Genomic DNA, 125,150 nt, shown 5'->3' with positions numbered 1-125,150 from the left:
CAGAGCAGCTTGCATCTGAGTGTCTTCCAAGCACAGTTTGGTCGGCAGACACTAGTATTAGTATCAGAACAAACAATCCCCCAAACTAGGAGGACATAGGATTTATTTCCCATTGGTATTCCTTGTTTGGCTGCTCGTGTCACCCATGTGGCATGCTAGGTGCCAAAATTACTACCACCACTTCCTCCTCTTCCTCCTCTTCCTCCTCCTCCTCCTCCTCCTCCTCCTCCTCCTCCTCTTCTTCTTCTTCTTCTTCTTCTTCTTCTTCTTCTTCTTCTTCTTCTTCTTCTTCTTCTTCTTCTCTTTCTTCTTCTTCTTCTTCTTCTTCTTCTTCTTCTTCTTCTTCAGTGGGTGGAATGAGAACTCACTCTGCAGATCAGGCTAGCCTTGAACTCACAGAAATCTGTCTGCCTCTTCCTCTGCCTCTGCCTCCTGAGTGCTGGAATTAAAGGTGTATGCTACCATCACCTGACTTCCTAAAATTTCTCTTGCCCATGAGTTTTCCTCTTCCTACATGCTCCAGTACCCAGGGAAAAGAATGGTATAAAATTTCTTCCCCATCCACCCCCATATAGCCTGCCACAGAGAGGCATACTCTGTAATGCATTGCTTCTAAAAATGTGAAATGTGATTTGTGGGCCAGGAGCCTGGCTCCTTGGGATCTTGAGCCCAACTTGAGCTCCTTGGCTTTTAGCATATGTGAGAGGCCCATGCTGGCATCAGAATCCTTGACTATCTTTGATGTGTTTTGGTATGACACCGCGGCACCTTTATGGCTGTGGTTGTCAATCTTAGCAAGGGAAAAAGCCACCTGGGGAACATGTGAATTCCCAGACGCCACCTCCAGAAACCCTGGAATTATAAGGAGTCTCATTTCTACACTACACCCCCCCATGGGGGCGGGGGCCTCATCAAATGTATCTTTATTCTCCCAGGGAGAATCTGGTCTGGAATAGTGAATTGACCTCTGGAAACTTTGTTTGCTTTTCGATTTATTTATTTTATGTATCTGAGTGTTTTGCCTGCATGCATGTGTACCCCACATGTGCCTGGTGTGTGTAGAAGTCAGCAGAGGGCAACAGATCTCCTGTGCCTGGAGTTAGATGGTTATGAGCCACCTTGTGGATACTGGGAATAGAACCTGGGTTCTTTTCAAGAACACCAGTGTTCTTAACAGCTGAACGTGCTCGCTAGCCCCCTCTGGAAACTGCTCCTGGCCACAGTAAGAAGCATATCTCTAAGCCTGGATCTCACGCCAGTAGGATCCTCAGATGGAATTTTCAATGAGAAAAAGTATTGAGAACAAGTGCTCACCTCTATTCGCTCTTTGCCCTCATAGACCTTTTTTTTTTTTTTTTTTTTAAGGCTTTCTGAAAAAATAATATTTAGACTTTATGCAAAAACTGAAAATCATCCTCTGAGCTTCCTGGGGTGGGTGAGTTTGTACACCCTCTTAGGTGTCTCTCTGAGGCTGATCTGAGGCCGAACTGTAGGGACCATTGAACGCGAGTGTGTAGAACCCAGATGCTTACTTGTCCAGAGAGCTATGGAAATCACCTAGCCGCAGAAGACAACAAGGGAGTGTAGGGACTTCCCAACTAAGTGGCCAAAGGACTTTCTATCCAACTGAGACTGTGAATGTCATGTGTGTTCAGTGAATACGATGTGGAGACATGTGCTAGGATCCGTAGGGAACTGGGAAAGGCGAGGGAGGGACGACAGGGCAGCGAGGAACAGACCACCCTCAGTGGAATCCCAAGACTGGCAGAAACCAAAGTCCAGAAAGAGATCTGAGGAAGGACGTGAGATGGCACAAGAAACCCCAGACCTGAAGCGGAAATGCAATGAAGAGGCAGGCAGGGAGGAATGTGGAGATTAGATAGGAGGTAGGCTGTGGGCTAACAGTGCAGGCCAGAAAGCAGCCGTGTGAGAAGCCGGCGAGCGGCATTGCCTACCAGGATGTAACGTACGAGGCAGGACTGGACAAAGCATGCCCTTCCGGTGTACAGGGTTAGTGGTGGAGCGGAACTGCCAAGCTACCTGGAGAGAGTCACCAGGGTGGAGCCTGTCCCCATTTGGAAGAGCTTTGAATGGATTTGAACTTGAACCTAAAAAAGCACCTCAACTTGGTTGCATGCCCTAATCCTTATCGTGAAGTTCGTCTACACCTCAGGGGTTGTGCCTGGGACCATGTTCATACTGGACAGCAGAATGGAAAAGCAGGAAGGCCCCAAGGGGACAGTGACCTCGAAGCCTCAGGTGGACAAGAGAGGTAGCTTCACTGGTAACCCCTGTGGCCTGCTGGGTTCCAGATGCTTCTGCTATTTGAATTAACACATTTCTTTGAGGGACATCTACCACCTTCAGGCTGTAGGGCAACTGACGTGCAGGTGGAGTCTTCATCCCCAGAGTCCCTTCTCCGCCCTATAGAGTCCCCAAACCAACCACTGTGCCATGGGGCACAGCCCCTACTCTGGTAGACGGTGACCTTCAGGAGTTACAGATGTCTAGCAGTTTCTTTTATTTCTAAATCGCTTCCATAAGCCTCAGCCTCACAGTCGACCCTCCTCTCTCATCAGTGGGCTGCGGCAAGGCGGTCATTCCTCCCAAGACACCCTGGCTTCTCATGCGTGAGCAATGACAGGCTGGCATCATTCCCACCTGGGCGTGTCAGGCTGTTGTCTGTCTTATACATGGTGCTAAATGTAGTGCCGGGTTCAACCTCGGCTTTTAGCACCATTATGAAAAGGTTTCAGGTTTGGGACTCAAGGGGGGAAAACTGAGGCAGGCTGTCCACTTGGGTAAGAGATTTATTAGAAGATTTACTAATGCCATGGGCACACAGACCTTCAGACAGACAGATAGACAGACACCTGTATATCGGGGGTTTCTTAGGAGAATTTGGGCCTCAACCCCATAGAAAGACTTACAGTATGGTGGGGACTCTGGTGTGTTCAGGTCCAAAAGGCAGAATGGAGAGTCTCTTTACAGGTCACAGAGGCAGAGGGTGGTTTCATGTCTGCAGGCTGTCTCTGATGCCTTGGCTGGGTGGCAGGGAAAATGGAGGAGGGCTTCGTATTCGCGGGGTGTATCTCCTGGAACCTGGGTGCCTGGGGAATCTGTTAGTGGCTTAGAGATCCAGATAGGTTGTCTGTAGGGTCCTTCACAGGAGGAAGAGGCACTCCAGGTGAGTGTGGTGCACAGACTAGCCACCAGACCACTGTAGAGCCAAGAGCTGGCACGCCACCTCCCTGGCTCCCTGCCCTAAAATTGAGGTGCTAGGCTCAGACACCAGCGAGCTTAAAAGTCTGCCTGCCCTGCGAGGAAGGGAAGTCACCAGCAACTTTGCTGACAGGTGCCACCAACAGGCTTCTGGATGGCAGCTGTCCGGGATGTTGGATAGGATCAGGGGTTAACCAACTTCCCTGCCAACCAAGGAGGAAGCCTCGATGCCACAGGGCCTCTCATGACTACCCTAAGTCAGCCCCTGGTGGGTAATCTTGGTCAAAGACATCAGCAAATCCAACAACATCCAGTGGCATGGGGTCCTCCTAGTTGACCGGGTCATGTGCCTTGGACTTCATCTGTGTCCCCTAAGCTGCAACCAACACACCTGTCAACCAAGAAACAGGAAGAAGCAAAGGATGGAGCCAGACCGTGGTCATGCACACCTTTAATCCCAGCACTTGGGAGGCAGAGGCAGGTGGATCTCTGTGAGTTCGAGGCCAGCCTGGTCTGCAGAGTGAGTTCCAGGACAGTCAGGAAACAATAGCTGCACAGTGAAACCCTGTCTTGAAAAACCAAAACCAAAATTAAAAGTATGGAATCCAAATGAGATCAGACATCCCCACGGATGAGTGTCACTGTCTTCCCTGTGGAGCAGGAGTGTGTCTGTGTCCATGCTAACTAAGCACAGTTGTTTCTATCTGAATCCTGACTGCCAGGCTCTAAGTTGGTCTTTCACAGAACAACTCTGATGAAAGACACTATGACCCCTGAGCAGCCGTTGTGACTTTCTCAGACTCACATGGGCCAGGTCCTGGATTTCTGTTCTTCCCTGTGACTGTCAGAGCGTCTGTTGAAAACCGTCCCATGTATCATCCACCCTTCCTGAACATGACTTCCAGCTCTGCTGTGTGGCCTCGGTTTTCACCTGGAACATCTCTTTGGTGCTGATCTGTACTGTCACAGGTTGCTATGGCCCACCATCCCGCATTGGTCTTTCCATTTGGAAGCTTCTAGAACCCAGTGTGAGACACACTGAAAAAAAAAAAATGCCAGTTGGTTCACCCATGATGCCACCAGGTCACAGCTCCCTCTATTGCCCGAACTCCCCTCTGTGGAAACTCCCTGCCGCTGGTCCCTGGAGAACCCGAGGCACAGGTCTGACCCAAGCAGGGCCATGGCCAGTGCTGGCCAAGGTGATTCCGTGAGTTGCTTTCCTCAGAGTTGTGACCAGATACCCAATAAGAAGCTGCTTCACAGACGTCTGGCAAGGATACAGTCTGTATGGCAGAAAGATCACGGTCATAGGAACAAGAGGTGGCTAGTCACAGGGGTTGATGGGGAGCAGAGAGAACAGCCAGGAAGTAAGTCAGAGCTTCACAACCCCAAGTCCTGCCCACAGTGACCTCTTATTCCAGAGAGGTTCTGGCTCCAGAAGGTTCCACAATTTTCCAGAACCGTGCTGCCAGCTACAGACCAAGTGTTGAAACACTTGAGCCTCTGGGTGACATTTCACACTTGAGTCTCAACAGGGATGGGTCCACTGCAAGCCAGCTCAGTGTGAGGGCCCTGTGTATGGCTTGGTCCAGCTTGTCTTTCTGGCCTTGTGCATCCCAACAGTGTTAGGCTGTGTCAAAGGATGCTGGGGCTGATCAGCCAGTGGCTGGCACTGCTATTTGCTGTTTCAAAAAACCACAAACGTTTATTTTCTCTCCACCTTTCTCAGCTCAGACTAATCTATACGTGCCGACTGGTTCTTTCTCAGTGGTCACTTTATATTCTGCGTGTATGGAGGACTGCTGTCTAGGAGCCATTAATACACACAGATCTTGGTGGGGCCTCAGCTAGGACAGCAGGGCATGCCACCCTCCCCCGACACCAGTGAGTCCCTGCCAACCGGCTCTGTGGAGGACCGTAAATCTGGCTGCTGCCACTTTTCAGAACCTCCCCTGTTCACAGCTGCTGACACAGCCCTGAGACTGTGAGTTCCTAGCTAACAGACTTGCCATTCAGGGGAGGTGAGCCTACATCAAAGGGGCACCACCTCCTGCCTGGGAATCAGAGCCTGTTGCTGGTTCTTGCTGTGGAGCCTCCCCATCTGGAGTGTGAAGAGCATCTCTGCTGTGCAGGCTGCTTCTCATTAGAGACCCAACCATGCTGCAGCCTCTGTCTGTCCATGATGTTATGTTAGAGACCGAACCATGCTCTGGCCTCTGTCTGTCCATGGTGTCATGATAGAGACCCAACCATGCTGCGGCCTCTGTCTGTCCATGGTGTCATGATAGAGACCCAACCATGCTGCGGCCTCTGTCTGTCCATGATGTTATGTTAGAGACCGAACCATGCTGCAGCCTCTGCCTGTCTGTGGTGTTATGTTAGAGGAATTTTAACCCAGCAACATGGCTCCTCTGGCTGGAATACAGACAAGGCTTTGATCCCGGGAGACAGAGGCATGCAGATCTCTTGAGGCCCGCCTGGTATAGAGCAAGTTTCAGGTAAGGAAAAGCTTAGGTGCAGGCGTGGTGGTACATGCCTTTAATCCCAGCACCCAGGAGGCAGAGGCATGCAGATCTCTGAGTTCTGTTCAGACAGTTGGGTTGAGAGTCAGTGCAATGGAGTTGAATCTGTGGTAGTTCAGTTCCTGGAATTCAGAGGTAGTTTTTTTGGGGGGATGATTTCACACAGACAGGTTGCAGAGAGAACAAGCTAGACCCAGGTGAAGACAGAAGAGCCAGAGAATGAGAAGGATCCAGGAGATTAGAACAGATTGTTAGTTAGTTTGAGACCAAGCAGAGCAATTCAGTCAGAGGCCAAGAGAGAAGCCAGACTGAATCAGTCAGCATGGAAGAGGAGTTTGAGCCAGAACCACTGAGTTGAACCAGCCAGCTGGAGTTCAGAAAAGAACTAGGAAGGGTCAGCTTATTCAGCAATAAGCCTCAGAGGATGAAAACATTCTAGGCCTAGAATAGACCATATGGAAGCTAGAAACTTCCAGGACTAGGCCTAGGTTAGAGACAGACAGCAAGCCTCCAAGACAACGATTGCATCAGGTGGATAAAAGATACTCTTTCAATAAATAGCCTTTTAGGTCCCAGTGTCCTCCTTGAAGCACCGGACCCACCCAACACTCACCTCACCCAGCTGGCTTTCTTCTTTGAAGCTGTTATCTCCAGCCTTGTACTTATAACAGCCTTTTGTTCAAGCTGGTGTCCACCTGAAATACGTGAATGCCTGTCTGTCCCCGTGCTTTCCTTTCTGCTCCTGTCCTCAGCAGCTCGCCACCCGACCCCTACCCCTATAGCATTGTCGACAACTGTCCCAGGGAGGGGACTGCAGGCTGCACTGCCCGTGGGGTGCTCCCTGCAAGTCCCTTGCTTGGAAAGACTTATTTCTTCACTAGGGGCACAACCCCTGAGCTCTCCCATCCCCTCTGCCTATTTGGTTCGGACAAAGGGGCAGGAAGTCTGGGTTCTGCTGAGTTATCAGCAGCATCCAGGGCCTGGAGGGCAGGGAGTTTGGCATTTGAGCAGTTGAGCGCTGAACAGGAACTGTCAGAGAGATAAGGAATTGGCTGGACACGCTCTGAGCTGTTTTGTTTGCTGTTTCGGGATGGTGACAGCTGGAAGGAGGAAGAGGAGGGAAAGGGACTGCAATCCTGCATTGCTTCTCAGTCACTAAGACGGGTCACATGACACAGAGTGATCTGTGTGAAGTGACCACTCCAAGTGGAGCCTTCCGGCTGATGACAACAGGAAAAGCTCTGGTTGGGGAGTTTTTGATCAGAAAGAAAAGGCTTGAGGAAAACAAACTATATTTTCATTTGACACAGGTTTCCTGCCTTAGCAAAAGGGGAGTGACTTCCATGTGTACTGCCTGGGGCTTCCTGAACAGGTACAGTGAGGCATGGGAACTGACCCAGTTCTAGTCTCATCTGGTCCTTTTCACACAGGGCTCACTAGAGCAGAGGCACCCATGACTGCAGGCCAGACTGGGGTGGCCCTGTTGTCCCAGGGAGCAGGTAACTGGGCAGAGCTTTTTTAGAGACTGTCCTAGAGAAACTTCAGGGCAGTCCTCAGAGGAAGAAGGCCAAGGGTAACCGGCAAAGCCTCAGCAACTTCTAGAACCGGACTTCATGTCCTGGTGACTTTCTCACAGCACAGTCTCAGGTTTCCTTCTGGACTCCTTGTCAGAGCCCAAGGCTGCATGATGTATGCCCCCAACCCTCCTCACTGCCCCCGAAAGCTGGAGTTGTGAACACAAGCTAGGAGACCTCTTGTCACAATGTCCTCACTCTCATGAAGGCACCCCTTCCACCAAATGAAACCAAGACTCCCACTCCATACACTCATAGCCATAGTGCTTAAGGTAAAAGGAAACAGACCAGTGAGGTCATCAATCTATGGTCACTCAAACCCAAATCACCCCAAGTACAAGCTGTGGAAACCCACTTCCTCCACCTTCTTCCTCCAGGTAATGCCAAGGGGTCTCAGTCTGTGACCTCACCAGGACTAGAAAGATCTGAGGTGGGATGGAGGCAGGGAACCTGGTTATAAAAATGGCTGAGTCTACCAAGAAGAGACTTGATACCCATGAGCATATGCAGGGGGAGAAGGTCCCCCTCAGTCACAGTCATAGGGGAGGGGAGTAGGGGGAAAGTGGGAAGGAGGGAGGAATGGGAGGATACAAGGGATAGGATAACTATTGAGATGTAAAATAAATGAATTAATTAAAAAATTTAAAAACTGACTGAGTCTTACATTCTCTCTCTCTCTCTCTCTCACACACACACACACACACACAGTATATGTATAAAACAACAAAACATTTTAATTCTCTTCCATTGCCACAAGCTTTCTTCAGGAAGGTTACACCTGTATAACTACCAGGTGACAGCATGGTTAATGCTTCAGGACCAGAAGTCCGGGACGGTATCAGGACAAGTCACAAGTTTGCACTAACAATCAATTCAACCACAGCTTGAAATATAGCTTGTCCCAGCTGCAAAAGCCACAAGACACCAATCATGCGTCTTACCCCCAACACAGACTTTTATAAAACACACACATATATGTATTTAGCACAATAAACGCGCTCAGTATGCACTCTAACATAGAGCACAGGAGTACACGCCATGGAGTGCAGCCCGCACGTCTCCACAGGCCAGAGCCTGTGGTGTGGCGGCAGGAAGTTCAGAGCGCACCACTCTGCATGTGACATTCCCCACACTGAGAAATGTCACCTCTGTCCAGTGGGTGGCAAGTACAGTCCCATAAACAGTGTTATTTCCTAAGAGCAGAGATGTCAATTTGCATCTGAGTCATTGTTACCCAGAAGTCTTTATGAGTCAGCTCCCTAGAGGGTGGGGATTGGTTTGGGGGAGTCAAGTGTAACAGTGCCCCTCAGACACTTGCACACCCACACCCATGCCCCAGGGAAAGTGCACTTCCGACAGCAGATATAAAAATAGATTGGCACGCTCTTGACACAGGGGGAGGGAAATTGGAGTAGCTTCCCCGAATCACGAACATTCTGTGATAGCACATCCCGCTACAGGTCAGAACCGATTTATAGTGAAGGCCCGCTTCAAGCTCTGGGCATGCCTGGGAGGGAGAGCCGGGCTGAGCTGAACTCTGGCTGTGGGGAGCTGGGAGGGTCTCCATCTTCCCCAGCACACGCCTCCTTAGTGCGCCTGAAAGAAGTTCCGAGGCTCCACCGCACTCAGAGGAAGCAGTCCTTGGCTCTCCTGGGGCCTGTGCTAGGAGCTCTGGACCAGGCGTCTATAGTGGGGCATGATTTCATGCTCTGGCAGGTGAAGTGCAAATTCCAAGGCCACTAACACCGGGAACTCAAAGGCAATGAGTTCCCGTCGGTTCAGCCGGAACTTCTCTTCCAGTTTCTGCAAAGTCAACAGAACCATTTTAGTTTTGGGTTGGTTTGTTTGTTGTTTGTTTTCTAAGAGTAACTTTTCTATCACGCCAGTGAGTGTTTATCACCAATACTTCTGCTCTCTGATGCTGTAACAGAATACCAGAGGCTGGGTGAGTTTTAAAGGAATAGAGGTTCTAAAGGCCAGGAGGCCAACGATGGGCAGCTGTATCTGGTACAGGCTTTGTGATGATCTGTCTCAGGAAGAAAAGCAGGACAGGCTGGTCTGTGCCATGCAGAAAGCAGGATGGACACTCATAGCCCCCCTCCTCACACCCTAAATCTACACCTCAAAGAAGGGGCACAATTCCTCCTCACTTTTTTACAGCCCTCCCAACAGCACTGCAATGGAAATCAAATTTCAATGCGAGTTTTAGGATGAGAAAAACATGCCCAAACCACCTCTCTACCTGTTACTGGCAGGGTGCCTGCCTTAGTCCTGGTGATCAAGATCGTGAATGGTCCCCAGAGGCCAGCAGTCTTATTTGGAGATTCATGACAATTCTTCTAGAATTCTTGAAGTCGATATTGCATTTGTACCCGTTTTACAGGTGATCACAACTAAAGAGGTCACAATCCCTTATCTACAGTCATGTGGACAGGAAACCGCTGCACTGCAACTTAACTGGAAATCTTTTCTTTTTCTGAGACAAGGTTTCTCCGTGCAGCCCTGGATGTCCTGGAACTTGCTTTGTAGACCAGTCACAGAGACCCCGCCTGCCTCAGCCTCCCTGAGTGCTGGGATTAAAGGTGTGCGCCACCACTGCCCTGCTCCAATTGGGATTCTGACTGTATGTGTTATAACTGTGTCGGGCTTAGAGGTCAGATCACATTGACCAGCAAGCGTCATAGGCGGCGATCTGCATGGCACAAGCTGAGGATTTGTGATTCAGCCTTTTCCTCTCACTCGTGAGAACCCAAGTCCCCGTGAGGCTGTCCCACATCTAAACAGCTAGGTGGCCAATGGCTCCTTACCTGTCCAGTGAACAATACAGCTCTTGGCTTAAGCTCAGCCTTTGGCTAATGAAATAGCTCGCTAGCAGAGTGGAGACTGACAGCTCTGAGGTTAAACTGGGGGAATCTGCCACTCTCAGATGGCAACTGTATAACTGTTGTGCTGTTCTGCAACTGTGTAACTGTTGTGCTGTCTGTGTGTAGTTCTGTAACTGTGTAACTGTTGTGCTGTTCTGTAACTCTGTAACTGTTGTGCTGTTCTGCAACTGTGTAACTGTTGTGCTGTTCTGTAACTGTGTAACTGTTGTGCTGTTCTGTAACTGTGTAACTGTTGTGCTGTTCTGCAACCGTGTAACTGTTGTGCTGTTCTGTAACTGTGTAACTGTTGTGCTGTTCTGCAACTGTGTAACTGTTGTGCTTTCTGCAACCGGTAACTGTTGTGCTGTTCTGTAACTGTGTAACTGTTGTGCTGTTCTGCAACTGTGTAACTGTTGTGCTGTTCTGTAACTGTGTAACTGTTGTGCTGTTCTGCAACTGTGTAACTGTTGTGCTGTTCTGTAACTCTGTAACTGTTGTGCTGTTCTGCAACTGTGTAACTGTTGTGCTGTTCTGCAACTGTGTAATATTGTACTGTTCTGCAACTGTGTAACTGTTGTGCTGTTCTGCAACTGTGTAACTGTTGTGCTGTTGTGCAACTGTGTAACTGTTGTGTGGCTCTGCAGCGATACCTTCAGCTTCAGTAGTGTGGCACATTCTGATGAAATGTGTATTATAAATGTGCTTAGAACTGTATTAGTATAACTTCTTAAGATGCCTTAGCTCAGCATATGTGCATATATGTAAATTTGCCACTTTATCTGGGGACCCCCAGTAGAACCCTGAAACCACAGTATCATATCCTATAGGTATATAATGTACATCTATAGCAAAGTGTGACTTATAAGTTATGTATAACAAGACCAACAACTAAAACAGTAATGGTCCTGTAGCGGAAGTTGTTTAGCCGTCTGATGTGTCCATGCTGGGCAGAAGTTAGATGACGACATTGTGGTGGAGGAATGCAGACATTTATAGGACGTTACTCAGACATACAAACTGCGATGCTGGGGGCAGTCAGTCTAGCAAATGAGGTGACTAGCAGGTGCTGGGGTAAGCAAGGTCGCTACCCAGAACCCAGAACCACTCCCATCCGAGGTAGGAGAGGGTGAGCTAAAACACACAAATTGCTTATTTTGGGACTCTTCTATGCAGTATTTGGGGCTGTGAGTGACTGGGTAACAAACCAAGGAAGGCCAGTGGATAAATGGGGACAGCTGTATGAGCTCAGTGATTCTTAGCTTGGATTTGGCACCCAAAGACCAGATGTTCATGCGTCTACTGCACACACTAGACCCTGTACTATTTCTAAAAATGGACATAAATAATATTCATTCTTTAAAAAAATATATGCTAAAGCTAAGCATGGTGGTACATGTGTTTAATCCCAGCACTCGGAGAAGCAGAGGCAGGTGGATCTCTGTGAGTTCGAGGCCAGCCTGGTCTACCAAGTGAATCTAGGACAGCTAGGGCTACACAGAGAAACCCTGTCTTAAAAAAAAAAAACCAAAACCAAACAAAAAAGAAGCTAAATATCTGTGCTTCACTCTCTTGCATCACTAGAAGCTGGTGGGGCAGTCAGACATGCAGGATATTGTACTGGCCATCTACTCTGTATTCTTTGCTGTCCCTGCCTTTCCCAGGGCTAGCCCACTCCTCACTTGTGAGAATGCAAGCTAATAATTGAAACCCCCACCCCCCAGCACCTCCTTCCTTCACTCCAACGAGCAGAGTGCCCACCTGTGGCAGCCCAGTGCTGACTGGTATTCTTCCTGAGCCTGCACACCTCCCTGGTGAGTACCCCTTTCTAAACTCCTTCCCTTTCCATCTGCCCCCAGGAGATCCGGATTCTATGCACTGCATGTGTGTCCCTCATGGCACTGGCTTGGCCCCAGGGTAGTACAGTTAGGAGTAAGGCCTCTGAGGATAATCAGGTGCGGATGAGCTGGGTGGTCTTGGTAAGCTTGGTGACCTTAAAGGAGACCAGATTCAGGAATAAAGGCACATGTAACCATGAGCATATACAGGGGGAGGAGGTCCCCCTCATACACAGTCATAGGGGAGGGGAGTAAGGGGAAATTGGAGGGAGGGAGGAATGGGAGGATACAAGGGATGGGATAACAATTGAGATGTAATATGAATAAATTAATAAAATATAAAAAATAGTTGTAAATGAAAAAATGATAAATAAATATACAATAAAATTATATATAAAAAATGCACATGTAAGCCAGGAAGGGGACGAGAAGCCGGTGACCTTGAACTGGCCAGCTTTTACAACTATGGGAAGTCGCTTTCTGTGTTAAGCCACTCAGTCCACAGTACTGTGCTCCAGTAGCTAAGGTCCTGCACTCCTGAGAACTGTAGGTAACGGCATAATTGATCTGTTGTCTTTTTTTTTTTTTGGTTTTTCGAGGCAGGGTTTCTCTGTGTAGCCTTGGCCATCCTGGACTCACTTTGTAGACCAGGCTGGCCTCGAACTCACAGCGATCCGCCTGCCTCTGCCTCCTGAGTGCTGGGATTAAAGGCGTGCGCCACCACGCCCGGCTCTTTTTTTTTTTTTAAAGTTATATATTACATTACACACACAACATGCACTTAACTACATTTGTGTCCTGAGAATTAGAACCTGGAGTCTGCCTCATGCTGGACACACACTCTAACACTGTACCACAGCCTTCCCCACTCTTCTTACTTTGAGGCAGGGTCTTACTAGGTTTCCCTGGCTGGCTTTCAACTTCAATCCTCCTGCCTTCGCCTCCCGAGCATCTGGGTTTATGCCTATACACTCTATGTTAAAAATAGGCATTCATGAATCCAGCCTAGGTGATCGGGGTTGCCTTGCTTTGCTAGGGCTTGCCTGTAGAAGAAAGTTGACACCATCCCATTGACCCCCGAATCTCTGGAGGGTGGTCTGCAGTCACGCCCATCACAAGATTCTTGGTTGCCATGGTTTCTTTGGCTGTGAGAATAATTTCATCTCTCACTTACCTGAGAAAGGTTCTTAGGCCATGACCCAACACTGGCTCTCTAGTCCTGTCCAGGCAGATCATCCATTTCTTCTATACATGATTTCACAGCTCCTTATCTGTATCAGCCATCAAGGGCCATCTGCTCGCCAGGGGACCCTTGGACTGAGTGCACAGCCCTCCCCACAGCCAGCAAGATGCAGCTCACTTACATCAATTAGATGTTTGACTTCATGCTTTTTGAGGTCACTTCCGACCTTGGCTGCTAACAGCACACATGCTCCCGCACAGAGCTTCCGGTTCTGCTTGTTCAGCTTCCCCTTGAGGGCGAGCTTCTCAAAGTAGACAAAGGCCATGGCCACCGTGGGCTCCTCGAAGCCACAGTCCTCCTGGGCAAGCTTCCGCATCTCCCTTTTCAGACTAGAGAAAGACAGGAAACGGAGTCCTGAGAGAGCTCAGGGGACCCAAAAGAAGACCATGACGCCATCTGGAAAGCATTTTCTCCATTTTACTCCCACAGGGGATGCAGGGCTGCTGACATTAATCCACAGAAGATGTGGGAGCAGTTATGTAGCTGGGGCTCTGGCTCATCTGTGGGTGTACTGACCCAGCATGCCCAAATCACCACTCCAAGGATAACGGGCAGGCAGGGCTCCAAGGAATAGGGCATGGAAGGATGCCCCAGAACACAGTTCATATCTGAGTCCCCAAGAAAATAGGGAGGGGGGCTCCTCAAAGTTTAAAAAAAGGGTCCATGCTTTTCCTAGAAGTGCTCGGTCTAAGCTTTGCCAATTATTGACCACACTCATCAAGTCAGGTGGGAAAAGTGTTTGGCTAAAGCAAGCAAGACCCCTGGTGGCCTTGGGAAAGATGCGCAGCAAAGGGACATAGCATGGATGCTTAATTTTTCTTATTCTTTGGTTTGAAACATGCCAGCATCAAAACTGTGTTAGGACACACAGCAGGCTAAACCCTACACAATCCTCTAGCACCTCAGCTGTGGTTGCCACACACTGGTGATGCTGGAGGCATCCCTCGGACACCGCAATACAAGTCATCTCTAGTTTGGCAGGGTGAGTAGCTGGCAGATGTGGATCACCGCAAATACATCCAATCATCTGTCTGGGAAACATGGGCCTGTCTCTCTGGCTTGGCTGTTTTGATGGCTGTTCAAAGATTGGGCCTTGAAGTCATGTCTGGGTAGGTGGAGTTAGCCCATGCCTTAGTTCAGGTGCCAAGTCTGGGCACTTCTGTTTTGCCTGCATTCAGAAAGCTGCGGCCTGAATGCTGCCCATTCTGGTTTGACTGTGTATGTGTGTGTGTGTGTGTGTGTGTGTGTGTGTTTGACATGACTCATGTATCCTAGGCTGACCTCAAATTTCTCCCTCTGTCTCCCAAGTGCTGGGATCACACAGGACCGTATAACCATGCCTGGGTAGTGTAGTGAGGGAGTTTGAACCCAGGGCTCTGGGCACAAAAGGCAAGCAGCACTCTACCAACTGAGCTCCGTGTCCAGATGCATCCTTTCAGTTTGTAAAAACCTCAGTTTTAACTGAGCTGGCAAGCTGCAGGCAGACAGCATGAAATTATTTTTCTCACTGAATATCTCCCCAAGAGCTGTGTCAACTATGGGGTCAGCTTAGCCTGATGCCCTGGGCCCTCCTACGACATCCAGACATGAGTGAGCCCACAGCAGAAGAGTGTTTGGTGAGCGTGACTGTATTTCCTTTTTCCTGGGGAACAAGAAGAGCCATAGCACAATGTGTGAGCTCGGGGTGTGCTGGCAGGAAGGGCAGGGTGGTAGGCAGCTCCCATACCTCCTGATTTTGCTGAGTGTTAACTTAATGTGAGGAAACTTCTCCTTGAAGGTTTCATTCATGTCCTTCTTGAGATCCGAGGGTTTCACATAGTCAATCACTGTGGTCTGTAACAGAGGAGGAAAGAAACGTTACTGTGACCACGGGTCAGACGTACGAACCATGTGCAAGCTAGGCCTAATTCGCAGCAGGAGACAAAAGCTAGGATAATAGGAAGCAGCTGGTAGCAAGTGCCTGTGCCTCAGCACGTTGTCCACACTGGGCAGGATTCAAAGGCACGGGATTTGGATTTGGAGTCCTGGGTTCAAATCCACCCTCGGCCACTCAGTGGCCCGGCTTTCCAGAGACTCACAACATCTCAGATCCTACCACCTATGGCTATTTTGAGAACTATGAGAGGTGCTTTGTTCAGTTCCTTGCTCAACAAATTCTAGCTACTATTTAAGTAGTTTTTGCAAAATGTGACAAAATACATATAAAATATCATTTTAAGGCACCATTTAATGGCATTAGGGATATTCACATTGTTATAGAACCACTACCACCACCACCACTACCACCACCACCACATCCCATGGCTAACCATTACCACCACCACCACCACCACATCCCATGGCTAACCATTACCACCACCACCATACCCCATGGATAACCGTTATCGCTACCACCGTACCCCATGGATAACCATTACCACCACCACATCCCATGGATAACCATTACCACCACCACCACCACCATACCCCATGGATAACCATTGCTACCATCACCATACCCCATGGATAACCATTACCACCACCACCATACCCCATGGATAACCATTACCATCATCACCATATCCCATGGATAACCATTACCACCACCACCATACCCCATGGATAACCATTACCACCACCACCATACCCCATGGATAACCATTACCATCATCACCATATCCCATGGATAACCATTACCATCATCACCATATCCCATGGATAACCATTACCACCACCACCATACCCCATGGATAACCATTTACCACCATCACCGTACCCCATAGATAACCATTACTACCATCACCATACCCCATGGATAACCATTACCATCATCACCATACCCCATGGATAACCATTACCACCATCACCATACCCCATGGATAACCATTACCACCACCCTACCCATGGATCACCATTCCATCATCACCATACCCCATGGATAACCATTACCACCACCACCATACCCCATGGATAACCATTACCACCACCATCATACTCCATGGATAACCATTACCACCACCACCACCACCACACATACCCCATGGATAACCGTAACCACCACTACCATACTCCATGGAGCATCTCCCTGTAAACTCTCTTGAGTCCTGGCAAGCATCATTTTTGTTGTTATTTTTGAGACAAGGCGCTAGTCAAGACTGGCCTTGAACTCAGCATTTCTCCTACCAAGATTAAATATATGATACCATACCAAGACACCTTTTAAAACATTTATTTACGTTGTGTACACATGCAAGTGATTCCTTTTGCCATGTCGCATGTGTGTGTGCTGGGGGGGAGGGGGTGGTCAGAAGGTAACTCATGGGAGTTGATTCTCCCCTCCTACCGTGTGAGTTCAGGAAATCAAGCTCTGCTTGTCAGGCTTGGTGGCAAGCATCCTTACTTAGCCATCTCACCAGCCCTTAGCTAGCTGTTGGCTCATGTAAGTAGAATTATGTGCTTGCTTCTCCTTTGCAGGTTTCCTTCAGTGTTAATGCTTCCAGGCTCAGCTTGTCCATGAATTTGCCTTCAGAGGCAGAATGACATTCCAGTATATGTATGTAATGGTGACTATTATTAAAAGTCCCTTGTTTAAATTCTGCCGATTCCTGAAGACAGGCTCCTCTGAGCCCTTTGGAATGTTCTGGCTTTCCTTGCTTAGTGCTCTGTACATTTCACAGTGAGTTAGTATTTTTCTGAGTCACACCATTTAGTCTCAGCTCATCTCAAAAGTGTATCTGCCAAGGGTCTGTTGGCTGACAATAGAAGTCACTTTCAGCAGGTGACTGGCTTTCCACAGGAAGCAGCTGTTACCCCTTGTGATGTGGAGGCCACCTAGCCCCAGGATGACCCACTACCAGAAAAACACATCCAACATTCTCCTAGCAACTGTAGCTAATGTTGGTAGGTTTCTTTGAACACTTGGTTTGATGTGATTTGTAATGAATATTTAGATTTTGTGGTGCTGAGAATTGAACCCAGGGCTTTGGTATGCCCGGCAAGTGCTGTGCCACTGAGCTACATCCCAGCTTACAAGACACAGAATAGGCACATGAACTGCATTTGGTGGCAGCTAAAGGCCACATATAGCCCAGTTCTAAGTGTCTTAGTGGCACTTTCCTTTCTCTGGAGTATAAACACTGAGCGCAGCAATGTTAACCAAATTCTGCTAAACAAGGTCACAATTCTGTGACATTTGAGGAGATGAGAATCAGGTGAGTAACTCCAAGCCGACATCCGGTTCAAAGGAGCATTTGAATTTTCCAACCAGTCTGTCCAAACATTTGGGGCAATGGGAGACGCAGATGCTTCCCCGCAGGAACCACTGGAGCTGACTGGAGGTAGAATGTATGAAAGTACACCCAACACTTTCTCGAAGTTTCTGAACGCACTCTATCTCATCTTACAGGTGAGGAAACTGAGGCCTAGTGTGGTGGAGGAGCCTGTCCCAGCCTTGACAGGCTACAGGCAGGGCCAGTAGTGAGATCCTGGCCTCCCACTGTGGAACTTTCAGCTCTTCTTACACCCTGTCTTCCGGGCTGCTCATCCCTAACCAGACTATGAATGGCTGGGAGTAGCTCCCCCTCGGGAGGCTGTCACGAAGAGGTGTGGATACAGACAGGGCCGACGAGGTGGTCACGCTGAGCAAGTCCAAGCAACAAAGCCAAAGTCAATCAACCTCTGGTCTAGGACCCCAGAGACTTGCACATCAGATCATCCTTGCCAACTAACATTTGTTTCCGGTTTCCTCTACGATGCTGTGTCTGGAGGCTCATCCAGCTAAGTTCCCTGCTGCACAGGTTGCTTTCCCCATGACTAACCTTCCATAAACACTCTGCTTCCTTCTGGGTAGCTTTACGCATTATAAAAGGCCAGGAAACTAGCTGTTATGTTTCCTGACTCCCTTGCAGCTAGGGTGACAAAATACATTTCTGGTTCTTTCTATCAGACGCTGTGGCACAAAGAGAGAGTGACACTGGAGAAGAGGCGGCACTTCTGTTACTTCTGCTACCAAGAGTGGTGGAGCAGTTCTAGCGCACTAGCTCTGGATGACTGTTCTGTAGGTGTAGGCCACAGCAAGAGTGGCACACTCTAGAGCCAGCAGAAGATGCTACCGCATCTTCCCAACTGAGAACTTGCCTGTTCTTTTTCTGTCAGTGTTCTTAAACCATCCAGGGAGCTTCAGGAATCCTTCCTGTCTGTCTCTCCACCCCCTCAGAGCTGGAATTACAAGTGTGCTACCATGCCCAGGCCTCCTCACAGGGGTCCTGAGGACTGAACTCAGGCCTTCAGGCTTGGGAGGCAGGGCGAGCACTTTACCAACAGAGGCTCAGCCCCAGCAGGAGTGGATGCTGAGCTTTGCAGTGTGCTGTAACAGACACTCATGTACTGGAGTTTACAGGTTTCCCCATCTGTGCTTTGGGGGTAAGGAGCGTGGGCATCCTTTCCTGGTAGTGAGCTGAGTGGAGGCCACTGAGTGTTGACCTGAGACCCTCAGCACCGTCCTTGGTAGATTGTTCAGACCACCTAGGTGGCAAAGCTCTTGGGCTCATAGGGATGCCACCTGCAGGCACACGTGACATCCTGCACCTCTCCTGACCCGTGTGCTTGCTTTTAGCTGCAGGCCATGTCATCATGACTGTTCTCAGCACTGAACATAGATCTTGGTCCCAATCTGGCATTTGGCTTGGTCCTCTATTTGGGCTTCGCCTGTCCCGAGTCTCAGCACGTAGCCTAGGCTAGCCCTAAACTCACAACCTTCCTGCCTTAGCCTTGAGCGCTGCTGGGATTTTAGGAGTGCACCACCATGATGCTCCTCGAGTCTTCCCTGAGTCAGATAATACATTCTGGGGTGTGTAGGGGCCTCTGCAAACATCGCCTTTCCATCAAAGCCCAGTAATCCACACAGCTTAGACAAGTAGCCTCGATTCCATTTTCAGGGAAGTGGTCAGTACCGCGTCTCTTCACAGCCTCAGCACCTGGCTGCCAAGTGGGTGGTGGTGAGTGATCCAAGGGCAGTGCTCCAGGGTGAGTAGCTCACAAGAAGGGTGAGCTGGGCACAGGCCAGGTGGGACCAGTGGACCCGTATCCTAGAGGTTGTCTGCTTTAGGGACTCTGATGGTGTCAGTGTCCAGGGACAGTCACTAGCCTGTCTGCCTCAGGGTGGATTTGAGGGGCCGTGAAATGCCCCGAGGACACGATGGAATGAAGATGGAGGTAAGTTGTGATGTGTGAGGCTGGCTCAGAACAGGAAGTGGCTGCTTTGACTTCTTGGCCTGCTGCAAGAAGCTCCTGCAATCTGGGAATCAGCAAGTTAGTAGGCTGTGCTCATGGAAATAGAATGCTTTCTCTGCCTCTACAACCTTCCTTGCCCCACCCCTAAGCCTGACAGATGCTTCACGCCAACCTCTGTTGTCTTTTGTCTCCTTCTCCAGACATAACCACATTAGATTAGGGCCCAACCTTGTCTCCCCACTAACCTCACTTTACCTCATTTGCATCTGCAGAGAGCCTATTGCAGGTCAAACACATAAGGTCCTAGGCGATCACAGCATCTCTCTCTGGGAGTCATAGCCCTCGCCACAGTAGCGGTTTGTACTTACAGGCACTGCTGTGTGGCCTTGCTAGACTCTGAGCCTACCTGGTCCCTTAGGAGGGGTGCTCAGCTCCCCCTGTCCAGCCTCCCAAGTGTTAGCCTGAGGGGGTGGTGGGTGTTTCCAGGCACCTTCCCTCCCGGCTGGATGTGGGACCTCTGTGTTTGGCCCTCCTGCCTCTTGGGGGAGTCTCAGCCCGAGCTTTGGTTTTACACCCAGTTCTGCCACATAGCATCCGGGTAGCCTGGTGCACACTCTTAAGTGCTTGGGCCTCAGTTCCCTACTCCTGCATCTCTAGCAGATACCTGGTTTGTGTTGATGGCCACAGGACACCTGATCTGGATGGCTGCTCCTGTATTCTGCTCACTTGGCTGCCTGGCGTGTTTTACTAGGCTGAGTGGGCAGGCCCCAGGACGGCCATCTGTCTCTGAACCTTCTAGGATGCAGATGTCAGAGGGACACACCTTCACTGTCTTCTGAGCTACGGGGTGGGATGGGGGTGGGGTGGTGGTGAGTACTGGAGGATGAGGAGCCCTGACAACCTGACACCACCCTCTCTGCATGATGACCCTTAGGGTCTGGCCTCCCAGCCGGTCACCTGACAGCCCCACTGATCCTGCAATGATGGCAGAAAACCAAAGAGCATCAGGGGACTCAGCAGCAGGCATGAGGGGCTCCCAGCCCCTGCCAGCCACCCTTTCTGACTTGAGGGAGTATAACTTCAACCCAACATCGATGCTTTGAGCCTACCACTCACTGGTCTAACACACCAGCTATAAAAACTTGCAATGCTGGATTTTACCAGGAGTGTTACTACTGTAAATCACAGTGCTAATTAAACAGGGCGTAGCTCCTTCCCGGCCTGGAAACTGCATTACTGCCTAATTCCAGGCCACAGGACTGGCCTGATCAAGGCTCCTCAGCCTGTAGCCCTGCCTGATGGCAGGGCTGGGATGCAGGACGGATGGACAGCTAGGACACTCAGCACTTGGATTTCTGATCATGCACCCAACGTAAGGCCACCCGATGCACTTCTTTGCAGCTTTCTGGCTGCAGGAAGTTGTGTGTCCTCAGCTGTGTAAAGGGGACGACAGGAGGGTCAGCTGAGAGGACAGCGTGATTTACAAAGGAGCCTGGCCAGGCCTGCCCCTCCAGAGGCAGGAAGCTGGGAGGGGAAAGGGGAGGGGAGAGAGCACGAGTGTGGAAAAGGACCCTGAAAAGATGAAATACCTCCAGCTTATTTAGGTGGAAGGAAGTGTCCAGTGCTCTGTTGTAGACGCTGGGGCACTCAGTTTTTTTTTTTTTTTTTTAATCATTATTCCCTCTTCGCTCATGAAGGGGGGGCCTCCAAGGAGTTGGCCTTGGACTTCATCCAGCTCACAGCACCAGCTGTGGTGCTGTGTAGAGCAGGCCCCTTGGCATGCCGTGTCAGAGGAGAAGGCGCCATCTGCCTCAGTAAGGATCCTGGACAAGTGCAGGGAACAGTGGCTTATGTGGTTCCACTCCAGGGTCTGGCAGAGCTCTGGCCTCCGAGCATCTGCACAGCAGCTCTGAGCAGGGCATCTGCTACTGTCTCTTGGGGCAAAAATTCACACCTACCTAGGTGGGAACATCCCAAGGAAGTGAGGCTGCCTCAGTTTCCCCACGATATCTTAAAAGGAAGGCATAGTACCAGGAGTGATCTGGGCAGCTGCTTCCAGCCCGGTAAACATCAGTGCTCAGCTCTGCCTCAGCGGCACTTGTCAGCCCACAGCATTCTGGTCCAGGGGGCAGCGGGAAAGCAGATGCTATGCTTGTTCAGGTAATTAAGCAGATGGATGTAGAGACTACATCCATCCAACCATCAGCAGATGGGCATTTCAGCTGTCCCATGCATTTAATCCTCTTTCTTAGGATACCAGGGAATGCAAAGCATGCCACGGGGATGGGTTGGTGGCCTAAGCAACAGAGATAGGGGGAGGAGATCTGCCTTTGGAGATGTTTCTATCCTTCGGATTCCAAACACAGGCACCTTGAAGAAAGAAGCACACGGGGTTGGTTGTGCTCTGAGGTCACCATGCTTGTGAGGCCCGCTCACAGACAACAGACACCTCACATCTTGGATTTCTTCTGTCAGGTGAGCACCTAAGCCACCAAGACAATTCTTTTTTTTTTTTTTAAAGATTTATTTATTTACTACGTATATAGTGTTTCACCTGCATGTCAGAAGAGAGCATCATATCACATTATAGACAGTTGTGAGCCACCATGTGGTTGCTGGGAATTGAACTCAGGACCTTTGGAAGAATAGCCAGTGCTCTTAACCTCTGAGCCATCTCTCCAGCCCCGCCGAGACAATTCTTGATGAAAACAAGCAATGATAATAAAGTTTATCTACGGAGGCAGGGGCAGATCCAGCCCCTAAGCAGGGCAGCCAGCCTGAATGAATCTTTTTTAAGCTCTCTACTTCCCACTGCTCAGCATTTCATAGTGCACTGGAAAACTGAATTCTAAGATGCATTTCTACAGCTTAAGGCTGGCACGGGATGCCTCGTGGGCTTGCCAGAGGACTGGGATGCTGCTACCAGATAAACGGAAGTAGAGCAAAACCATCAGAGCCCCATCCGACGGGTGTTCTGTTGAGATGTAGGTATCAAAAATGTCTGTTAGCTTTGTCTCTCATGTCAGAGCAGTATGAGAAAAGGAAAAAGGATATAATGATCTATTCCTACTGGGTTAATTCTGTTGACCTTACCACCACCACTCTTTCTCACATACTCTTCTTAATTGTTTTCCACACCCCTAAAGGGAGGAAAAAAAAAAAAAAAAAAAAAAAACCAAGGTAACAATGAAAACCACTACCAATGCAAGCTGCCAGGTGCTAATGATAAAGAGCCACTGCTAGTGAAACTTAATTATACACCAGGCAGCAGCCAGCACAGGAAGCTGGGGTTCTGACAGGAGGCCTCCTGTCCTCTGTGGCTGCACCTTAGCTAATGCCCTACAAGAGCCTGCATGCAGCCAGGCAGTTTGACGTGCTTTCTTTCATGGTCTGTGGTCACGTTCTATGACGTGCTTTCATAGTCTGTGGTCACCTAGAAATGTGCAGGCTGGGCCACAGGAGCAGCCACGCTGGGGCCTCCACACCTGCCTCGGAGGTTTCAAGGTCAACATGCAGCGTTTGCCTTTTCGTGATGGACGAGTGTGAGAATGGCCTGGTGGCTTAACAGTCAAAAATCAAATGTAACAAGAGCCACACAGCGTCATCCCACCCTGAATGAGGGGGACTTCACCTGTAGAAGCCTCCAATGGATGGTGGCAAGTGGCTCTTTTGACACTTCACTTAGAACAGTGGCAGTGAAAGGGCATATGCAACTGCAGCCTGGATGAGTACCACTGAGGTAGCAGGGTTCACGATAGCCATACACCAGAGACGCCCTGAGTGGCCATCAACAAGACAATGAGTCATTTGTGTTCATCCAACCCTGCCTGGCGGTTATGTAACGTCTGTGGCTGAACCTCAGGAACACCAAGATGTGTGAAATAAATACAGACCAAAGGACAGATAGAGCCAATAGTTCCATTTACACAAACCTCCAGGATAGATGCACAACTGATGCAGTTCCAGAGCTAAGAACAGTGGTGGCCTTAGGGATGGGGAGTTAGAAAGACACTAGACCTAGGTTGGGATCGAAGGACAGTGACAGAATTCATGAGACCATATACTTACAATGGCTGTAACAGAGCCTAAAATTCCATGGCATCCCTCCTCCACCAAAAAAACCAAAACACTGGACTGGACAACAGTGCCACAGTCTCAGACTTGTGCTCTCCACCCTGAGTCTCCACCCTGAGTCCAGTCCAGTCCAGGACTGTGGCCTGAGGAGACAAAGCTAAGGCAGCAGGATCTGCAGGCCAAACGGTCCCTAGGACCTGCTCCCATGAGCCAGTCAGGCAGTGGCAGGAAGCACTGGGGACAACAGACAGTAGAGCCCAGCCCCACAGACCTGACACCACCTGACGGGATGGCTGTCAGAGAACCCAGCCCCACAGACCTGACACTACCTGGAGGGATGGCTGTCAGGGAACCCAGCCCCACAGACCTCACACCATCTGACAGGATGGCTGTCAGAGAACCCAGCCCCACAGACTTGACACCACTTGACATGATGGCTGTCAGACTGAAGAGAGCTCCCTTTCCTCCTGTGCCTCTACTGAAGGCCCTTCAGCCACCTGCTCAAATAACTCCAACTCTTATCGTCCCTCTTGGGAGTCACAGGTCTATTACAGTTGCAGGGTCATCACTCTAGGCCTCACCCCACTTCCTGCACACACCCTGGCCTTCCCACACAGAACCCACCTTGTCAACCCCATCACGTTTCCAGGATGACGTCTGTAACCTCATGACTGCAGGCACCATCTACTTGCTTGCTGCTGAACTTTCCCACGAGAGTGGGGACTGGGACTAGTTAGTTCTCTGAAAAATGAGGAAGTAACCAGCCCAGAGCACAGTAGGGCTGCTATTAAATTTGATGGATGAGCAAATCCTAGATTTACTCCCCAGCATGCAAAAGTCAAGCAAACCCAGGAAACTAAAGAGCCCTGCACTCTAGTTCCGACGAGGCCATTGCAAAGCCCTCAGAACCTATAGGCTCCTCTGAGTTGGAGAGGCTGAACTGGAGCTGTTTGTCACACACGTTGTCAACAATTTAAGTGCTAACACAAAAGAATGGATGTTGTGTCTTTTATCAAAAGTACCAATGTCTGGGTCCAGAGCAGAAGGAGAGAAGCCCCATGACCTGGACCAGGAAATGCAGGCAAAACATGGGCTCTGAGTCGAAGCACAGACTGCACAGCCCACTGTGAGCACATAACAATGATCCACTTGGGAGCACAGGATGAGGAAGGCTGGACATACCCTCTCACTTGGAAAATCACCCAAGTGTCCAACGGGGACAAATTAGCTGTGTGCATGTGAGTGTGCACAGACTGTGGCCCAGGACTTCAAAGGCCACAATGAAATCATCTAAGGGGACATAAGGGGTCTGGGCCCTGCCAGGCTTGTCAAAGGGAGGTCAGTGTTGCCACCAGACTTAGCATTTCAACAGGGGAGTCCCCTGCAGGATCCCACCGTCAGCCACAAACAGCACATCTTCATATTGTCTCAGACCTCTAGATTTCTGTTAATCTTCTGGTCAAAGAGTGGTCCTCCACCCTGCCACACCGCTGATTGCACAGGGGCAGGCCACTTAGAGACGGCCTGGCCAAGTCAATGAGCTGAGCCCTAAGCTAGGAGCTGCATGCTCAGCACCCCACTTCCTGGCACTGGGATTCAGAGCCAGTGACTTCCTGCCCATCAGTTAGCAAAGTGCACGTTCATAGACGAAGCAGGACTCACACTGAAACTCCGTATTCTCGTGGGAATGGCAGCGTAGTGGCTCCATTAACCCAAGGGATGGGCTTTGCTCACTGAACACTTAAGTGCTGAAATCTGGGAAGATGAATGAATCTTAGTCTTGTTTCTTGGATGGAAAGGCCATAGAATGGGGTGAAAAACCCCTTCCCCCCCAAAAGAAAAAAACCATCCAAACACATCAATACCTGTGTGGCTTGAGGGATAAGTATAGAAGACTGAGCACAAGGGTCATTTTAAATCATATGTGAAAGTTCATCCTACCCAGTGTGGCTCAGCAGGACTCTGAGCCACAAATGCTGAAAGTAATCGGCAAAGGCCTCAGTGCTTACGAGGTTCTGAGCTCCAAGTGCAGACTGAGGTGACTTTTGGAGTTGCTTTGCCCTGTGGCGTCTGTAGACACGAAAGGCCTTGGGCTCAATGCTGAGGGTAGGGCTCCTGAGGCAACAGACAGAGTGACCCGGAGGAGGAAGTGCCTGACAGTCTGCCCTGCTGTCCCATGTGATGCAGAAGGCACAGAGAGGCAGGGCTTCTGCACAGAGGTTCTCTCTGCCGATGGATGCTGTGTGTCACAGGTTTTCCTGCTCCCCAGCAACCAGGACAGATCCATCAAAAGAAAAGGATCGTCTACCGAAACAGGAGCCCTCCACAAAAGGGAGGGCGAACAGCCAGGAAGCATATTCAAAGTTACAGAAAAGGAAACCAGGAAGAGATGTAAAACACTCGCAGCAAGGAAATCACTCGCATGTAACATTCATGTCCTACTTTCACTTTCCTTGGCAGCTTTCCTAGTGACAGCCGTTGGTTTGGAGTGTACGTGACAGTCACTGAGGTGACCCAAACACAGCTTAACTTGAACTTGGTGCTCCTGGGGAAAGGTCAGAAGTGAGGGACTCTAAAACTGAGCTGGTAGCCTTCACGTCTCCTGGACCCTGGTTTCTCGGCCTCTCTAACAGTGGCATTCCTAGGCCACCTAGCCAGAATCCTATAACCCTCACTTAGAGAAGTCAATAAAATGTCCCAGGTGCAAAGTCCCACCAGCCACCCAGGGCCATTTCGGGAGGTGATGGGCATCAGCAAGCCAGCCAACCAGCCGCCAGGGGCTACTTACCATGTAAGAAGGGAAGGTCAGAACTCGCTTATGCTTGCCACAAGGCCACTGGGGGTCATCCAAGAGATTTGGGTCATAGTCCATAAAGTCTCCTAGGTCACTTCCTGAACATCAAGGCAAGATGACAATTAGGGGCACTGCACTCTTGAGGCTGAGGCTGCTGGGAGAATGCTTGGACGGTTATTAAGGTCAAAGTGGCTTCAGAACCTTTATCTCAGAATCATCTCAATGTCTGACTTTTGGGGGGTCATCTCTCCATGGCAATGAGGTGTAGCCACACACCTACAAGAAGACCGGCAAATTCTTACTGTTCTGATTTCGCCTATATTAGCAAATTATGTATTCATTTCCCTGGCCTGGCCTGGCCGAACACAAAGTTTCAAACAGCATGGGACCTCTTGGAACCCTGTAGGTCACAGAACATAGCTCTACAGTCGCCTGTTCTCTAAACTTGCAGAGAAAATTGCTAAACTCAGTTGTGCCACTCAGGGCATGACTGGGATAAGTGCCTGATGGGCTACAGTGTGTGTGAATCATCCCCCAAACATGGTAGCCACCAGGGACCAGAGACAGGAGTGGGCGGACCTAGGGAACGTTACCTTCACTTGTGTGTGTGTGTGTGTGCGTGCGCGCATGCGCGGGCACACGCTAGCATGCATGCGCGTGTGCATGAATTTGAATGATTGTGTGCAGGTGTGTATGTGTGTATAGAGGTTGATGTCAGATGTCTTCCTCCCTTTTCGACCATATCTTCTGAGACAGGGGCTTTCACCAAATGGAGCTCACCAATACTGTCAGACTAGTGGCCAGCAAAACTCAAGCATCTGCCTGTCTGTTTCCTTAGTGCTAGGATCACACACACACAGTACACGCCTGGCCCTTTACGTGGATGCCAGGGATCTGAGCTCAGGCCCTTTTGTTTTCATGGTAAGCTGTTTAGCAGCCATTTCCCCAGCCCTCACCTGGAATGTCTCTATAAGAGCTTGTATCCTTGTACCTATGTATGAGCAAACCTTCAGTGTGCAGATCATCCTTCTGAAAGCAACCCAAACCATACACCGTGAGCCCTGCAGAGGAAATGCCCAGCCAAACCTACACTTAGGGACAGAGTTATATGGGAAAAGGCAGAAGGCAGCAGCAGCAGAAACCCAGGAGCAAAGGCGTTGGCTTTTCCCACATAGGTAGGCCCTGGGGCTGTATCTGAGCAACTAGAGAGGTCCTCTGTGGTGTGTGTGTGTGTGTGAGAGAGACAAAGAGAAAGGGGAGGGGCGCTGTGTGGCCTGAGATCACACTCCCCCACCTAACCTCACCTGCAGACCCTGTCCTCTAACTGACACAACTGAAGACCCCCCCACCTGCTCTGTAGGACGAGGCATCCCCTCCCATGAGCCACCAGAACCCCTCTGAGCCACAGTTACCTGCATCTAGGCTCCCCTGGGTGCTGCCGGCCCTGCCCATGGAGAGGCTGCGGTGGCTCAGGCTCCGGAACTGGGAGAAGGAGGAGGCGGAGTCTATAGTATTTCTCCGGGTTCCGAAGGCATTTGTGGGTAAAAGAAACTGGGTATAAGACACTGTCTGAAGGGGAGGAACAAATACAGAGCAGTGGTTACGCCCTGGGAGGCTAGGTTTGCATTCCGGACATGCCTTGCTTTAAACAAACAAACAAACAACAAACAAACAAATAAACATCCAATTCTAGAAAGTAAACTTGTGCCACTTTCATACCCAACCCTCACCTGAACAGACCCCAGGCTATGTAAGGTTTAATCGATCCCACTCAGTTTAACTTTTCCTAGTAGGTGGCAAAATGTCCATGTGCCAGGCTGTAACAAGGCATAGCCTCCGAATGTGTGGGAATGTTGAGTCAGGCATGTGGTATGTGATGCCCTGCATCTTCTATTCCAAAGCGGGGATTCGGGAACACGCCAGGCCTCGGGAGTCTGATAATGGCAGCCGGCTTGTATCACGCATCTCTGTAGCTGCTGACCATGACTCAACGCTACCCCAGACCTCCTCGTTCCCAGGTGAGCACGCACCCTTTAGGGTGAAGGGGGGGGAATCATATTTCTCTTCACTTGCCCCAGGAATCACCTCGCATGCACCCCACATACAGCTTAAACCAGGAAACGTGTCTTGGGCATAGACGTAACAGATGCCCTTTTGGGACAGTTTCCCTACGGGCTCTTGGGAGGTTTTATGGAGCCCACCTATGCCCGGTACCAGAAGGTCCAGTTCATCTCTCAGAGTTTGCTCCTTGGGCTTTCAACTTAGCAGCTCATTATATTGTGGATGGAGGAGGAGTGTGTGAGTTCAGTTGCTTTGTGGTCTAGTGGTCACTGTGTGGGGCTGAGGAGCTCTGGGCTGACACCCCTGATTCAGAGATACACAAGCCATCACTCTGATGTGTGTTCCCGAGTGTGTGAGCATTGTACACTATTGTTAGCAAAGAAATGAACACACTTGGGACCTCCTGCCACGTTTCTATTGTTATTAATTAGCTCAGAGGCTTTCTGTCTGCACACTGGCAGGACTGGGGTAAGATGGCACAACACATGTGGGAATCACCCCAAACCAGCCCCAGCCTCTCAGGTAAGTCTAACAGTCTAGCTCTTTGCCTTGGCACCCTGGGCCTTGCACTGTCTGCAAAAGCTTGGCCACTGGAGCCCTTACCTTCCCATCAGCACCCAGCTCCACACCTTCCAGGCCAATGATCTCCTTCAGGCTCATGGCCCCTGCTGACTGTCTCCCCCCATCCAACTTCAGGTCCCTGGGAAGGACAAGCCAAGAGAGAATGCCTTTGTGTGTTTCCCAAAGAATGACACTTACCGCATGAGACACATGGCACAGTCACACTGGTGAACTAGCACGACAGGGCAGGATGATGGACTTGCCTCTGCTCGGGAACTTGCCAGTGGTGCTCAGGGAAGCACTCTCTCCTTTTTATCACTTTCCTATAAGTAAAATCCAAACAAAGAGAGACCCGAGGGGGAGGCAGGGTGTGGAAGCCCTTGGTCACCAGTATCCCCAATGTGGTCTCTGTGTTTTTAGACACAGCTGGGTGGGGGGGGGATTTCCTGAGTGCTAGGGACAGTGGGTCTCTTGGGAGGTAGTGCTGGCTTCTTTGTGAAGTTGCTAGGATCACCTCTCCGTGCCACTCTTCTTTATCAGATGGGACAGATCAATGTCTTCAGCAGGTGCTTGCTGGTAATGAAAGGGTCATTGCCACAGGAGTGAGGCTGACCACCTTGACACGGTGTCTCTTGTCACAGGGGAATTCCAGCAACAACCGGAAGCATTCCAACAGCTGGACACAATTTCTAAAGCTTTTTGACATCATATTTTTGGTTCTTTAGTATAGAGCTATAGGCATATATTACCATTAACCCATTTACAGAGGAGGAAACTGAGGCTTGTCAAGGCCACCAAACAGTAGGTTGTGGGGAGTGCTTTTATATTTCTTCCTAACACATGGGCACCTTGTGGTGCAGGTGTGACTCCTCATTGGTGTCCATCAAAGGGTGAGTCCCCTCCAGAGTCACTCAGTGCCATTCTGATGACCTGCTACATTCTGGTGCGGGATGGAGCAGGGCGCCCAGGGTGTTCTGTGGCACCCCATGGTTCTATACGGCAACCATGTTTGGGTACTGCCTTCCACCTTCTGTCTCTGGTGCACAGTCTTTGCTGGTGAAGACCACTTTAGACCCACAGCATGCTAATGGGACATGGATGGAGGGAGAGTCCACAACCAGAGACTCAGAACCTCAGCAAAAGAAAGTACCATGGAAAGGTCAAAGGTAATCCAGGAAAGAGAGGAAGAGCGATGAGTGGGGAAGAGGAAGGAAGGAAGGACGGAAGGAAGGAAGGAAGGAAGGAAAGGAGGGAGGGAGGGAGGGAGGGAGGGAGGAAGGAAGGAAGGAAGGAAGGAAGGAAGGAAGGAAGGCCACCTCGACACAGGAAAAGCGAACATCTCTGGCTGAGTTGCACCACTGCTTTGATCTATGGGCACGCCAAGGATGCGGAGTCTGATTTGGGACAATCTTCGCAATCAACACACAGACGTTCTGTATCCAGTGGCACTACATTTTTGAAGCCATTTTCCTGAGAGGACATGGTTCACCAAGCTCAAAATCACATCAAAGTCGTGTAGGACAAGAGCAAACAAGCCTCAGAACTATCAGTTTATAGGGTGCCCTCCTTCCTCCCTGCCTTCCTCTCTCCCTGCCCCCTTCTGTATAATGAACTTCCCAAAGATATTCCCCATGTCACTCCCAGTGTCACACTTGCCTCCCAGGCTTGGGAGTGCAGCGCAGCGTGTCCCAAAACTGTAGCAAGGAGGTGTAAGTAATCCAAGTGAGGGCTTCAAGAATGTTCTAAGCAAGGGAACTTCTTTAATAGGTATGTAAGTCCTTCTATGATGTCCTCTCTGATGGAGGCCACCCTCCTTAGGGGCTTGGCTGCCCAGGGTTATGTGTGTTACTTTCCAAAGATGCTCTGCTGACTTTGAACCTGCTCCTGGGAAGACCCAGCATGAGAGAGAGAGAGAGAGAGAGAGAGAGAGAGAGAGAGAGAGAGAGAGAGAGAGAGAGAGAGAGAGAGAGAGAAGAGAGAGAGAGAGAGAGAGAGAGAGAAGAGAGAGAGAAAGAAGAGAGAGAGAGAGAGAAAGCAGGGTCACCCCACTGTTCTAGTGATTCTCAAAAGACTTTAGCAGCCAAAGATGGAGGCCAGTACAAAATAGCAGTAATTGGGGGCAGCATGAGCACCAAGTCAAAACTTGAAGGCTGACATTATAGAAAGGCAGGGATCATCTTCTGGGAGCACGGCCTTGGGGGATGATGACATCCAGGCCAACCTGTGTCCGAGCACCTGGAGGAGGAGTTCTTTAGTTCCTGACCCATTTGCATGGTATCTGATAGGTACAGAAACTCAGGCATTTTCTGAGTGCTCTGGCGGTCTCATGGTTGCTATCAAATCCCCTTCAGATATTGTGTGCACAACACAGCTGACAGAACAAACCCAGCCATGTCTCTCCCCAGAGCCCTTCCTGGTATTTCTCTCAGGAAAATGAAGCTGTAACAAAAAATATGCTTCATCCAGGATTGCTTCATGAGCCGAGCCACAATCCCTATGTAGAGGATCAGAGATAACGGACCCAGAAATTGTTCAAATGTCCAGGACACTTGGGTCCATGAGAAAGAGGCAGCAGACAGGCTAGGCTCCACCTTGCCTCCCCACAGGACTCCACCTGTGTCAATTCATGTGACCTGATAGTGTCACCATTTCCCCCTGGCTTTCTATTACGTCATTGTACCTTTTAATACAATACCCACTGTGCCTTGACCAAGCTGAATAAGTAGTAAAGATGAACCTTCAGCTATGTCTTGGGTCACATATGGTTCAGGATGGACCAGTGTCATCCGACAGAACTCTCCCCCCCACCCCGCTCTCCCTCCTTCCCCTTGCCCCCCCCCCTTCTTGAGGTGATCTCCATCTGTACTGTACCACACAGTGGTCACTGGTCACATGTGATAATGGAGCACTTGAAATACGATCTGGCTAAGAAAGCTAATTTTCCAGTTGTATGAATTGTGTGTGTGTGTGTGTGTGTGTGTGTGTGTGTGTGTGTCCAAATATAGCCTACATTAGCCCCTGAATGCTAGCCCAACTCTTGCTTTAGCCCCCCCCCCAGAGTGTTAGGTTATTGCTGTGTACCACTATGCCTTTATTAATCACATGACATTTTAATCAATTTAATGTAAATAAATAGCCATGGGCGGCTAGTGGCTACCATATTGGGCTAAAGCTTAGTGTTTTCTTGTCAGGATTGTGGCTTCAATTCACTGGTAATTTCCATGACAAAACCATACTGTCACATACAATGTGTTTAATAATGTGGATCTGGCCCTCCCATTTTCTTTCCCAAAGTAGTATGGCCATTTGCTGTCTGTCGCCTCAAATGTTTACCTTTCAGGCCATAACTCACTAAGGGGACTGTGCCAGGCATCCTAGATGCAGGGGGGCAATCAGCCCAACAGGCTGATCCTTGGTGGGGCAATATAAGATAGCCATGGGGTCCCCCTGCTTAGAACTCTATCAATAATCAGTGACCAAGTGGTCCCAGCTATAATCAAAATTCACAGCTTGCATATGCACAGGTCATTGGCAATCTTTTGGCCTGGAGGAGTCACAAGGGTAGGGGTACTAGGCTGTGTGGGGGTACACCAGTGAGCAATGACTAGTGTGTGGTCCCCAGGACCTAGTCATTACAGGGTCCTCTTGGCCCTAATGCTGTGACCTTTCAATACAGTTACTCATACTGTGGCGATCCCCAAGCATAAGAATATTTTGTTGCTACCTCATAACTGTAATTTTGTATCTGATCTGCAGGATATATAATATGTGCCTCACAGATTGAGAATCGCTGCCCTGGGCCTTTCTTCATACAGTCCTGGAGACAGGAAAGGAAGGGTATTGAGAAATCTGTTTCCCAACAGCCTCATGTGGGCGTGGCAAGAGGGGACAGCAGATAGAAAGAACCGAAGAATCTTTTCATCTGCACCTGGCCCAACATGGCAGCCACTCTAAACATGGGTGACTTTGTAATGGGTAGGATACACGTTTCTGAGCATTTGTTGAGGTTGTCAGTGAAACTGGACTTGGTTCTTGGTGGGAGTGAGTTAAGAGCACATACACATACACACATGTGCCTGGATAGTCACATCACAGAAACAAAGCCTACTTATGACATTTCGGATGAACACTGAATTTTTTTTTTTTTTTCTAACTCTGATCTCCTGTAGGCCTGCCTGGCCTTGAACTCACAATGTAGCAGAGGACAATCTTAAACTTCTGGTGCTTCTGTTTCTCCCTCCCAAGTATGGAGCTTAAGGGTGCGAGCCACCACGCCCAGTTATTTAATACTGGGGGTTGCACCCAGGCCTTCGTGCACATTAGGCAAGCAGTCTACTAACTGAGCTACATTCGCAGCCCAAGTACCCACATTTCCTTTCCTGGACTTCCGGGTAGCACTAGGGTCAGGATCTGAAAACAAAGGGTGCTGACCATCCTCTCTGGGTTGGGCTTTTCCTGCTAAGTGCTCTGACAAATGTCACTGAAACCTGACATTAGCATGAGCTGCAGGAAATTGTCCTTTTGGAGCCATACTTGACTGACATAATAGCAGTCATTTTACAAGAGGCTCCCTAATATTACAGATAACTGCCTGGCTTTACGTGTGAGTGCGGAGAAAGCAGCAGAGCCGTGGTACTGCTGTCTGCTGTCTCAGAGGCCTCAAAGGCTGGAGGTGCCCACAGAAAGGAACTAGGAGAAAGGAACTAGGAGTTGATTGCACAGACGCACCCAAAAAGAATCTTCTAAAAGAATATCCAGTGGCAAAGAATTAAGCAGACGTTCCAGGGGAGTAAGGATAAAATCTCAATGTTTTCTAAGGCCACTGTTCTAAAATCTTATAAAATGGTTATTAAAAATACCCATGAGCTCACATGCCAGGATTAAGCCTGCAGTATAGGGAACAACATGGAGCAATGGCTGAAGCCATTAAAAGCAGCTCCAAGCTGGGCTTTCTTTGAAAAGCCTAGAGGATCCTCTTTCAATCCCAGATATATTTTGGGCTCAAATATTAATTTGCTTAGACTCCACCTATTTTTAAAATCAAAGAAGCACCAGACATGGTGCCATATGCCTTTAATCCCAGCACTTGGAGGCAGAGATAGGTTGGTCTCTATGAGTCCCAGGCCAGCTTGGCCTGCAAAGGAATCTGTCTTTTTGTTTTTTTTTTTTAAAGGCAAGTTAAATCACCACTTGTGGTGTTCCAGAAATGCACATGTTAAAGCATAAATGTGGTACTTCGCCCAGGGACAAACATGGCTTATGAGATTGTAGGAGAGCATCTTACTTTCACAGGAGCCAGCGCTAGGGCACCCATGAGGCGCCATGGGCAACTTCAGGTTCTAATTCCTTGTTGCTCCAGCTCCCGGTGACAGGGCAACTTGGACTGACTTCCCAACTCAGCTCAATCCTCAGTCTATGAAGATTGAGCGGTTTGCAAATACAGGACGAGGACCAGCTTTTGACCTAGTCAGTGGGGGAATGGGTGGGGCTAGAGAGGGGCCAGGGCAGGGCTGAAGCAAGGTGAGAGCCGATTACAATAGGTGGGTAAAAGCATGTTTGGGGGAGACAGCCAAGTAGCAGTTACATCCTTGAGAAAAGCAGGTTGGTTCATTAGGGGGCTGCAGCATCCTTCACAACAGTGTGCCACAATCCTGAGTCCTCTGAGTCCACAGTAGGAAGCCCCTGGGCATGGCCAGCTCCCGACTCCATCTTTGTAAAAGGCTCAGCCGGTTATCATTAATGCACAGAATTGATATTGGTGGGAAAGCAGGGCTTCCTGTCAGAGAAAAGCTCAGGGTCCTTTCCCTGGTAGGGAAAAAAAAAAAAAAAAAAAAATCAAGGAATCAATATTTGCCCTAAAAAATATGATTGAGAGCCAGTGTGTAAAGGTGCTTGCTATGCAAACCAGCTAAGCTAATGCCCAGAACACACAGAAAGGTTGGGGAGAATCCTCCCCCAAAGTTCCCTCTCCCCTCCACACGTATCATGCATGTACCCCCACACAATAATACCTAAAATATATATACGATTTAATACTTACACCTGGGAAGCAGATGAGAAAATGCATGTATGAGCCAATAGGTATTTTCCGAGGCTTCCTACTCCCCTAAGGCGGGGCTGTCCTGGCCTCTCCCCATGGTGGTGTGCCCTAAGCTCAGGCTCAGGGAACCTGGCTGGGAGCACCAGCAGGCACTCGCTCTTTAAAGGACAACAATGGCTCAAACACTTGGCTGAGTCAATAATTTAAGAGCTGATTAAATATTAACAGGATCTCTAGACCCTTCAAAAAGGACAGAGACTGGGAGAAAGCAGAGCTCTGAAGACTGGGTTAGGAAAGGAAGCACCATTTGCGAATGAGTCTTAATTAAGAGATCGAACACCTCAGAGCTCCAGGACGGACATACGGTTAGGAAGCCTCAGCTGCTGTAGTTTGAATCTATAATGTCCCCCAAAGGCCATGTGCTAGAGGCTTGCTCCCGACCCTGGCGTACTCCTGAGAGGTGGTGGGGTCCCCTAAGAGACAGGACCCAGGGGGAGGCCTTAGGTCAGGAAGTGGGCTCTCTGGAGGGATGTTGAGCACACACTCTGATTTTTTTTTGCAGCTCAGCTCCAGCATGTGGGCGATTTTCACTCACAGGTGAGTGAAACACAGATTGGAACCATCGTCTATGCAGGTGAGTGTGCATGAATCTGAGAGCACAGGACAACTCTGTGAGTTCTCCCTCAGGAGTGGCCCACCTTGGTTTCTGGGGCATGTCTCCTGGGCCTGGAGCTCTCCTAGTAAGCTAACCTCACTGTTGTCTCAACCTCCCCAGCAGCGGGATTACAGATCTGTCCACGGCTCCTGGCTTTTTCATGTGAGTGCCAGGATCAAACTCAGGCCTTTGCGCTTCCAAGAACTGGTCCCCAGTCCCAGGCGGAAACTTCTAAAACCACAAATGAAAATAGCCTTTTTATTTTCCTAAGTTCACCATTTCTCGTATTCTGCTCCTTCAAGTGCAGTCTTGGGGTGGTTTCACTTGCTCGCAGGGAGACAGTTACATCACCAGAGTTCAAAGTCAGCGAACAAGAAAGGGCCACAGCTGGCGGGAAGAAAAGCAGAGCAATCAAAGGCAGCTTTTAGCTGAGAAATCTTGGCCTCTCAGCACTTCATGGGCAAGTCATCCCCAGAAAGGCGACTGGCAGACAATGAAGGGGGTCTTAGCTTACACCAAAATTTTTGTCTAAAGGCAGCTCTTATAACCAGCCAGATAATGGCGTGCTTCACACATGAGATCATCTCAGAGTCAGTCGCTGTGTGGGAAGGCGCTTGGTGTGAGGAAAGAAACACGGTGTGTGAATGTGTAATTTTCCACAACCAAAAGAGACGTTTCTGGAGAGAGTGGGTGGGGAGGAAGGGGGTGGGCCCCAGACCAGGCAGGGTGCATTTAGGCTCGAAGGCTCTCCAAGAATAGAATTTCTTCTGTGTCACAAAGTGATCAGGGATCAGGAAATGGACCCAAGCAGATGACCTCATCTGATTGCCTCGTGCCAAAAGCCAAGAACACAAACACCATGTGGAAGCTGTTGGCAACGCAGGAACACACCCCCAAAGACACCTCGCACTCTAAGCAATCCACGCCTGCTGGGTTGGCAGAAAAGTGAACCAGTGGCTACCAACTAAAGACCAGCATGCAACGGGCCTGTGCCTACCCAATGTACCATAGAAACCCCTGGACTCTGAGCTTTTCTCCTAGGTCACCCTACTTTTAAACCATGTCTTCTGTTTTTATATCTAACCCCACAACTGTTTTTGCCACCATTGTCTAACTCCCTTGTTTTTACAAGACCCCCAAATAGCAAATTAGCCACCGGGTCACTGTTACTTCCTTCTGGCAGAGTCACCTGCTGATGTCTGCCTGCTTCAGGAAATCAGCTCTTGGGCACAGTGCCAATTCCTTTAGGCACAGAGGCAATGCTGGGATAACCCCTTAACATACCGCCTACAGTCCCACACTCACTACTGGAGTGTGCCCCAAAACTTTCTGAGCTGGCAGTCTGGAACCGGGATGCATCTTTCTAACAGACGCAGTGTTGTAAGTGGAGATTAGCCACATAATACCCATCAGCCTCCATTGTGAGTGAGCCAGCCCCGAAGTAAGAGCCTGAGCAAAAGGCCAGAGGGCATAAGAGGAGGGAGACGTGGAGGAACTCTTGGTTTCCTGGCTTGGGACTGACCTTAGACAACAGTTAAAGGACACATTTGCATTATTCTGCCTTCCTCTCAGATGGTCTTTTCCCCTGGACTCTGAGCTTTTCTCGTAGGTCACCCTACTTTTTAACCATGTCTTCTGTTTCTATATCTAACTCCATAAATCCCTGTAGCACCGAGATGTTCCACTCCTGGTCCCATGGTTGGGGCACCAATGCTCAGGGGTACAGGGTGGGGCCTGGAGGGTGGGGGAGAGCAGTGTCAGGTGGCAAACACAGGGCACTCTTCGTACTGAGTGGGGAAGAGTCTGGGAAGCTGCTTGTGCGTCTTTTTATATGCTGAGTCTCCAAGCCCAGCGGCAGAGCCACTAGAAGGGAAGCCAACGACTAATGTGGACAGTGGCTTTGGCAACTGCTCACTGAAGGATGAGATGTGGGTTTCAGCATGGGACTCTTCCTGAAAATGGTACAACTCACAAGGCCCTTGCTTTAAACAGAAGCAGGGTACAGCCAGAGCGCAGGCGTGCTGATCTGCAAGATGGGGCCGCAGTATTATTCTCTTTTAATCTATTTAGAGCCGTCCAGGCAACCAACTCTGACAAAAGCCAGGGGACACAAATAGGCCAAGGCAAAGGTAGCAGAAGCCATGAGACCTTAGCAACAGGCCTGAATGCACCGTACTGGCCGTTCACCATAGCAGTGAGGCCAGATGTGGTCGGCCCAGGCTGTGTGTAGTGACTCATCTGGCTAGCTGGGGCTTACCAGATGCAGCAGCTGGATGTAACTTGGGCCCTCTGCCTCTTTAGGCTTAGCAAGTTTCTTGTTGCCCTGATGAAACAACTTAGAAAGGGCTAAGTCCCACGGCCCAAATCAGATCAACTTGTTAGTCCCCCCAGAGCCCTTCTTATGGCTGTCTGTACAGCTCCTCCAGTTCTCTGGATCTGCCCCCAAAAACCAAGTGCCAGGGCAAGGGCTCTGCAGAACACCTGCTCTCACCAAAGCACACTGCCTGTCTGCAGCTAGTAGGGCAGTGCTCTGCCTCTCCCCACAAAATAAGCAACTTCACAAAGCCTAGAAACACAACCCTGAAACACTTGCCAGCCACCCATCTATTGATGAAGCGGGGTGTTTGCTGTACTGCGGCTAATCTGAGGACTAAGACACGGTCTGTATCCACACGGTAGAGTAAGTTAAAACACATGCTGTAAGCACAGCCACAGTCTTAGCAAGCCTTGGTGAGGCATTTGGCGGGGGGAGGGGGGGCACGGGGGGTTGGGGAAGGAGCCTAAGGCAGGGGGTAGTGTTTCTGTCGGGGAGGCCCGGGGATGTGGCACGTGTCCACCCTCGCTGCACTGCGCATGTGTCCACCCTCGTTGCACTGCGTATCTACCCTTGCTGCACTGCGCATGTGTCCACCCTCGCTGAACTGCCCCCCACTGGGCTATTCCTAGTACCTGTGCTGCTTCAGTCTTTCACTGGAGTCTTTTTTGGTCCTGAATGCCTCCCACAGCCCTGACTATGAAAGGGATGCTGCTATTTGCAGCTGAGGACACTGAGAGTCCACTGCTACCCTAAACGACACTTTTGTTATAGAGTAGGACATGGTGTAGGGGTGCCCTGCTGTAGGCAAGATCCCCACATTTCTAATGTAGAGGCCCATAAAAAAGGAGCTATCAGACATAATAATGGATGATTTTTCTGAAATGTTATATGTAGACAACTATGTAAGTCAAACTATGTTTTGGGAGCAGTTAAGAAAGCTTTGTGGAGAGCCGAGAGGTGGCACAACAGTTACAAAACATGCACTGGTCTCGCAAAGGACTTGCATTTGGTCCCAGCTTCCATGTCAGGGGCTTCTGTAACTCCAGCTCCAGGGGGAGTCTGATGCCTCTGCAGGCACATGTACTCACATGCACCCCCCCCAATACATGATTAAAAATAAGTTTAAAAGAAAGAAAACTGTTTTTAAAAGTCCTGTCAACTACGGGGGAAAAGATGACAGGTCCTGTGCTGCAAGCAGGAGTCCTCTCCCAGAAACCTTGGGCACCCCGAGAGAGGCGATAGTTTTACACATGGGGTTAGACTTGGGAATGAACAGTTAGAAGTCCCCGAGTCCCTTTCCAATATTAGAAGAGGAGGCAGACAGCCAACACACGCCCTGTGGAGAAGCTGCTGAGAGGCTCAAGTGGGTAGCACTTCAGGGCAGCGCGGGGCACAGTCACTCTTCCCTCTCCTCGCAGACCTCCTCAGGCGAAAGGCAGAAAATCTCAGATAGGGAAATTCTTTTTCATTTAAGACCCATCCAGGGCAGGCGTGGTGGCACACACCTATTTCCATTACTCAGGAGCATTATGAGTTTGAGGCCAGCCTGGGCAATGTCGCAAGACCCTGCCTCAAAATAAAAATAAGTAAATAATCAAGGCTGTGGTTGAGGGTCAGTGGTAGAGGATGTGCCCACCATGCTTAGGCCTTGGGCTCGCCTTCAGTACAGCGGGGGTGGGGGTGGAGTTCACCCACAGCTACCTGGAGTCACTATTGGAGAATTTAATACCACAGGGTAAACGAGCCACCCTCACTCAGTGTTCTGAAGTGCCCCTGGGTGACAGCCAACAAGGCTGACCCTAAAGGGTGCCTAAGAAGGCAAGCACAGCTGGGGCTAAGCACTGTGGGCTGAGGTGTCCCATTGCTGCGAACACAGGAGCACACAGCCCTGCTACCCTCTGTCCTCAATCCCATCAGCTGAGCTTGCTTAGTCCCACTGTGCCTCAACCTCCTCAAGCGAAACAGTAACGCAAGCGCCTAGCTTACCCTGTCCTTGGAAGAAATGAGCACCCACACTTGGAAGGCCCCAGCAAGTGGCCCCCCTGCACTGCATATTACTCGGGTTTTAGTTCTGCTCCCTTCAGAACACAAACTTGTAGGTACAGCCTCTGAAAATCTTAGGAAATCGGCCGTTCTCTCAGACAGCTTTCTCTATATGTCAAGGCAGTCTGAGCTTTGGGGGCAACTGTCAAATAACCAGGATCACCCCGTCTTGTTAGAGGTTCTGGAGATCACCCAGGTGCCTTGCATGCACTCAGTGGCTCTCAAGCCCACTCGGCCCGAGCCCCAGACCGGAAAACAGCCAAAACACCCTGACTGTGTGTGGCTTGACATCGGAAAGTTTAAAAATCCCTGTGAAAAATAATTTTTCAGGTGAGACCTCTCAAAGCCACGGGTTGTTAACAGGTGGGGAGTGAGCCTCATGTCTTACAAAACCTATTCAACAAGACTTACGGCTCCCACACCAGTAGTGTAGGCCAGGGTGACACAAGCCCGGGAGCCCACAGCGGCTTTGGAGACATGAGCCGAGCATCCTCGGTAGGAACTATAGGGTAATGGAGGTGGAGGGCCGAGTGATTGCTCCTGTGAGAGCTGGGGACATCCCAGGACCGGACTCCTGGCAAAGCTCATTTCAGAATTCTCCCTCAGCAGTGTGGAATACCTGCTCAGATGCTTCTGGGTAGACTCCAGCTTGGACATGGCACCACTGAATCCTCTCCATGCAGGGGGCTGTTGACCATGCTAGAAGTTAGCTTATCCTCAGACATCCATGGAAGTCCATGGAGTCTCAAACATTTCTATGTCCCTAAGGGCACCTGTGTCTAGGACAGTACACCTTCTCCTGTACCCATCTGTCCGAATTCTTTTTGTTCCTTTTGGGCTTCATCTGCCCTAAGTGTTGGGTGACTTCTTAGGACGTCACCATCTATTGGCTGTTTTGTTTGAAGTGTGTGCCTGTCTACTATACATGAGAAAAGAGATATTTCCAAGGCCGTCATGCCCGCTGTCTTGAACAGTGCAGGTAGATGCTCTCTAGAGTCCAAGAACAGGAGGGAATTCTGCTACACAGTAGAGGAGGAGCTTGAAAGTCTAGAGGGGATGAGCAGAGGTGAGGAGAGGGGAGGTGAGGTGAGATGGGGTGAGGTGGGGTGAGGTGAGGTGAGCAGAGGTGAGGTGAGGTGAGTTGGGTGAGGTAAGGTGAGGTGAGGTAGGTGAGGTGAGGTGAGCAGAGGTGAGGTGAGGTAGGTGAGGTGAGGTGAGGTGAGCAGAGGTGAGGTGAGGTGAGGTGAGGTGGGGTGGGTGAGGTGAGGTGAGGTGAGCAGAGGTGAGGTGAGGTGAGGTGAGGTGAGGTGGGGTGGGTGAGGTGAGGTGAGGTAAGCGGAGGTGAGGTGAGGTAAGGTGAGGTAGGTGAGGTGAGGTGAGGTGAGGTGGGTGGGCCACAAGTTTCACACAGCAAAGGATTTTGATGATGACTCAGGGGCAGTAACATGCTCTCCATCAGGGCTTCATGTGCACTGGGGGTCACAAAGAACTGAATGCAAAAATAACAAAAGAATGCATGGCGAGACCTCTTCTAAGATCTATCTGTTGACATTGCTCAACTGATACCAGGTACCAAAGTAGGTGTTCACCTCAGGTGAAAAACCAAGTGCAGAGTTAGGGGGCGAGGCAGGGGTGAGGCAGGTGAGCCAAGAGGATGGGAGGCAGGGGTGAGGCAGGTGAGCAAAGAGGATGGGAGGCAGGGGTGAGGCAGGTAAGCCAAAAGGATGGGAGGCAGGGGTGAGGCAGGTGAGCCAAGAGGATGGGAGGCAGGGGTGAGGCAGGTAAGCCAAAAGGATGGGAGGCAGGGGTGAGGCAGGTGAGCCAAGAGGATGGGAGGTGGAGGTGAGAAGCTGCCGAGGTGAGAAGCTGCCATGTTGTGACAGAAGATAGAAAACCCCCAGGAAGATAAGGCTGCCTATCTGAGAGATGCTTGACCTGCAGAGGAGCTACTGAGCTTCCTGGGTTTTGGCTTGTTTGTTTGTTTTGGTTTTTTTGTGACAGGGTTTCTCTGTGTAGCTTTGGCTGTCCTGGACTCCTTTGTAGACCAGGCTGGCCTTGAACTCACAAAGATCTGCCTGCCTCTGCCTGCTGGGGTTACAGGCTTACGCTGGCTGAGGTTCCTGATTTTAGGATCTGCTTGGGGAAACCAGGACAATCTGGAAGAATCAGGCACACATGGCCTGCTCTACATGAGTAAGCAGAAAGGAAACATGGGCCACAGAACACAGAGCTCAGAGTTCCAGGGCTGGCACACAAGCACATCCCACCCCTGCACAATTCTGGCTGGCTACCTCGGATGCAAAAGTGGGAAAGACAGATTATTTAACCTCTGAAGGCTTCCACCCTTGAACTCCTATGATAGATGGATTAAAATATGATTAAAATAGCTAGCACTGTATATTGTATATATATATACATATATTGTATATTGCATATTGTATATTGTAATATACAGACATGCATATTTTCTTAGATGCATTTATTAATATAGTTTTATTATTTGAGTAGTTATTTCCTAACTACCAGTGGATAATTACAGCAAATGGGCTATTATTTATAAACAGGATGTAGGCTTACTAAACTTTCAAAAGCACAGAGCATCCCCAGCCACTCAAGTGCAGTATTTGGCATCGTGCTCAGAGTTTTTCTGGTGCTTTAGGGGAACACAGAATCTGCTACAGACAACAAACAGGCTGGTGCCCCTGGAAGGTCTTACAAACAAACTGTGTTGTTTGGTTACAGAATCATTGTTGGGTCTCTTGGTTTCCTCAACTCTAAACCTTCAGAGGTGGTGGACTCGAATCTGCTCATGTCTAAGGTGTAAAAGTTCTATCCTTATCTCCATCCAGGGCCACAGCAGAGCAGTCAAACCCACAGGTGACTCTATCGGCATCAGGGACAGCAGGTGTGGGCAGATGCTGTTTCCAGCACCAGCTGCCTGCCAGCTTGCATTTCCCTGAGGTATATAGAAATGTCGAGGGCCACACAGAGCCACGGTGAGATGGTTCGGATTATCCCCATTCACGCATTCTGGCTGGCTTTGAGAAAAAGACCCAAATCAACACAGTAACAACTGAGAAACGTAAGTCGCAAAGTTCTCCTTACTGGGGTCCTGAGCAGTGGGCTCCACTTACCTCTCAGTTTGCCAAGTGCCATGCTGGGAACCTGGTGTCCACAAACTCCTTGGGGGTCTCAGGAATGCTCCATACCCCAGAAAGATTTCCACAGATGTGGAATTCGTGTGGCATGTCTGCACAGGACGGGGAACCATGGAACGGGTGTGCAGGGGAGCAGCGTACAAATATTCCCAGCCCCTACCTTGCTAGAACCATGCTTTCACAGGTCATATCCATGAAACGATACAGCAGGGAGGGGTAACCCTTATGGACATTAACCCTTTGAGAACGAACCTGACTCAACACTTCAAAGATAAAATGTACGGAGAAGCCAAATTATCTTACGGAAAAGGAATGAGTCCTCAGCCAGGAAAGGCTGAGCAGTCACCTACTGGAATACTCGGCATCTGTTCAAAGCAGTGACTAGTTACGCGTGTACTCTGACGTTGTCTCCCCCTCCACAGAGTAAGTCAGGAGGGTGGGTACCAAGCTGGTCCTTCTCCCCGCTGCAGCGCCAGTACCTGGTCACGTGGTAAGTAGAATGCAAAGAACTGAACGAGTGGGTTGGAGCTGGGGAAAGAGTTCATCAACCGCAAAGGTCTGCAAAGAAGTCCAGAAGAGGCTGTGCCTTTAAAAGCCCCATTGGCTGCTGATGCACATCTTCCAGGGGCCGTAGAAGAGACAGGCTGCTCTGGGCCTTACCACAAGTTGGTTTCCCTGGAAATGGACTGGCCTTCTGATACAGCCACAACTGTGGCAGAGGCAGGTTAGGCAAGTAGAAGAAAACCCCTCTAGGACCATCCTTCAAGCCAGACCCACAGCTACCCCTACATGGGCCGCAATCCTCCAAGCTATAAGATCTGCTGTTACTTTTTCCTAGAACAACCTACTTTGCGAGTTGTTCTAAGGATGCAGAAATAAAAATGCGCTGACGCTTGGCGTGCTCTGTAAGGGACACACCTGACACAGTGGCTGCTCTTGTGGAACTCTTGCACAGTCCATGTAAGAACCAGGCAAGTTGATCAAGCCATGCATGACCTGTCTGCAGTAGACAGGAAGGACCAAGGTCAGCAGGCCAGCCTGGGGACAGTCCAGGGTGGGTAAGGGGCGAAACAGGGCCAGGGCCACATTGCCCCACTCAAGACCTGTGCTTTACAGTGGCTGTTGTGACAGTGACTAGAGAGCAGCTCCAGCCCCCGTGAAAAGAGGCTAGAGTGAGCATCCAGAGATGTGCCCAAAACCTGCTGCACTGTCCTACTCCAACTACCAGCAGCACCCCAAGACAGATGCTGCAGACGATGCAGCGGGGACTAGTCTAGGCACTGCAGGTGGTAAGGAGGAAAATGTGAGTTTGCAAGTCTAGACCCTTGGTTACTACTTTCTGCGCAGAGGCAGAGGTGGGGCTGGTTGATCCACAGAGAGGAACGTTTCTCTGGCCTGCCCCTAACCATGTGCATTTGCTCCTGGTGCCACTTTCCTGTGGCAGGTTTGTCCTGTGGTGGCATCTCCATCTGTCCCGTCAATCTTCAAACAGAAGGCAAGACACAGGACGTAGTACAGTCACAGGATTTGGTCCTTACCTGACCTACCTTTTTCCAACAGTCACAGTGACCCAGTGGCATAAGGTGGACCTCATTTTTTTTTTTTTTTTTTTTTTGGACAAGTAACAAAATGTACATTTAGAAAAAGGCAGATGAAGGCAGATGATGGGGAAGCGTGCACACGCACATGCGCGTGTGCCCGCACACACAAACATACACACACACACACAAACACACACGGAACTTTTCAGACTGAAAAGAAAGTAGGACACACCCCCAAAATCAGACACTGAATTTGTAACATCAAATCTAGGCAAATTCATGAGCAGAGAAAGGCAAGTCACATGACGCCCATGGGCGCCTGAGCGTGTCACCCAGAGAACAGAAAGCATGCATGCATATACATACCCGACGTGGGTACTGTCTCGATACGGCAGCACGGAAAATATACTACAGAAGGCTCTTCTGCCACTGATAAGGACTATTCTACAAAGCAGAAACAAAAAACAAAAAAACCAAACAACTAACTAAATGCAAAGACTCCAAATTAAAAAAGAAAATAAGACAAACTTAAAAGGTCTAGAGCAAATTAAGCGTTCATGGAATTCACAGCTCATTTGCATACTCCCGCCACCTCTCCTCGGCAGATGGTATTTTGCTCGTCTTGCAAAACTCGCAAGCCTCAGTGCAGCAGGAGATTGCTGCCTCTCCTCACCCAAATATTAACACGTGTGAGACCAGCCATACGTGAGAAGTGCTGCCTGGGAGGTGGGCTGTGCCTGCGAGGCAGGGCAGACCGCACCGAATCTTGGGTGGCCAGTGCAGGCCTAAAGGCCAATGCCACATCAAGAATGCTGACTTCTGCCCTGCAGTGAATGATGTGAGGGCAACGGTACCCAGAACCGTGAGCTGGAAAGATGTTGAGATACCATCACCATAGTTAGCTTTTCATATTCTGGTAACATGTTAGGTTCCGAGAATAGACTGAGGGAACAATTACATAATCAGTCTTAGCCACCATTCCTGCTATAAAGAATCTACTGGGAACAGTTCTACACGACACTCTTATGCAATCAAAGCCACTTGAAAAAACATTAAAAACAAAAACAAAACCTCTCAAAAGTACTTATCCTGCCATTTGAGAACAACTTTTGCCAAAGGGAATTGCTGGTGGGAGGAAAAAAAACAAGAAGAATGAGTGGAAGAAATTTAAAAAATAGTCTTTTTGGCATGAGGTCAATATTGTTCACATATGGAGCTTATTTACTTTTAAAATTTCCTTCAATATTATGGTGTCACAAGCAGGGAAAAACAGCACTACTGAGTGTATCAGGGTTTGGGGATCTTAACCTTGTTTTTTAAAACTATGATTAAATTGCCCACAGCCCCAGGATGAAGACTGAGCCCAGCATGGCAGCCCAGACCACACTACTGGCCCTGCCTCTTGAGTGCCAGTGACAGAATTTTCCCTTGTGCCTTATCACGCCTCCCTGATAAGAACTTGCAGCGGTCTGCCTGTTGCCTTATCCTATGTCTTCTACATGCAGTTTTTTCAGCCCGTGATGTCCTGCTTAGGCACATCTGGCAAAACCTAACTTGGCAGTCAGCCCTCGAGGTGGGTGGGGGCGCACTGGTGGGAATGACTTCTAGTCACTCATCTCCTCTCCTAGGAGGGCAAAGCCAAGGACTCGGCCCTGGGCTCTTCCTCGACAGATGTGCACCCAATGTCCCCGAGACATAGTCTGGATGCAGAGAGGCACCCAAGCCCTCACCAAGGAGAGGCAGGCCTTCGGAAATCTATTGGTTCCCCCAGTGCTTTCTATTTGCAGGGACAAACAGGACCAAAGCTTGCCCCCGGCTCTGATACCAGCTCCGGCTCCTTGTCTTACTCCTCTGTGCCTTGATTTCACCATCTGACAGGGGGTACAGAGTTGGGCATGGAAGCATACATCTGCTTTCCAGTAAGGGCAAGGGCATCAGGCACTCAAGCCCAGCTTTGGCTGCACAACAAACGTGAGACCAATCAGGGCTATATGGCATCCTATCTGAAGAAACAAAAAAATGAGTGAGGGAGGGGCTTAATGAAAAAAAAAAAAAAGAATGAAATGGGGTAAAACTAATACTGATCTTATTGAGAAGTTGGAAGAGAAAATGAGCTCATTCTAGAAAAACCTTTGACGCGCTGCCTGGCAGACCTGATGCATATTAAATAGGAATCATTTTTTGCTGTAGCCTGACTTCCTGGGTGGAGCTGTCTCAGAAAGAGTCCTGGTGTTCAGAACCTCTCCAGACCTCAGTGCTGCTAAAGGAGCAAAAGGGCAATGCTGGGGGGGATCGCTGTGTGGCCCAAAGGATGTGACACACATGGGGATCGTTGTCAATCAGACCGAGGCCCCATCGGTGCAGCAGAGCCAAGAGTGTCACATCCTGAGACAAACACATCACAATCATACCTGCCTGGACCGAGACATGGTGTGTCCGTGAAAATCTACTTACACCAGCACAGTAATGGCCGAAACAATTGATTGTATGCCAGGTCATAAATGCTGTAGCCAGTGAGGCACAAGTTAGTGAAGGTGACACATCAGCAGGTGTGGCAGCCCATGGATTTGAACCTGAGCTTGTTCTTGCCGAAAATTCACCTCCCTGACTTACTGGAGAGATCTGCCTGCAGGCACCTTATCTAAGTACCCGTGGGCCTCCTGGACACCAGCAAGCCTGCTTTTACCAGTGTGTTCCACAGGAGCTTTCTAGCCCGGCCTGCAGCTCACCTGGAGGGCAATGGACCAACCACCATCACCATCAGAGCTGCTGGAGCCACCGAGGCCCCATAGTCCATACTATGCTCAGCCTGGACCCTTTCCGGATGGATGGATGGATGGAGAGTCTCCCTATCCCCACTGTCCCTGTCACCCTCACTGTCACTCTTGCTGTACCCCCAGCCACTCATCATCAGTGTCCCTGAAACACAGAGGAAAGAGGGGGCTGACCAGAACCGAGGGCTGGACTGTTGCAGCATCTCTCTCGCTGCCCAGTACTGATGTGTCTCTTTCCCACACACGGAATCTGTTTGGACGTCTTTAATAGAACAAGAAAATGAGAGGCTGCCGATGCCAAATGCAACCCAAGTCCTCTCTAACATTTCAGCCACAAAGGCGCCTGTCAGCAAATGGCCCTATTGTTCTACGAGCTGTGGGTGCACTCTGGGTGGTCCTCACGATGAGGTCTGGGAGATGTTGACACCCAGGATCTCATTCAGAAACGTGTATTACTGTATTAAGAGCCAAGTTTAGCACCAGGAGCATGGACTGTTTCCCAACAATCCCTCTAGGGTGGTTTTCTCTTTGGCCAGGGAAGGAGAGGGTAGGGAGGCAAAGCATCTTCAGCTCGGTCTTCGGCCTTTCTCCGCTCAGCCTTCCCATGGACTCTGCTCTTGATGGGCCAGAGAAAGAAGCCTTGACAAAGCCCCACGGGGTGGATCCTCATTGCCACTACAGCACCTGGGAACACACCTTCCATATTTCTTGGAGTAGATCTGGCCTCCAGCTGGGACAGCAGCGCCAGGAACGAGTTAGCAGCAGCAAGTGTAGAATGAGACGCCTTCCTGCGCGGCAACTGTGAGGTGCGTCCTGTTTAGAACCAGAGGGCTCATGGGAATTTACAGCTCTGTTCTGCTCTAAGGAGCCATCCATCACAAGGAAGATGTCTCAGAAGAAAATCCGATTTGATTTCCTCCTGAGAGAGTTAAATTGGACACCAATGGTCATGAACAGCGCATACAGACAGCTGCAACCCACTTTCAAAGGGCTCTTGAAACTGATGGCATCTGTGTCCTTGCCTCCAGCCACAAATGTCTTCTCACACAGCACACAGAAATCTCACACAATCTTCTCCATTTGTGACATCTAAGACTTTACTGAAGCCAAAATGGACAGAAAGCTTTCCATAAAAGATGAGGACTTCCGCGGTGGCACTAACCCCAGGGAGCTGAGTCTGTGAGGAACCAAAGGTCACATTTCCATACAGACGTCTGCCAGGAAAAAAACAAAAAACAAAAAAAAAAAACCAACCTACAAAATAGCTACAGAAAAAGCTCCACAGGATTGTGGGCCATGCTGCCTCTAGATACACAACGTTTTCTAAAACCTTCAGGAGGCTCAGAGCATGCCCAGCAGCTCCACAGGTCCATGCATCTTATCCACAGAGGATAGTTTCCATGCTTTTGGGAAAGTGCAGCCACTCAGGGCATCTTGCAGCTTCTAAGCACAAAGTTTCCATGTCTGTGCTTTCTCACGGACTTTGCTGTCACACCCGCAGTCCAGCGTTGGCGACCTGTGCAACACCATGCATGGTCTTCATGTGTTCTGTCGCTGCCAAACACTATCTGCTCGTTCCATTTCCAGCCCCTGAGGAATTTCATGCGTGTTCCACAAGAGCAGGGATACCTCATAAGGATATTAAAAACGAACAAGCAGCTTAGTGGAATCAAAAAGCCAAATATTACATCTAAGCATGGTCCAGGGTCCGTATCAAGTAATAAGCATGTGCAGAGACACATTCTCCAAACTCTCTTTCCAAGCCTAGGAAGCCAGAGAAGACGCTGAACTCCGAAGCCGCAGCACTCGCCCCTGCGGACACAGCCTGTGTGGAAGTGGGGACTCTGCAGATACAACTGGGTTAACTGAAATGATACAGTAAAGTGGGTCTCACATGCAGGAAGTGGTGTCTGTACAAGGAATCTGTAAATACCTAGACCCGCACCGAGGAAGAGAGCAGGTGGTGCTGAGACAGGGATGGGGATGCTGCTGCTGCTGCGGGCCAGGATGCCTAGGACTGCTGCCAAGCGCTGATGATGATGGAGTGAAGGGATGGTCCTCTCTTCATGGAGAGCACTATCCTGCATGCCAAGCCTCCAGGAATGACAGAGGCCTTCTGTGTTGTTTTAACCACGCAGCTTGAGCACTTTGTAAGGCAGCCCAGGAAGTGAATACAGCTGGCATTTGGGCATGTTCTTTCTGCTGGATCTATGCTGCCCCTCACTCGCTGGGTAGGTGCTCTGTGCGTTCACTCTACTCTTGCTGTGCCCAAGGAGGCAAAGTGTTGAAGACTGGCATCAGGGAGTCACAAGAACAAACAGCACAGTGTCTGGAAGACCCGCTCTTCCCAGCTCTGCTTGGACTGCCTTTCTCACACCGGTTCCTTCTGCCTCTCACAAAGTTTAATTAAAAGCGGGGAGGAGGAGGACCTGACCCTTTTTCTCTTGTGTCTGAAGCTGGCAATTACATAATGAGTGTTGAATGAAAACCACCACCACAACAAGAACATGTCCTTGTACGCCCTGTTTACACACTCAGGCCATTGGGGGGAAGAGCTTCCTCCTTCAGCACGGTCCTGCCCCGCCTCCCCCCCCACTGTTGGACGGGCAGCATCTGAATGCAGGGGCAAAGCACAAGGGTGTGTGGCTTCCAAGGACACTCTTCACAAAGCCATGTTCCCTTCCATCCAGAAATAGACTGTTTCTTGGGGGGGGGGGGTTTGAACTGGCCAGATGGAGGGGCCCTGGGAAAAGGTGCTGGAACCCAGCCTGTAGTGTGCAGAGTTAGCCTGGTGTGCAGGATCAGTACCTGGGTCAGGCTCGAACACGGGGGCTGGCAGACAGCTGGTTCAGCTTGAGTGTGATGACTCAGTGAAGATCTGTGCTAGTAGCCCATGGGTGCCAGCTAGTGGGGCTGTGCAGCACATCCCTCCATTTCCACAGCACCTTCTCCAGGCCACACCCTTTGCTCCTAATGTAACTCCTGCCACAGCCCAGCCCTTATTGAGTGCTGGGGAGGAGAAACGTATCTCGCCACCTAGGGAGTGGCAGGAGATTGCTGAGAAACAAGCTATGTGATCTTCTGTCCTGTCCGCACCCCTACCCGCCCCTCCACAGACACTTTCTAAGTGTGCCTTCGATGCCAGGCATCGCACTAAGCAATGGGGACCTACCCCTGTAAACTTTACAGCTGGGTGGGAGACAGGCTGACACACTGATGTAGAGGCAAGCGTTCTGTGCCGGTCACGTGCTGGGGAGCATAGGAAGAGCGTCCAAACAGACCGAAGGAAGGCAGGCTGAGGAAGCCACCTAAGGTTAAGTGACCATCAGCTTACCATGGAAAGATCAGCTACTCTGGAGGGAGTGGAGATGAAAAAAGTCCTCGAGCTTAAAAAGAGGAGCTCAGAACCAACCAGAACAGAACAGTGCTGCACTCTGGCCCCCATACCTGACTCCCACCTGCTGCCTGCACACTTGGCTGGGAGGCTGTTCTCCACCACCCACACTGAGCTGGACACAATAACTTCGGTTATGTATGCCCCCGAATGCCCCAAGTCTGTTTCCATCAGCTGTCACTGTGGTGTCGAGTTATACTTGTCCATTAAGGACTACAAAAATAAACTGGGTGGTGTGGTGGTATATGCCTGTAATCTAAGCATTTTGGAGGCTGGGGCCGGAGAATCATCATGAGTTCAAAGCCAGCCTGGGTTACACAGTGAGTTTAAGGTCTACCTAGGCTACATTTACCACTGAATGTTTAAACATCAGGATTTCTTTCTCAGTTCTAGGAACAGAAATCCAAGATCAATGTGTGGAAAGAGCCATGTACCCCCTGAAGATGAAAAGACAAGATCTGATTCCCAGGATTGCTTCCAAACTCAGGGCTGCCTCAGACAGGAAGTCCTCCCGGGACAGAATCTTGTGTTTTTAAGGACCCAATTCTTATTGGCTTATGCACTCCCATCGACCAGCTTGCCCAATTCCACATGCAATGACTCCATTTCCAAATTCGCTCATACCTTGAGGGATGGGGATGTTAACCTACGACTTAGGGAGACCCACAGGCCCAGAATAGAGAAGCTGGGGTGGGTGAGAGCTGGACACAATGGTCTAGAAGTTAGGAGTCTCCCAGGAAGACTACACAGCTCTTCCAGGACAGCATTTGGAGCTTCAGTGAGTGTGGCCCTGGCCTGACCTAACTGTGTTTTTTTTTCTTACGAGCAGTGCCACCTCACTGGCTAGCAGCAAGGCTGGGCAGTGCCACTTCACTGGCCAGCAGCAAGGCCGGGCAGTGCCACCTCACTGGCCAGCAGCAAGGCTGGGCAGTGCCACCTCACTGGCTAGCACCAAGGCTGGGCAGTGCCAACTCATTGGCCAGCAGCAAGGCTGGGCAGTGCCACCTCACTGGCTAGCAGCAAGGCTGGGCAGTGCCACCTCACTGGCTAGCAGCAAGGCTGGGCAGTGCCACCTCACTGGCTAGCACCAAGGCCGGGCAGTGCCACCTCACTGGCCAGCAGCAAGGCCGGGCAGTGCCACCTCACTGGCCAGCAGCAAGGCTGGGCAGTGCCACCTCACTGGCCAGCAGCAAGGCCGGGCAGTGCCACCTCACTGGCCAGCAGCAAGGCTGGGCAGTGCCAACTCATTGGCCAGCACCAAGGCCGGGCAGTGCCACCTCTCTGGCTAGCACCAAGGCCGGGCAGTGCCACCTCACTGGCTAGCACCAAGGCCGGGCAGTGCCACCTCACTGGCTAGCACCAAGGCTGGGCAGTGCCAACTCATTGGCCAGCACCAAGGCTGGGCAGTGCCACCTCACTGGCTAGCACCAAGGCCAGGCAGTGCCACCTCACTGGCTAGCAGCAAGGCCGGGCAGTGCCACCTCATTGGCCAGCACCAAAGCCAGGCCTCTCCAGCTCCAGGCTATCCAGAAAAGGGGAGAATGACACTGACTCACCATCTCAGCCAGAGTAGTGGTGTGCACCTGAATGCTGCCACTTAGGGAGCTGAGACAGGAGGATGCTGAGTTTGGAGTCAGCCTGGGCTGCTTAGACTGTCTCAACCACAAACCCAATGCCCTCAGTGAAGATCTGGTCCAGATGGAACTGGTTCCCAACCTATACTTACTTCCTATAAAGCTCTGGCTGAAAAGAGGAACAAGGAAGGACAGCAGGCCATGCTTTTTTTTAGCAGCAAAGACAGACAGACAGACAGACACCTCACACTCACACGCCACAGGGAAGGCCAGTGTCACTTCTGTGCTTTCTCTAGACTGGCTTTGTTTTGGGATGGGTGTCCTACCATGTCACTCAAGCTGTCCTCAAGGATTCTCCTACCTCACCCTCATAAGTCACTGGGAGTGGACGGAGCGCCTCAAGTCAGCCCTTCTGTACTTGTCTGCTTGCCTAGGGACTTTAAAGACAGGCCGGTCTGAATGATGCCCTCCCAGCTTAGTCATTTGAGTGAAGCTATTGTAGGCATCCTGTCCTCAGCACATGCAGAGGACCTCTGTGGTTTTTTTTAAAAAGCATTTTGTTTTGTCTTGTTTTGTTTTTGTAAGCCGAGTGCATGTGGAATGCCACCCGCATGCCTTCCCTCCCTCCCTCCTGCTGTTCACCAGCACAGGGAAGCTGGGCGGGCAGGGAGCCTTAGTAATGCAGTTGGGGTCAAGTTAGGCTGCCATCCACTTACTGTCCCCGGCGCCCCAATGAAGATGAGTGGCAAACACGGACAGGGATGAAGATGCCACTCAACAGGGCTCCCCCTGTGGCAGTGACAGTGAGATGCAGGCTCTGGGTGAAGGGCGGATAGAGGCAGCCATTTACCCGGCCCAGGCACTGGTTTCCAGAAGAGGGCTGTGAGGCTGCTTGTTGTTTTTTGAAACGTCCCATTTCCTCTAACTCATTTTCCCAAACTGTAGTAGTCTGAAGGACTAAGGGTGAAGAGATCACAAGCCGGGTCTCTGTGTCCTTCTAACCCATGCTGTCCCCTTTCCTTCAAAACTTTCTTCCTCCAAAACTTTCTGGTCCCCAAAGGAAAAGTCACAATATCATTTCAGCTCCTGTTCTTCCATCAGCTTGCTTTAAAAAGGTATTAAACCGTGCTGAAGCTCCGCATGTCTTTTGCTTCTGCCTCGTTCACTTTAGGCAGAAGACACAGCTTCATTAGGACTGCCATCTTGAGTCCTAAAGCGCTCTGTAAGCCCCTGCCACAGGACGCAGCAGCTCGCACACTTGGTCCATGCATTTAGTGGAGGGAGCACTTCTTAGTCTGTTCACCAGGAGATGATTCTCAAAGCAGTCCCAGGAGGTGACACTTTCAGGGCACGGGGCAAGTATACCAGATGCCTGGTGGGCGTTCAAAGCCAGACAGCGTAGTGCTCCAAACACACAGGTGCTCCTGAGTCTTAAGGGCTGCAGGTACCAAGAGAGAAAGTCGCACCTTTCCTAATAGGACTGCAGGTGAGAAAGGGCAGCTACCATCTGCCTTCAGCCTCTCATGCTCAGCAGCAGGGCCTGTCACTGTGATGTCTCAGTTCTCTACCTGCCCAGCTATGAGCTCTCAAGGCAGCACCAGGTAGCTTGGTCCTTCAAGGCTCCGTGAGCACCTGTCATCATCCCAATGTATCTATGTTTAACCTCCTCCCTCGGGACACAGCAGGCTCTCTGTGAAGTCTGGAACTGGCAGTGATTGACAGCTCCTCTTAACCACCCCATCCCAGGGTGCCCAGATACTACAGCACAGGGCAGCTGGCCACATCTGTCTCCACAAACGGCCCGTCTCTACAAAGGGCTGCCGCCCATGTTTGTGGATGGCTTTTTTACAAACTTGAGTTTGGTTTTTTTTTTTAATTTCACATCAAAATGCATTCATTTTGAAGAGACCAGTCTTTAGTTATCTACAAAAGTTACCCTAAGGGACCCATAATGCTTTGCCCTTGACTTCCCGTTGACTCGAGCGACTGCATTCAAGGAGAAGTTGGATGACATACCCCACCCCCACCTCTGCTCAGCATGTTTCCAGCACTGCCAGCTCTGTAAGGAACAGATGTCCCCCCATAAGGCCCCCCCCCCACGTTTCTCAGAGCTTAACCCCTCTTCTCATTCCTTCCTCACTCTGCCCTACTTCCATGTCTTTCCTGCAGTTCCTTGCGCACACCCTAGATGTTCTGCCCTCGGTCTCCTGAAAGGCTCCTCCTGTGGAGTATCACAGGGCTGGGCCCCTACCTCCTCCACGCCCCCACTGCAGGCGTTCCCACAGGCCCTCGGCAAACCTCCATGTCCCCTCACTCACCACTCTGCTGCTACAGTTTTTCTAGCCTGTTTCTCCTGCTGTATATGTAATTCTTTATCATCTGTCTCTCTCCAGTTAGCCTCTGGGTCCTGGAGGCAGAACCATGCTTCTCTTCATGGACGCCATGACCCTAGAACAGGCGTCATCTGGAGGAGTGGGATGAACTGTACCCTTCCCCCATGACACTCCATGGAGTCACTGAACGGCCAGCTAGCAAAGGGGGGCGGGGGTCAAATCTCAGTGCAGTCACCTGACCGTAAAACATAGTCCCTATGTTGAAAGGGGTGGTGGGAGGTGAAAGGCCACACTGTATGACAGACAACATGTCATGGTGGAGTGTGTGTGTGTGTGTGTGTGTGTGTGTGTGTGTGTGCGCGCACACACACATATGAGCATGGAGCACATACGCTAAGAACAGAGGACGTCAAATGTCGCTAGCACCCTCATTATTCCCTTGAGACAGAGCACTTCACTGAGCCGGAAGCCCTGTGTTTTGTACAGCCTGGCCAGTCACTGAGGCCTCCGCCTGGAAATACTGGGAATATAGCTAGGAGCAACTATACATGAATTTTACATGAGTCCTGGGGATTCTGACTTGGGCTCTCCCACTTACTGTTCAAGCACTCTTCCATCCTTAAAAATGATTAGTCAGTGGCCAAGGATTGAGGAAAAAATGGCTTAAGTAAACATGTAAGGACGGTGTGAAGAAAACCACACCCAGAATACACTAAGGACTATGAAAAAGAAAACAAGTTGGTACCCTACACGTGTACCTGGTACCCAGGCACGTGTGACCTAGCAACCCTAGCAACCCTAGGAAGTTGACTACATGGGGCCATTCTACGATAAGCCTAGCATCGCGTCACTCACAATGTGACTGTTGGAACTGACTCTAATTGGGCACCAAAGCCAGACATGTCTCAGGGCTAGCTTTCCATCAGGGCAAGCCAAAATCAACAAGCTGTCCATCTTAGCACTAATGGCCTTTTCACGTGCTATCTCTCCTGCTCCATAGCTGATGGTTGGCCTAAGTCGTACTTATTCTTGATAAGCTTAATGTCAGCGAGCTGTGCCCGGCACTCCCAGCTGATGAGGCAAGTGCACCTCAGTCCTCATCTTACCAGACACTCTCCACCCTGGTCCTCTGCAGGCTGACCATGCGTTCTGTACCCCACTCTCCCACGTCTGTTCTAGAGCCCCTGCTCACCACAGCCCCCTTGGCTGAGGGGGGTCGGCTAGCAAGCCTCAGCCAGTGCACACTCCCAGGCTCTCCCACCCCCAGCCCTCCCTCCATTCCATCCGCTGGGTACCGTAATGAAGAACAGCCTAACATTTTGCTGAAATCAAGAAAATGTAATGGCTACAGCAGTCTCCTAATTTGCTAACCTAGTTATTCCATCAATGAGGAAATGAAGCTAATTTAACAAGATTCTCCTCAGTGAACTCATGTGGATGGCGAGCAACCTCCACACCCCCGTCTACAGCACACACACCCATCTGTTCCTCTTCTCTGCCAGCAAGCAGCCTGAAGCTTGTTGGGCTGATAATTAAAATTTACCCTCTGTCGCCACCACCGACTCCTTCTGACTTTCTTAAGGCAGCACTGGCCTGGAATTACACTCAGAACTTAAAAAAAGAAGTCCTCCACAGTGTACCGGAGATCATTTCGTGTTGTTAACTCTTTTGATGCCCAGCCTCTAGTCCAGAAGATGCAACTCATTTAAAAGGCCTCTCTGTTCGCTTTGTTCAATGTGTGTGAGCACCTACTGTGTGGCTGGCACAGTGCTTTGTTTCCATGCTTTCCAGTTCTACTCAGAGAGGGCTGTAAGCAGGTCAGCAGCTGACCTTGCACCATCAACCCCACACACGCGCAATGTTCCTTCCCTTCTTCAGAAAAATGGTCTTTAAAGTCTGTGCCAGTGTTATACACACACACATATACACACGTACACACACATACACATATATATGTACACACACACCTACACACACATTCCAGTTTTTTAGACAGTTTGTCAGTGCAACTTGGGATGGCTGAGTCCAGTCACAATGTGTGCACATCGACATTTCAATTGTCACCCCAAACCCTGTTCTCTTTTCCCTGTGGCCCCTACTAACCTCACCTACATTCCGTTTCACTTGAGTCATTGCATATTTCCTATAACTGTGGTTTTACACTGTCTGACCCTTGTGTCTGGCTCAGTGCAGCTTTTCTTAAGGCAGCACTGGCTGCCAGCGCAGCGGCTCCCCACGGCTGGATGACACCCTCTGTGTACAACCACGCTTGCTTTTCTACCTTTTTCTGGACGGACTCCTGGGTTCTTTCCAGTTCTTAATTCCATGAGGGAAGCTGTCCTGGTGCACAGGTGCCTGCTGGGATCCCTTTCAGCTCCTCTAAGGATACACCTTGCTGGCTATTACAACTTCTTGATGTGCTGTTTGTTTCCCATGGCAACCAGATCACTTCACAGCCCCGTGCGCAATGCATGAGAGTTCCATTTTCCTCCTTGTCTCTCTCTTGCTCCCCTTCTTGGCATGTGTGACACATGAGAGGACCGAGGGTGTCCTCTCAGTCGCTCTCCACCTTATTTTTTGAGACAGGGTCCCTCACTGAGCCTGGAACTCGCTGAAATGGCTGGGTTGGCTGTGGCCTTCTTCTTCTGACTCTGCTGTCACCTGCTGTGGCGCAGAGCGGGGACTGCCAGCTCCCACCATGAGGAGCTCCACAGTCACATACCTGGGCTGCAGTCCCACCTCTGTCTTGTCAGCACCTACTCTGTTAACGGGCCTAGCCAGTGTGTCCACTCTTTAGCACACTTGGTGACTACTGGTGGCTTAAAGCACCACAGATGTGTTATCACATAATTCTAGAGGTCAGGGCATGGCAGGTCTGTGGGAGTCAGCAGAGCCCGTGTTCTCTGGAGGCCCATGGACAAACTAGTTGGTGGTCTTTTCTAACTGCTTGTGGCCATTTGCACCCCTTGCCTTTCGGCCCTATTTCTCCCGTCAAAGCCACTCGAGGCAAAGGAATGTCATGCCCCCTTGCCCTGCTTCTCTCTTCCACCTGGAAGGACTTTGCTTATAAAGGTCATCGCCTCCAACTTGAAGGTGAGCTCATTAGCAACCTCAGAACCTCCTTGTGATGGAGCTGCCTGTGCTCACAGGTGTGAGGTAGGGAGACACCTTAGTGGTGAGACACTATTCTGCTAGTCACAAATGACAGTGGTGTTTTCCTTATGAAAGTCAGCGGGGGGGGGGGGGGGCAGGCTGGTGGTGGTGAGGGGCCTCACACTGTGCTGGGCAATTGCTCTAGCACTGCACTGCAGCCCCAGGCCTGCTTGTATTTCGGATTCTTGTCATTCCTTGAGTTCTAGTCCTGTTGACTACAACTCATTCCAAAGGCGCCTGTACGCTAAAGTTCTACAAATACTGCGGGTTACTATTTTTTTCCCAGTGCTGGGCATCAACCTCTGGGCCTTGTGTACATTAGGCAAAAGCCATACCAGTAAGTCATCTCCCCAGTCCTGGGGTTTTTTGGTTCTGTTTTTGTTTTTCAAGATAGGGTTTCTCTGTGTGGCCTTGGCTGTCCTGGACTCGCTTTGTAGACCAGGCTGGCCTTGAACTCACAGCGATCCGCCTGCCTCTGCCTCCCGAGTGCTGGAATTAAAGGCATGTGCCACCATGGCAGGCTTGCCCTTGGTTTTTGTGACAGAGACTCTGTACATAGCTCAAGCTGGCCCCAAGCTTGTAACTCTCTTGCCCTTCCTCCCAAATGCTGAGAGTAGAGGCATGCACTACCACACTTGGCTAGCCTACTGAGGGCCTTGGTTTTTGAGACAAGGTCTTACTATGTTGCCCTGGCTGGCCTGGAACTCAAACCAATCCACCTGCCTCTGCCTCTGGGGTGCTAGGATTCAAGCTGTGTGTCACCATGCTCGGCTACCTGTTGAGTTTTGAGATAATAAAACAAAACATAGTCAGTGCTTTGAGCCTGGTACCCAGAAAGCACTTGTGATAGTTGCAACTTTACCAACTCTTTGGCAACCTCACCCTTGCCCCAGGACTCCATCTCTCAGTCTGGGAACCTCACCCTTGCCCCAGGACTCCATCTCTCAGTCTGGGAACCTCATCCTTGCCCCAGGACTCCATCTCTCAGTCTGGGAACCATTTTGTTTTCCTACTATAAACCTACAATGACCTCTCAGCCTGGAGCACAAACCTGCCTCCGGTGTGAGATCTAGAGCAGCAGGTCTCTTCCTGCCAGGGATGACTGCCTGCAGGGTCACGTGAGGGCCCATGGTGTACTCCCCTCTCAGCCTGTGTGATCTATGTCAGGGGATGAGCCTTTTTACCTTGCTCAGTTGCAGGAGGATGCTCAGCTCTGTTTTCCTCTGAACTTCTTCCTCACACAAAAATGCCTTACAGAATTTCTCAGAACTCAAACGTGAACCTGCCGTGGCAACCCCACGGTGCGTCTGGCTACCTCACAGGCCAGCTAGGTAGCTTTGTCTATGCCACAGAGGGATGCTGTTCCTTCGTAGGGAACCCACCCCAAGCCCACGGAGTTATTCCTCAGCAGGCACTTTGATATTAGCAACTATGAGGCCACCTCAGGCTTTGTTTGGTTGGTTTTTGTGTTTGCTTTGTTTTCCAATGCTGCAATCGTGCCTCGCATTATATACGGTCCTCAGCTTTGGGGTGCCTTTCTCTCATTTCTATCTCAGAATTAGGTTTCAGATTCATTGCTAGCTCTGAGTCTTATGCTGATATTCCCTGCTTGTCTTGTGGGATGCTAACTGCCTCCAATAACAAGGCCTCTACGGCACGGCCAGACATCTAGAGGTCAGGGAGCCTCCACACCAGCGTCTTTGGGCAGACAAGTGAGGGCCCCAGGTTTGCACTGTAGACTGAGAAAGTAGGCTGTGAACTCAAGGGGGAATCCCCAAAAGGCCTGCGAACTGTGCACAGTAGCCAAGCAGTCACATGCCAGAGTCATGATCAATATTGCTCAGGTGGTAGCCTGTTGGGGGACTGAGCCAAACCCTCAGCCATCTACTCCTGAGGCAGGGGCATCAGAAACCTCAGCCATCACACAGCTCCCTCCTTTAAAGCACATGACTAGAGGTCCCTCAGCCCAGGAGGGCTGGGTCCGTCTGCCTCGGCACATCCACAGCGAGACTCACACAGCTAGGCAAAGCTGCCGCTCTGCTTTCCGAAGGGCCAGCCGACATCCTCCCCTTCCTCAGCCCCTAACCAGTTTCCCTTCTGACCTCAGAAACTCTGTCTTCTTCCTAGCTTCCCTTCCAGTTCTGTTTCACAAAAGGACAATCCACTCACCCTTACTGAAAATCCCAGGAAGGAAGGCGAGCTCAGCAGCCCTTGCATGTGCTCACGGGGCAGGTAGGTGGCCCTTGCATGTGCTCACGGGGCAGGTAGGTGACCCTTGCATGTGCTCATGGGGCAGGTATGTGACCCTTGCATGTGCTCACGAGGCAGGTAGAGCACTCCCTCAGCTGGCTGGTTCTTACAGCTCTCTTCTCTGCCCTTACTACCTGTCCCAGCCCTTCAGTGAGACTGAGCCCCCTGACCCCAGCTCTGCGCTCCCGCAGACAGCCCTGCAGCCTCTCTGGACTGTACCTGTCACTGTAGTTCCCCGGTAGGCATGGAGGGAGGCAGCTCTACTCTGTAAACTGGAAACGTCACTCTGCTGATCCTTGGCTACATCCTCTCACTCCCAACCGCGCCCGCTCGGGAACCTTCTGACGCTGTGGCTGGGACTGAAAGTGGAAACCCTTCCACTGCACTGTCTCTTTGGCTTTGTCATTGATTTTGTTTGGGAATTGCAACCTTTCTGTGTTTATGTTATGGTCAAAGAGTAGGAGAGGGAAAAACACCAAAGGTTTAAATAAAGACTAAAAATGGCACTAGAAATGGCCTTAGAACCAAACAAAAATGGTGACTGAATGAATGTGACACAATTTGCAGCAACAGTGAGCATCACGGTAAAAACAAAGCCTTGGAGTAATGCAATTAGTGAAGGCTGCCTGGAGAACCGTAACGGGAAGATCCATCCTAAAGTCTGCAGAAAAGATCTGATACCTCAGCTGCGCTGTTCTGAAACCATCACGGCTATTATAAAAGTATGCTCCTTGTCCTGATAAGGGTCAAAAAAATAGGTGTAAGCCTTAAGAAAGTAGGTCTTTAAAAATCTACTTCCAGCAGGGGCGGTGGTGCGTGCTTGTGATGCCAGCATACCAGGAGGCAGAGGCAGGTGGATCGCTGTGAGTTCGAGGCCAGTCTGGTCTACAAAGCGAGTCCAGGACACACAAGGCAACACAGAGAGACCCCTGCTTCTTAGTGCTGCTCCACAAGCTCTACACTGTATTTTCTACCCTCAGAATCACAGCAACTTTCCTTTGTAAGAACTGGAGTGTTAGTGAGGCCACGTGGTCTTCTAGAAATCACATCAAATGAAATGGGCTTGGCACCAGGACCTCGACTTTGGGGCGGCACTAAAGCTAAGAGGAGCCATCTCCAAGGCTCAGATGGATGGACTCAGCCATTCGTCCCATCACAAGCACGCTCACAACAAGCCCAATCTATCTATCCTCTGGAGAGTTTTAATATCAAGGTTGTGTACTTTTCAACCGTAATTGTTATTTAATGAATGGGTGGAAAAAGCTTTCTGGGAGTTGTCAGCAGGGCCAGAAACAGCCAAAGTCCGGATCTACTCTCCTAAAGAGTTGCCTGCGCCACAGCCAAAGGCAAGTTCAGGCGCAGATCTGGAGGCTTCTACTGACCAGCCCAGAGCTGGTGAACAATGAAAACAAACCGACAAAGCAGAAAAACAAGGCGAAAGCAATTGTTTCTCTGTTCAAAGTTGTTCTGCGCCCTATCAAAAATCCAGTCAGTTGCTGGTCCGAGCCTCCCAAGAGGCCCTGAGAACATGGATTCTCCAGATTCCTTTGGGTGATTCCAGCACTGGGCTGGAGATGTCTGGGGTGTGCTATCTGCTATGAAAGCTCAGCTCTGGTCGTTAAACAAAGCGCCCCCTCCCCCCGCTCAACTCCTACCCCTAGCCGGGCAGCTCTGCGAGCTGGCATGGTACCTGCCATTCCTGGTATCATGCTGTCTCATGTTCTTGATAAAATGAATTTTCTTAAAATTCTTTGGTCTGGGAGAACCTGAGAGTGTTCGACATCTGAAAAAAGAAAAACAAACAAACAAACAAAAGTCATTTAAAAACATTATCAGTTGCCTACTGGATGGCTGAGACATCCCCACACAAAGACAGGAAGGAAAGACCAAACAGCTGGCTGGCTGGAGTCACCCTGTGGCAAGCAGGAGTGGGGGTGGGTGAGTAACGCAGACAACACAGCCCAGAGCAAAGAAACTTCCAAAACCCAATGACAATTTCCTTGATAACACTGATAACATTTTATATGAGTCTCTGAAAAGCTAGCTAAAGAAAACTATTGTCCTCAGTTACAATAATGTAACCTAAATGGATTCCAAGGACACCGGTCTTTGTTGTCAGCTTAAAAGAAAGATCCTAAGTGAAAACAGGTAAAGGGAACTAAACACTGCAAATTGAAAAGATTTGGGGCTGGAGGAATGACATGCAAAATTCCTTTTAAAAACAACCCTGGATCCTTTCTCTTCTGTAGCAGGAAGTTGGCCTGAAAACCCTGGACAGCTGCCCCTACTCTGCTTGGGAAGTCACAGCTTAAATCTGAATGACAATCAGGACCTAGCTAGTTGCTGTTTCATTTTATTGCTTCTGAATACATTTTAACAAGTAAACATCTATTGAACCAAAGTGTCCTGCATTTAAAAAAATAAAATAAAATGGGGCCCCCCCAAGGGCAGACAGCATTGTGACCACGGAAGAGGGAAGCTGACTTGTGGACAATGACTGTTGAAATAATCTGGTAAAACTCTAATTTACAAAACCACACAGACACCACTTCTGAGGCCCAAATCGCACCCCGCTGATGCTGGAGTTTTGTTTGTTCTTGGCAGGGAATTATGACACTCTTATTTAGGCCCGTCCCAACTACAGCTCCTGCTATAGGAATGGACGCCCATAACCTCATTCTTCCAAAATCAAGTTCTGGAAAACAACCGAGGGCTGCCCCTACATCGGGTGCCCGCACAGAGGGACCCTCGTTCCTTGGGCTGCCATGTCAACTGCAAGTTGCAAGAGGGCCACAGGTGCCAGCTGGGTAAGGGGGTGAGGGCAGCAATGATTTCAACAGTGGGAGCTCCAATGCCCATCGAGCAAATCAGCCTAAGAAAAAGTAGGACAGGTGCTGATGGCTGCTGCCACAGCCACAGCAGGCCTCAAGGGACCTAGAAAAGATGTTCTCGTGTCCTGCCAGTGACCACCAGGCAGGTGGCAAACTCCTCAAAGTCCTCTCGCTGTGGGAGCTCTGGGTGTTCACAGGACACATGGATGTGGTGTGCAAAAGGCACAGCTTTGAGTGTCAGCTCCTGAGCGCCAAATCCGCCCCACGAACCTAGTCAGCAAGCTATTTGTCGCGCTGCCTTTTAAAAAGCACTCACCCAGAACACCAGGGAATGGAAGGCAGGCATTAGGAGCACTATTAGCAACAATTGCCAAGGAAACTGGAATACTGGGCTCAGGTGACAGCGGGTTAGGCAAAGGACTGATTCACAACGCTGGCTGCCTGCATTTAACATGTAAATACCCATTTAAAAGCAGACACTTTGTGTGCTGCAAAATTTAATTAGGACGGAATTAAATTAAAAATGAATTCAATGAGAGATTAGCTCTTCCTTGTTAGCACTGATTAGAGGATGCACGTAATTACGCTGAAGTTTTAATAGACACCTTGGAGGCAATTGTTCTACATGCTAACCTTCAAGCAAGCTATAGGCTCATGAGAGCCTTTCACCCCTGCAGCTCCCAGAACATTACCCCGGACTTTTCTGGTCATAAGGTACCAAAAAAAAAAACAAAAAAAACAAAAAAAAAACTTCAGAGATCGGTCTATCTGGGCCTCCCATTTTACAGGTCAGAGAACTGAGGCTTCCCTGAAGGCAAGTGAGCTCCTGCACTCCCAACCAGCACCCTTCTCCTACGTCACTTTATTTCCTAAGAACAAGACATTTCTAAGTAAATATGCACACCTTTCTTCTTGTTGTTACTCGTATCTGCTTGTATGTATATAAGCATGTGTGTATGTACTGACTCAGGCATGCAGGCAGAGGAGGGCCACACAGTAGCTGTGTAGAGATCAAGGGCATTGTCCTCTTCTACTGCTGTATGGGTCCCAGGGATCAAATTCATGCCATCTCTCCTCACTGCTGCAGGAGGGGGGTGAGGGGGGGGAGATGGGGTGGGAGGATACTTGGGTAGAGATGACGCTAAATCCACTTGCTGCCACCTGATAATATTGTTTCCCCTCCTCCGTGCTCAACTAACTGGGACCAATGCCAGTTCCCTGCCTTGTATTTTAATGGCCCTCAAGTGTGGTACCTACAAGGAAATGGCTTCCCTCGGTCTGTGACACTGCCTCACAGAGCATGTCCTCCCTCAGTCTGTGACACTGTCTCACAGAGCATGGCCTCCCCTCGGCCTGTAACACTGCCTCACAGAGCATGTCCTTTGGGGCTTCCAGGAGCTCTGTATGTTTCCAGAGACTTCAAAAGTAGAGACCTAGCCTTTCTGATGATGCCAGTAGCAGATTCCACTGCCCCCTGATATCTGGGTTGGCGCAATCCTCTGCTTTTCACAGTGGTGAGGAACCTCTCAGGATGGCATCCTGCCCTCCACAGCGGAGGCTCAAGGCTTGGGGGGGGCGGGGGGGAAGCTATGCCCTCAAATGTAGCCAAGCAGATGGAACACAGATGCAGGTTCAGGAAGGGCTGATGCCAGTCCGCGGGAGCTCCCAGCCTCCTCCGGGTCTTCTTGTCTGCTGTCTGCCTCACAGCCCCCGGGAAGCCCAAACATCTGTCTCTTCTTGCCCTGGCTCCTTTCAAAGCACTGAACCTTTCCCTTGCCAGCCTGGAGCTGTATGGAGAAGACCAATATTCGAGTGTCTTCTCCACAAGGAAAACCTGGCCAGACCTCGGCACACATATGGGCCAACAGAGAGGGCAGGGCTAGGGGAGGGAAACCTGCCTGTCACAGGCAATTGCTGTCATCCCAAAAATGTGTCTCGATAGCACTTTTCTAATCCCCAAGGGAAAATGGAATGGAATGCTTTCAAACCCCAGGGAGCCCTTGAAACTATCTTCACCAGGTTGCCCCAGCAACTAGCGAGGGAGTGATGTCATGGTCACCTCCTAAGGAGATCTGGTTGCTTCTCCTGCTGGGAGTAAGGCCTAAGATCTTAAGCACTGTGTAACACCAGGGTTGATATGAAGCTCTGTTTCCATAAACAGGCACTTTCAAGATGCAAAGGGTGGCTAGGGTTGAGACACGGCAGATGCCGCCTTCTTGGCACCAACCACAGAGGTAGCCACAAGAAAAGGAGCCGTCAAATGTGCAGGCACACTGGCTGGCTTTAGTCTATTAATGGGGTGTCCTAGCTTTCACATGTCTTGAGTGTTGGGGTTCCACACTGAGAATTCTTTGTCCTTGGGAGTCAAATTCTTATTTTTTAAAATTTAACTGGGAAGGCCAGGAACGGAAAGAATCTCCCATGTACTGCCAGCTGTCACAACATACACACACAGGAAGCATGGGAAAAACTCACCTCCGGAGAGGGGCGTTCTCCTCAATATCTTCCAGGGTCTCCAAAGATGATCTCTGGGAGATGAGACGACGTCTACAGAGACAAAAAAACGGAAGTTAGAAGTGCACAGTAAATGTGACTAAGCAACTATGTAAATTAGTAACTATCAGAAAAAAGAAAAGCCCAGTGTCATCCCTAGCTACATCCCAATCATGTGCTGTTATACCCACAAAGAAATGTAGCGCTCAGCCGGGCGTGGTGGCGCACGCCTTTAATCCCAGCACTCGGGAGGCAGAGGCAGGCGGATCGCTGTGAGTTCGAGGCCAGCCTGGTCTACAAAGTGAGTCCAGGATGGCCAAAGCTGCACAGAGAAACCCTGTCTCGAAAAATCAAAAAAAAAAAGAAAAAAAAAAAAGAAATGTAGCGCTCACCCTGCACCAAGCTAACTTCTCCTCTTCGCAGCAGACAGAACGCGCTACGGCAAGTCACAGCCTATCAAATGCAGAGCTGCAGAGCCCAGTCCCAATGGATACAACCCCTGCCACATACCCTATCCCCTCCAACCCCCACCCATGCCTGAGGCTCAAGGAACATGGCGTGAGAGGGCACAGAAAGACTGTAAGAGCCAGAGGAATCTGCTGTGAGATTGTGTCTCCTGAACAGGAACTGAACAAGGACAGCAACAGACACGTAACCAGGATGGGGGGAAGGGGGGCAGGGGTGAGGGGGGCAGGGGTGAGGGGGGCAGGGGTGAGGGGGGCAGGGGTGAGGGGGGCAGAAGGCCTCAACCCTACCTACACAGAGAACTACAGGCAACTAAGGAGTGCTGGAGAGTGTGAGAAATAAGTCTCTCGCCAGAGAGGAGCACACGGATTGGTTATCCAATACGAAGTAGCCTGCCCTTTAGACATGCAGATATACATAACACTATATAAACCAAGCAAGCCCTGTTTGTGTATTCAGGAATATGTATGTATACACAGATACATACATGCATGTAATAACAATTAATAAAAACAGAGGCCATTTATTAGAAGGAGAGCAGGGAGGGCTATATGGGAGGATTTGGAGGAAAGGACAGGAAGGGGGAAATTATGCCATTATATTATGATGTCAAATAGTAAAATAAATTTTAAGAAGAAAGGGGTACAGGTGAGACTTCCACCCCTGACGGGAGAATGGTCTCCACAAATTTATCCTCTGACTGCCACATGTCCTTGGTGGCACCTGAACATCTGCCTTACCATACACATAATAATAATAAATAAATTTACACACACACACACCCCAATTTGGAAGAGCAGCCAGCGCTCTTAACCTCTGAGCCATCTCTCCTGCCTGACAACCACTCTTTTTTTTGTAAGACAAACAGAAAAAAAAATTTTTTTGCAACCTAATCAAAGGCTTTATTAATTTTCCAAGACTTAGCTTAATGTTTAATACTGAAACCATTTACAAATAAAACATTATTTGTGCACCCAAGTTTTCCTTTTTTTCTTTAACTATAGGCTGTTTTAGCTTAGTTGTCTCAGATCCTTGCCATTCATGCTGACTGATTTCCTAACATGACTCTCACTGTCTTGGTGACAGACAGGACCCACAGCTTTGCTGTGTAGTTTAGTAACACTGAACTTCCATCCACATAATATGGCCAGGTCATCAACAGGCAGCCACAGCTGTCAGAAACGCAGCCGTCTTACTTGGGAACCCAAGGTACAGAAGTGATCTTAAGAGGTAGCCAACTCACTGGGGACCAAGCAACACTGACTCTGCCAAGAGCTCAGCTTTCGGAAATCCCGGCGACAGCATCCTGCAGCTATGGCTCTGAGCATCTACACATCAGTTAAGATACGGTGTCAGAATCCCAGTTAGTCGTAGGAAAGGCTGGCGAGTGAACCCCAGCCCCTCCAATGCTAAATCTGGCTGGTTTAGAGTTTGGAGCTGAGATTATGACAGCACACCCTAGCCCAATGCACCCCTCGACAATAGATACTCCCATCTCAACCCACAAGGCTCACAATTATGCAAAGGGGCATATCTAGGTTTTCTGGTCTTTAATCTCTTTTCTCATCTCTAAAATTGGAAAGATTGGGCTGAAAGAGGCTCAGCAGTTAAGAGCACATACCGAGCTTGCGGAGCTGAGTCTGGTTTCCAGCACTCACACGAAATAGTCAGGCACCTATATTCCCATCACTGGAGGCATCTGAAGTCTCTAGGTTCTGCAGGCACCTCCCCCCACACAAACACATAATTAAAAATAATAAAAAATAAAGAGGCTGACTATATAAGCTCTGCCCCCTCCTCTCATCCCTACTAGCAGAGTTTGCCAAAATGCACTGTGCCTTAGCCTAGCTGAGATATGTATTCCTTCCACACCGAAATCCACCTCGTGTCATGCTTCTCTTCAGTGGGCTCCCTGGGGAGCAGAGGCACTTGCCGATAGGCTCGCCACCTATAAAGTTGGTGCCCATCCCACCTCCGTGCCCTGCCTTATGGCCATGTCTTATCAGTGGAAGTGTAGCGTATGCATTTCTGGTACCGTCACAAGCCTTTAATCTAAAAGAAAAATATTAACAGGCACACAACTAAACTGCCACTAGAGACAACGCAGCCACAAGCAGAAATAAATGTACGTCACAGATACTCTCCATCCATCCTGTGATGCTTTGAGCCTCCCTTCGTAGGACAGCATTTTTGGGTGAACATTGAAAAGTGCTCTGTTGAATGTGATGCAACAGCTGTGTCCCTTGACGGCTGCGCCCTTCCCTGCCCCTGCCATAGTTGCCCTTGCCAGCCCTTCCCCGCCATAGTCACCCTTGGCAGGCTCCTCAAGCTCAGGAGCCACTGCTCAGGAGCAGATGCGATCCAGGCCCCAGCCAACCTCAGCTAGGCTCATCCCCTGATGATATTGGTGTCCGCCCACTTACCCAGTATGGCCTCTGGCCTGGCCTCTAAACACATGGCCTATCATGCTGACCCCTGCTTTTTAAGGGCTTGAGTTGAAGCAGGTGTCCACAGGACCACTGCAGAACTCAACTGCAACCCCTCAGTTTTAATCTTTTGAGAGCAGCCGGATCCCACCTGAACTCAGGAGCTGCCCTGCTCCCTGGATCTCTCTCCAGAAAAGCTAGCTGCTCCCACAAAGTGCAGATTTCAACGGCACAAGCTCCTGTGCATAAGCTCAATCTAGCTGACTTCTTCCCACTCAGGGAAAGAAAGGCACATGTTTGGAACAGTTAGGATGCATCTTCTTCTACACTGTTACAAGAACTTGCTTTTTTTTTTTTTTTTTTTTTTCAGATCAGCACATTGGGTATTTTCCTCATGAGCTGAGCAGGCATAAAGTCACACGTATACATTATTGCAGATGAAATGTTTTCTGCTCCACGCCCCTAAGGCTCATATGAAAGCCTAACACTCAGTGTTACGGTATTGGAAAGTGGAGACTTAGGGAGGCAACTATGTGACAAGAGAGGAGCCCTCAGGGATGGGATTGGTGCCTTATAAAGAGGTCCCAAGAAAGCATGCCAGTTCCCTTTCAGCCACATGAGGACACATGGAAAAGTCAGCTGTCTGTAATCTGGAACAGGGCTCTCACCAATCTAAACACAAAGCTAGTGGACTGTCTAGAGGCTGCCAGACTCTTCCTGTGAGAAAACAATTCTCATTTACTTGCAAGCCATCTAGTCTTTGGTAGTTTGTTATAACAGTGTAACTAAGACTGACAGACAGATAGACAGACAAACAGACACATATAAAGAGAGACAGACAGACAGGTGGGCAGACACTCTTAAAGCATCAATTCTTTAAAGAGGAAAGAGAAGCTCAAATTTGAATATTCGCCTGTTTCTTTAAATCAGTGGGCGTGCGTCCCTTGTTCATGAGGATTCTTTGAGGCAGAGATACCCAACCTAGAAACAGCCACTCGTGGCCGCTACAAGAAACTGTAACATGGTGCCATGACAGACCAGCTTGACACCTTTCCCTCCCTAAGATGAGGACCTGTTTGTTGTCAGATGGCACGTCCCATGAGCTAGCCGCTGTATTCACCTCATCCCCTACCACGATAGATCCTTTTAAGATACTTAGAAACATCTTTGCGCTCACCTTCTATGCTCAGGAAGCCTGCATGGATGAGGTAGCTAAGGGCAGGCTGCCACTTTCACCCTGCAATTTGTTTCCTCGCCTGAGCGCTTTACCGGGCCACCCTTTATCACAGGCACAGTTGACCAGCAAAGGTCTTTCCGTACCTTAATGATGCGTAAACACTTCTTAGCCTTGGCCCAAAATCGCAGGCTACTTTAGCAACCACACAGACATTTAGTAATAGCGCAGCAAGACTCAAAGACAAGCATTATATGCTGAAGCCACCAAATCAAAGTGCCCAGGACTACTAGTGCATTGCTCATGCTCATTGGCCATTCTCTTGTGTAATAATTACAGCAAGGACCTACCATGCCAGACACACTGACCCCAGTGTGGTTCACACTCAATGCCCACGTGCTAGCCAGCTTCCAGAAACCCTTTCATACTCATTTCAAAACGTTATGCACAGAATGCGGGACTCTGAGCTGTGGTCCATGACAGTACATCTACATAGCTGAACGTGCCTACAGGAACCAAATTACTCCACTTGTAATTACCCATGCACAGCTCATCTGTGTACTCCCAGGCACCTGGCGATGGACAGAGTGGCCAAGTTCTAATAAATTCATTCACATATCACATACATTAAGGGTACAGAGACCTGGGAGAGCAGTGCCCAGGGCCAGCATCCCTAAAGCTTAAGCATAAAAGAGCCATTGATCCCATTCCCAGGGCAGGAACAGCTGCTATCCATCCAAAGTAACTGTCCAACGGCCAGTGGGCTCGGTGGTCTGGCCATTCTGAAAGGCTTCCTAATGCCTACTCTGTCTTCATCCTGGTCAGCAGTGACTCTGAGGACCCTGGGAGAGTGAGTGGGGTGATGGAAGACACACCACAGTCAGAGTGTCTCTGTGGCTCTCTTAGAAAGACAAGGTGAGGTAGTGGGCACTGCCCAAGGAGTGGAAAGCCCTGACCCAACTGTTAGGACCAGGCTGTGACATACTAGAAGCTGACCCCTGGGCCTTGGGCTGTGTCCTTGTATAAAACAAGGTACCTTAGGCCAGCTCACTTGAGCCTAGCTGCACACTGGAATGCCCCTTGAAGAATCTGCCACTTGAGCCTGCCTCCAGAGTCTGCCTTTCTTGTCTGGGCTTGGCTGAGAGGATTTTTTTTGTTTTGTTTTTTTTTTTTTTTTAATCCACCAGGGGATTTCGATGAACAGGACAGTTGACCCCACTAAAGGAGGTCACGTCACCTCCAACATCCTGCTGTGGCCAAGGGTGAGTTGCCCTCCAGTTAATTCCCTTACTCTCCTCCATCAGCACACTCGGGATGGAAGTGATTGTAACCAGCCCCTGAGTCTCAGTCATCCTTGCATGGAGACCTTACAAAGGTCAATGAGCAAAGGAAAACAGCCATTGTGCCTGGAGAACTGAGGCTAGGGAGGACCCGGCGAGTTCCAGACACAACCAGGAATTAAATACACACGCATGTCACACACACAAACAGAGAGAGAGAGAGAGAGAGGAGACCAGAGAAACAAGGACCTAGGTCTGTTTTCTCTGGAACCAGAACACCAGCTTGGTGGACGGGTTGGAACCTTGGGGGCACAGCTGGGCCAGATACCTGATGTTTCATCTTCTTGCATGAAGCCCACTTACATACATTCCTGGCTATGAGTTGGTTGCTGAATGGTACAGTCATCTTTTCACAGGTGTGGGAAGTGAGGGCAAGTGACATGGCTGAGGACACAATGATCACGTAGAAAGAGTCTCTTGTGTACTGTATGGAAGCATCACTTGTCAATAAAAAGCTAATGGCTTATAGATGAGGCAGGAAATAGGAAGTGGGGCATCCAGGAGAAGAAGAGATGTTGCGATAGTGCCAGGTTTGGGAGATTCTCCTGGCAAGATGTGAGGGGGACAGACACACGGCACCTGAGCCCAGGTAACCAGCCACGTGGCAGAATGTAGATTAATATTAGTCATAGAAGAGATTACCTATGTGGCCTAGATATTTGTAAAAAAATATTTTAAGTCTCATGAGTCATTATTCTGGGATCTTGGGGCCGGGAGGAAAACCCCACAACATGATCACCTCTGTTCAGACAGTTTATAATAAAAAGTAAATAAAAGTAAATTTTTAGTATATCCTTAAGACAATACCAAACTTATAATTTAGTGTTCTGTCATGTGTTCCTTGACCAATCCCTCAACCCCCGACCCAAGACCAAACAAGGCTAGACAGAGAAGTTCTGTCTTACTGTTCTAGTGCTCTGATAAGATACCATGGCCAAGGCAACTTATAGAAGAGTTTATTTGAGGCTTACGGTCTCAGAGGGTGAGTCCACGACATGATGGCAGGGAGCATGGAACTGAGCAGGTGCTGAGAGATCACAGAGTGACCCACAAGCACCAGGCAGAGAGACCTAACTGGGAATGGCACGGGCTTTTGAGAACGTGAAAGCTCACCCCTACTGATGCACCTCCTCCAAAAAAGCCACACCTTCTAAGTCTTCCCAAACAGTTCCACCAGCTGGGAAACAAGCATTCAAGCCTATGCACTTATGAGAGCCAGTCGCATTCAAACCACCACAGTCGCCTAGAGAAGGGCCATGCCATCCTCTCCTGGGTACTCCTGGGAAGGAATCAGGCTCAGCAAACAACAGATGCTCACTCAAGCCTGGCTGGCCACAGAACTCCTTCATCAGGTGGGCAGTCCCAAATGTCTCTTCTCAGGATGGCACTTGACTTTCTCCTCTCTAAATAATTAGTGAGCAATGTTTGATGTCTGAGCCTCCATTTTGTTCCGCAAGGCCCAGAACCCATTCTTGGAAAGTTTCCCACTACTGAATGGGGAAAGGTGGGGCTTTACCTTACAAATGAGTGGAGCGTGCAACCCCAGGCTCCTTTACAGATTCATAAACTATAAGTCTTAGCCCCTGGGGGTGCTCAATCAAAAAACACTTGAGGCAAGCCCAATGCCTGTATTAGCAAGTCTTTGCTCTACAGAAGAAAAAAAAAAAAGGTTGCAGTGACCTAAAACACAGGACATGCATCTGCCATTTGTCGCTGTTTTACTATGGAACCCTGCTACTACGTAAAGGAGCTGTATAGAAACCTGCACCTGACGTCACTCGGGCATGCCTTCTGAAAATGATGCAAACACGAGGCTCTCAGAGCAGAATCAAACCCCCAACACTCCATTGCTGCCTCCTTCTTTTTCCGAGGGTTTTAAACCTCTGAGGGCCACAGTCTTCTGAGCCTGTGCTGCATTCAGCAAGGGCGTTAAGCTAATAATGTTGGTCACGTGCTGCAAACTGTAAAGCCAAGATCCCAGAGGGCCTTATAGCAGAAGCCACGAGTCACTTCCCTGAGATAGGATTAAGTTGTAAAGCCAAACGGCCGCCGTCAGGGCAATCACAAACGCAGGCTTTGTCCTCTTGCTATAGCTATTAGGCTTCCCCGGAAGTGCTGCTGGGATGAGGAGGGCACCCCTAGAGCTCACCCGGCAACTGGGGTGGCCGTGGGATCTGACAGGACAGCGAGATAGTGCCTGCACTGGGTCAGCAGTCTCAGTGCCAGTCACGTCGACACCCTCCTGCCCATCTGGGCGAAGGGCTCCCAGCTGCCTTGCTCTATTTACCTTCCTAGATTTCACTAGCTCCCCTGAATTTAGAGCCAATGCCAGAAAGCAGACGGCAGTGATTAGAAACCCCAGGGACACACTAGCCATTATCGCTTTGGCTCCCATTCTTTCTTTTTTTTTAAGATTTATTTATTTATCATATATACAGTGTTTTGCCTGCATGCACACCAGAAGAGGGCACCAGATCTCATAGATGAGTTATGAGCCACCATGTGGTTGCTGGGAATTGAACTCAGGACCTTTGGAAGAGCAGCTAGTGCTCTTAACCTCTGAGCCATAATCTCCAGGCTAGAGAGGTTAAGGGCACCGACTGCTCCTCCAGAGGTTCTGAGTTCAATTCCCAGCAACCACATGGTGACACACAACCATCTATAATGTGATCTGATGCCCTCTTCTGGTGTGCAGGTGTACATGCAGACAGAGCACTGTATAAATAACAATAAATAAATAAATCTTTTTAAAAAAAAGAAAGAAAGAAACCCCAGGGACTACGGGGGTCCTCCTCATAAAGGAAGGGAAGCAGGTTTGATTTTATGAAAAGGAGGTTTCCCCAGGGGACAGTACACAATTGGTTATCCGATACCAAACCACCAGCCTGAAAACAGACAGACAGGTAACATCATACAGACTGGGCAGGTTATATTCAGAAACATATATGTATATACATATGCACATATAATTACAATGAAAAAAGTAGCTATTCATTTGGAGAAGAGAGGGAAGGGGTATATGGGAAGGCTTGGAGGGAAAAGGGTGAAGCGAGACTGTTATAATTACATTATAATCTTAAATTTAAAAAAAGACAAAATGTCATGATTTTTATTTTTATGTAAAACCTTTTTGATAACTTGTAAGTCTTGTATCATGCACTCCATCATTTCCCCATCCCTCATATCCATCCTCCACCCTTGCAACCTCCCTGCCCAAAAGACACACACACGCACACGCACGCACACACACACGCGCACCCAATAGGAGCCATCTTGTTGTGGAAGCTGTAGTGTGTCACAGTGTGTCCCACAGTACATCCCTCTGTTCACCTAGCTTCATTGACAAATGTTCATTGCAATGAGACATTGGTCCTGCTCAAGATCTCCAGCTTCTGTGACGTCATCAATACTGTATCCTCACTGGGACTCCTCCTGGTTATCCTGTTGTCACCCTGTGTCATGGATCAGCAGGACTGGCCCTTTCACATATCCCAACTGTTCAGAGATGATATAGATTTTTGGGGTTGGCCAACTTAGACCCCTGGATCTGGGCCTGGGTAGCAGCTGAGCTGGTCAGTACCTTGGCTCTCCCTTCTCAGTGGGGCAAGTTCTCTAGCACTGCTCTGGCTAGGCCACCAAATGCTGCCATTGGCAGGAGGCAGGGCCAACTCACCTACTCTCATGCCCTCAGGCCGGCTCACCTGTACCTACACCTCCAGAGCTAGAGCCACTGTGTTACCCAGACAAGGTGTGGGACCCCCTCTCTCAATTGCTCCAACCTTTGAGGGACAAGGCCAGCTCCCCCACTCTCCTCCCCTCAGGGCTGGCTCACCTGCACCCCAGCCCTGCACCCCCTCCAACAGGGCTGCCCAGGCAAGGTGCAGGGTCTGTTCTCCCAAGTGCTGCAGCTGGCGAAGGACAGGACCAGCTCACCTGCTATCATGACCTCCAGGCCAGTTCTCCCAACTGCCACAAGTGACAGGGTGTGGGGGCAGTGAATCTCCCCCAAATCCATGCCATCTCACAGCAGGTAAGTGTTGCCTCAGGGCTGACTCACTTGCAACCCCTCAACCAGGACCAGCCCAGGTGAGGGGCAGGGCTAGCTTAATCCCTCTTATGACCCTGTGGGTCTGCCAAAGGTGGCAAGAAATTGGGGGTGGGGGCATCTCCTCTACGGCCATGCCAACCCATGGCAAATGAGGGGGGTGTCAGCTCTCTCACATTCATGCCTTGGGGCCAGCTTACCCAGATCCCTGCCACCATGGCCAGCTCCACTGTACTCTCCTCAGTGCTGCCACTAGTGAGAGATGGGGCCAGCTCTTCAGAGGGCCACAGCCAGTGAGGGAAGGGGCCAGTTCTGCACATCCACATGGTCCCCAGTAGACGCCCAACGTATTCATGTTCTTTAGTGGTAACATGGGCCAATGACATGGACACTGACCCCTGCCACCACAGACCCTGACATGGACCTCAGTGGCAACTCGGACTAGGACCTCACCATGGGCCCAAGTAGCAAGGTTGGCCACTTACAACAGGCTACCCCTCTCTACCCTCAAGCGTCCATCTCTCTTCATAACACACAAGCCGTTCTATGTCTCTTTCCGACCCATCTGTCCACCACACACTTGTACACTGTGATGGCTCCCACTGCAAGCTGGCCACGTGGCTGGGGGCGGGGCCTGGGTAACATCCTTTGTGCTGTGTGGCTGGTAGCAATGGGGTATCTATAGCCCACCAGTGCCATGTGCTGGAAGGCAGGTCAATGGGTGGCGCAGTCTACAGGTCTCTGTCTTCTTCCTCCTGCACTGTAATGCATGGCCTACCTTTGCCATGGGATGGAGGGGAGGTCTGTGGGTGTCTCTTCCTACCTGCATCATGTGGGCATAGTGGAATGCCTCTGTCTGTCTTCCTCCTCCTGTGTTGTGCTGCCTGGATGTGATTTGATTTGATTTCTATGTGTCCTGGGTATTAAACCGTTTTAGCCATCGAGCCAGGCATCAAGCTAGGATGAACAAAGGACTGCCACCTGCTCTTCCCCTGACTGATATAAGAACGCCACCACCAACAAAGGGTTTTTGTTTGTTTGTTTTACTACGACTACAAGCCGCAAAACTGATTTTAAACCCCGCCCCCTTTTTTTTAGTCTCCAGCTGATGAATCAGACAAAGAAATCAAATTGAAATTAAAACACCAAGAGCTGTCTGTCGACCAGCTTGTTCAAATAAGGCCTGTTTCTCCGTTGTTCTAGGTGGGTAAAAAAGACTTTTGAGATGTTAGCAAGGAACACACAAATGTGTGTGGCTGGTTTTCTCTTGCTTTAACAGTTCTCAGCAAACTTGCCAAATGCAGGAAAGTCAAGTGTGAGCTCATCGCAGTAAGTACTTCTGGCTTTTTGGACAGACAAGCTGTGGGCAGGGTTGCTACCTGGCCAGGCATTCTTTGTTGGTCCTGCAGGCCACCCTGTGCACACAAGCTGTGCAAATGTGACACCATGGGTCTTTTGTGTCATACCAGTGGGAGGCCATAGTGATCCAACAGCTCTGAGGGGGGCTGGCGGGAGAGCTGAGAAACAGGTAGATGTCTGTGTCACTTTGAAGGTATCTGTCCAGTCTCCTGGCTTTTGTTTCTCAGGTTGTTTTGTTGTTTGTTTCTTTGTTTTGTTTTGCTTTGTTTTGAGACCGGTTTCACCATATAATTCTGGCTGGCCTGGAGCTCACAGCTGTCAACACACCTTTGCCTCCTCAGTACTGTATACACAGCATGTACCCGATGCCTGGGGGACTTTTGAGTTACCAGGAAATCCAGAGGCTGGCCCAGGGTAACTAAGCCGCTCAGACCTGTGACCTGTCCGGGAGGGAAGGCTCCTGCCTGCAGTTGGAGGACACATCCATCAAATGTCCAGAAGAGCAAAACCAGGAAAAGCAAACCTGTTGGCGTTCAAAGTCACGACGCAGACACGCTTTATAGAGCCGATGAGATCAACTGCTCTACTCTCCCCATGGAACATACTGGATTCCCCTTTGGTGACAGAGGTGACAGAGGTGACAGAGGCCAAGACAGGTCAGCGTAAGGTTGGGGGGAAAACACAAGAAGAGGAAAAAGCTCTCAAAACTTGGACTAGAGTAACCCTATGAGGATAAGAGGCCTGTAGACTGACTACAAGCCCAAGTTGCTGGGGGTCAGTCAGGTCAGGGGGTTCTGAGAGGGTATAGATTCCAGGAATCCAGCTCTGTCTTCCCCAAGCCAGGCAGGAAGGCACTGGGAATCCTGCACCCCCAACAGGTCAGAACAGTCTGGGTATGGAGGAGGTAGGCTTACAGGATAGGCAAAATGTAGCCATGAGGAAAGGCCCGGACTGTGGTGGGGGGTTCTGAGGAGGCAGCACTCAGGTGAGCATGAGGTGTGGAATCCCTTGGAAGAAAGTGTAGTCTCAGGAAGGAGACCAACAGGAGGCCAGGGTTGGCTAGGCTTCCAGCTGGAGGGCTAGGGCAGCTCTGGGTGGAATCGGCAGACAAAGCCATAGGCCAAGCTGACCTAAGGGGATTCCCCCCAATCGAGACACCCTTCACAGGCTTCTAGGTTGTGGCAAGTTGACATTTAAAACTGGTCTTCACAATATGCATATGTTACATACAGAAGCTCATATAAATTATACCCTAGCGTATAAAGCAGCTACTTTATTTAATCAACCGTTCCATTGCTCGATAGGATTGATCCCAGAGAAATACAAACATGTCTACATACAAATTCACCATGAACGCCTGAATGTTGAGAGCAGCACTATGCGCACAAGTCCGTGTCCCCATCAACTGATGAATGCCCAAATAAAATGCAATTTTAATCAGTTTTAAGACAAAATAAAGTGCTGAGATGTGCTACCACAAGAACCTTGAGAACATTCCGCTGAGACAGAGGAGCCAGGAAGCCATTTAGATGAAATGTCCAGGAAAGCAAATCCACAGATCGGAAGTAGATTAGCAGGTTGGCAGGGAATGGGGACCCCCAAAGACTATAGGATTTCCTTTGGGAGCGATGAAAGTTTTCTACAATCAGATAGGAATGCTGGTTACAAAACTCCGTGGATGTAGAGTAAGTGTAGTGTTTTGTAAACAGATGGCATGTGAAGTTTATTGCAACAGAGCTGTTAAAATATTTATGCACGATACATGAAACCTATGTATGCACAAAAACATGGGGCGGGGGGAAACACATATTGAAAATGAATCAACCATTTGTGGACCCTCGGAATGCCACTTTGGAGACTGTGGGTGGGATTCAATTTCTTCTTACTGGAGCTGTGGAGGCTGGGAGCTTGAGTGGCTTGCTCGGTCAGAGCGAGGCAGTGGGAGGACAAGGCCTGGGGGCCACTGTAACATTTATGGTTCCTCTGAGTCCTGTCTGCAGCCAACAACAGCAGGTGCCAGGTTAGAACTGAAAGCTACAATTGTGGGCATGGTGGAAGGCCCAGCCACTACTTACATGGACTCTACAGCATCTCCCCCAGGCAGCTCAGACACAGGCCATCACCCAGCACTCTATCTGCCCCCACTCAGCACCCTGACAGAGCAAGTCAGAAGGCTCCTTGCCACTTCTGTTTCTCTCCTCTCTCCCCCCTTCCCCTGGCCTCTGAGGGCAGAGTCCTTTGTACACCACAGCCCTTCTTTCAGGCTTGCTCTGGTCTTCAGAAAGGGCACCGTGAATACCCCCAACCACGTAGGGAGAAGACAGTTCGCCACCCAGGCTGCTCCATCCGTGTCATTTTTGAACAGCTCACTCTGAGCCTTTTGAGGATGTGTTAGGGCAACTGCCTCGCTGTATACACAATCAGCAGCCGCAGTCCTAATTACTAGTCTGCTGAGAGAAAGTTTCCAAAGTCACCCTGCAGCAAGAGAGCTGTGCCTCATGTCGCATGAAGTTTCTCAGATGCAATGTGGATTCAACAGCCTATGCCAGAGGTCTGAAAGGTCTCTTCCTGTCAAGGCTTTGGTGGGATGCCACACAGCTGCTGTGGAAAAGGACATACATGCATATGTGTGTGTGTGTGTGTGTGTGTGTGTGTGTGTGTGTGTGTGTTTACACACAGTGTATGTGTACACTCACTACTCTTCTCAGTTCTCAAAGACCAAATGATCCCAGAAAAGATGAGCAACTATTGCTATAATGCTACAGGGCACCCACTGGGGTAGCAGTAGGGCTCAGAAGGGCAGGGCTCTCGACGGAACGGACTCTACTGTGTGACCAAGCAAGCTGTGTTTGCACCTTCACCACAGTGTACCAATAATGTCCACTGTTGCGGGTGATGGAGACATGAAGAGATACAGGAATGTAAGATTTGGGACCTTACACAATGGGTAAGACTTTGGTCGATACCCAGAAGCTGAGGCTTCAAATGCAGGCGAGCATTATAGGAGTACAAAGCTGATGACGTCAGAGGGAGCTCGGGGTCTAAAGGGGGTGCAGGCAGCGGATGGGTGTCACATGCCTATAGAAACTTTTGCGTATGTTCTGTGGGGCCAGGGCCAGGCTCCAGCTCAGCAGTTCCCAACCTTTCTAATGCTGTGACCCCCTTAACAGTTCCTCATGTTGTGGTGACCCCCCCCCAACCATAAAATTAATTCACTGCTACTTCATAACTGTGATTTTGCTGCTGTGATGAATCATGATGCGAATGATGTGCAGGATGTCATTGGACCCCCAGCAGGGTGACCTACAGTATGAGAGCCACTTCTCTAGAGCCTCAGTAAGTGACAGAAGGCTGACAGATAATAGGGGAGATAAGGCCCCCTCTGGAAAACGGAGAGATTCCTAAGGAGAAATACCATTTAGAAATACTCAAACAAAAATGGGGTTAGCAAAATGGGCTTTAAGGAATGTCACCAAGCAGGGTGCAGTGATACACGCCTGTGATCCCAGCACTCGGGGAGGCAGAGGCAGGCAGATTTCTGAGTTCAAAGCAATTGACAGGACAGCCAAGGCTACACAGAGAAACCCTGTCTCAAAACAAACAAACAAACAAACAAACAAACAAACAAAGAAGTGACAGTAAGAAATTGGGATGTCTAAAAACAGGCAAGGCTGGCAAGAATAACACACGTCAACAAAAGAGCCAAGGGTCATGACCACTCCATCAACCCTCACTCTACTCTAGGGGGGAAATATCACCTTAGTTAAACTTTCATTTGCTCACCAGTCACTTGTCCTTGATTTACTAAGCACTCACTGCAAGGTGCCAGGGACGCATGGCTGGTGATCTGACCGGCAGACACAGTAAGAGCTATTACAAGGAATGCTGTGCCTTGGGTGAAGGCAGGAGAGACTCCAGCCCAGCCCAGAGTAAGATGTGGAGGAAATCAAAGACTTTCCTGGAGTTGGTGTGGGATGAACACGAGGTCACTAGCCTGGGTGGGAAAGTCACCCCCAGGCAACCCCTCCTTTGTGCCCTAGCTCCTGCTGTGTGCATTAGCTAATCTCTTTGGGACTGCAAGTGCTCTGGTCTCAGCCTTTCCTCTACCAAGCACAGCGGGCCCCTCTTGCTGGTTCTTGCCGCAAGCTGAGTCTGAATTTTCACAAAGTCCTTTGAAACTCAGGCTGTGGAGCGCTGAGACATGGCAAGGCCATCCTGATGCTGAGCTGTGCCTATTAAATCAGGTGTGAGATTTAAGGCCTCATAATCATGAAGATCTCATTTTCCTGGGTTCATAAAACCCCAATGGCTGGGCTTCCGCTATTAGTTCAGTGAAAAACATGTGATTATAGATGGGCCTGAAATGCTGCAAGTCACCTATGGGAGGGACATGGAATTCCACATGGGGATGGTTCAGAAGCCTGTGCAGCGAGCCCTCCAGTGGACAGGTGTCATAGTCCTTAACACAGCACTGAGGTCTTAGGAAGGGCATCAGAATAGATCCTGTGTTGGTTCCTCGGGGTAGGAGATGGCCGCACCACACCCTATGCTATGGGCTTTATGGACAGTGTTAATGTCTCCGCACTTCAGTGTGGGTGCCCTTGACTTCCATTTTGTAGATAGAGAGCATGAAGCTTCCATGGGGCATGGACCTTGCTCAAGGCCTCAGAGCCAGGAGACAAGGGGACGTGTCTGGGGTCCTGTTCTCTAAAGGAGCGCATGCTTGTCCTCTGAGGCAGCAGTGCAGAGCATCCAGGAAAGCAGGATGAGGGGAGCTGGCAGGGACAGAGACTGTCTGACCATCCTGTCCCCTCACAGAGGCTTGCTGCTCCTTCTGATGCTGGCTCTTTGCTGTGAGCCTGTGCTCGGCCAGGCTGAAGGGCTCGTAATCTCATCCAGGCACCACTCACTTACCTGCAGCTAGCTGTCTGTATGACCCACAAAGGAGCAGGCCCTGACAGTCATGGGTCCAGTGAAGTGTCCCTCCCTCCCTCCCTCCCTCCCTCCCTCCCTCCCTCCTTCCCTCTCTCTCTGCCTCTGTCTCTCTATCTGTCTGTGTGTCTCTGTCTCTCTCTGTGTGTGTCTCTCTCTGTCTGTCTGTCTGTCTCTCTCTCTCTCATACACACACACACACACACACACACACACACACACACACACACACACACACGGTTTGATGGGTATCGTGACCAAGTCACATAATTAGCATGTCTACCTCTGTAAACATTTGGCTTCTCAAAGTGTCTGAGAGCCTCTGAGCATCACAGCACTTCAAACCCCTCAGCACCGACTCCAGGGACGAGGTGCCAGTCTCCCTCCTGCTCCTTTTAAGTTCTCACTGTTCCTCCTGAAGTTGGCTTCAAAAGCAGCGAAGCTCTTGCCCGCTGCCTGTGCCATGAGCAAGCTCTTTAACCTTCAGCTTCAAAGCTTATTTCCAAGGGGAAGTGACTTTGCCAAAGGCGGAAACGATCTAAGCTTTACCCAGGAGAGAGGAAATGACTGAGGGTTGTAAGAAGTAAACCTAAGGGCCCCCGGACTGGGCTTAGCTGGGTGTGGCTTCACGCCTGGGGTTCTGGGGTGCCATGAGCAGAGAGGCAGTTGTCCTAGAAACAGGTGGGAGAGGACACGTGTTGCACCGTGTGATTACGTCTTTAGGCAACTGCAGCCCAGTAGAGACTGTACCATGGGTACCTAAAATGATTCTGCCAGGAGTGCTGGTACAGGTCACCAGATGATCCAGGCAGGGTATTCAACACACCCATGAGGAGTGGAGAGCTGTTTTCTTGCAGGCTCTACCACAGCCTGAGCCACAGTCGCACTGTCCAGCCAGACTTCTCATGGTGACATCTAAGTGTACTGCTTACTGACACACTACTGTCGGCATTTATCTCCTATCTCATCACCCCAAACCCTCTGTACCCACAAAACACTGGTTTCCCACCTCTCCCTCTAGCCCCTGGCAGCTCCCTTACACTTCCCATTGCTTCATCTGACCATGCTAGGTGACTCAGAGAGGTGGAATCATAGCATCTGCCCTTCTGAGGTGATACCCTGTTGCACGCATGGACATCACCATGCCTGTGCCTGCCACTCTCTGTGAATAACTGGGTTGTGTCCACAATGCTGCGGGAAACACAGGGGGACAATAGTTATACTCTCTCCACCCACTTTCTCAGGACACGCTGACATCAGTCCCACCCACTGCCTCCGGGTGTGTCCCGAGGGGACACCAAGAAGCCTCCAGAGTGAAAGGAACAGAGAAAGCCTCAGGAGGTGCGCTGTCTTCCTACCCAGTGACTGGTGGCATCCTGGGAGCCACTAGCTACCTTCTCTATCACGTTTATAGGCGGCTGTAAGTGTAGAAACTGACCAAGAGCTTGTTGGTCAGGATCCAGCCCATCCCATCCTTAGGCCATGTCCCCAAACAAATGTCCCCTTGCCTTCAAGAAGGCTGGGCCACATGAAGACATCTTTAAGGGACTGAATGCAAGCCCAGGTTAGAACGGCCTTCCTCCCAGCCCTGCCCCTCCCCTGCAGGTGGAGCCCTCATGTCCCCTCCTCTGCAGCCCTGCACAGGTAGACAGTCTGGTCTGGCTCTCCTGGGAACTTAGGGCTCCCAGGCACATAACAATTACCCGCACAATAACTGTACTCTACACACACACACACACACACACACACACACACACACACACACACACACTCCCGGTCACTAAATAATTAGCACCAAATTACCACTCACAGATTCTCATCAATAGAATTTAACCAATACAATTCCCCTGTGAAGGATACCTGCTTAGCTCTTTGAAGTGTATTTTGAAGGCACTAATAGGCAGCAAAGCCCAGAGTAAGTGAGACAGAGGCTGAGTTTCCAGGCAGCTGGGCTCTCCAGGGGTGGTGAGGACAGTGAGAGGCCAGCTGCTTCAGCACAGCTCAGTCCTCTTCACAATGTGGCTACACATGTTTCTGTCACACATGAGCAAAGACCCATGAAGTCCATGGAACTAGCCTGGAAAGGTTTTATTTTTATTTAATTAAAAAAAGGCAGAATCAAAATTATCGTTAAGCAAGCATAAAAATGTTAAAGCATGCTCCCAGGAGAGTAAGGGAAATAATTTCCGCCGATAACAATCTTGAGGTGAGTGAGTTCTATCACGTGAGTCAGGCATAGGCACAAGAGCGAACAGTTTCTATTTCCAGCTTTCTGCCTCCCAGTGACATCATTCAGAGCTGGTTCCCAGTCCGAAGTTCGCTTTGTTATAAAGCGGGGAGAATAGGCCACCTCTTCATTTCATAGACACTCAGCAGAAACTGCAGCACAGACTGCAGGGAACACCGCGTTGGACAAGGAGTCGCTGTGGGCAATATACTCTTAAGAACTCAGCCACTCCCAGCCACACAGAGTATGGGACACAGGATGAGAAAAACGCATGCTGTCTGGCTTCTAATTTTAAAAACAATTGACTATATATGAGCATACTATAACTGACAGCACCTGATGCATCCATGTGTGCACATGGCTCTGGGGGGTATGAGGTAGAAAGGACTTCAGACACTTCAGGAGAAAGTTCCTGAAGCAATTCTGCTTCCTTCCAGAAGGGCGATGAAAGCTAACCACACAGACCACAGAGCCCTGAGATGGCAGGTGCGATGCTTAAAACCTCAAAACCCAGAATGGCATAATGGCCTTGTAGCCCTGGGATTTTAATTTTTTAAAATAGCATTTACATATTGCATGTATTGTGTGTGCACGCACAGGCCACTTGCACGTGTCAAGGTCAGAGGACAGGTTCCAGAAAGCAGTTTTCTTAGCACTGTGTGGGTTCTGGGGATTGAACTCATGTCGCCAGGCTTGCCAGCAGATGTCTTTACTTGCTGAGTTATCTTACCAGCCCAGTCGTAGGACTTGAGATATGTCCAACAAGCTTTCAGCTCCTGTTTTTCATGAGTTAGGATGGGAATAATGGAACCTATCATAAAGGACACAGACTACATACTAACATTTTAAAGCAGCTGCTTTTAAATCTTGTTAAAGAAACAAAATATTGATGTTTACGTAGCAAAAGGTTTATGAGAGAGACACAGTCTCAAGAGATCTTGGTCTCAGCAACTGTAGCCTGCTTTTGGTGTTAACCAACCACACAGTCAAGCTGTTTGCTGTCACCACAAATTCATCACTGCCAGCCTCAAGCAGGAATGCCTCCATGCCCCGGAGCCTTCAACATCTGAACAGCTACATCCTCCCTGTACCCCAACTTCTCCCAGGCCCACTTACACTCCCCTCTTCCTCCACACAGTGACAGCACAGGTTCTGACCCCAGGGTGGCTTTGTGATCTCCTCTGCTCAACTTTCTAAATATTTAACGCCCTCCCCCACTTGTCACCTCTCAGAAATTCTACCTGAGCCCATTTTCCCTGGTTCAAACATTCTTTGTACAATGGTGACACCTAAGCCCGATGCTGTGACCTCCTCACCATGAGGTTCCAGTGTGTCCAACTGCCTTCCTCAGTCTCCAAGAGATGCTTGCATCGGCGTTTCTCACTCACATGACAACCTCAGCCCTCTCCCTGCTCCTGGCGAAACCAGCTCCCTCAGACCGCTCCACCTCAGGAGAGCCACTCATCTCCAAGAAGGCAGGTCACAAACTCAGCAGTCACTTCTGAATCCCTGCCCCCAACAAAGCCATCTTGGTTCACGACCACAGCCTTGTGTATTTCTGAGCCAGACCTTGAAGCAGCCATAGTCCTGTCCACGCCTACCTGACCAGTCACTGACCCTCCTGCTCAGCCTCCTGAACAGCCAGCATGAGCTGAGCTTCAAGCCACGACTCTCTCACTGCAGTCAAAAAAACACTGCAGGGGTTGGGGCCATAGCTCAGGTGAGAAAGCATCATCTAAAACCAGATGTGGTGCGTGCACGCAACCTCAGCACTCAAGCGCTGCAGGCTTAAGACCGTCCTTGGCTACATACTGAGTTTGAGGCCAGCCTGGGCTACATGAGACCTAACGTCCACGGGGCATGAACAGCCTTGTCACTTCGCCCTGTGCTACAAGGCTCCTCCATCCCTCACCCACTGGAGGAACTGACTGTTCTACACGGTCTCCCTGACCCCTCCGCCTGAACCAATGCCTCCTCTGGCCGTCATTCCTGGTGCAGCCTTTTCTTCCAGGCACCTAATGTGGCTCATATTTATCATTGTTTATTTATTCCTTTGCTCCCTGTCCAGGAAAGCAAACTCTCTGAGGATAAGAACAAAGGATGTTTTGTTCAATGCCCTCCACCCGGCCTTTGGCACACACGTGTAGACTCTGTACGCACGCCCCATAAGCAATGAATGAAGAAAGCTGCCAGGCGTGTAAAAGGACTTGGGATTTAGTCACCTAATGTCTGTCTCACCTTTGCTTCTTATCTGCCAGTGTGTGAGCAAGCAGCCGGCTCCCACTGACATAGCTGGAGCCATGCCTCCCCCACCATGGTGAGGCCCCGGAACTGTGCCAAAATAAATCCGTTTCCCCTCATTTATTTCTGTCAGATGTCCTGTCACTGTGAGGTGAGGGTAAGCAGGGTGGGGCCTGGTGCTCACTCTGAGGTCCTCTGTTGGTACAAGTCCCTTCTGAATGAACTCGGCCTGTAGTAGTAACGGTATTCATGCAGTTGCCTCAGCTACTTGGGAGGCTAAGAGAAGACAAATCCCTTTGAGGCCAGGAGTTTAGGGCAGCTGGGCGCCCCACCCCTTACCACCTGCAGCAGATGGTAGAGCTGGTCCTGGCATCCTCCTAGGGGAAGAGCTGGCCCTGCCTCTTGCCCGCTGCAGCATTCAGAAAAGCGGGCCCTGCATGGTGAAGGCACAGGTGAGCCAGCCCTCGGGGTGGCCCATCTCCTCACAGGCCCTGCACCATGACTGGGTAGCACGGTGGAGCTGGCTCTGGAGGCAAGGCTGCACGTGAGTCGATCCCCACCCCAAACACAAGAGCAGGAGAGCTGACCCTGCCCCCTGCCAATGGCAGCATTGGGAGGCCTAGCCAGAGCAGTACTGGAGAACTTGCCCTGGTGGTGCTGACACGGGGGAGCCAGCAGGCTGACCAGCTCAGCTACCACCCACTCCATTGAGTTGGCCAACCCTCAAATCTGCAAACCGTTGGGGTGAGTGAAAGGACCAGTCCGGCTGATCCAAAGCTTCAAGATCTCCATGACACAGGGCCACAACATGAGAGGGTCCAAAATTGATGGTGTCACAAAGCCAGAGATCTTGAACCAGACCAACGACTCACTGCAATGAACATTTGCAAGTGAAGATGTACGGACAGAGGGACACACTGTGGGACACACTGTGGTTGATACATAGCTTCCAGACGAGATGCTTGTCTGTGCTTTGGTTTGTTTTGTTGTTTATATGTGTTTTCTTTTGTGGGGGGAGGTTGCAAGGGCAAAGGGCAGCTACGAGGGGAGGGGGAGATGAGTGGGACTGAGGTGCATGATGTGAAACTCACAAAGAATAAAAAGTTAAAAAAAAAAAAAAAAGGACGAGTACGTGCGACTTTAGCTGGCATGCCTTGTCCGTTTACCCTAAAACTCCTGACTGTACTTTGTGTGGGCGCTGTCCTCCAGATCAGTAACAGAGGGGGACAGGCATCAGGGCTAGGTGGCACCCCTTAAGACTTGCCCCTGAGACTCTAAATGAGAGACGCATGGGAGAACAGCAAAATAAAAGGATCCAGAGGGTCCTAGAAATCTACAAGTAGAACAATATGATAGGCAGATTTGGGCCCAGGGGTCCCACTCAAACTAAGGCACCAGCCAAGGACAATACAGGAGGTAAACTTTAAACCCCTTCCCAGATCTAGCCAATGGTCAGAATATTCTCCACAGTTGAGTGGAGAGTGTGATACGACTTTCTCACGTACTCTGGTGCCTCACATTTGACCATGTCCCCTGGAGGGGGAGACCTGGTGGCACTCAGAGGAAGGACAGCAAGTAGCCAAGAAGAGACTTGATACCCTATGAGAATATACAGGGGGACATAATCCCCCTCAGGAACAGTCATAGGGGAGGGGAATAATGGGAAAATGGGGGGGGGGAGGAATGGGAGGATACAAGGGATGGGATAAACATTGAGATGTAACAAGAATAAATTAATTAAAAAAAAAAAAAAAAAAAAAAGACTTGCCCCTGGGTTGTGAGAAAAAAAACCATGAAATTGGGTAGGTAGGGAAGAGAGTGGGGGAGAGGAGAACAGACTCTGATAAAAACACACTGTATAAAATTCCCAAACAAATAAATAAAGGCTCACGCCTGGTGGCCTATATCTGTCAGTTCCAGGACCTTAAGGCTCCATAACCTCCCAACATAGCCCTACCTGCCAAGTGTTCAAACACATGAGCCTGCGTGGGACATTCTGCATCCAACCCATAGTAGTCCCTTCACAGCACATCTCGAGCATGTTCTTGACACCTGACCTTGCTGATTTTAGTGATGCATTCAATGACCCTCCAAGCAGAGCCCCTGGAACACCTGGCAAGTCATACGGATGCTGGGACATCACACACTCATGCACAGCATGCCCTTGGCTTTCTACATATGCTCTGCCCAGCCCTGAACCTGTCATAGACAGTCTTATGAAAAACTGCTCTGCCTGTATCTTTGAAATGGTGTGTGTGTGTGTTTGTGTGTGTGTGCACAAGCGTGCATGCATGTGTGCATGTGTATGTGTTATGCTACATGTTTCATGTGTGCTTGGGAGCATTCATGCAGAGTGTGGCCATGTGTGGTCACATGTGTAGGGGCTGTGGAGAAGTCCGAGACATGGCAACAGCCTCTGAGCTTGGTATACAGCGACAAACTCCCTTTCTTGGCGAGGCTCTCTCTCTTTGCCTGATCTGGGGAACTCCAGATTTTGTAAGGAACATCACCCAGAGAAGATCACAGGCCTGACTCTTTTCTGATAGACCCTATTTAGCAAGCACCTGGGATTCCTAGAAACACCCCATCCTCTGCTGAGGAGATCCAGCCTTCAGCACAAAGCGATGACCTCTCACTCCATGCCTCCACAATGACCTCAGCATTCATTCTGGGGAAGAACTGCCGCTGGACACCAGGGGCTTGACTGCGGCTAAGGCAGTCAAGGGAGCGATGGCAGAGCTGCCACGGCAGCCACAGAAGCCGGCTCCATCGCCGCTACCTCAGTGCTGACCACCAGAGATGAGTCCATCAGGCCTGCATCTCACCAGACCTGCCTTCCCCAGGGTCTGCCTGCTTCCTCTGCCACGCTTAGCACAGCAGCTTGACAAAGGGCTGTTAACACTTTTGGTATCAGCATGGGCTTTTGGAACTCTGCATACCAGAAATCTCATTCTAGAAGAGCTAACCTTAACACTCCCTGGAAAACTTTCCACACCCTAGCCTAGCTCAAGGTCTCACCCTAAAGTGCTCTAGCCATTCCCAGGGAGAAATGGGACCTCTGACCTGGAGGTCTGCTCTGGTCAAGCAGCACCTGGCCTGCCCTGCCCACCTCAGAACCCAGGCTACCCACCAGTCCCTGAACAGTCACTCACGTGTGGAGTTCAGAAGACAAGTCCAGATGTTGGTTCCTGCCTTCCAGCTCATCTGAGGCAGGCTCTTTGTTGTTTATAGGTGCCAAAGCCAGACTAGCTGGCCTGGAAGCTTCTGAGGACCCTCCCCTGTGAGCCTCCCACACTCACTCTATGAGCACTAGGACCGCAGACGCACATCACTGCCCCGGCTTTTTTACATGGGTTCTGGGGATTTGAACTCAATTCCTCAAGCTTGTGCAGCAAGCACTTTACTCATTAGGCCATTTCTCCAGTCTCCCCTTTGCCATGTCTAAAGAGAAGCTTCTAGTAACCCATGATCTACCAAAACCTCTATTTGAAAATATTTGATGCTATCATCAAAACCTTACTTGGGCTGATTTTCTCTTAGATAAAATTTCCAAGTAGCAATAGATGAGAGTTGCCTCTGAGTCTCCGAGAGAGAGGAAGAGAATCCAGGCCCTGGAAGGATGGCACAACTGGGTGAGTGGATAATGAATGCATCTTTTAAAGGGAGCAGAAGAATCAAACCTTAATTTTCCTTAAATTTTTTATCTTTAGATGAAATGAAAGGGATTCTCTTCAGAGAATCACAAAGCTCCCTGCACCGGCAGACAGACCTTAATCTTGCTGGGGGCAACAACGTTCTGTGTGGGTGCCTGTGTTAATTATTTATTTTTAAACTTATGCAGATGTCTTTTACAAGCTCACAGTTGGGATCATCTGACTGGATTCTGTTTAGCTGAACATCTCGCACCATTGCCCCAGGCAGGAATCAACAGACAGGAATAAAGAATCTCTTGTTTGCTGATAGAAAGCGTATGTACCGCAGAAAAGTCCGCATCTAGCGCAGGTCTACTTAAAATAGGGCACAAAATGCATGCGAAACAGTGGTCTTTCCTCTTGGGGAGAGGGGAGTTTCTACAAACAGTACTCCTATGAGTGTCACCAAGCAGGTTACATCAAGTCATTTAGTCAGATAACAGGACAAGCTCCCCCCCTTGGCCTCTTTAAGGAGACCCTTGGTGGATTTCCTGGGCTGCTCCAATGGCAGAAAGGCCTACTGACTGGTCCAAGTACGGCTCTTGCCGAAGTGTTACCCGAAGTGCTCATTTGTGCCACCGAGTTATGAGAACAGGGTCAAAGGAGGGGGAAACTGTGCAAGTGGGTTCTCAGAGAAAAGGAGAGGTCAGCAATTCCCTAAATTACTATTATAGTACTTCTTTCAGCACCGCATGGAAATTACCACGTCTTTACACTCGGGACAGACGCCCTCCACACAACAGGGCTGTCTCCTTCCCAAGCTTACAGGGCATGAAGCTGCCGTAGCGCTGCTGGGTGGCGGGGGGTGGGGGGGGGAGTTGGGGGTGGTGGTGGGGGCAGGGAAAGGCGTGGTAGGGGGATGGCGAGTTGGTTAAACATACACAAATAGCTGTAAAGAGCAGCACAGAAACGAACAGTGATCTCTTCAGTGTTCTCATCTTCCGTTGCTTACACTGTCCCAGGTCCCAGGTGGGAACCCAGTAGGGGCCCGCGGACGTCTGCTCATCTGACTAGCTTGCCCATTCATTTAAAAAAAGAAAAAAAAAAAAAAAAAAAAAAAAAAAAAGAGTGACATAAGGTCAGTCATCCTGTTTAACCGTTAACAGTCAAAACTGAATACGTAAACCTCGAAACAGACTTCGCAGGCTCAGAGGTAACCCACGTGGGCCAAAGGGGCTGAAAATTGTCAAAATCCTCCTTGGCTTGGACCCTGGAACCACACAGCACACTGTGCCACTCCGGTCATTAACTCAGGGCCGCAGGTGAGGAGCCAGGCTCAGCTCTTGAGTACTTAGCATACTCCATGTATTCCTGGGCCAAAACACAGGGCATCTGTGGGTGCCAGGCACAGTGCTGAGCACCAAACTGAATTCATTCACTTGAGTAACATTTAACCCTATGGGTTGTGTTTATTGCTGTCTCTATTTTGTGAATAAGGAACCAAGAATCAGAAAGACTGTTTCTCTCCCTCCATCTCTCTCTCTCCCTCCATCTCTCTCTCTCTCTCTCTCTCTCTCTCTCTCTCTCTCTCTCTCTCTCTCTGTGTATAAAATAGCATCTCCCACTGGGCCATGGGGCTGGCTAGCCAGGTCCTGAGCTCAGGGCTGCCTGTCTACTCTGTCCCACACAGGGATCACAGGCTACGTGTGCTGCTGTGCGCTGTTCACACAGGCGCTGCGGATTTAAACTCAGGCCCTCCTGCTCTCACACGAATGAGCGGGTCCTGGCCCGGCTCAAGCCCAGAGGGAAGGTCCACAGTGCAAGATTCAAGCCAAGGAAATGGTATCAAGATATGAGCCAGCGGTACCTTCTTCTACCTAATGCATTTTCTGTCTTGGACTCCCTTACCAGCTCAGCATCACAGGGTGAAAATGGACTGAAGCCAGGAGGTCTTTTTTTTTTTTTTTTCCTGTCATGATCCTCAGCCATGTGAATGCTCTCATTCCTGGCTATAAGGTGAAATAAACCCTTTCCTCCCAAGTTAATTTTAGTTGTAGTGGTTTTTAAAAACAAATTAAAATATTTAATTTTAATTTATGTGCATTGGTGTGAGGTATCAGATCTTTTGGAACCCGAGTTATAGACAGTTGTGAGCTGCCATGTGGGTGCTGGGAATTGAACCAAGGTCCTATTGAAAGAGTAGACAGTGCTCTTAACCACTGAGCCATCTCCCCAGCGCCAAGTCATAGTGTTTTAAAACAGCAGTAGAAACCCTGACTGAGACCGTAACAAATGCTAGCTGAGTGGCCAGCTTGCATCCTTACCCACATCCTCACGTGCACTTCACCTCTCCAGGCTGAGCCTCAGGTCCTGTGTCAGCCAGCATCCATCCCAGCACCGGAGCCGGAGCAGACTACTCTCCCTGACATCCAGGTGACCCTTGACAACCACTGAGAAGGTGTTCCGGGCCTAAGGAGGCATCACACATCCAACCTTATCTTTTAAGGCATTTACATCCAGCGAGAAAAATTGCCCAAAGTATAACACTGTTGAGACTAAACCCAGGCTTCAAACGAAAAGCCAATGTTTTAGGGAAAATCCACTCAACTGTGCCATGACCCTGGGATCCTGCCAAAAGTAGCCTGCACGAGGCCCTGAAGTCCCGACAGAAGCATTCTGTTTCTCCTGTGCTCTGAGGTTGAAGGAAACTGGAAATGGAACAGCCAGGGCTGGACACGCCCACACCAGGCTGAACTAATTCCCAGTGTGAATGGGACAGGCCAATGCTAACCAAATGTCACCTCAATCACTTCTGCCAGGGTTATTAAAGGAAACTGGAGACTTCCTCCCTGGGGCATCGTCTGCTAATTACCACTCACAAAAGTGCGGTTTTAGACGGCTTAGTACGAATTCTTTTCCCTTTGAAAACAACAACAAAAAACTTCCCCAAAATGCCAAACAGCATTCCAAATGGCAAAGCGATTTGCTGTCCAACTCAAGAGTCTCAGATCAGCTTGGGATCCTGTCTGAAAGAAGGCAGGCATCTGGTACCATTTTGTGACAATATAAAAATCAATGCTCAACTCTCACGTAAATATTTCCTCCTATTCCAGATCCCACCAGCCCATCCGCAGCTTATTCATTTCCGTGTGTTTTAAGTCCAGACTCTTCTTTCCCTGGCTCCCAAGAGCTAACTTTAAACATGTTGACTGTTGCACCTTTTCACTGCTGTACCTGTTACATTCTCTCTCTCTCTCTCTCTCTCTCTCTCTCTCTCTCTCTCTCTCTCTCTGTAAAGTGTGGCCTTCAGGACGCCTGCAGTGAGATGGGTCATTCCTTATGCTTCCAATCTATCCAGCCTCCACGAGACACTTGTGAACTTGTAAAATGCAGCCTCCTTACTCGGCGTGCAAGGCAGCAGGCCACAACACAGCCTTCAGCGTACACCAAGTTGTGGAGTGACAAGTGTATATTCTCAAGACAGTGGTAGAAATGTGCTGGGCGCCTAGGTCCTAGAGCTAGGACTCATTTAGATAAAACGTCACCCATATCAAATGGCAACAGTATAGAGGAAAAAAGCATAGCCTTTGGAGTCAGGTGGGGTGCCAGCCCTGCTGGCTCTAAGGACCTGGAGAGAAAAGCTAACACGTTCAATTCTCTCAGTGATTTGATGGCATTGGCCCCATAAAGTCTGCAGAGCATCAAAAGATTATTTGGCTTCTAATAACCACTTCAGACTCTCAGTGAGATTTACATTCCGTGTGCCTCACAGAGATCATGATTACTGGATTTGGGATTCAAACTGGCCACCCATTAAATGGGAGTCCCCTCCCCCCACTCCAAGCTGGTACACGGCAGTACTTCCACTGACTTGTGCTAGAATGCAGGCTTCATACAAGCGCTCATAATTGGAGCACCAAGCTCTGGCCATGAGGTCTCCAAGGCCTTAACAGGGAGCAGAGGGATGACCCTCAGGAGTTAAGGAAGCCTTTTGGCTCAGCACAACTCAGAAGCCGATGTTGGTTCAAACTTCGGGAGTCTGACCCTGAGTGCTTTATTGTGGATCTATTTAAGCAGAGATTTGGTGAAAATTCTTCTGGTAATAACTAACTCGATCTCACATGTGCAACAGAGCATATACAGATCTCCTTGAAGACCAAATAAGCCATATACATATCAGGAGTGACTCTGTAATGTCCATAAAGATGGGTGCTATAAATTGACTAAGAAAAACACAGTTCTGATGCGGGAGGGAGCAGAAATCCAGTGCTGGAAAAGTCCTTAGCCACACAGAGAGGGCAAAGGTCACGGGGAGTAAGCATATCCACTCCCAGCCTTCTGGGTGGACAATGGGTATTTCATCCCTCCCCTTGAAGGAACAGCCCCAAGTGCCTAACACCCAGGCTCCCCTAGTGTTTATGTGTGAGGACAGGAGACCTACAGAAAGGCCTCCAATCCCAGGGACCCAGTCACCTAACACCCCAGGCTCCCCTGGTGCCCATGTGTGAGCCCTGATTACTGAAAGGCCTTCAGGTCATTCGGGACCCAAAGATCCAATATTTGGATCTAAGGTGACTGGGTCATCCTTTTTAAAAAATATTTTATTAATTTATTCATATTACATCTCAATTGTTAGCCCATGCCTTGTATCCTCCCGTTCCTCCCTCCCTCCCACTTTCCCCCTACTCCCCTCCCCTATGTGACTGAGGGGGACCTCCTCCCCATGTATATGCTCATAGGGTATCAAGTCTCTTCTTGGTAGCCTGATATCCTTCCTCTGAGTGCCACCAGGCCTCCCCATCCAGGGGACGTGGTCAAATATGGGGCACCAGAGTTCGTGTGAGAGTCAGTCCCCACTCTCCACTCAACTGTGGAGAATGTCCTGTGACTGGGTCATCTTTTAGCATCCAGTCTCTCCTCTTGTTTCTCTCAGCATCCCTCACTCCCTACATGGTACAGGGTATGGTTGGCATACCCTGCCTCTACCCCAAGCTCTGTGGCACGGGCACTGAGTTGCGCTTCCCTGTATAATCCAGCCATTTTGGTTACCTGGCTCAAAGATCATCTCCAGGTCTGTCACTGACTCCCACCTCAGGTGGCCCCTGACTCCTGTTACCCAGAGCCCAGCAGCCTTGGCACGGCATCCCTGCCTGGCTCAGACACCTGAGCAGAGTTCATACTGAACCAGTGCCAAATAGGTTATAGCTGGGAGCCTTGAACAAAGTTCTCAGTGTTTGGCCGGGGTGCAAAGGGGAAAGGTTGGGGACCGATGAGGAGGAACTTACAACAGCAACCAGCCAGGTCACTGAGCAGCAGTGAACTTGACTCCGTGTGTCAATGCCACACTGACCTGTCCATCCACCAAGGAGTCCTCCCACTGGAGATGTATGCCACTTAGACCCTGGACTGTAAGAACTCTACTTTTGCAAAGGGAATGAGGAAAGGGTATCTCCCTAGCTGGTCTTGAGGGTGCCCAGTGGGGGACAAGGATCTTCCTGGTAACAGGCAAGATGGTATGTGGCGCTTCACCTCATCCTTCCCCTGTGCTGGGTTAGCAATGACGAACAGTGGCATTTGGCCTTGCTGTTATTTGGGACGGGGATGGAGCGGGATCAGCACCCACAGGAAGGTGTGGTGACTTAGCCATTTCGGTGCCATACCCTCAGACCTGCACCACCTTGCCAGGCCTGACTGGTGCTTCCTGGGGGAAAGCACAGGTGTAGTTAGCGGGGCACACTGACTCTGAAGGCAGCCAGAGGCTTCAGCTCCGCAGCCCAAGCGCCTCAGTTCTGATCTGCTAACAGGGTCCACTTAACGGAAACACACCGGTGTGTCTAGTGTGTCTATTCGGGGGTTCCTGCAGAGGCTGAGAAGCTGAGATCCACCCTGCCTCAGGGATGAGGGGGGAAAGGCAGGCAGCTGAGTACCAGCATTCATTTCCCTTCCTGATTCCTCACACAAAACCACATGACCAACCACTGTGCCATCCCTGCCATGAGGAACGGCTCCTCTTCCGAACCATTGTCTGAAACAATCCATCTTCAAGACCTTGTCAGATAGTCATTTCACAAGGCAGAAATCGTCCCCGATCCACGGATGGGAACAATGGGGCTGGTGGGGTTTGCTAACTGGCAGAGCCATGGAACTTCATGGCTGGTCCTTCTTAGTCCGTTCACCCACTGTGAGGACAAAGGGGCTGAGAGGCAGAGGAGAAGCCACAGGTCCCAGTGCCCATCCCCCACAGAGGGTGGGGGGAAGGCTACCCTTCTTGGGTTCTTGGGAAAATGTCCACTGCTCCTTCCAACCTAGGGTCCTGCTGGCTGCCCAGGAGGTTAACACGTGCCAAGCAGCACGCCTGATGGGCAGGCTGCAGTCCCAAACCCTGGCAGAGCTTTCCTCTGCCCTTTACCATAATGACTGTGACGTACGAACTGCAGTCTACGACCTCAGTTCTTTCTGAGGTTAACAAATACAGGCGGCGAACTTGGGACAGGAAGTAGGGGCCATTATACGGTATGTAATAGAAGCCTTTGCTTTTGTTAAGTGGTGTGACTCTAGGGGGGTGTGGATTTTATTTTATTTATTTATTTATTTATTATTTCTTTATTTATTGGTGTTTTGTTTTGTTCTGTTTTGGTTTTTTGAGACAAGGTTTCTCTTGTAGTCCTGGCTGTCCTAGACTTGCTTTGTAGACCAGGCTGGCCTCAACATCACAGCAATTCCCCTGCCTATGCCTCCTGAGGGATTAAAGGCGTGCGCCACCACACCCAGCTTTTGGAGGTTTTAAAACTCCCAGAATTGGAAAACACAGATGTTGACACCATAGTGTTAGCACTCTTCGTGACTTTCTAACCTGTAGCACCCTGCTGACTCTCTGAATGCCCTGATGAGAAAACACCTATGGAGGTTCCTTATGAGCGTGAACCTCCAAACAAGTCACAGAGCAAATGCCACAACCACCGCACACATCTGTCGCCTCCAATATTTCACTGCACATCCCTCTAAGGCAAACTGTACTCAATTTGGGAGAGCCAGCTTGGCATGGGATCAATATCTAGCAGGCCCTACGCAGAGAACGTCCTACACTTTTCCAGTCTATTCTTTACCTAGCAATGCAAAGTCGACATCTTGGTCTATTAATAATTGGGTCAATGAGGAAAGTGTTTTAAAATAAAAGTCAATCTCCTAGACACACAGATCTTTGGCCCTTGCAAATACTCTATTATATTCGTGTTGTTTTGTTTTGTTTTACTCTGTTATGCACTAGGTACATGGAGGGAATCTTTTATGTCAAGGTTAGGACCAATCCCTCCATACAATCTTACAACACTGCTAAGTCTAGACTAACACTGAAGACTAGCGTGTAGGTGTTCATCTCTGTGGCTAACCATGCAGCGATATGCCCCAGGCCACACCAACACGACAACCTCGTGCAAGATGAGCTGGTGTGCAATTACCCAGCTCCCCACACAAACAGAGAAGGGATGGGAAACCCTCATCAATCACATGTTCCTGGAAGCCTCAGGAAATCAAACAAACCACAGCACTGTAGTTTGTAATAAAAAATTACCAATACGTGTATGATCTCCAAACAGTGCCGAGGGCTGCGAAAGGGACTCCAGCTTCCGTATCTGAAAAGATTTTGTAATTAAAAAACAAAAAAACAAAAAAAAAACTTAAAATGTTTAAGCTAGCTGACTGCATAGATGGGGTGATGCAGGCACGCAAAGAGGCCTCATGAGCGTGTAAGACCTTTGGGCCTGAGGTTCCAGGCAGTCATGAATGGTCCAGCTGGGTGCTGGAGGCCAACCTGGGCCTCTGCAGGAGCGGTGCGGCCTCCTCACTTTAAGCCAACTCTCCAGCCCTGAAAGTTTTGCTTTAAAATTTACCAGAGACCAAACTCACATAATGGGGTTGGCATTTGCTTCCTTTTGAGGTGCTGGGGACTCACACTTAGGGCTTCCTGTATGTTGGGCAGATACACTGCAAATTGACCTACGTCCACAGCCCTTGTATTTGGAAGCAGGAAACAGACAGCGATCCTGGGGGACACTGACATCATCTTCTGTGGCAGATTCTTTTTTGCCCCTTAAGCATTTTGAGGCTGGGTCTTGCCATGTAGCCCAATCTGGTCTTGAACCCATGCTGGTGAGACTGGGCCGTAGGCATGAGCCACCACACTCAGCTACCCAGCAGATTTTTCAGAAACTGATTCTCCATTTGCTTCCTTTCATGTGACATTGAGGCAGCCCCCTGAGGGATAAATGGACCAGGAACATGTATGTACTCATGGGCAGCCCCCAAGGCACACCAGTTCTCAGGAAGCCAGGAAGGGCCCTCACAGGCAGTCTGGATTCCTAGGGTGGGAACAGGCCTATCCTGATAGCTCAGTTTTCTACTCAGAGCTCACCATCAGAGGACCAGCTCAGAGCTCACCATCAGACTACCAGCTCAGAGCTCACCATCAGACTACCAGCTCAGACTCATCATCAGACTACCAGCTCAGACCCACCATCAGACTATCAGCTTAGACTCACCACCAGACTACCAGCTCAGAGCTCACCATCAGACTAGCAGCTTAGACTCACCATCAGACTACCAGCTCAGAGCTCACCATCAGACTACCAGCTCAGAGCTCACCATCAGACTACCAGCTCAGAGCTCACCATCAGACTATCAGCTTAGACTCACCACCAGACTACCAGCTCAGAGCTCACCATCAGACTACCAGCTCAGACCCACCATCAGACTACCAGCTCAAACTCACCATCAGACTACCAGCTCAGACTTACCATCAGACTACCAGCTCAGACTCACCATCAGACTACCAGCTCAGACTCACCATCAGACTACCAGCTCAGACCCACCATCAGACTACCAGCTCAGACTCACCATCAGACTACCAGCTCAGAGCTCACCATCAGACTACCAGCTCAGACCCACCATCAGACTACCAGCTTAGACTCACCATCAGACTACCAGCTCAGACCACCATCAGACTACCAGCTTAGACTCACCATCAGACTACCAGCTCAGACCCACCATCAGTCTACCAGCTCAGACCCACCATCAGAATACCAGCTCAGACTTATCAGATTTACCAGCTCACTGTCATGACTAAGGGGTTTTAGTCAAGTCTCAAGTCACCCAGCCTCGGGTTCCTCATCTCTAAAGCGGGCAGAACCTGCACTGCACAGGGACACAGAACAGATAAAGCTCAGACACAGAGCAATGAAAGGAAGTGAGGACTCTGCCCTGTTTGTCACCTGCTGGAGGGGGAGGGCAGGCCTAACAGTGCAGGCCACACTGGCAACCTCAACTTTCTCCAGGACGTGGCTGTGGTTGGGGTGGGCCCATCAGGCTGCAGGACAGAGGAGGGGGTGGGTAAGTACCCTGCCTCACCAAAGGAGCTGGGGCAGGAGTGACGGCTGAGAAAAATAAGTAAAAGGCCTAGGAAGCTGAGGGAAGCAGTGATGCGGAAAGATGTCCTTCAAGGAAAGGGTGGGCTGGAGTGATGGCTCAGAGGTTAAGAGCACTGACTGCTCTTCCAAAGGTCCTGAATTCAATTCCCAGCAACCACATGATGGCTCATAACCATCTGTAATGAGATCGGTGCCTTCTTCTGACCTGCAGGTATATATGCAGGCAGAATACTGTATACATAATAAATAAATAAATAAATAAATAAATGTTTTTTTAAAAAAAAGAGTGGGATTGGGCTTTGGAGAGGTTTGACGCGTGCCAGGCTGCGGATGTACCTCCTAATGGTACATGTGGTAGAGCCAGACCTTGGGTTTAACAGCAACACTGCAACTGTCCACACCAAAACCAAACCTTCCTCCTGCCAGTGTCAGGTGGCCAAGGAACTGGGTTTTGTTTTGATTCTGTGGTCACTCTGCAGAAAAGGAAGTCCATTTTGGAGAGACCTGGCCCCCAAAAGCTCTACCCAAGGGGGCCCTGACAGCGTGAAAACCAGAGAGGTCAGTGGAAGGGGTGTATGTGACACATATGGAAAAGGCATCGCAATCCTGTGGACAGTGCTGGGGACTCCTCCCTGGGAGAAGTCTACATACACAGCAGCAATGGAGACCTCAGGAGAGCCACCCCCACGTGTCCAAGAGGGGGCAGGAGCAACCTAGAATTGCCAACAACCACTTTGTTAAAAAAAAAAAAAAAAAAAAAAAAATATATATATATATATATATAAAGAATTTAAGTCTGGTAGGATCAATGTATATCTTAGAAAGGTCTCCCTACCCAGGGAGAAGAAAGGGTGCGTCCAAAAGGAGAATGGGGTCCTCTTGGAGAATACCACACCACCCAGGACAGAGCCCAGGGTGGACAGGAAGGGGCCTAGATACCTGCACACCTTCTGGGCATGGAACACCTATCAGGCCACAGGTGCAGTGATTTTCCAGGGCAAGCCAAGGAACGAATAACTGAGACCTTTGGTTGGTCACCCAGTCTCTGTCACAACCCCTCAATTCTGCCGTCCTCGCATATGACAAAGGCCTTCAGAATCTGCTGGTGAGGTCAGCAGCTCTGTTACAGTTTCCTTCATTGACTTCACCTCTCAGGCTGACCTGAAGACTTCAAAGGTCACTGCCCGTATTTAGATTCCTACCTTTGCATCATCTAAGAAGGACAGCAAAAGACAACACAGACGTGTGGGTGTGTGGCTATTTCCAAGAAATCAATACATAAAAGGCCAGTGGGCCACACCTTGCTGACCCCTGACTGCTGACCCCTGACTGCGGACCAGCATGACACCATGAAGAGACAGAGTATTCAGACAAAGGACAAAGGCCAGAGGGAGGAGGCAGTGTGATCAGGCTAGGGAGGACAGCAGGATGAAAAGCAGACCTGGTCCCACCCACCAGGCTGTGACAATAGGGCAGGGTCAGTATCAGAGGAGTAAGGGTCAGCAAAGTAGGCCTCAGGTAATTCCCCGATGGGATTTCACTACTGTGGTCACAGAAAGCCCTGCTTCCCTGACCCACAGAGGTCCTTCTTAGACGATGCAAAGGTAGGAAGAAACCATGGGTTGCGATCTTTGAGGTCCACAAGCTGGCTTCTGAGGGCTGACAAGCAACAGAGCCAGGGAGGCACCAGTAGTCACCAGCAGATTGCGAAGGCCTTAAAACGCTGTCCCGTATGAGGGCTGAGGGACCTCAGGTAAGGCACTTAACCTCTCTACACCTGAAAACAGGACTGTCTCAGGATTGTCAGAAATAGAACTCACTGAAGCCTCATAAAGTGCTGCCTGTCTGCTAAGTCGTAATAGTGTGCAAGGTCCCATTCCAGGAGTGACATGGGAGGGTGGAAAGTGCCCCTGCCCTGTGGGAGCTCACCTACCACTCATCACTGGGCTAAGTCACGTGTTCGTGTTCGCTTGTGCCACTCAGCCCAGTAAGTGACCCGATTCTGACTGTGCCTCCTGTGATCAGCATAGTGGAGCCTTGTAATTGAAACCCATTGTAGTCAGCTTTTGCTGAATGCACACACGCCATATAGGATGTCAAGACCCATCCCTGGAGTTTCTTCTACCCACCTGGCAGATAAAGCAAAGTAGCCAAGGTCAGTCTTGGCCTGTTGTGTGACCTTGGAGTCCTGCTCTGCTCTTGGCTAGGGCCGCAATCCCCATGTGTCTACAAAAGCCCTTTATAAATGGGTGCCGTGGCAGTCAAGGTTACCACAGCCAAGTTTCTTGATGAGGGAGGAGTGCTGGCTGGGAATGGCCACCTTCATGCAGCCCAAAGCTTCCTGCTTTGATGGTCTCCTGAAGTCTGAAGGCCAGAGTGACCCTCCTGTTTCTCAGGTGGCCCAGCTGAAGATGGTCCTGTCCATAATCCCAGCACTACACCACAAGAATTGGGAAGGACAGAAAACTCAAGGCCATGCTTGGTTGCCTTGTTTGAAGCTAGTGTGGGCTACTGAGTCCTCACTCAAACAGTAAATAAAAGTGTCCCCTTCACTGAGCTCAGCCATCTACTCACTAGCCAACTCACTCATCCATGCCTGTTTTCCAAGCAGGTCCGTAAACAAATTCAATGCTTTGCATCTAATTCTACAGTTAAATTAACCTATGACCCCAAGCCAGACACACCCTAGCCCTTCCCAGCAGGCTCATTTATCCTAAGCCTTTAATACCATGAGAAAACTGAGGCAGAGAGGCCAGAATTCTCAGAGCTGGTCCTGGATCAGGTCAGTAGCTCATACTGTTCCTCTTAGTCTGCTTGTAAGTGCCACGGTCATTAACCACTTCTCTGCACCTAACTCCCCCCCCCCCCAAGGTGACAGACTATACAGCTTCTGGGGTAGCTGCTGGGTGGGCAAAGCAAAGCCCAGAGTGGCTTCCGTGCCATCTCATAGCAGGTATCCCACTTATTCAGCCTCCCCAGCACACACATGCTGCTGCAGACTTTGTTACCACAGGAACTCTACGTGGGTCTGGGCCTGCGATGCCTCTGCCATCAGCCTCAATGCCCACCCCGTCTTCTAAAAGGAGCCTATCTGGAGCCTGGCTCCCCCCAAGACCACAGCTTTGGATTCTAAAACTTCTGTTGCTGGAAACATGGCTCAGAGGTAACCCGGGGTGGCAGACTGCTGAGGAAATCCGTCACAAAACAAGGAGGTGACAAAGCTAGGAAAAAATGACCATCTCCTTCCCGGGCTCTGGCTCTCAACTCCTGGATGGTCTACATTCTTTTTTTCTTTCCAGTGAAATCTCAGAGATAAGAGTTTATAGCGGCATGAACCAAGTCTTCACGCTGATGTCGGAGCAGCACAGGCGGCAGGAGGCAGAAGGCCCTGAGTGTCCAGGAGAAGCCACCGAGAGCCTGGGCTCAGCCCTAAAGGGCCAGACGATCCTGGCCAAGTGACTTAACACACCTCTGAGCTCAGCCCTCAGACTCACCCCGGGGAGTCAACAGGCCGGTACAGTTCCTCCTACCACAGCGTCTCCTCAATTATCCCAGGGCTGGTTATCTGCTTTTGGCTTTGGCAATTCATAGCCCAGGCTGGCCTCGATCCTTCTGCTGCTGGGGGGTCACAGGCAAAAACCCCTGGCTGGACCATCTGCTTTGAAAGTACAGATCCCCAGGGCGGGACGTTAACTACACCCACACCCGGCAGCCCTGGCTTGTAGAACGCATACAGTATTCAGCTAATCTTAGCATTCAGAAAGTGAGCCACAGGCAAGGCATTTGCAAGGGCCTAGGAGACGGCCAAAGAAGAGCTCATGAAGAGAGGGACTCTGAAGGGTCGATTCACCTGCCCAGGGTCACACAGCTACTGTGGTGGCACCAGCACTCCAGCCCAGGACATGGGTCCATCCTATGGCCTCCTCCGCCACGGACCTCACTCTACATGGGACACTGTACTAACTCAGGTGTGCTATTTTTAAACAGTGCTCGGTCACCGTGCAGCCCTCTGGCTGGCGATCCCACCTGAGCTCCAGGCTGCACTGCTGGGTGGCTGCCTGCCTGCCAGTCAGAAGGGCCTGGAAGCGAAACAAGGATTTCTGCCAGCTCTGGCCTGAGATGATGTTTTTAAAGTAAAAGAAGCCTTAAAACACATTTTCAAAATCTGCCCCCTTCTGCCTATTAACACCTTACCCATGGGGGGGGGGGCGAGGCTCAGAGCCCCAGCAGAGGGGAAGCAAGGCAGAGTGTGGGTTCACGGGCAGCTGGTGGCTTCCAGCTCAGGAATCCCATGGAAGAGACAGGCATGGAGCCCCTATCACAGAGGCTGGCAGGATTCTGGGAGCCCTGGAGATTCCAAGCGAATGGAGGCTAGGAAATGGTTACAAAGTTGGAGGATGAAACAAAGCAGGATTCAGGACACCACCAGAAAGCGGCTATAGAATCACATGAAGTAACTGGCTCACTATGGTACAGACACACTGTTAGCGCCAGCAGCTCCAAAGTTAACAGGGGGCCTACTGTGTGCAAGGAGGGATAAGGCTACTCGACAGAAGGGAAGGGCAAAGACCCAGGTCCCTCCCAGGTCCCAAGCTGGGTCTGTGGCGGCGAGGGTGCCTCTCAGTCGTGGAGCCAGTCTGAGATGGCACTTTTCAGTCCCTCGGAACCCTGTAGTCTCCCATCTGTGAAAGAATCCACACACACAGGGCAGCTGTGAGGGTCAGATGCCTGTGATGTCCAGTTTTCATTTACAGAGATGCTAACCTCTGCTTGGATTCACGGTTGCTGAGCACGCACCATACGGCCTGGTCACAGAAACAAACGCTCCTCCCTGCTGTAGTTCAAACACAGCAAAATTCATTTCTAACTGCTTTTTATAAGAGTCCAGGTTATAGCTGCATGGTGGAGGGCTTTGCCGGCACGGGGAAGGGTCTGGGTTCTGTGCCAAGAGCACAGGAGTCCAGAGAAAAGTTACCAGGAAGAGTTTTAAGAGTCTGGACCTTAAAGTTGTGATTTTTAAGAAATATCCATAACAAACTCAGTCACTAATCCTCTGCGTACACAGGTCAGAGTGGAAACAGCAGCACTCTCCTCATGAGGCTAAGGGTCGAGAGCAACAGTCAGACGCAACAAGGCTCCACAGAGTTTCTTACAAAGCTGGGCAAAGAATCCATAGAAAGTCTAATTTGATTGGCAGCTCACATCCCAGGCACATTTTCAAAAGCAGCATATGGAGGGCGAGAGCCTCACTGGTCACTGGGCTTCAGAAGCCAACACACCAGAGAGCAAGGCAGAGTGAGAGTGAGGGCTGGCCCGGCCTGGGCTTGAGGGAGTGTAGACACATAAAACACTCTTTGGGAATCATAAAAGTAGCCGGACTCAGACAAAGGGCTTCTTGGCCACACCGACCTTCCTCAAATCACTTTAACCTTTGCCCTGCCCCCTCCATCAAGAGCTGTCTCAGAAAACAAAACCAAAGAACTGACAAAAAGCCAGCCGCAGTGGTGGCACACACCTTTAATCCCAGCACTCAGGAGGCAGAGGCCCATCTCTGAGTTCGAGGCCAGCCGGGTCTACAAAATGAGTTCCAGGACAGCCTGGGCTATGCAGAGAAACCCTGTCAGGAAGGGAAAAAAAAAAAAAAACTGCCCAAAAAAAGTGTACCTATAGGGCTGCCAAATACAGGCTATTCAGAAATAGTTTGGTCAATATGACTGTCAAGGATGCATCTTTGAGACTAGCAAAACCTGAGGTGTGTTTGGACAGAAGAAGCAATAAGCCATCCTAAAGGTTCTCAGGGCTAGGATTAGCAAGCAAGTGCCAATGTACTTTGACACGGAACTGCTAGATTCTCCACACCTCCTGAGTGAGTTTCCTGAAGGAAGAATGGAGGGCAGTGTCACTTCCAGCTTGCACATCTGCCCTCCAGGCGACACGACTTAGCACCGCTTATTACAATGCCTGTCCCTGTCTGAGCCCTCTGCTAGGCTTAGGCTCAGACTCTAGAGACACTAAGTTCTGCTGAGGTAGGGCTGCCCGTCCACTGGAGAGATGCATGCTGACAAGAAATGCCAAAGCAGGATCCTGGCTTGTGCCCTATATCACCCATCCATCAGAGCAGCTGGACAGGAGGAAGCTGCCTCCCCAGCCTCCACACCCTGCCTAAGATCCCCTGTGGATCTGGAATACTCTGCCTCGCCGGTCTAACTTCCTACACTGGGAAGCCAGCAACCTTCTGGGTAAACCCAGTAGGTTCTTCTCTCATTTCCAATCTGCCACCTTCTTTCTTTTTCAGCCCAAATCAGGCGTGAACCCTCAGGCTAGCATCACAGGAAAGCAAGGGGAAGACCAGTCTCCCTGCCCACGTAGATTCCCACAGAATGCTGGCCAGGGCCTATCCCTTTAGAAGACACAGAGACTTAGGTCCCCTACGTTAACGCTATGCAACTAAGGTAGTCAATGCCATAATTTCTTAGGAGGCTTTATTTACCAATGAGGAAGTACTCATGCCACAGGCCTGCGGAGCCCCACCTACTTGCCAACCTGTAGCCTCACAGTCCCACACAGAATCAAGGCCACTGCCCAAGCATATGGCAGTGAATTCCAGCTATTTCTCCAATAAGCAGGTCTCGCTTTTTTTGTTAAGATGGCACAAACCCGCAGATAACTCGCATAGGCATACAATAAGCTTCTAACTCACGCCCGTTTTCTCGGAATGGAAAAGTCTCAGGTCACATTTCCTCTGATCCCCACATCCTAGGCCTGGGCCAAGGAAATGCCTGAAAAAGTTTCCATTTCTTAGAAAAACAAAAAGGAAAATACGATTTCCCGGGCTCCACAAACTTTCCAGAGGGGTTCCCACGTGTCTGTTACTAGTTGGGGCTCCGAAGCGCCGCCCAGCCCCACCCACTGCACCCGGCAGCCGCGAGCTGGGGACGCGCCTCCGAGTCTGGACGGGTTTTCAGGAAGATAGTGATCTTGCACCGCTTTTTAATTGCTTTTTTCAATTCCCAACTCCCTGGGCGAAAGCAGGAGCATATAGTGCCTGCTCTGCTAGTGCCGGGTTCGTGCACACGTGTGACCAAATACTCCCAGAGCCTCTTCCCCTTTCACATGCCCTAGTGGTTTGGGATTCCGGCCAGGAGCCCGGTATCAAGTCAGGCGCAGGAAGGCGGGCGCGACCCCGGTGTGGTTCCTGTCCTCGGGACACCGCAGAGCTGGGCGCGCGTGGCGTCCAGGATACTCACCTGGACCTCTGCAGCTGCTCCAAGGCGCTGGTGCTGCCGACCTGGCCTGACTGCTCCAAGGCGCAGTAGTTCTGCGAGTTCTGCCTGGAGAAGGCGATGGGCAGGATTCCCTGAGTGAACGAGTTGAGGCGGCCCCGACTGCCGCTCACACTCACGGGGGTCCCGGAGCCCAAGAAACTGGCCGGCGGCACCTGCACGTTGGTAAAGGCATCGTCTTCTTCCAGCTCCTCCTGTCCCGCGACTCCCCGCTCGTCTGGCAGCTGCAGCTGGGCACCGGTGACGGCTGGGGCTGAACGGGGTGGCTGCGATGGCTCCCCCGACGCCCGGGGGACTAGGGACGGCGGTAGCGGGCAAGGGCAGGAACCAGAGCCAGCAGTCCACGGCGCGGCCACGGTACTCGGTGCCGAAAACACGTTGCAGCCAGCGGCCAGCAGGCTAAGGCGAGCCCTCGCTCCGGGTTTGGTCGCGCCGCCCTCCTCGCCGCCGCCCCACTCGTCGTCCTGCAGCGGTGGCCGTCCGTCCAGCGAAATGTTGGTGAGGAAGGACAGGGCAGCCTGGCGGCGCCGCGGGTCCATGCGCGGCTTACGGAGAGCCTCGGGGGGTGCGGTGGCCGGAGGCGGAGGCGGCTGTACCCCGCTGGTGGTCACGGTGTCCGTGCCGCCTCCGCGGCTGCTGCTGCTGCTGCAAGCGGCCGAACCCGCGGTGGCTGTCGCCGCCGCCATTGTGTCCGTCTGCGGCGTCAGTTCCGCGGTGCCCGAGAAGCGAGTGGCGGGTGCCGAGTGCTAAGCGGCGGCCGCGAGCCCAGGCGACCTGGGATGGGCAGGGCGCGGGGCGCAGGCGGTGTGCGAGGCGGCCCTGCCCTCCTGCGGGCGGGCCATGCTCGGCCCTGGGCGCTCGGGCGCCGCTGGGACCCACGCGCTCTTGGTTCGCCCTCCGCGCCCGGGACCCACGCGCGCCTGGTCTCCGCTCCGCGCGATCACGGGCTCCCGGGCCCCGCGGTCAGTATTTATAAGTGCGCGCACCCCGCGCTCGCGCTCAGAAGCGCTCTTTGCAATAACACAGTATCACGTGTGGGGAATGAGACCTAGGAGGAAAACAAAGCCGCAGGCGGAGGCCGCCGCGCCGGGAGGCGACCGCGCAGGAGGAGGTGGAAGAGGAGAAGGAGGAGGAGGAAGGCAGCGCCTAGCGCGTGGCAGGGCGGGGGCTCACCCGGCCAGTCCCCACCGTCCCAGCTGTTCCTGCGGCGCGCGGAAGCCAGGTGCTGGAGGCGAGCACGTCACCCCGTACGCTCGGGCGGGGAATCGCGGGTGTCCGTAGAGCCAGATGAACCACAGCCCAGGCTTGTGCTCCTGAAGAGTTATGGGGCGTTCACCTGGAGCCTTCCTACCGCGAGCTAATAATCGAATTTGGCATTACCCATGGGCCTGGATATACCCGTTCTTTTCAACAGTTACGAGGGAGGGTACACGTCCCTACGTGGACTTCCCCACCGAAAAATCACTAACCACTGGGTTGTGCCCCCACTCTTTCTCAGACCCAGGGGGCGGCTGCCAAGATAAAGGATAAAGGCACAGACCTAGCTGCCTAGGTGTGTTGGCACCTTCTGTGTGGCCCAGCTGAGTTATACACACACACCCTTGGTCCTCTTGGCAAAGGACAGCCGGGATTTTCATTTGGTCCCTGGAAAATGTATTGCATTTTCTGTGAAGATCTGGGCGAACTAAAATAATCCTGCACTCGCGTTGTTGCCCTCAACTTGCAAATATCCACGAGTCTTTCATTCCTCTATAAACTGGGACTGATATTCCCATTTGTTTCATAGACATCTGTTTGGCTCCTGGTTCCAGAAAGATGGGTTCCTGCCTAAGGACACAGTGACTCTGGGGTCTAGAAAGAATCAGCCTCACCCCCCAACAAGTGGTGTTAGGATGAGCAACTACGGGGACTACCCAGCTGCTTCCCAAGACCTCCAAGTTCTCTGGCCTGTGTGGGTGACTTATTAAATGCTGTATGGATCAACTGTCGCCTTGAATTAGGCTCTGCAACACCTAAAACGCCTTGCTACTCTTCTCTGCGGGAGAAAGCAAAGCGTTTAAGATGAACGGATTAATTTAATTAGAGGTTTAAATTTAGCCTTGAAGCTGACGGCTAAGTAACTCTACATTGAAATTCCACTCCTTTTCAAGTTCAGCAGAGTAAATTAAGTAGCGGAGAGAGCAGGCACGAGGCCTTAGCAAAGCGTAGCCAACCCCGAGGCAGCGATAGGTGAGGTTTGGGTTACATGTACTGAGGACAAACAAGTCTCATGGCCATTTGCACCAACAATTGTTCATGTTTAATTCGGGGCCACATTCAGGACTTACGAAAAAGTGGAGGCCTGTCTACTGCCGACTCTGAATTCCATCTGGTTTTAATTAGTACTCTAAAACCTTGAAACTTCAAGTCACTTTATTACAGTTGACTTACTTTACCTGATCACTACCCCAGCTGTTCTGGAAAGTAATATTAAATGAGACTCCAATTCTGCCCCTGCGAAAGAAAAAGAAAACATACTATTTCACCAAAAAAAAAAAAAAAAAAAAAAAGAAAAGAAAGAAAAGATAAGTTTTAAACAAACAGGAGGGGAAGTCACTAATAATCTCAACGTATGTGGTAATATTTTTATTTCCATCATGAAATATCAAGAAAACATCAGTGGAAATATTTCAGACTTTCTACTATGATATATACATATAAACATATGTATTGGGGGACAGTGTTGGGGACTCAGGGTTGTATGTATCCTATGTTGTAAATATCCTAGGCAAATACTCCGCCTCTGAGCTGCATTCCCAGCTCTCTTTTCTTGTTTTTAAATTTTGAGACAGGGTCACTGTAGTCTAGGATAGCCTTGAACTCCCTTCGTAGTATAAGCAGGCTTAGAATTTATGAATCTCCAGGCTCATTTCCCAGACAACTAAGACTACGAGCTTATCATGCACTATCCCAGGCCACCACACAACAGTAACATTTTTAGCTTAAATTGTTTCTGAGGTGGATGGCGTGCCCTGTTTTAAAACCATCTGACCAGAGAAAACTAATCTGCCTCCTAAAATTCTTGCTAGGTACTTAAATCTTTTCAGCAAACTCATTTATTTGACCACTTTATATAACTCTACTTATTTTAAGTCTCTAGTAGGCAAATTGATTCAAATTTTTATCATTTGATTGTTTCAATTCAAGTGTTTATTAAAGCACCAAAGAGTTATCAATGTCTAACTACTCCTGTGTCTCTGTGCTCTCCTGGTAGGGGTCCTGAGGGATGACTCATTGTGTGTCAGCCACAGCGGACTTGACCACCCTGTGGTAGTTCTGAAAGGGTATTGTCCTTAATATTTTAACATTTTTGGTACAGAAAATTGAAAAAAGTCCTTTAGCTCCCAGTGGCTGGGACCAGGTGCCGTGCATGTTCCTGCGCCCTCTCCTGGTAAGGCTATTTATAGCAGGGTCTGTCTCCACATTCCATCCCATATTCATGCTCATGCTGGGGGGTGGGGGGCCTCTGACTAGAACAGAAATACTACAGACTGTGGAGTAAGAAATCTGGGTTAAGCTGGGCAGGGTGGTGCACACCTGTAATCCCAGCACTCAGGGAGGCAGAGGCAGGCGGATCTCTGTGCATTCAGGCCAGCCTGGTCTACAAAGTGAGTCCAGGACAATGAAGGCTACACAGAGAGACCCTGTCTCGAGAAACAGAGAGAGAGAAAGGGAGATCTGGGTTCCTAGAGAAGCTCACTTAGCCTCTCTGAACTCTGATTTTCAGAGACCCTGTACAAGAATGTCTGATAATCCTTCATGCACTTTTTAAAGTGTCAGGTGTCATTCACACCCCTCAACTCTACCTAGGTCCTGAATTAGTCCAAATTCATTGATCTTTAATTAGTTGTTAGGTCATTTGTTACTCAGCAGTGTCTATGTATACAGTGCCCGTGTGGGACAAAGCAATAAAAGAACTGTGGCCTGTATCCACTTGTATGTACCCTTGATAGTTCAGACAGTGGAAAACAAAAGCTTAGGGATACATTGAAAGGAAAGTTTAAAGCCAGCTGAGTAAGTGTCAAATGAGCAATGAGTTGTTGTAATGGAAAGAAAGGGGCTTTTAATTTGAAGTGAGACCTTTGTGGACTGCGCTCAGCAACACCAGAATTTGAGCTGACCTAGGAAGTTGTTGTAATCCGGATTCCCCAGGGTCCATGGGCTGTTCCCCAAAAAGGCTTGATTTGGAGGTGAGGGAAGGTTGTTAGAAGGTGAACACTGCAGAGAGGAAGTTAGGTCCTTGAGTGCGTGCCCCTAAAGACTGTGGGATTCTGGAGCCTTCCGTTGTTAGTTTTAGCATCCTAGTCTTGAGGGGTGCCTTTTCATACCTCACACACCCCAAAATGTGCTGCTTCATCGTGGGTCTGAAAGCTTTTGGGCCAATCAGTTATGACAGAAAGCTCCAAACAATGAGCTAAAATAAACCTTTCTCTTTAAAAAATTTTTGGTGTTGTTTGTTTGTTTGTTTTTGGATACAGGGTTTCTCTGTATAACCTTCGCTGTCCTAGACTCACTCTGTAGACCAGGCTGGCCTTGAACTCACAGAGATCTGCCTGCTTCTGACTCCCGAGTGCTGGGATTAAAGGCGTGTGCCACCACGTGCAGCTTTATTTTTAAATGTGTGTGTGTGTTTGTGTGTGTGTGTTTGTGTGTGTGATAGCACATGTATGGAAGTCAAAAGTTGTTTTTCTCCTTCTATCATGTGGTTCTGAGCATTAAATTCAAATTATCAGGGTTGGCAGATGGATCCTTTATCTGCTGAGCCAACCTCTCTCAAACCTTTTTCTATAAGTTGATTAGCTCAAGTGTTTGTTAGAGAAACAGGTAGGCAACTACACAATTTTGCATTTAAATTCTTTGTGCATTATCGCCACATGGGGCTAGAAAACGAAACGCAATTCACCACACAGCCCATTTCAATTCTCCCCTTTGTGTTTCAGCTCAGAAGGAGACAGCAAATGCTACAAGGTCACACTGCACAACAAACCTCACACAAGAGCTTTATTGGGAAGTACACAGGGGCGCCACCTCTGCTGGGGTGAGGAGCAGCTGGGAGCTGAGCAGGAGGCAGGCTTGTGGGGGTTCCTTGGGAGCAGGAGTTTTCCAGAGTGGGATCGGTGGGATTTCCAGTTCCATGTCTTGGCATTCTGGTGTGTCAGGTGGAATTGGGGGTATTTTACCTGGCGCGGTTGTGAGCATTGCTGGTGATGTAAGTTATGTAACTGGCAGAAGACTTCTGGCACTCATGGATAGCTATTTTTAGAAAAATGCAAAATTTAGGAGCCAAACAGAAGAAGATGCAGTATGCTTTGGGTCTCAGTTGTTTATGGTTTCTCTCATGCAGGTAGGACCGGAAGAAAGCCTAGCCATCAGCTTTAGCTCAGACCAAATTATGTTACTGTATGTTCTGCCAGAGTGGAGGCTGCCTCCTGCTGCTGGCACACACACCAGGCTAGTGGGTCTAAAACAGTGGCCTGGTGCTCAAAGCCCATGTTCCTGTATGCAGTGAACATGAGAGTTTCTAAGGCAAGAGGAGGAACTACCCAGGAGGTGGTCCCAAGGCTCCAGTGCTTCTAGAAGTTGACTTGCTCGAATACGTCATCTCTGCTGACTTGGGAGATGAGCACAGAGAGGGGAGACAGGGTCATGACCTCTGGTTCCCCCCTAACATGTGTCATGAACATCTTCATTGATTTCCTTGGGACTTCAGGGATACAACATTTGAATAAAATCAGAAGCTGAGGGATATTAGATGAAAAAGTAGGCTCACTAAGTGTTGTATAGTCCCATAAAATAGCTTATAAAATGTGGCTTGTAGCTCTCGTCCCCACAGTTCGGAAATGCCAGTCCCATGCCAGGATCTCTGGTAGGTTCTGTGACCTCCAGAGCAGGTAAGAAGTGGACCTATTCGGGAGCTTCAAGCAGAGAAAGTGATGGTGGTGTTTATGCTACAATACAGTCAGTATTGAAGAGAAGATGGGAAGAAAGGCACAGGAAAGGAAAAGTCGTGGCCAGCCCCAGCTTGCCTCCTAGACTGAATGGTTTCCTTACCCTGTTACCAAGGTCACTCTTTGGAAAACAAAAACAAAAACAACAACAAAACCTTTATTGTCTATGTCTATTCTATTCTTTTTAAAAATTATATTTCTTTTTTTTTTTAAACATTTCTATTATAACACATAAATAAAATAAACTACATAAAGCAGGAAGAATCACAAAACAATCAGGAATTATATAACTATTACATTCATAGTGATTTGGCTATTCGGATTTGGCAAACTTGAAGTAAACATTTTTCCTATCTTGTTAAGTCTAAAATTCTGAATGAAAATTCATATCCGTTATATCTCATCTCTATTATCTTAAAACATCTATCTAGACCTAAAACATATTAACCCCTAAACAACTAAGACTAATTGTAAGACTGGACTATCTGGTCTTCAACCCCATCAGAGACTTGAGAAGGAATAACACTTAATTACCTGAGTGAACTGCAAGTGCAGGTTAGCAGCTTCCAAAATGAAAAATGACAGAGATGATTTGCTGCCTGAACAGTCACCCCAAACTCTCAATTAACGTTGGAGCGTCATCTTCAGCCTTTTGGCCCAATATATCTGACAGACATATTTGTGAGACAGGAACTGTTGAGGACTTGCTTACCCTGTCTTGGCAGAGTTTGGCCTTCTACTCTGCCTGTATCCAAGCTTGCCCAATTTTAGGCAGAATTCTGTCTGTGGCAGGAGTGATACTTTGCCCAGTGGATGGTTTGCCACATTTGAAGCCATCTCCATAAGGAGGTTCTCTAAGGTCACTCTTTAGGACAGAGATTCTTCCTTCCTTCCTTCCTTCCTTCCTTCTTTCTTTCTGGTGGATTGTTTGCTTTTGTTTTTGTTTTCCAAGACAGGGTTTCTCTGTGTAGCCTTGGGTGTCCTGGACTTGCTTTGTAGACCAGGCTGGCCTCCAACTCACAGCAATCCATCTCCCTCTGTCTCGCTGAGTGCTGGGATTACAGGCATGTACCACCACTGCCCCATAGGAGGGCTTCTCAAACTTTTTCCACTCACACCTGTTGTAGTAAATATAAAAATATCTAATACTGTTTATTACTAAATCCTATAATTATTACGGCAGGATACTCCAAGCCACTATCACAATCAATAAAGACACAGACACCTCTTACATTTTAAAATAGCTTCAATTTACCTGGGACTGGGCAGATATTAACCCTCTAAACTATCCTCATCACTTCCAGCTCCCACCCCAGGCTTTCTGCTTTAATCATCCCTATCTGGGCTACTTCCTGTCCATAATCCTAAAATACTTGCTAATGTTCTCCATCTGGGCTGCTTGCCTCCATGCACGCCGATGCAGCCATGTGCCTCTCTCCACACTAACCCATCCAAGTGGCTGTGCTTGCTCCCTCCTTCCCGGTACCTCCCTCCTTCTGTACCTGTCTTTTACCCAGATCCTCCTCTCCAAACCCTCTGCCCCTTCCTTCTGTCCTGCCCAGGCTTCTGTAGTTTTTACTAACCAATCAACTGTGAGTAGGTAGAGCAAGGTTTACACAACAACCACAGGCGTGCAGGAGAAAATGCTCCTCTGGGCGGCAACCAGATCTTGGGGGCCAGAGATTAGCATCAGAATACACGGCACCAGGCCAAGCCCCAACACATACCTCCTCTGTCTGAAGACATTTTTATGTAACCATAGTGTGCAGGTATAGAGAATATGTACACAAAATATTTACTGATAATAAGCCATAAAATGTATTTAGAACAATTTTATACTTATATAAACATGCCACTTATTAAAGATGAATTAAAATCTGTGCACTAACAATGTATTTAAAGTTGAGCCTTGTGTGATATTTAATAGTTCAGGATTTGAAGCATCCTCCTTATTGTGATATGTCAGTGCTGAGAACACCACTTCACATAAATACATAGCACAAAATAACACAAGTGGGGGCCGAGTGTAGTTTTAAAGAAAGAAAACCCCAATCGTTCCATTTTACCAATAAAGACTCAGGAGCCAGACGCTGGGGTGAACACCTGTTAGCTCAGGGAGGCAGAGGAAGCACCTGGCTGCCCTTCCTACTCAACCTAATTCTCCTTCTCTGCAATGTTTTAAATGCTCTTCACTCAGTGTCCCTGTCAGCTGTTACTTGCTCCACGTAGGGTTAACTTTGTTTAATCCTGTTTACAGAAAGCTCTTGGATTAAAGGTGTATGCCAGGGCTGAGCCACTCTACAACTACTTGTTTATAATAAACAGTTCTAGGATCAAAGACTGAGCCACACCACAATTAGAAACAGGTCTTTATAGTTCATAATCTCAGGGTTCACAATGAGATCAAACATTCTGCAAGAGCAGTAAAGAGCGCTTGTTGCTCTTACAAAGACCTGGGTTTGGTTCCCAACAACCAGTTGGTGGCTCACAACCCTCTGTAATGCCAGTTCCGGGAAATCCAATGTTTTCTTCTAACCTCCTTGGGCACCAGGCATGCGCATGGTGCATACACATACATGCAGGTAAAATATTCATAAGATAAACAAATCCTTAAAAAAAATTTAATGGCAGAAGTATCTTCAGGGCCATTTCGGAAACTTGAAAATTCTTTCAAAATCCCCAACTAAAATTCATTTAATGATAGTAGTAGTTAGTCACAAACAGCTTGACTCACCTAGGAGATGCCCTGTGGACAGGCCTATGTTTCCCAAGAGGTTTAACTGAAGAAAAAAGACTCACTCTGACTGTGGGCAGCACCGTCCTTGGGCTGGATCTCTAATACAACCCAAAGTGAGCAGAGGCCTGGTTCATCACTCCCTGTTCCGTACTGCAGATGTGTGTGATCAGTCTCTGCTGCCTTCCATGATGCCCTGTGTGCACGCAAGTCCTTTCCTTAAGGTGTTTTTAATCAGGTATTCTGTGAACAAAATGTCAAAGTAAGTAATGTGATTTTTTTTTAATGAAGTCTCCGCCAGCAACTCAAACAGCAACTTTTAAAACCAAGCAAACTAACAGAACAATCTAAAGATACACTAACTTGATACCGTTGTGCTGAGCTACACTGGTAGGAAAAGGCTTTGCTTTCCATAATTAAAACATTATATTTCTAGAAGAGAAAACTTGGGATGTTCGATAAAACCACTGTAATCACCTGGAATTGTAGGCACACACTGCACACCCCCGCCCGCAGGAGTCTAGATGCAGAGGCAGAGCTGGAGGCCAGCCTGATCTACATAGAGAGAACCCTGTCTCAAAAAAATGAAAAGAAAAAGAAAACCCACTGTAATGCATGACACACGGTGGTCTTAACCCTTTAAACCTGAGCTGTTTCAGGTTGTAATCAGTAGTGTTGGTGAAAAGTGTGTCTGTTGTGAGTTCAGAAACCAGGCCTCGGTGAAAGCACGTGGCAACACAGCTGAGCACTATCTCTGCCAGAAATACCTGTGATCAGATAGGACTTGGATTTTTGTAAATTCTTTGGTCACTGGTCATTCAGACATCTTTTACTACTGATGATGTTTGGTTTTGTTGTTGTTGTTGTTGTTGTTGTTGTTTTGTTTTTCTGTTTTTGTTTTTGTTCTGCAATTGAAATATTCACTGAGATGACTCATTTGGGGTTTCAACCCACAGTTAAGAAGCAAGGGTCTAGGACACCTTTAGTACATCTCTACTGCCTCCCACGGTTTTGATCTCCAAGTCTCTACTTCCGGCCTACTTGCAGCAACCTCCAACGCCGTTCACCCACAGGTTCAATCAAACAGGACTACTGTTGTCTTTAGACACCTTGACGCCTGCAGTGCAGCTGTAATGTGGAGAGAGGAAGACATTGTTTTATTGCACTCCCTGCCAAGGTCTCTAAAGAACCTTCTGGGTTTTATGGCTTATATGCAAAGCGGAGGAAAATATGCAATGGTTCTGTCCATTTGAAGGAACAGTTCCATGATCGTGTGTGGCTAGTTTGTCAAGAGCCGTTATTTTGTGCCAAGAATGGGGCTCAGTGCCTCATCCACCTGGGCGCAGTTTCGTTAAAGGACGGTGACAATGGTGCAGGAGCATTTAGTCCTCAATTTTCCTTAGAGTCTTCCCCAGGTGGAGCTCAAACAGTGGTGGAAGGAGGAGGGGCAGGCGTCAGGAAGGAGGCAGCCCAGCCGGCCCATTCTGTGAGCACGGGTTCCTGGAAACAGGAAGGCACCGGCATCAGTCTGCAGATCACCCAGCAGTCACTCCAAAGCCCTTGAGTTTCAGTTTCGGGAGCTTCAGACTGGAGCCTGTCTGCTTTGTTCACTTCCTGTGCAGACTGGAAAAGAGTCATGTGTAAAACACCTGGAAAGTGTCTGGCCCCCGCAGTGGGCGCTTGTGAGCAGGCGCAGTTGTGACAGCCCAGAGAGGAACGTGGCTGAGCAGCAGCGCAGCCCCTCCACCGCTTGATGATCAGAGCGGAAAGTCTGCATTTCCTCTGCCTAATACCGACTCTTCTGGTACCAGATCCATTAGGCAGGCTTCTCCACATTCTAGCCAGTTCTCCAACCTTGTGGACACCGACGGAACGTGCTGCCGTCCAACTCAATTCAATCTTGACATTCTCCACCGGGGACAACAGCTCAGTCCCAAGCGACTGCCCCTACTTCGGTCAGCAGTTGACTTCCCCTCCTGGGTCCGCCCCTTACTTAGCCCAAGGCCCATTGCTTCTCCTCAGTGTGCTGTGCTGTTCAGAGAACTCAGACATGCTCCTGCCTGCCAGCTTAGTAAACAGGATGCTATAGAGGGTCCCCATGAAAAGCCAAATGCGGCACACAGTGACTGAAAGGGCCTTCGTGCAGGTGCGGCAATGCCACCCTACCACAGCATGCCCCACAGAGTCTCCAACCTGGAAGACTACTCCAGCAGCTTCTAAGGTGGCTTTGTCACACAGGCATGGTGGGTTATTAACTCTTTCCTCTCTGCAGAGGCAGAAAGTTCCAAGCTTCTAATCATGGCTTTATATTTCCGGTGACCAGCTCCCTTCTTGAAGCTCTCCAGGAGCCAGGGTCATCTTGATGATACAAAGTGTCCTCCTACCACCCACGCCATGTTATAGAAGGTATGCGCTCTGAGTCAAGGACTGGGCTTGAAGATAAGTATTAGGACAAAATATGCTTCCAGGCATCCATCTATCAGGGAATTACGGGATTCGGGGTCTCTGTGCCAGGAACCAGGAAGAGACCAAATGTCTATTTCTTTGCACTGACCACCATAGAAGAAACCCAGCAGGGAAGCTGTTAGGAAGTGTGCTTTAGATGTTCCCAATAAGGTGGCGTTCATTCCCGACTTCCTGTGTGACCCAGCTCCAGAGTTTAAATGGTATTTTGATTGGCATAGGTGGTAAACTCACAAATTCCCTTTCTTCTATTACCTTCACACTTAAAACTGGCAAAGGAAAACCAGTTGTCTTTTCTTTGAAGTTATTCTGAAACCCACAAAGAGATTATAGACAATAAAGAAACCGCTTTCCTGGAATTACAGCTTGGAAATACAAGACCTCTGAATGGCCTGTGTACGCATGGGCCTCCGGACTCGCACACAGCAAAGCAAGAATCACGGTTGCCTCAAGGTCTCCGCGTCCTCCAGGACAGCCCTTCTGTATTTGCATTTCCTTGGGTCATTTACATGTTCTGGTGGGGCTGAGGTGGCCCCATCCTATGGGAGATGTCACCAGCTTGCTTGCTACAAACTTCCCCTCTTGCTGTGCTCTGCTCACTCCATGATGGTCCATAAGAGCCCTTTGCCATTGGATGCACAACTTCCCTGGAGAGGCAACTCACAAAAGTGGGAAGCAGATGGCTGCCAGTCATCACGTGGAGGAAGGAGGCAGAATAGTAGAAAGCCGTATTCCTGTGGAAGTGTAGATTGCAGCAGCTTCTCTGAGGACTGCTTTGGCCATTGTGCCAGGAGCCTAAACTGTTGTGCACTGGAATCTCAGCTCTTCTGTTTGCCTAGTTGTTTTCTCTTGTTTTCCGAGACAGAGTTTCTCTGTGTAATAGCCCTGGCTGTCCTGCACTCACTTTTGTAGACCAGGCTGGCCTCCAACTCACAGAGATCTGCCTGCCTCTGCCTCCTGAGTGCTGGGATTACAAGGTGTGTGCCACCACGCCCAGCAAAATCTCAGCCCTTATAGGCTTAGGCAGGAGGACTATTAGTTGGTTCAAGGTCAGCCTGGCTATGAGGGGAGTGGAGCAGGGGTGGGGCGCGATGATGTTCAAGACTGAGCAGGTGTGTTTTGGTGGGAATACAGTTAATGTCCAACCTCGCTATGGTGTGACTATGACTTGACCTCTCTGAAATTCATGCTGGAGTTTAATATGCCTCGTGAGGTACTGAGATGGTAGAACTTAACTTGGCTATACTGTTTAAAGATGAAGCCTTGGGGCAGGAAAATTGTTTCAAGAGCTAAGAGCTCAATTCTCAGTATCCACACAGAGGCTCACAAGGGACTGCAACTCGTTTCCATGGGTATCTGACATTCCCCTTTGGCTTCTGTAGGCAAATGGTGCACAGACATTCATGTAGGCAAAACACCATTGCATGTACAATTAAATTAATAGACATGAAAATATATTTTTTAAAAGATGGAACCTTTGGACCCCTGCCCACCAGCACACAGCTCCAGTGGGTGGGTGGAGCATGCCCAGAGGCCTAGGTTCCGCCAAGATGAGCAAGTGTGGAGACGTTGTAGAGAAAGAGATGCGGAATGGTGCGCACAGGATGCTGAGAGGAGGAACTGGGCAGAGCTGTGAGCAGCCTGCGCTGCCACGTGAGGCCATGGCGAGGTCCTGGCCCATGCTGCAGGGGTTTTGTGTTGATGTCAGTGGCCTGTGTTGCCACCAAAGGCCATGCAGACATCCCTACTCTGGGCTGCCACCTGAGGCCATGCTGATGTCTGAGGACTGTGCAGAGCTGGCCCATTCCCTCATCTGGGCAGTGTGGGAGAACTGCCCTCCATACACCTTGATGAGTGGTTGGCTGTGTCACTTGTGAGATGGCCCCATCCTCTCTGGGATAGTGCTGGAGAGATTGGTGGTGTGGGTGAGGAAAAGCTGCATGGCTGACCAGTTCAGCTACCACCCAGGCCCATGTGCAGGGCTTTGAGTTGGCGCAGCCCAACATCTATGCCATGTACGAACTGCTGGAGCATGTGAAGAGGCTGGTCCTGCAGATCCAAAGCTGCAGGGTCTCCATGACACAGGGCAACAACAGGACAGCTGAGAGGAGTCCCAGTGAGGTTCTCGTATTGACAGACTAACAGAAGCCAGAGGCCTCGAACCAGACCAGTGTCTCATTGCAATAAACATTTGTAAGAAAAGCTGTTTGGGCAAAAGGGTACACTGGGATACTCCACAGCTTCCACAGAGAGATGTTTTATTTTTATTATTTGGTTTTCTTGGGTGGGAGGGAGGTTGCAAGGGCAAAGAGTGCATATGGAGGGATGAGGGGATGAGTGGGATTGGGGCACAAGATGTGAAATTCAGAAAGAATCAATAAAAAGTTAACAAACAGAAAAGATGGAATCTTTGAAAGGTAATTAGGTTTAAATAATGTCATCAGGGTGGGCCCCCCACCCCGAGAATAAATCCTGGTGGCTTTTTGAAAAGAGGATGGCAAGAGGAAGCTCGTGCCTGTTCCTTGTCTCTCGTGGTGTGATTCCCTGTGCTGCTCCAAAACTGCCAGCAGTATGGCCTTCAGCAGATGTGGTCCCTGACCCTTGGACCGTAGCCAGGAGCCAAAACAGCCGACTGACTCTGTGGCCCGCCCAGCCTGTGATATGACACTGTTAGCAACAGCAAATGGACTCAGGCAGCCTCTCTCGTGTTTTGAGTATATTGAGCGCATTGCTCTGCTCTCGTGCCTCATTTCTGTCATCTGTCGGGGTGGAAAATGATAAAATCTCTTTCAGGCCACTGCTGCAAAAGTTCAGGGCATCAGCCGAGAAAGCTTGGACGCTTTGCTGAGTGGGTGTTGGAGAGATGTCGTCAGTGCCATTGTTCCCAGGTGTGCAGAGAAAAGGGTCACACAAGCATCCCTGCTAGCACTGCCTAAATAAGTAAACTTGAAAGGGACTGTGTGGAATGTGAGACGACAAGGGAAAGGTAGTTTACTTACACAATGAGCTACTATGCTTCCATAGAAAAGGCTGCGCTGATATTTCTGACTATTATGAACATGGCTTTGAAATCATGCTAAACAAACAAGACAGAGTATAAACTAGGTCAACTATAATACCTGGACTTTGTTTAAACTGAATGAGATTGTTTAAACACTAAGACGCATCTAAAGAGTATGGAGCGATTGGGCCAAACCACTAACTAGCGGGGATTTGGCATCTTGTTTCTTTTTGCTTATACAAATAGAAATAAATACATGGTTATATGGTATTTTAAATAAAAAGGGAAATGTTTGCTGAAAACTAAATTGGAAGAGCATCAATTTGGCGCCATGCAGAAGGGATTGAGGAGAAACTGAAGGGACAAGGAAGTATGCAATTCATTCTTCCTTCAGTGTTGGCCCTGACCCCACTGGGCACAAAGGGCCCGCACTGAGGAATCCATAGCCTTGTGAGACAGTCAGGAAAGCACTCAGAAGGAGCAGGGGCAGGCTAGCCCGCGTGTGCCAGGAGGTGATGGCTATTTCCACACACACAGTTTCTTTCTGTCAGCCACAGCCCTGATCCCCACCCTCTGTGAGACGAAGTCAGGCTCTACAAAGCTGACAGTGGTGATGGCCCTAAGGTCACACAGCCGACAACTGCAAAGGCAGCCTGTGTTGTTTTAGGGGAAGTTTGTGTCAGGGACTGTGGGCCACGACTCCTAGGAGCCAAAGAGGCCCACGGGAAGAGCCACGTCTGAACATAGACTCTGGTTTACATGTGAGACAAGGACACTTCAACCACACAGAGTCACAAGGGCAATAACATGAGAACTACAGCAACAGCTCAGGCCCAAGGCAATAAAACGTGGACTTGGCAGTGAGAATGGAAAAGAAGGGTCAAGGGTCAGACGCATTATGAAGAAAAGCTGGCTTTAAAGTCTGCATGCATCCTGGGGAGCAGTGGTAATTCTCCCAAGAACAAAGAGTACCCAGGGAAGGAAGGACAGACTCAAAGGCCCGTCACTGCCAGGTTGAGCATGAATAAACTTTCTGCCTTCACAGAAGGGACGATGAAGGGGCTGAGACAATAGTACTTTGTAAGCCATAATTGTACTCACCTTCATCCTCTCAATGGAGAAGTAGGCCTTGGGTTCGTACCGGCTTGGCCACACGTGTCCGCAGACCATGCAGACACTGAGGACACATGAGCACACACGAGGACCCACGGGGACACTGAGGACTTCTGGAGACTGCTACCCCAGCAAGACCTCACATAGTTCCTTTTCCGAGTCTGCCGTTCCCACTGCTGTATGACTTCTGATCAACTGTGATCCAAAATATCAAAGTTTGCCTTGATTCTTTTGAGATAGAGCAATTATGTTCATGTAACCCTTACGGTCAAATATTGCTGCAACTGTTCAACTTTATTGTTAGTTTTTATCTCTTACTGTGCTGAGTTTATAAGCTAATGTTATCATGGGGATGTGTGTATAAAAAAACCCACTAGCTGGGTGTGGTTAAAGGACAACCTGGTCTACAAAGTGAGTCCAGGACAGCCAAGGTTACATAGAGAAACCCTATCTGGAAAACAAACAAACAAAACAAAACAACACCCTGATCTGTACAGGGTTTAATGCCTATTTCAGGAACTCACTACAGGTCTAGGGTGCCCCCCCTTTGGGTAATAGGGGTTCAGTGTTTTCCATTTGCTTTGTCAAACACAAAGCAGAATCAGCATCCTGAAGCTCCCCACAAACCTTTTCGCAATGCTGGAGACCAAACCCAGGACCCGGTAGGCCTCTAGTCAACCACTGAGCTACAGTGCCAGGCCTTTTAGAAACATTTATTCTGAGGAGGCTAGGGAGGGAGTTTTGTTGGTCAAATTCTTAGCATGCAAGCTTCAGGACCTGGGTTCATGCCCCAGAATCCGTGTTAAAATAACAAGCCAGGCGTGGTGACCACGTTGATAATCTGGGTGCTTGGCGAATGAAGAAGACAGATCGTGGGCCAGCAAAATTAATTTACCTGGCAAGCTCCAGGCAAGTAGGAAGCCTTGTTTAAAAAAAGCTAGAGTGGAGCCAGGGGTGTGGTGGCTCATGCTTTTAAGCCAGCATCCAGAGGCAGAGGCAGGAGGCAGAAGCAGGTGGCAGAGGCAGAGGCAGGAGGCAGAGGCAGAGGCAGAGGCAGGAGGCAGAGGCAGGAGGCAGGAGGCAGGAGGCAGAGGCAGAGGCAGAGGCAGGAGGCAGGAGGCAGAGGCAGAGGCAGGAGGCAGAGGCAGAGGCAGAGGCAGAGGCAGGAGGCAGAGGCAGAGGCAGAGACAGAGGCAGGAGGCAGAGGCAGGAGGCAGAGGCAGGAGGCAGGAGGCAGTGGCAGGAGCCAGAGGCAGAGGCAGGCAGCCAGGAGGCAGAGGCAGAGCAAGGCAGGAGGCAGGAGGCAGGAGGCAGAGACAGGAGGCAGAGGCAGAGGCAGGAGGCAGGAGGCAGGAGGCAGAGGTAGAGGCAGAGGCAGGAGGCAGAGACAGGAGGCAGAGGCAGAGGCAGGAGGCAGGAGGCAGGAGGCAGAGGTAGAGGCAGAGGCAGGAGGCAGAGGCAGGAGGCAGGAGACAGTGGCAGGAGGCAGAGGCAGGAGGCAGGAGGCAGAGGCAGGAGACAGAGGCAGGAGGCAGGAGGCAGGAGGCAGGAGGCAGGAGGCAGAGGCAGAGGCCAGCCTGGAAGATATAGAGAATTCTGGGCCACGCAATGAGACTCTGCTTGGCAAACCAACCAAACCAAAACACAGAAACAAAAAATTAGGCACCAAAGACACCTTCCTCTGGTACACACACCCACAGACACATGCACACGCACGCGCGCGAGCGCCCACACACATTTATTTTGATGCAAGGTCTTGCTCACAGCTGAGGTTGGCCTTGAACTTTTGATTCTTTTGCTTTGTTTCCTGAGCAGCAGGGGTTATGTCATCTGTCCTGCCTCATCCTGTCCCGTCCCTTCCCCATCTCCATGGCATGCCCATGAGAAGGTTTTGAAAACCTTCCAAGGATGCAGGAAGGGTAGAAGAGCACAGAGTGGAATGTAGCCACTCCTCGTGTACTGGAGCACAGCGGGAGTGAGCACAGCACGAGGAGGCTGTCCTGTGTCCCCGGCTCTCCCTCTGTGTACCTCATGCCTCTCTGCTCGGTGAGGCAAGAAGTGTGGCCCCTGACAAATTTCAGCTTTTGCGATTTATAACAAGTGGCCACTCCAAGTTCCCAATGCATACTATGGCTGACAGGGTTGTGAGAGTGGCCATTTGAGGAGAGTCTCGGCTCACAGGGAAGTAGGCGGATGGTGCTGTAGGAGAGCTGACTCCAGGCAGAGAGATGCAGATACAGAGCTCTGCACACATCAACAGAGGTCCCCCACCAAGACTGTGTGTGAGTCTTCTTTAGACCCAGTTTTCTCACCTGAAAAATGAAGGTAAGCATCTGCATCCATCACTGAGAATTACTGTGAGATTACAGAGCGCAGATCCGGACTGCTGGTTCCTCTGAGAGAGAACCTGGGTTCGGGCCCCAGCACCCACATCAGCCATTTCACAGGCACCTGTAACACCAGTTCCGGGGCATCCAAGGTCCTCTTCTCACCTCTGTGGGTTTGCTTTTATTCGTGTACGTGTGCGTGTGTGCATTTGTGTGCAGGTGCCTTTGGGGGCCGCAGGTGTCAGACACCCTGGAGCTGTGAGGGACTGATGTGAGTGCTGAGAAATGAACTTGGGTCCCCTGAAAAAGCAGCAAGTTTTCTTTACCACTGAGCCATCAGTCTCAATAAAATTTTGTTTTGTTTTGTTTTTCGAGACAGGGTTTCTCTGTGTAGCCTTGGCTGTCCTGGACTCGCTTTGTAGACCAGGCTGGCCTCGAACTCACAGCGATCCGCCTGCCTCTGCCTCCCAAGTGCTGGGATTAAAGGCACGTGCCACCATGCCTGCTGCCCAATACAATATTTTTAAAGTGCATAAAATTTATTAGGAATTCTCAGGTTTCCCATCCAGTCTTCTGAAGCCAGAACAGGATGTGCTAATAACAGACAGTTATGCCCATGAATTGTGAAGAGAGACATTTTCTTGGATTTTTTTTCTTTAAAAAAAAAAAAAAAAGAGTGGGCGTTGAGAATTGAGGGTGTGATCAAACTGACATCACCAATCGGTGAAGAAAATACAGAACTGGACTTGGCAGGACGTGTCTGTAAGCAGCACAGTGGGCGTTGACGCAGGAGGGTCACAGACTGGAGGCCTGTCCACACCTCGGTAAGTTCAAGATCTGCCTGGCTGGGCTACACAGTGAGAGACTGGGGTGGGAGGAGCTCTTTGGTCAGCAGTGTTAGGACAACTAGGCTGAGGTTTGGTGAGGGATCCCTTATAGTTCAGAGCAAATTTCTGTCAATGCGGGGAGGGAGATTTAGATCTAAGAGTGAAAATCTGAATATTTTTGTGTTGGAAAAGTGCTGGAGAAGAGACCTCAGTTCTAGAAAGACACTCAGGACTCCATCCAGCCCTGCAGCTCCCACACCTCCAACACCTCTTGGCACGGACTCAGAGCCTAGTAAACTTTTGATGGAGTGAATATAATGCCAGAGTATTTTTAATTGCCTCAAATATGGGAGCAGCATCTCTAAGTATGACATTAAAACCCAGTGCATGAAAGCAAAAGGTAATTCAGCTACCAAGTAGTATTACAAATGACAATTTGGAGAGAAATTCAAAAGACAAACACTGAGGGGAAATATTTGTTATTAATATCACAAAAGGTATATTTCTTTTCATTTTCTTCTGTGCTGAGGAGTTGGCCTATAGCTTCATGCACAGTGGAGAAGAACTTTACTACTGAACTATGCCTCTAGCCCCCTTGTCTTGTTTTATGTTTACATTTATTAAAATCCTCCTTCC

The 125,150-nt window shown here is 49.8% G+C and overlaps 1 protein-coding gene across 2 annotated transcripts; it reads right to left on the bottom strand.

Moving 5' to 3' along the window:
- Positions 1–8,927: 8,927 nt before the first annotated feature.
- Cables1 (Cdk5 and Abl enzyme substrate 1) lies at positions 8,928–107,455 on the bottom strand. 2 transcript variants are annotated; one of them, XM_051163020.1, is made up of 10 exons: positions 106,027–107,455; positions 65,499–65,570; positions 61,883–61,975; positions 45,081–45,158; positions 29,003–29,099; positions 27,751–27,907; positions 26,333–26,436; positions 14,987–15,093; positions 13,382–13,589; positions 8,928–9,121 (listed from the first exon to the last, which is right to left on the bottom strand). In XM_051163020.1, the coding sequence occupies exons 1-10, from the start codon at positions 106,746–106,748 to the stop codon at positions 8,981–8,983; spliced, it is 1,779 nt and encodes a 592-aa protein (XP_051018977.1). In that variant the 5' UTR covers positions 106,749–107,455; the 3' UTR covers positions 8,928–8,980. The 2 variants fall into 2 exon arrangements, with proteins under 2 accessions (XP_051018977.1, XP_051018978.1); XM_051163021.1 differs by lacking the exon at positions 45,081–45,158.
- Positions 107,456–125,150: the final 17,695 nt, after the last annotated feature.

Source organism: Acomys russatus, chromosome 20, assembly GCF_903995435.1.
Source record: "Acomys russatus chromosome 20, mAcoRus1.1, whole genome shotgun sequence".
NCBI lineage: Eukaryota > Metazoa > Chordata > Mammalia > Rodentia > Muridae > Acomys > Acomys russatus.
This window is presented reverse-complemented; position numbering and strand designations above follow the sequence as displayed.

What these genes read in the sequence shown, in the direction of transcription:
- Cables1 (XM_051163020.1), bottom strand. Translation starts at nt 106,748, where the DNA reads ATGGCGGCGGCGACAGCCACCGCGGGTTCGGCCGCTTGCAGCAGCAGC. An exon ending in GAGCAGCTGCAGAGGTCCAG is followed by an intron (nt 65,571 to 106,026) that starts GTGAGTATCCTG and finishes TTGTCTCTGTAG; the next exon opens with ACGTCGTCTCATCTCCCAGA. An exon ending in CGAGACAGTACCCACGTCGG is followed by an intron (nt 29,100 to 45,080) that starts GTATGTATATGC and finishes TGTCCTTCCCAG; the next exon opens with GGACCTGAAGTTGGATGGGG.